The 135,241-nt window shown below is 39.8% G+C and overlaps 2 protein-coding genes across 2 annotated transcripts; both read left to right on the top strand.

Annotated features, from left to right (window-relative positions):
- Positions 1–19,850: 19,850 nt before the first annotated feature.
- myt1b (myelin transcription factor 1b) lies at positions 19,851–103,203 on the top strand. Its single transcript, XM_063016192.1, has 22 exons — positions 19,851–19,899; positions 45,348–45,448; positions 57,163–57,217; positions 59,143–59,173; positions 62,093–62,352; positions 64,771–65,631; positions 67,422–67,556; positions 70,100–70,190; positions 70,278–70,394; positions 78,267–78,481; positions 78,570–78,760; positions 82,772–83,023; positions 84,828–84,982; positions 86,053–86,115; positions 88,426–88,494; positions 91,429–91,491; positions 93,424–93,507; positions 96,379–96,600; positions 96,697–96,788; positions 96,892–96,995; positions 99,669–99,812; positions 102,496–103,203. The coding sequence occupies exons 1-22, from the start codon at positions 19,875–19,877 to the stop codon at positions 102,634–102,636; spliced, it is 3,471 nt and encodes a 1,156-aa protein (XP_062872262.1). The 5' UTR covers positions 19,851–19,874; the 3' UTR covers positions 102,637–103,203.
- Positions 103,204–117,375: 14,172 nt separating this feature from the next.
- Positions 117,376–133,210, top strand: LOC134334004 (protein-L-isoaspartate O-methyltransferase domain-containing protein 2). The gene is made up of 6 exons (XM_063016193.1): positions 117,376–117,469; positions 123,092–123,444; positions 125,811–125,913; positions 126,069–126,240; positions 127,115–127,238; positions 129,659–133,210. The coding sequence occupies exons 2-6, from the start codon at positions 123,138–123,140 to the stop codon at positions 130,147–130,149; spliced, it is 1,197 nt and encodes a 398-aa protein (XP_062872263.1). The 5' UTR covers positions 117,376–117,469; positions 123,092–123,137; the 3' UTR covers positions 130,150–133,210.
- The last annotated feature ends 2,031 nt before the right edge of the window (positions 133,211–135,241 follow it).

Here is a 135,241-nt window from a genome sequence, read left to right as displayed (position 1 = left end):
TTATTATTAGTAGTAGTATTCTTGTTATTCTTCTTATTATTATTATTGTTATTATTATTAGTAGTAGTAGTAGTATTCTTGTTATTCTTCTTATTATTAGTAGTAGTAGTAGAAGTAGTAGTATTCTTGTTATTCTTCTTATTATTATTAGTAGTAGTAGAAGTAGTATTAGTAGTAGTATTCTTGATATTGTTATTATTGTTATTATTAGTAGTAGTATTCCTGTTATTCTTCTTCTTCTTATTATTATTATTATTATTAGTAGTAGTAGTAGTAGTAGTAGTATTCTTGTTATTCTTCTTCTTATTATTATTGTTATTATTATTAGTAGTAGTAGTAGTAGTAGTAGTATTCTTGTTATTCTTCTTATTATTATTAGTAGTAGTAGAAGTAGTATTAGTAGTAGTATTCTTGATATTGTTATTATTGTTATTATTAGTAGTAGTATTCTTGTTATTCTTCTTCTTATTATTATTATTATTAGTAGTAGTAGTAGTAGTAGTAGTAGTAGTAGTCTTGTTATTCTTCTTATTATTATTATTAGTAGTAGAAGCAGTATTAGTAGTAGTATTCTTGTTATTGTTATTATTGTTGTTATTATTATTAGTAGTAGTAGTATTCTTGTTATTCTTATTATTATTATTATTGTTATTATTATTATTTTTTTAGTAGTAGAAGTAGTCATTATTGTTATTATTAATAGTAGTAGTAGTAGTAGTAGTCATATTATTGTTATTATTATTATTAGTAGTAGTAGTAAAAGTAGTCATATTATTGTTGTTATTATTGTTATTAGTAGTAGTAGTAGTAGTAGTATTCTTGTTATTCTTCTTATTATTATTTTTATTAGTAGTAAAAGTAGTCATATTATTGTTGTTATTATTGTTATTAGTAGTAGTAGTAGTAGTAGTATTCTTGTTATTCTTCTTATTATTATTTTTATTAGTAGTAAAAGTAGTCATATTATTGTTATTATTATTATTTTTAGTAATGAAAGTTATATAAATATGTTTTATTAATAAATGCATGTGTTAAAGCCAGGTTCTTAGGAAGTTGTATGCTGCCTCCACACATCATGAGTCATACTCTGTGTGTGTGTGTGTGTGTGTGTGTGTGTGTGTGTGTGTGTGTGTGTGTGTGTGTGTGTGAGATCATACAAAACTAAGCAGTTGTTCAGTTGGACATGGGATTTAGGTGGTTTGGAACCCAAACTTTAATCTGCTGTTTCATACTAAACAAACACGATCACTTCGATTGGTCCAGAAACCGGCCTCCCTGCCTGACGGACGGACATAGGGACGGACTTACGGACGGATGTACGATTCTTGAACTGGTTCTTTTCAGGCTTCTTAGAACCTTGGTGCTTTTTAAAATATGTACAAACACTTGCACACTTCTACTAAATTACATACACATCTTATTGACCCTCTTGGGGTTCAGTCTTTTCCACCGCTCTCTTTCGCTCTTCCCACTTACTCCACTCTCCCTTTTAACACTGTGTGTTTGTTGGTTAAATGGCATCAAGAAAATTGGCCACTTTGGCTGCTGTGAAACTCTTGCAGCTGTCGGTAATCGCCTTCGCTCACTGGTGGGTGCGAGTATGTTAAGAGAGGGGGTCAACGAGTGGTCCAGAAAGCACCATTAAGAGAAAATGATAGCTCTGTGTCTGAAACTCCATTACATATCAAACACTTTAAATAGTGAACCATGCTTCATCATGAGCTGCGATGAATTATTCATTTCTCTCTCTCTCTCTATGTCTCTTGTTCTCTGTCTCTCTCTCGCTCTCTTTTTCTTTCTCTCTCACACTTATTAACCTGGAACAGAGTTCTAGAGGACAGGGGTAGAAATGACAGTTCCTGTGATTACTGTGTGTCTCTGCAAGGGTCTGCATAGAAGAGTAAAAAAGAGGCAAATATGAAAGCTGGGCGAATACACATGGATTATAACCACAGACAGTTTTAAAAGGTGGGGAATGGAAAATGGGTACACTTTTACCCCCCATCTAACTGTTAGAATACATAATACTGACAGAACAATGAGTTCCAGGCAGGAATACACCCCAGACAGATCATTAATTCACATACTTATGCCTCTGTATGTTTTTGGGAGATGGGCAAAACTAGTGACCAGAGACAAAGATTGATCCCAGATCCTTCAGACCTAGGTGTTGTATACTTCCCACTCAATGTCTGAGCCACTTTGAAACACCTGATAGCCCATTTCAACCAAAATAACTCTGGTTCCTGAGCTGGTTCAGTTCAGGCTTCTTAGAACCGTGGTCCAGACTGCGTTTCCACCAGTTTTGGGGAGCCAAGGATGCATCATCAACAAAGAGTGTTGGACAATGGAAGTAAATAGTACTAACATGATGCGGGAGCGGGTAAATTACCTACCTGCAAGCATTTGTGCTGTTGTTATAGATGTTTAATTTATGCTTGCCAGTTCTATGGCCGGAGTTTAGGTTGGAATTAGCTGCGGACTGAGTAGCTGGCGAAGCCGACACCCGGCTCCCTTTTACATTTACGGCATTTTGCAGACGCTTTTATGCAAAGCGACTTACAGTACTGTGACAGTATACTGTCTAAGCAATTGAGGGTTAAGAGCCTTGCTCAAGGGTCCAACGGTGACAACCTGGCACTGGTGGGGCTTGAACCAGTGACCTTTTTATTAGCTTTTAATTTCTTTGGGGTTTTTCTACTCTCAGGCCCTGCTTCGGGCTGTGGGTTATGGTTTTGTTTTGTACTGCTCTTTTTATTTTATTTGTTCATTAATTCATTCAGTTATTGTTTCCCCACTTATTAGTATTTGTGACTTTTTAGCCACAGTATAGTTCTGTCTTGGTTAAGTACCCTGTAGGGCGGCACAGTGGCTAAGTGGGTAGCACTGTCGCCTCACAGCAAGAAGGTCCTGGGTTTGATCCCCAGGTGAGGCGGTCCGGGTCCTTTCTGTGTGGCGTTTGCAGGATTCTAACTGAAAATTGAACTTTAAAAGGCAGATTATTTAGACGCACTACAGTGCTAAGCTGACACATTCAGCTGGCCATTTACACTAATGGGCTGAGGCGACACAATCTGCTAGCATGTCACCTAACATCTCCCTCTGTGTACCAACAACGGTTACACTGTCACTGACAAACCCAAAATTGCAAATAAATTACACTTACACCGATCAGACATAACATTATGACCACCTTCCTAATATTCCTAATATTGCGTTGGTCCCCCTTTTGCTGCCAAAACAGCCCTGCAACTGTGATGCACTGTGTATTCTGACACCTTTCTATCAGAACCAGCATTAACCTCTTCAGCAATTTGAGCTACAGTAGCTCGTCTGTTGGATCGGACCATACGGGCCAGCCTTCGCTCCCCACGTGCATCAATGAGGCTTGGCCGCCCGTGATCCTGTCGCCGGTTTACCACTGTTCCTTCCTTGAACCACTTTATTTTTCTTTATGCATTTTCTCCACTTTTTCTCCCTTTTTATCGTGTCAAATTGCCCGATTGCGTCATGCTTCCTCTCCACCAATGCCGATCTCTGCTCTGATTGAGGAGAACGAAGCTAACCCACGCCCCCTCCGACACGTGGGCAGCATGCCGTATGCATTTTATCACCTACGCTTTCACGAGTGCAGTGCAGCTCAGCGTTGTGTACGGAGAGACACACCCTGAGAGCACTCTTTCTCATCTCTGTGCAGGCGCCATCAATCAGCCAGCAGAGGTCGTAATCGCACCATCGTGAGAGAGAGAGACGCCATAGTCCCGCCCATCTAAACAACAGGCCAATCGTTATTCATGTGGCCGCTCAGCCTTAGATGGATACTGACCACTGCAGACGGGGAACACCCCACAAGAGCTGCAGTTTTGGAGATGCTCTGATCCAGTCGTCAAGCCATCACAATTTGGCCCTTGTCAAACTCGCTCAAATCATTACGCTTTTAATACATCAACTTTGGGGATGAAGTGTGGCTGAACTTTATTAATAGGGTGTTGTCTGCTCTTCTCTCCATGGCTTTCCTATCTCTCCCATCTTCAACCAACTGACACAAGAGTAAATTCGTCTAGCATGAATTTTCCATCCAATGCACTTGTAATTTAGTTTAAAAAGTAAATTTTAAAGTGAAATCTCATACTGGTGTTAAAGTAAAGTGGTTAAGGAGGTATTGCACAGTTACTGTAAATAACTTCTGATACTCTTACAAGATTGTCTCTTTTTTAATAAGTGTTTCAGGTTTTCATTTTTAATAATCTGCAATGTTCTCTAACCACTACAGCAATAACACTGAATATAAAAATATAATGTTTTAAAAACCAATAACATCTGTAGTGTATCATTTGTATGACTAGGTATCGTATACCAGGACAGTGGTAGCTCAGCAGTCATGATATTGGACTAGCAATCTTATCTCTTTTACTACTGCTTTATCCAATTCATAGTCGGGGTGGGCACAATTTACTGGGCAAAATGCAAGAAACACCCTGGACAGGTCACCAGTCCCCACACACCAAGGACAATATCTGTTAGTATGTCTTTTTTGCCGATCCCCGCTCTGATTTTAGGAGAACGAAGCTAACCCACACCCACTGCGACACGTGGGCAGCAGCCGTATGCATCTTTTCAGCTGCACTGCAGATCAGCCGTGTGTACAGAGAGACACACCCTGATCAACGCACTCCTTCCCTGCCCCTATGCAGGCGCCATCAATCAGTCAGCAGAGGTCGTAGTTGCATCAGTTACGAGGAGACCCTAACCGGCTTACTACTACCCCACCCCTATATGAACAACAGGCCAATTGTTTTTCATGTGGCTGCTCAGCCCAGGCCAACTGTTAGTATGTCTTTGGACTGTGGGAGGAAACCTGAGCATCATAAGGAATCCCACACAAATTCCACACCGCTCCACCTGAGATTTGAACCCAGGACCTTCTTGCTGTGAGGCAACAGTGCTACCCACCGAGCCACTGTGCCACTCTTTCTATTATTTCAGGGTTCAGTATTAACATACTACTCATTCTTAATGACTCCATAATGTTAGACTGGCATGAAAGGTACAACCTGTTGCTTTCAAAGCACTCATTCATTCGTTCATTGGCATAATCATGTGACAATGGGTCTAGCGCTCCCTGGAAACAGTGGACAGAGTGGCAATTGATTTCATGGCTATACACACATTTACTAACTGCTTTTTAAGCAAGCGACAACCAACATAACTTTTCCCATTTTATTTCTACCACCTGTTTATCCTGGTCTGGGTTGCAGTGTTTCCAGTTTCTCTGGGGGACCAGTCCATCCCAGGGCTATGGCAGTTCATGAATTATTTAATACATTTACATCTATGGCATGTAGCAGATGCTTTGACTTACAACTGATACCAAGTACAATCCAAGTAGTTGAGGGTTAAGGGCCCAACAGTGGCAACTTGGCAGCAGGGGGCTTGAAACTGGAACCGTCCTGATTATTAGTCCTGCAACTTACCCACTAAACTAGTGACATGCATATTTATTTATCTTTATATACACTGATCAGCCATAACATTAAAACCACCTCCTTGTTTCTCCACGTACTGTCCATTTTATAAGCTCCACTTACCATATAGAAGCACTTTGTAGTTCTACAATTAATGACTGTAGTCCATCTGTTTCTCTGCATGCTTTGTTAGCCCTCTTTCATGCTGTTCTACAATGGTCAGGACTCTCTCAGGAGCACTACAGAGTAGGTATTATTTGGGTGGTGGATCATTCTCAGCACTGCAGTGACACTTACATGGTGGTGGTGTGTTAGTGTGTGTTGTGCTGGTATGAGTGGATAAGACACAGCAATGCTGCTGGACTGAGAATAGTCCACCAACCAAAAATATCCAGCCAACAGCGCCCTATGACCACTGATGAAGGTCTAGAAGACGACCAACTCAAACAGCAGCGATAGATGAGTGATCGTCTCTGACTTTACATCTACAAGGTGGAACAACTAGGTAGGAGTGTCAAATAGAGTGGACAGTGAGTGGACCCGGTATTAAGCAGCACTGCTGTGTCTGATCCACTCACACACACACACCAAAGCCATGTCATTGTAACTGCAGTGCTGAGAATGATCCACCACCTAAATAATACCTGCCCTGTGATGGTCCTGTGAGGGTCCTGACCATTGAAGAACAGGGTGAAAACAGGCTAAAGAGATATGTAGAAAAACAGATGGACTACTGTCAGTAATTGTAGAACTACAAAGTGCTTCTATATGGTAAGTGGAGCTGATAAAATGGACAGTGAGTGTAGAAACAAGGAGGTGGTTTTAATGTTATGGCTGATCGGTGTAGTTGATGAATGAAAATGATTCCTTGCCCGTCAGTCCTGTCGTTTTGTCCATTTATTTTCCGCCGACCCAACAAATCCCCCCCCCTCCTCCTTCCGCAGGACCTCTCCAAACATCTCTATACCGTAATGACATTTGCATACAGATGCCTTCCAAACAACCCCCATAACCCTGCAATCAGCTGAGGCCTGCTGCCATGACAACCCCACACACACTCAACACACACACACACACACACACAAACTTTTTATTATTATTAGTGGGCAATATTTGTGAATCTAAGCATTAGGGCATGTGTTCTGCTTCAGGTGCAAGCCACCCCCCACCCCCCGCCCCTTCACACTCATTTTTGTTCTGTTCTTTCTCTCCTCTTATTAGGTGCTGTGAAAGAAGTGAGGAGTGAAAATAGAGTGGCAATACATGATTTGTGTGCATTGCTTATTCACTCTAGATGTGTGTGTGTGTGTGTGTGTGTGTGTGTCCTCTGGGATGTTATCTGAAGAGAATAATCTTTTGATCCAGGCCTTTCTCTTGTGTGCCCTGTTCCTTGAGGTCTTTTTGAATAAAATCTTCTTCACTGTGGCACACGTGCTAAGCTGGTTTAACAAGCTTTAACAGAGACTAAGAACAATCAAAAAGATTAGGCAAACAACTGCACATATTTTAAGGCAGTGCTGCCCACGTTGAGTTGTACCCCACGAACACAGCTTCATTTCTCGTGTTTGATGTTAGAAAATACATAGAATTCTGCTCATGTGTTAATGCCACTAAGTTTTAATCAAAGTCGACTGTGTGTATGATTGATATTACTAAAATATATAACTGTGTGGCTATACGCTGGTGATGCTAGAATTTATTAACAAGTCAGAAATGGCTGGGTGGATGGATGGATGGATGGAGACTATGTGCTTATGCTTGATATTACTAAAATACATAACTGTAGACTCAATATATATGCGGTTATACACTGGTGGTGCTAGAATGTATTAACAAGTCAGAGATGGTTGGGTGGATGGATGGATGGACGGATGGATGTCGACTGTGTGCTTATACTTGATATTTACTAAAATACATAACTGTATACTAAATATATGTGCGGTTATACACTGGTGATACTAGAATTTCTTGACAAGTCAAAAATGGTTGGGTGGATGGATGAATGGATGGATGGAGACTGCGCTTATGCTTGATATTACTAAAATACATAACTGTAGACTAAATATATATGTGGTTATACACTGGGGGTACTAGAGTTTACTGACAAGTCAGAGATGGTTAGCTGGCTGGCTAGATGGATGGTCGGTCGGATGGATGGATGGATGGATGTCGACTATGTGCTTATACTTGATATTACTAAAATATATAACTGTATACTAAATATATGTGTGGCTATACGCTGGTGATACTAGAATTTATTGACAAGTCAAAGATGGTTGGGTGGATGGATGGATAGATAGATGGATGGATGGATGGATGGATAGATAGATGGATGGATGGATGGATGGATGGATGGATGGATGGATGGATAGATGGATGGATGGATGTCGACTATGTGCTTATGCTTGATATTACTAAAATACATAACTGTAGACTAGATATATGTGCGGCTATACACTGGTGGTACTAAAATGTATTAACAAGTCAGAGATGGTTGGGTGGATAGATGAATGGATGGATGGAGACTATGCGCTTATGCTTGATATTACTAAAATATTTAACTGTGGACTAAATATATGTGCAGTTATACACTGGTGGTGCTAGAATGTATTAACAAGTCAGAGATGGTTGGGTGGATGGATGGATGGATGTCGACTGTGTGCTTATACTTGATATTACTAAAATATATAAATGTAGACTAAATATATGTGCCACTGTACACTGGTGGAGTTTATTGACAAGTCAGAGATGGTTGGGTGGATGGAGACTATGTGCTTATACTTGATATTGCTAAAATGCATAACTGTAGACTAAATATATGTGCGGCTAGATATACGCTGGTGGTACTAGAGTTTATTACAGAGATGGTTGGATGGATGGATGGATGGATGGATATGTCAGGCTGGTTGGCTGTCTAGATAGATATTTAATATATGTGGGAGATCTGTCTTAAAAAATATTCATTATTACAAATAGCATTATCCTGGTCAGGGCCAGGATGGAGGACAGTGCCACCTGTAAAACACTAGGCAGCAAGGCCTGGACAGATCACCAATAAATTGCAGGACAACAAACATTTACACATTCAATTACTCATTCACAATCGGGGCAACTTAAGAGTCCACTTTTTGCATGTTTTTGGGAGTTTAAAGGACCACAGTACCTATATGGACACTATATGAATACTTAAAGTTGCATAAATGGAAATCGGTGCACAAATCTAAATGAAAATAATTTTTAGTGACATTTGTTTTGGTTTGACATCAGACCAGAAAAGAACTGTTAAGGTATGGATGGTTTAACCTTGTACATTAAATTAAACATAGAAACAGTGGTACAATTACATGTAAAACTAATAGAACTATTGTACCTACATTAATATATATAAAAAATATATAACTTGCAACATCCTGAATATGAACCCAATTGCAGGTGATTTCACAGAGACAGAACAATACAGAGACTCAAAAGCCACAAAAGACAGAATAATAATAAGTAAATGAATGATAAAGGACATCTTGTTACTGCCCTAATCTGAGCTGGAAGTATTAAAAACTAATATTGGGTTAGCTTTTTAGTTACATTTATTATTACATTGCTTGCAATTGGTTTTAAAAACTTTAGTTTTAATTCTATTTTTTTTTATCTCATAGTAGGTTGAGGTTTTTATAGTACATTTGATTTAATGTTCTTTGGATTTTAAAAAAGCACTGCAATCTTTGCTTCTTTGTTGGAATCTCTGCTCCTTTGTCCAATTTCTGCTTATCCCCCCTCCAGACAGTCACTTTTTTCCACGTCTACAACTAAACTCAGCAAAGCGAAGGGAGGGGGGTATTGCGGATGAAAAGTAGGAAGAGTGGTGTTGTGTCAGACTGATATCTAGCATAGTGACAGCTGGGCCTGTGTCCCTTTCTCTCTTTTTTTTTACCCCCCTCTTCACTGTCCTCTTTTCTTCTCCTCCACAAAGCCTATTAAACATGCCATTTGCTCAAAGGGGCCCAAGGCTCCACCCAAAAGTGTGGCAGCTCTTTGTCATTGTAATGAGGGGGCGATTGGAGTGCTGCTCGGTGTGTGTTTGCCCAGCGCCCGACCAGACCCATGTCTGCCCAATCTGTGTGTACACACACACACACACACAGAGTGAAAGCTAAGGGGGAAGGGAGGGTGTGCTCTTTGGTCGGGAGAGTATACTTAAGTGTCCAGACTAAAAATGGGAGGAGAATGTTTGCCCTTTGGCATCGCACTGTATCCTTGTCGGAATGGCAGGGGGAGATCAAAACCAGCACTAAAATGTTTAGATAGTAATTGTTTAGACTGACACACTTAGAATTTCAATTAATTACATCACTTTATGTGAACACATACTGTATGCATTAAAATAAAATGCACTTGCAATACACGTCAAAGTCCAAAAAAATTTAGCACCAGACTTGATTTTTCCTTTTAATCACGAACTGTAAGTTTGGTAGGTGTAGCCCATGACTATATGGGATATCTCCAGATACTTTGGCTTTCACCTACCTAACACAAACATGAATAGTAAAAAAAAAAACGGTATTGAAATGCTCCTGGTGTAAATAAGAAAGTGATTAAGTGAACATGTGCTGCCCTGAGATTGATTAGTTTTCTGTCTTTGGTGTATTAGAGTTTTGGATGGTACATGAGTCACCACAACCCTGATGAAGATGAAGTGTTTAGTGAAATAAATACATTATTATTATTATTATTATTATTATTATTATTATTATTAGCAGTAGTAGCTAACTAATAACAGTATTATCATTGGTAGTTTAGCTTTTGTATTAACATTAGTAGTAGTAGCAGTATTATTATTATTATTATTATTATTATTATTATTATTATTATTATTATTATTAGCAGTAGTAGCTAACTAATAACAGTATTATCATTGGTAGTTTAGCTTTTGTATTAACATTAGTAGTAGTAGCAGTATTAGTATTAGTATTATTATTATTATTATTAGTAGTAGTAGTAGTAGTAGTAGTAGTAGTAGCAGTAGTAGTAGTATTAAACTAATAACAGTATTATCATTGGTAGTTTAGCTTTTGTATTAACATTAGTAGTAGTAGCAGTATTAGTATTAGTATTAGTGTTATTATTATTAGTATTAGTATTAGTAGTAGTAGTAGTAGTAGTAGCAGCAGCAGCAGTAGTGTCAGTAGCAGTATCATTATTATTATTAGTAGTAGTAGCTGTATTAGTAGTAGTATTACTAGTACTATTATTAGTAGTAGTAGCAGTAGTATTGGTAGTAGTAGCAGCAGTAGTAGCGGCAGTAGCACTATTATTATTATTATTAGTAGTAGTAGTAGTAGCAGCAGCAGTAGTGTCAGTAGCAGTATCATTATTATTAGTAGTAGTAGCTGTATTAGTAGTAGTATTACTAGTACTATTATTATTAGTAGCAGCAGTAGTATTGGTAGTAGTAGCAGCAGTAGTAGCGGCAATAGCACTATTATTAGTATTAGTAGTAGTAGTAGTAGTAGTAGTAGCAGCAGCAGTAGTGTCAGTAGCAGTATCATTATTATTAGTAGTAGTAGCTGTATTAGTAGTAGTATTACTAGTACTACTATTATTATTAGCAGCAGCAGTAGTATTGGTAGTAGTAGCAGCAGTAGTAGCGGCAGTAGCAGTATTATTATTATTATTATTAGCAGTAGTATTGGTAGTAGTAGCAGCAGTAGTAGCGGCAGTAGCACTATTATTATTAGTAGTAGTAGCAGTAGTATTAGTAGTAGTAGCAGCAGTAGTAGTAGTAGTAGCAGCAGTAGTAGTAGTGGCTGTAGCAATATTATTATTTGTAGTAATAGTAGTAGTGGTAGTATTACTAGTACTATTAGTAGTAGTAGCAGCAGCAGTAGCAGTATTATTATTATTATTAGTACTAGTAGTAGTAGTATTAGTAGTAGTATTACTAGTACTATTAGTAGTAGTATTAGCAGTAGTATTAGTAGCAGCAATAGTAGCGGCAGTAGTATTATTATTAGTAGTAGTAGTAGTAGTAGCAACAGTAGTAGTATTGAACTAATAACTGTATTATCATTGGTAGTTGAGCTTTTGTATCAACATCAGTATTAGTCGTAGTAGCAGTAGTATTATTATAAGTAGTAGTAGCAGTATTAGTAGCAGTAACAGTAGTATTATTAGTAGTAGTAGTAGCAGTATTAGTAGCAAACTAATTACTGTATTATCATTGGTAGAGCTTTCGTATCAACATCAATATTAGTAGTGGCAGTAGTATTATTATTAGTAGTAGTAGCAGTATTAGTAGTAGTAGCAGTAGTATTATTATTATAAGTAGTAGTAGCAGTATTAGTAGCAGTAGCAGTAGTATTATTATTATTAGTAGTAGCAGTATTAGTAGCAAACTAATTACTGTATTATCATTGGTAGAGCTTTTGTATCAACATCAGTACTAATAGTAGTAGCAGTAGTATTATTATTAGTAGTAGTAGCAGTATTAGTAGTAGTAGCAGTAGTATTATTATTAGTAGTAGTCGCAGTATTAGTAGTAGTGGCAGTAGTATTATTATTAGTAGTAGTAGCAGTATTAGTAGTAGTAGCAGTAGTATTATTATTAGTAGTAGTAGCAGTATTAGTAGTAGTAGCAGTAGTATTATTATTAGTAGTAGTCGCAGTATTAGTAGTAGTGGCAGTAGTATTATTATTAGTAGTAGTAGCAGTATTAGTAGTAGTAGCAGTAGTATTATTATTAGTAGTAGTAGCAGTATTAGTAGTAGTAGCAGTAGTATTATTATTAGTAGTAGTCACAGTATTAGTAGTAGTGGCAGTAGTATTATTATTAGTAGTAGTAGCAGTATTAGTAGTAGTAGCAGTAGTATTATTATTAGTAGTAGTCGCAGTATTAGTAGTAGTGGCAGTATTATTATTAGTAGTAGTAGTAGCAGTATTAGTAGTAGTAGCAGTAGTATTATTATTAGTAGTAGTAGAAGTATTAGTAGCAAACTAATTACTGTATTATCATTGGTAGAGCTTTTGTATCAACATCAGTACTAGTAGTAGTAGCAGTATTATTATTATTATTAGTAGTAGCAGTATTAGTAGTAGTAGCAGTAGTATTATTAGTAGTAGTAGTCGCAGTATTAGTCGTAGTAGCAAACGAATTACTGTATTATCATTGGTATAGCTTTTGTATCAACATCAGTACTAGTAGTAGTAGCAGTATTATTATTAGTAGTAGTAGCTGTATTAGTAGTGGCAGTAGTATTATTATTATTAGTAGTAGCAGTATTAGTCGTAGTAGCAAACTAATTACTGTATTATCATTTGTATAGCTTTTGTATCAACATCAGTGTTAGTAGTGGCAGTAGTATTAGTAGTACACACACATATATACCTACACACATATACTACACCTACACACTCTTATACACACCTACACACTGATGCACACCAACACATACCTACACTAATATATACACACCTACACACATATACACACCTACACGATAAGACTAGTAATAACATTTGTGTGATAGACTAGTAAGAACATTTATGTGATAGAGTAGTAGAAGTAGTATTATTAGTAGTAGCAGTAGTAGTATATTTAAATTTGTATACCTATTTGTCCACATCCAGAACCAAAAATACATATCATATATTCATTTTATGCTATTTAATCTGATTCCTTGAAGTTAAGTCATGCAAGGTGATAGAGAAAGAAGTGAGCTGCCCCTCCGAGTGCCCGTCTGTCTCTGTTTGGGTAGAAGACACGATCAAAAGGCAGGGGGCTTAAAGCCTATAGAGTAATGAAAGGCCAGTTCTCATGCTCGAGGCCCGATTGTCTTCATAAGTCAAGAGTGCATGACCGAGCATTTCCATCTGCTCACATTTACATCCATATATTCTTATGTACCAAGCCGGGTGTGTCCTGCTTGTTCTGAAAACGCTGAGCTAATCTGATGTGAAAGTGACTTGTTTATTCCAGCATCATGTTTCACGCTAATGTAATTTATAGTCACAGTAGATTACAGTCAGATGAGCTGTTTTTAAAGCTTTTCTGAATTTGAGGATTACAGACTTTGACTCAAATATACTATATGGCAAAAAGTATTTGGACACCTGGCCATGAGCTTGTTGGACATCCCATTTCAAAAGCAAACATTATTAACCCTATTATTTGTGGTGTCTATATTTGTGTTAATATATTGCTTAATATATCATGTTTATATTCTTTAAGCGTCTTGGGGACAATGTTAGTTGATTGATAGCAATATTATAACAGAGGTTACTATACCGTATTCCAAATATTCAAATATACATACATTGATGGCATCATTAATCCAAGCTGGCTGAGAGAGACAGTCATGTGTTAAATGCCTCAGGCATATTTGTGTAAACTTTTATTCATGGAGGTCAATCGAGGTAGTAAAATAGTAGTATTTACAGTAAAGTATAAGGAACATGTTTATACAGACAAAAAAACAACTGTCCATGTATGTGGACGTCATTCAAACGTGGATTCAACAGCATTAAGTCTGATTGCTGAAACCTGCTAGTATATCTGGATGTGATGAACTGCATTATATTATAATAAAGCAGACGTTATACAAATATAAAATATATGATCATGAATTTCAATACACACATACATATTACAACATTAAATTGCAGCTTCATGCATACATATGAAAATAAATTTGCATTTTGCTTTCCAAACAGAGACAGCACAGGTCAAGGGCTCAGAACAGAGCTATTATGAATATTCCAGAGTAAGAGTGACAGCAGTGATGAGAAAGATGTGTAAGTTAGATTAAAGTAAAAATCAAAAAGCAGTGAATGTTTTGTTTTCTATTACATTGCTACTGGGTTTCCACATACACCGATCAGGCATAACATTACGACCACCTTCCTAATATTGTGTTGGTCCTCGTTTTGCAGCCCCATACGCAACAGACTGTGATGCACCGTGTATTCTGACACCTTGCTATCAGAACCAGCATTAACTTCTTCAGCAATCTGAGCTACACTAGCTAGTCTGTTGGATCGGACCACACGGGCCAGCCTTCACCGCCTGGGACCGCTCATGACCCTGTCACCGGTTTACCACTGTTCCTTTCTTGGACCACTTTTGATAGATACTGACCACAGCAGCCCAGGAACACCACACAAGAGCTACAGTTTTTGAGATGCTCTGACCCAGTCGTTTAGCCATCACAATTTGGCCCTTGTCAAACTCGCTCAAATCGCGCCCATTTTTCCTGCTTCTAACACATCAACTTTGAGGATAAAATGTTCACTTGATGCCTAATATATCCCACCTACTAACAGGTGCTGTGATGAAGAGATAATCAGTGTTATTCACTTCACCTGTCAGGGGTTATAATGTTATGCCTGGTCAGTATACATATAACCACAGCTATAAATACTATTATTTTATCAGGAATTAAGATTAAATACATGCATAGCATGACTTCAAAAATGTAATATTCCATTTTGTCAGTTGTGTAATGATAGGCCTTTGTTGCATAATGTCCACATATGTGGACAATCTAGTCCACATATTTGAGCAATCTAGATAATGCATAATCGTTTGTTTGTTTATTAGGATTTTAACGTCATGTTTTACACTTTGGTTACATTCATGACTGAAACGGTAGTCACTCATTACACAAGGTTCATTACTTCCCAAGGTTATATCAAACACAGTCATGGACCATTTAGTGTCTCCAATTCACCTCACTTGCATGTCTTTGGACTGTGGGAGGAAACCGGAGCACCCGGAGGAAACCCATGCGAACACGGGAAGAACATGCAAACTCCACACAGAAAGGACCCGGACTGCCGCACCTGGGGAACAAACCCAGGACCTTCTTGCTGTGAGGCGACAGTGCTACCCACTTAGCCACCGTGCCGCCCATAGAATAGAGTGACATCTATCTCTATCTTTTCAGCTTTTACAACAGCCACTTTCTGAGTTGCTCATGAGCGGTTGTATGGCTGGGCACTGATGTTTCTCAAGAGAGCCTCAACTGATGTTTCAGTTCATATCAAAGCTGTTCATCGGGGCTGAGGTCAGGGCTCTGTGCAGGCCACTGGAGTTTCTATAAACCAAGCTTTTTCTCTGGCTTTGTGCACAGGGGCACAGGTCTGGGTGTCAAGAACTTGAGGGGAGCTCAGCCCTATGAAGGGCAGACAAGGGATGGTCCTAAAGTTAATAGGTTAAGAAACAACAGAATAACTGTTTCTGGCAGCCTGTGATAAAAAAGTCCAAGGAGGGCAGATATTATAGGCTGAGACTCCATTACATATCCAATAGTCATGGAAACCTGGATCCAGAATAGAGGGGTCTGGAGTGGATGCAGTTATCAAATGAGCTCTGTGCTCAAGGGAAGGCCATAACCTGTGAACCTCAATAGTGGCGGTCCCATACTTCTCTCCGTTTTCCTTGCATTTGTTTTTCTCTGGTTTTATTGCTTTGGCATGTTTGTTTTAGTTGAGTTAATGATTAAGAAAAAAACCAGATTGCTCAAAAGGAGGGGGAGTTAATGATGTAACAGGGTGCAAGGCATAAAACAAAAAAAAAGATAGCACACAGGGTGCAGAGCCAAGAAAAAAAAATAATGTTCCTGAGATGGTGCCAGTGAGATTTCTCTAAAGATGCGAGTCGTGATCTGAAGGTGTAAATGAAGAAAAAATCTTGCCTCTCACTGCTGTTTACAATGAACTCTAATGTGTGACTGCCAACAGACACAAACATGGCTGCTGCTAAAGAGAACTGGGTATGAGCTCTCTTGGCACAGCAAGAGGATCTGATGTTCACTTAGTTTAAATGAGAATTTAGACGCGCCTAAATACAGTAGATTAGTACTACAGTTTCTAATGTATTAGGATTCAAATTTTTGTTGGTATAAATAATGTAACTTTGCATTTGCTGGCACAGTGGTACAGCAGGTAGGTTTGGTGCTTTACAGCTCAGGGGTCCTGTGGAAACCTTTAAATTCCCATCTCTGTAGAGGCTGGTGTGTTGTCTATTCAGGTTTCCTCTGGGCATTCAGGTTCTTTCCACCATCCAAACACATGTCAATATGTGGATTGGTTTCTTTGAATACATTCTACAGGGGTTGGACAAAATAACTGAAACACCTGGTTTTAGACCACAATAATTTATTAGTGTGGTCTAGGGCCTCCTTTTGCGGCCAATACAGCGTCAATTCGTCTTGGAAATGACATATACAAGTCCTGCACAGTGGTCAGAGGGATTTTAAGCCATTCTTCTTGCAGGATAGTGGCCAGGTCACTACGTGATGCTGGTGGAGGAAAACGTTTTCTGACTCGCTTCTCCAAAACACCCCAAAGTGGCTCAATAATATTTAGATCTGGTGACTGTGCAGGCCATGGGAGATGTTCAACTTCACTTTCATGTTCATCAAACCAATCTTTCACCAGTCTTGCTGTGTGTATTGGTGCATTGTCATCCTGATACACGGCACCGCCATTGGACGCACATGGTCCTCCAGAATGGTTCGGTAGTCCTTGGCAGTGACGCTCCCATCTAGCACAAGTATTGGGCCAAGGGAATGCCATGATATGGCAGCCCAAACCATCACTGATCCACCCCCATGCTTCACTCTGGGCATGCAACAGTCTGGGTGGTACGCTTCTTTGGGGCTTCTCCACACTGTAACTCTCCCGGATGTGGGGAAAACAGTAAAGGTGGACTCATCAGAGAACAATACATGTTTCACATTGTCCACAGCCCAAGATTTGCGCTCCTTGCACCGTTGAAACCGACGTTTGGCATTGGCACGAGTGACCAAAGGTTTGGCTATAGCAGCCCGGCCGTGTATATTGACCCTGTGGAGCTCCCGACGGACAGTTCTGGTGGAAACAGGAGAGTTGAGGTGCACATTTAATTCTGCCGTGATTTGGGCAGCCGTGGTTTTATGTTTTTTGGATACAATCCGGGTTAGCACCCGAACATCCCTTTCAGACAGCTTCCTCTTGCGTCCACAGTTAATCCTGTTGGATGTGGTTTGTCCTTCTTGGTGGTATGCTGACATTACCCTGGATACCGTGGCTCTTGATACATCACAAAGACTTGCTGTCTTTGTCACAGATGCGCCAGCAAGACGTGCACCAACAATTTGTCCTCTTGTGAACTCTGGTATGTCACCCATAATGTTGTGTGCATTGCAATATTTTGAGCAAAACTGTGCTCTTACCCTGCTAATTGAACCTTCACACTCTGCTCTTACTGGTGCAATGTGCAATTAATGAAGATTGGCCACCAGACTGGTCCAATTTAGCCATGAAACCTCCCACACTAAAATGACAGGTGTTTCAGTTATTTTGTCCAACCCCTGTAGGTGTTAATGAGTAAATGAGGTATATGGGTTATATGGCATCCTGTCTAGATTGTATTTCCAACCTGCACCAAGTGTCTCTAGGATTAACCCTGAGCCCATCCTGACCCTGACAAGCATGAAGTGGTTATAATGTAAATGAATGAGAGGGTATGAATTTTAATAAGTGTAATTATGTCATATACTGTATAATAAAGTATACAGTAGTTTTAAATTCAGCCACAACCTTGACCAAAAGAATGTATCACTAGCATTTTTATGCACTGGTCACACTATATGGTCAACAGTATGTGACACCCCTCCTAATCATTGGGTTCAGGTGCTGTAGCCATACCCATTGCTAACAGGTTTTTATATAAAATACATTTTTATATAATATACATTTTATGCTTCTAACTTTTATGCTCTACCATGACTGTGCCCCCGTGTACCATGCAAGGTTCATAATAAAACAGTTTGATGAGTTTGGTGTGCAGGGACTCCAATGACCTGCACAAAGCCCTGATATAAACCCCATTAAGCATCTGAATGTTGCTTGCCAACCAAGCCCAACCCATTTTTTGTCCAAAATCACTGCCAAGCCTTAGGAATGTTCTTTTTTATTTGAATTGGCACAATGTTGCACAGACATACTCCAAAATGACTGTGGTGGTTCAGTGGTAACTGTACTGGGCTAGTAATCATAAGGTCGTTTGCTCAAGCCCCACGTCTGCCATTATGCCACTGATGCACCTCTAATCAAGTCCCTTATCCTTTAGTTGATTAAACTGTATTGGGTTCGGCCTAAAAGTGTCTGCTAAATACCATGACTGTAAATGTGCAAACTGTAGACAGCCTTTCTTGCCTTTTTCCCCATGCTGTTTTAAAGATATGTTACCCTGTAAGTATGTACTGTATGTATATGCACCGATCAGCCAAAACATTAAAACCACCTCCTTGTTTCTACACTCACTGTCCATTTTATCAGCACAACTTACCATATAGAAGCACTTTGTAGTTCTACAATTACTGACTGTAGTCCATCTGTTTCTCTGCATGCTTTGTTAGCCCCCTTTCATGCTGTTCTTCAATGGTCAGGACTCCCACAGGACCACCACAGAGCAGGTACTATTTAGGTGGTGGATCATTCTCAGCACTGCAGTGACACTGACATGGTGGTGGTGTGTGGATCAGACACAGCAGCGCTACTGGAGTTGTTAAATACCGTGTCCACTCACTGTCCACTCTATTAGACACTCCTACCTTGTTGGTCCACCTTGTAGATGTAAAGTCAGAGACAATCGCTCATCTATTGCTGCTGTTTGAGTTGGTCTTCTAGACCTTCATCAGTGTCCCAGGACGTTGGTTGGTGGACTATTCTCAGTACAGCAGTGACAGTGTGGTGTTTAAAAACTCCAGCAGCACTGCTGTCTTATCCACTCATACCAGCACAACACACACTAACACACCATCACCATGTCAGTATCACCGCAGTGCTGAGAATGATCCACCACCCAAATAATACCTACTCTGTGGTGGTCCTGGGAGAGTCCTGACCATTGAAGAACAGCATGAAAGAGGGCTAACAAAGCATGCAGAGAAATAGATGGACTACAGTCAGTAATTGTAGAACTTACAAAGTGCTTCTATATGGTAAGTGGAGCTGATAAAATGGACAGTGAGTGTAGAAACAAGGAGGTGGTTTTAATGCTATGGCTAATCGGTGTATACAGTATATAAGTTTGAACTTTGTTCTAAAGGACCCGGGAGCAGCTCTGGCACTGTGCAGCCCCTGTAATTGGTTCGGTTCTGACAGCAAAAGTTGATCTAACGCGAGGAGAGACTGTGCTGGCATCCAACGTGCTCTTTTGTTGACGATTGAGCGAAGCAGCGCTTCTGATTGGTTTGGCACTGAACTCTAAGTCACGCCCATGCCAGACCCCGCCCATCTGTGTAACTACAGAAGAGAAGTTGAAGTAAACTGAACTTTATTCTCTAAAGTTAGGCTCGTGTGCGCGCGCGCCCGTGTGTGTGTGTACGCGCGCTCAGACCGGCTACTCGGAACAAACACCGGAGCGCAACTATGAAGCTCTGCACTACTTTCTTAGGTCAGTTATATTTATTAATTTACTTCGCCTCTTAGTAAAACTTAGTTTTACTCGACTGTTTGACGTTTTTTTAGACTAAAGTACAAAGTTGACCGAATTTTAAATGAGTATAAATAAGGTTCCGAGTTTGACAGCAAAGAACTTCGCCTCACCGGTGATGTCACAAGCTATAAGCTATTATGCTATAAAATGCTATATGCTATATGTTTGAATAAAGTACATTACGGATAATACTGTATTCACTTCAGTTTTACAGTGATTTCAGTCATTGAAATTAAAGTGTTATGTTTACCCACTTAAAATAAACAGCATTTGTTTTTTATTTTAAAAAAGTAGATTTTCATAATTATTTCATAACTATTTTATACCTCAGTCCTGTCGGCTTGTGTCTCTTGTCCAAGACAAGTTTTAAAACTTATCACAATTATTTATTTATTTAATTCATTATTTATTTATTTATTTATTTATTTATTTATTCGTTTGTTTGTTTTTTTATTTTATTCACTTATTTATTTATTTATTTATTTATTATATAAGATAATTATTATTCTCACAAAATTATTCAACTCTAATAAATACAATACTTAGTTATTAATATTATTACTATTTATACCTCAGTCTTGTAGGCTTGTTTCTCCTGCCCAAAGCACCTAAGGCAAGTTTTAAAACTTATCACATTTATTTATTTATATATTTATTTATTTAATAATTTATTATAATATTAGATTATTATAATATTAAATTATAATATAAGATAGTTATTATTATTATTCTCACAAAATTGTTTCACTCTAATAAATACAAAAACTATTAAAAAGTTATTAATATTATTAATATTTATACCTCAGTCAGCTTGTTTCTCCTGCCCAAACTGCCTAACACAAGTTTTAAAAGTTATCACAATTGTTTATTTATTAATTTATGTTTGTTTATTTTATTCACTTTTATTTATTTATTTATTCATTTATATAAGATTATTATTATTATTCTCACAAAATTATTTCACTGTAATAAATACAAAAACAAATGAAAAAACACTCAATATTTAGTTATTAATATTATTACTATTTATACCTCAGTCCTGTAGGCTTGTTTCTCCTGCCCAAAGCACCTAAGACAAGTTTTAAAAGTTATCACAATTGTTTGTTTATTTATTTATTCACTTATTTGTTTGTTTATTTTATTTACTCATTTATTTTTTATTCACTCATTTATTTATTTTTTATATATTTTACATTATTATTGTTATTCTCACAATTTGTTTTCACTCTAATAAATACAAAAACAGATGAAAAACACTTAATTATTACTTTTTAGACCTCAGTCCTGTCGGCTTGTTTCTCCTGCCCAAAGCACTTAAGAAAAGTTTTAAAAGTTATCACAATTGTTTATTTATTTGTTTATTTTATTCACTCATTTATTTATGTATATAAGATAATTATTATTATTATTCTCACAAAATTATTTCACTCTAATAAATACAAAAACATTTAAAAAACACTCAATACTTAGTTATTAATATTATTACTATTTATACCTTAGTCCTAACAGCTTGTTTCTCTTGCCCAAAGCAAAAAAACTTATCACAATTGTTTAATTATTTATTTATTTGTTCATTTTATTCACTCCTTTATTTTGTATTCACTCATTTACTTACTTAATTGATACAGTTAGGGCTTTCCTGCTTTTCTTAAAAAAGTTATAGTTTGAATTGAATTGAGACTATTCCATTAGACAAGGGCTAACTTTCATAAACTTACTCTTTACACCAGTTTTTAACTTCCTAACTGCTGTATCATGCAGACAAAGGCGACTTTTCACACGCACCGGAATAATTAGGTAGTGGACAATGCCAGCCTGAAGCCATTCATCCCGTCTTTTCTCTTGTTCTCCGGCAGTTTGTTGCATCTGCCGAGAGCCTTCACACAGATCCAGAAGGCCTCCCAAAAGTTCAGCTGCTGCCTTATGCAATATGTATATACTAAGACATGCATTCTTCCATTCATCTCATTGTGCATTGTGATAGTTAGCTCTGGCTGCACAAGCAAGGCATTAAGTCAGGAGCAGAAGTGACTCAGTGAGTGGACACACTGGTACACTTGTGGTAGATATGCAGCGGTAAAATATACATTCCCAGTTGTAAAATAACACTTAATGTGAGATAAGATAAAAGTGAAAAATATGACATCAGAGTCAGTATGAGATTTGGTGTGTTCTTGCTATGCCTGCTTGGCTTCTCCTACATAAGAGAAATACCAGTAGGTGGACTAAATGCTTTTCACCTAGTGTGTTTCTAGTAAAGGCTCTGGACTCTCATCTACATAAGACAAATGATTAATTATTACAGATTTATTAATTTGTTTTTTGAAGCACTATCTTTGGTACTGAAGAACGAAAACTTCTTGCTAATCCTCAGTCTTTTCCATCATCAGTTACTTTACCTTATCATAAATACATAATGTGTGCTGAGCTAGTAGTGATGCAGAAAAAAATTCTTTTTACTAGAATTTACATGCCCTTAGTGTTAAATCTTTACAATAAAGAGAAAGCAAATAAGCAAACATCAAAAGCAAAAGCACACAAGTTGTCCAATATGGGCCATACCCAAAAGGGATAGTGGTTCCTTAATACCAAAAGAAAACATTGGCTGCAAGACATGGCACTGAACACCCAGAATTACTACCTCAGATTTAATCCATGTGGATACAGGAAGAATATGCCAGACTTTTAAAGACAGTGACTGGAGGTGACAATCAAACCGAGGTAACCAGGGCCTTTGCTGATGTGTGACACCCATTTTACTAGCTACACCACAGTTTGCATAAAGTATCGCATATGATATTAGAGATCATGTAACATGGCTGATCTGTTAAATACATTTGGAAGTAAGTCAAGTTACAAGTCAGTAAGGCGTGTCCTTCTGTGTGACCATTTTGGCTGGCAGAGGGGGCACAATGGGGCAAATAATTAATGTGTCAGTCTCAATGTGTGTAAGGAGTTTAGAACATTCTTTGTGTCTTTGTGGATTTCTTCCACTTTCAAAAATCAAAAAATAGGTAAACAGTGAACCCTAACCTTAGGCTTGTTTCGTAGGGTATATGGTAATGTGTAAGTGTGTGTTGACCTGAGATAGATTGGCACCCTCCCCAAAGTATCCAGAGTGAACTTATGAATAGCCGCTTGGGTGGTGCAACAATAAATTATGATAGCCCAGTACTGCAGGTATTCATTCGTTCATTTTCTTATCCGATTTGTTGATGGGGGGGGGGTAACACAGTGGTGACACAGTAACACCAAGTCCATCGCAGTGCACTTATAGGGTAATTCAGTGTCTCCAATTAACCTGACTGCATGTTTTTGGACTGTGGGAGGACACCGGAGTTCCCGGAGGAAACCCACGCAGACACGGGGTGAACATGCAAACAGCACAGAAAGGACCCGGACCGCCCCGCCTGGGGAGCGAACCCAGGCGACAGTGCTACCCACTAAGCCACCGTGCCGCCCTACTGTAGGCATCCAAAGTTTTAATCCCCAGTAGTACTATCGCCTGGTCAGGTGTCTACATACAGACATAATTGGCCACAATGGATTGGTGTCCTGTTCGGGGTGTGTCACTGCATCTCTGACCCAGAGATTCCAGGGAGGCCAGACCCACCAGCTACTCTGACCATTATAAAGTGGTGGTAAAACATGAAAATGATGGAATGAATATAACTTGATGGTAATTTCCGCTGTGCTTGCTGGTTATTGCTCTCCAAGGTTCTTGAGCAGGAATGGGAGACTGTGGTAAGCGCTGTCTGTGGTACTGAAGATGAAAATCCTCTCACATGTACTAGTGTCTGGGTAGTATGTGATATTGGTTTATTTAAAAGTTTATTTGTATGCACTGAAAATGTATGCCACTGAAGGGGCACATGAGACACAGCCAGTTGGAAAAGGATGAACAGAACTTTTCTTGGCAGTGTGTATTCCTCATCCATGTGACTCATGATCTCAGCCATGTGCTTCCAACTGGACAGTGCAATTCATTTTCTTTGTATATTTTTATCTTCTTCTTGGCCTTTTGTTTGTTGGCTTGTGTTTCAGTTTTGTGAAGCTTTGCTCAACCAAAATCATACTGATGCGGCGTGGACGTTGCGTGATTGATTTCAGCTCCAATGCATAACAATGAGATAGCATAAAAAAGAGCCTGCCGCAAAGAGATAAGAATTTAATAGAATTTCTGAAAGGCGTAGGTTGGCTTTTTGAAAATCTCCCACTGCGCAGCGTGGAGACAGCAGATAAAGAGTGGCATTTGTGATGAATATTCTCAAATGGCTTGTAATGAATGCTTGTCATTTTCACTAATGGTTACAAAATAACAAAGCCAAAACAACAGTGTGAGCAACATTTGGGAGATATTCCAAACTTCACTGACCGGTTCAGACAGTAGTACTAGTAGCAGTAGGAATAACTGTATAGTCATTTAAAGTGGCTTATTGAGTTTTTCATTTTCTCCTAAACTTTAATTATTTGTTGTTTTATAAATAAATTGACTTATATTTATTGACTTTATTAGAATTTCAGTCAGTTTCAAGAGTGTGTGTGTACTTCAATTTTAGTTTTAGTCAGTATAGCAATAATGGGCTAAAAGGTTAAGTATATAAACCACAAAACCATTGACTGTTGTTTAACTGGCATCACAGCGGTACAGTGGGTAGAATAAGTGCCACACATCAACTTTAGGACCTGAATTTTGCATGTTCCCTCTGTCTGTGTGGGTTTCCCAAAACATGCAGTCTTAATTGGCCCTTGTTACTGAACGTGTGAGTGTTCGTTTCCCAGTGATAGCGCTCTGTCCAGGGTGTACTGGCACTTTGAGGTTACTGTTTATGGGTGGCGCCAGACCTGGACCCTGACAAGGATCTTGCAGTTAGTTACTACCCAATTAGCAAGAGTGCTTTAGCATATTCATGCATTAAAAATACAAAACGGAGGTTTATTTTTTACTGCAGTTATATTTCTTCATTTACTCATTTGGGGACGGTGGCTCAGCAAGAAGGTCCCGGGTTCGATCTCCAGGTGGGACGGTTTGGGTCCTTTCTGTGTGGAGTTTGCATGTTCTCCCCGTGTCTGCGTGGGTCTTCTCCGGGAGCTCCGGTTTCCTCCCACAGTCCAGAGACATGCGAGTGAGGTGAATTGGAGATACAAAATTGTCCATGACTGTGTTCGACATTAAACTTGTGAACTGATGAACCTTGTGTAATGAGTAACTATCGTTTCTGTCATTAATGTAACAAAAGTTACATGACGCTTATATCTAAATAAATAAGTCATTCACTTATTTATTGTTTGTTTTACCAATGGTTTATCCTGGTCAGGGTCGCAGTGGGTCTGATTCATTGGGCGAGAGGCAGGAAACACTCCGGTCAGGTCGCCAGTCCATCACAGGGCAGATGCACACACACGCTCACACACAATTTTTAGTAGCCCTACCTGGCCTGACTGCATGTCCTTGCACCCAAACACAAGGTGAACATGCAAACTCCACACAGAAAGGACCTTGGTCACCGGGCTGGGAAATTTAACCCAGGTCCTGTTTGCTGTAGGCAGTGACAGTGCTACCACTGCGACACGTGCTGTCCTTCAATTATAGTTGGTTTATTTAGGTAAATACTGTAAATAATGTTTGCAGTGTAAATTGATCATTTTTTAAAGATGAAGTATTTTAAATCTTGATAAACAACTGACCTATCCTCGCACTGTTAATGCAAAATCTCTCTCGCCTAAAAAACAACCTTTTAGAGGTTAAAGATACAGATGTTATTATTGTGTTTGCAACGTGAGGCGCACTTCAGTGCTTTGCCTCATATAATAGTGCTGTATGAATCACTGGACAGTACCACTTGAAATAACACACAGGGGACGTTCCGGTAACATTATGACACATGCATGTTTTGCTTGCGTGCAATATTAAAGATTAATTACTGGGTGTGAAATAAGAAGCTTATTCCCATGGTTTATCCAAAACAGCCTATTAGACACATGTACATTCAAACACAGCCGAACAAGCACGTACAGGTTTATAAACTGGATCTGATTTTTTTTAAGGATATGAGCCGGGAGTGATAGTTCGTTCGCGAACGAGTCGACTCTTTTGGGTGAACTTTATAGGAGCCGACTCGCGAGTTGGAGCCGTTTGCGTTCGGATGCGTCTTCGTCGCTAATTACATACATTTAAAATATTTACATTTACAAATTAAATAGGCATAATGAATTAAAAACGTAATAAATATTCGATTAAAAAACGAATTTTCAGAAGAATTATTAAATAAAGTATTGGATCAACCAATCAGTCGAGCCCTACCATGGCAGGCAGGGGCCAGGGGCTATGTTAGAGGGGCCAATAACTTTCTGCCCAAATGTGCATTGTGGGCATTAAGAGGAAACAGTCGATATTCAATAGAATTCAACATTTTATTTATGCAGTTTTCAGTCTACATTTTCTTGAGTTTGATGTAAACAGATCAACAAATAATGCTTAAATGTCATTTATTCAGTCCTTTTCTTTTTCATATTCAATTTGAGTTGAATATACATATACTGCATTCCACAGATTTTATGCTTTCTAGCAAGCCGATCAACAACTCACTCATTAGGATGGGGACAAACTGGTTGTCACAGGGGCACTGGCCCTCGCTGGAGCCCTAATGCTATGGCTAAATAGTTTTGACCTGCAACAAAAGTCCATATTTCAAATGATTAAATGCAAATCGAAATGTGTTCATGTATTGATCCGTCTTAGGATTTGTAATTGTTTAATATCCATGTTATTTTATGTATACTATTGGTATGTGGATCTATAGTGTTGTGCTGTTTTGACTTGTTATTTTTTTTTAAACAAACACAAAACTAAAATTTTTTGTTGTTTATTATAAACTAACAGGGCAATTGTAGGTCGCTGGTTTAAGCCCCACCACTACCTGGTTGCCACTGTTGGGCCCCTGAGCAAGGTCCTTAACCCTCAATTGCTTAGACAATATACCGTCACAGTACTTGGATAAAAAGCGTCTGCTAAATGTAAATGGTGGAGTGGGTGCCGCACAGTAAAAAGGGTCTGTTAGGGTCTGTGTCTGCTTGGGTTTTCGGGCAGGTACTCCGGTCATCTCCCACCTCCAAAAAACATGCAAAAAGTCGAAAGGATGCTGTTTACTTAATGCCCCAAGGTGAAAGTGAGTGAATGAGTCAATGAACTGTAAACTGGTGACCTGTCCATGGTGTAGTCCTGTCTGACGGCCAGTGTTTCTATATATGTAAGGTCAGATCAGTATTTCTGGTTGGGTTTAAAAATACTGGCAGTACTACAGAGTTGAATGCAAGTTGAAAAATTCGGCTCCTATTAGTGAGCCAGAATGCCTGACAGTGATAGCGAGTGTGCGCACGTATATATGTGTACACATGGCCATTGAATGAACGTGATTGGGACCTGAAGCCCTGCCCATCTGATATTGTAGGTTTTACTACAGCTTTCATGATGTCATGGCAAAGGGCGGGGGGGTTGGGGGTGTACAATGGATCATCTGGGAAAGGGAAGTCAATATTACGTGTTCGCTGACAAAGGCAAATGAAGCCATGTTTTTTCTCCTCTTTTTTCCTCCCCTGCTTACAAACAAGTAACCTTTCTGCGCCCTGAGCTGGAGTCGTGCGCACCCGTAGCATCCGAAACGCCACATGTCACTGATCCATCTGGATACTTTCGGACCAGAAACGTTTATTCTTCCTAAATTTCGGTGCTTGGGATGATTTAAAGCAAACTATTTGACAGCGTGAAGTATTTAAGAGCATCTTTAAAAAAGAAGCAGTGCTGGTCGGCTGGACTTTTCGGAATTTACGCATCAGTAAGGTAAATATCTGCGTGTTGTGTTTATATTGGAAATAAGTGTTTCTATTGATCATTCTTGTTATGGTCTTACAGTCAGTATAGTAGTTTAATCATTTGTTATTATTATTATTATTATTTTATTTCGTTCTGGCAGTTTTCGCATCCCATATTGACTCGTTTAGTTTGAGACTCATTCCCCAGGATATCAAACATCCTCAATCATTTTAGCTTAAATCATATTTACACTTTATTTGTTATTAGTTTATATCGATTTGTTTTGAGTGAGCCATTTTTTACACTTGATCTGTCACAGTATGTCACTTTGTTAATTGTATTCCGTACATTTTATTCCAGCCTACTTTATTTGGCACACTTTATATATAAACAACTAATTAACTGGACCAATAGAAGAATAACAGCATAAATAGAAGTAGATTATTTTCTGTATTTTACGCCATGTTTTGTTAGATGTTGACATGCAAAATAAAAAATAAAAAAAATAAAAAAAAGTCCATATTCACTGACTTACGCGCAGTACGGAACACGGTTACTTTTTAACTGAAATTCATCCAACCCAGCAGTTGGGCTGGATGTCAAGTTATATTGTAAAAAAAAAAAAAATCCATTCCCTGTTTCTGTTTTGATTTGTTTTGTATTGTTTCTTACTGAATATTGTACAACAAATCAGTTATAAAGATAAAAAAAACATAGGTTACTGCACGGAATACTGTGAACATACGGTAATAATAGGTCAGGACTTCATGTAAGTTAATGTTTTCGGCTACTTTTACTTTACTTGTCCCTGCTAATCGAATTCCGTCCTAGATGAAGACAGAAGTAAAGAGTTGTAAAGAAAAGTAGAGAATGGATGCGAATCCATATGATCACAATGCGTGCGCAATTGCGCAGCCGCGGTCGTCTCGTTCAATCTATATTAGTTTAGCAAAGATTCGTTTTGTTTTGGTTACAGCTAAGATCACATTATAATCACGCGGTGTTTAAGCATCTGCTTTGCCTTGCCTCCTACTGTCTTCATACTGGAAGTACGTGCACACTACATATGAGATAAAGCAGAGCTGCGATGTGATGGTAGAGCATCATCAGGATGGAGAGTTCCTTCCATATGGTCGCATGCGATTAAGGTCGAACAATGGGCGTAGCACCGGACTCCCGACCGAGAGCACGAATGGCGAAGAGGGAAAAGGGGGTGGATGGCTGTTTGATTTTCTGCAGCAGTAGAAACCAATGGAGATGCTCTCTTGCTCTCTGTAAATGTCAAACGCCCCTGGTAGATGCGCAAAAGTACTGAAACACCAACCGCGAGCGCAGGGAATTACATCTATGCCTTCTCAACCTTTGATTACGCTTAAGCACAAGTCCATGCATGCCCAGTGTCTTTATTATTATGCCATATTTTCACTCTGTTAATGGGTATTGCATGCCATTAAGTGCCACATCACTTTGATCTTTCTATTCTTCAATGCTTACTATCCTTGTAGGGTTTGTATGCTCTCCTTGTGTCCATGTGGCTTTCCTTCAGGAACTCTAGTGTACTCACACTTTCCAAAAACACACAGGGAGGGAGTTTATGTGGGCCAGTGATAGCTCAGTGGTTAAGGTACTGGACTAGTAAACAGAAGGTTGCCGGTTCAAGCCCCGCCACCACCAAGTTGCCGCTGTTGGGTCCTTGAGCAAGGCCCCTAACCCTCAATTGCTCATTGTGTAAGTCGCTTTGGATAAAAGCGTCTGCTAAATGCTGAAAATGTAAAAATGTAAATGTGTATGTATTGCTCTGGGATGGATTAGTGCTATGTCCAGGGTTCCCCAGTTACCATGACCAGATGAATCAGATAACAAATGCTACAATCAGTCTTTTTGTTGCTGTTTGTTTGGCTGTAATTAGTACCACTCTAGATTATAACACCTGATCATGATCAGACTGGTTGTGTAACCCTCAACCATGTCTGTTAGTTTTGCTGTCATTACTACTACAACTGCTAAGGTTAGTCAATACTACTCATTACTACTGCGCTATAAAAATAAATCTGTAAAATAACAATAATGTACATGCAAGTTGTTAACCTGTACTTTTAATTTTGTGAATTATTCTATTATTAGTTGGAAGACTTTTACATAAATATCCCATAATATTTAAATTAATTTCCATCCATTAACACCAATGTTCTGGTCTTAACCAAACCCCTAAATTCTTTTCCTACTTACAAAAACACTTAGAAACACTCTGTATATTACTGGAAAGTCACATCATCTCCAAGGATGATTCAAACCATGCTTACTCTTTCATTTAATAACTGGAAATGCATCATGAATCATATTTGTCCTTGTGATCTAGTGATCAAAATGACTAACAAAACAGGTCATCGTGCAGAAATATTTTTAAAACAGGGTGAAATGTAATTCGGCAGGGGTTTTGAGACATTTATTTTTGATGATAGTGTAGGGACCAGTGGATTGATTATTAAACAAAATGAAGGTTTGTGGTACTTCAAGAAGCATCATTGTTTAATTTGAATGAACAGAAAATGCTCTGTCAAGCATTTATAGGATTTTGTTCAGTAAACTAATGCATGTACGGGTGAACTAATGAACTCCAAGATAGTTGTGTGGTTAACCATACTCAGTGCCTAAATACCCAAAGAATTACTGATCATCATACATGTTTACATGTGGATTGTACTTTGAGGAGGGATGTTTATCTTACTCTGTGGCACCTACATTGTTATACATAGAGTATTCATGAAAACCACAAATTGTTCTATGGCATTACTTAAGGAAGCATTTTGGCATTTTTAAGACTGTAGTACTAGTATGGCTGCTACTGCTGCCAATCTGCTGCTAGGACCCTGACACGTATTGCCTGAGGTCAGGGCTCTGTACAGTCCACTGGGATTTCTTTAAACCAAGCTTTTATTCATGTCTTTACAGATGTTGCTTTGTGCACAGGGGACACTTTGCTTACTTCTCTAAACTATTGCATATAAACTCTACACTGTAAGCATATAACTCCCTTTAAATAATTGATTTATTACACCTGTTAGCAGTTGTAAGGGCTGAAACACATGGATTCAGTATTTAAAAAGGGTGTCGCAATACGTTTGTCTCTATAGTGTATGTGTTAGGGCTTTTTCATTTTAAGTGCAGTTTGCTTCATGAGTTGGCATATTATAGTCATGCTACTATGGTTAATCTTCTACTGTTACAACTACTACAGTTATTTTACGAGTACTTCTACTCTTGCTGTTTATTTTCTGCTGCTGTAACAATAACAATTACTGCCAATGCCATCCAAGAAGGCTGGTTCTTCAACCATATCAGATGCCAAAATGAACTGAAGCGTGATACACCACCGTAAAAGTTATAGTATGGGGTTTGCTCTTTGTGATGAGATGTTTTTACACCAACAACAAAATCTTAAAGAATCATAAACAATGTTCTTTGGCATCTCTCTAAAGAGCTATTAAAGTTTACTACTGCTTCTGCTCTTGCTGATAGGACACTTGCCATAAAAGTACTGCCTACATTTTTTAATGTCACTACATACAGTGAAATCCAAAAGTCTGAGACCACTTATGAACATGGTTCTGTTTTGCATTTTTCCTCAAAATTGATGTAATGTTTTTACTAAAATTAAATAATTACCTTCCATACACTGATCAGCCATAACATTGAAACCACCTTCTTGTTTCTACACTCACTGTCCATTTTATCAGCTCCACTTACCATATAGGAGCACTTTGTAGTTCAATAACTGACTGTAGTCCATCTATTTCTCTACATACTTTTTAGCCTGCTTTTACCCTGTTCTTCAATGGTCAGGACCCCCACAGGACCACCACAGAGCAGGTATTTTTTTCAATGGTGGATCATTCTCAGCACCGCAGTGACAATGATCAGTGGTCACAGGGCGCTGCCCTCGGGGCGCTGTTGGCTGGAAATATTTTCGATTGGTGGACTATTCTCAGTCCAGCAGTGACAGTGAGGTGTTTAAAAACTCCAGCAGTGCTGCTATGTCTGATTCACTAATACCAGCACAACACACACTAACACACCACCACCATGTCAGTGTCACTGCAGTGCTGAGAATGATCCACCACCTAAATAATACCGGCTCTGTAGTGGTCCTGGGAGAGTCCTGACCATTGAAGAACAGCATGAAAAGGGGCTGACAAAGCATGCGGAGAAATAGATGGACTACAGTCAGTAATTGTAGAACTACAAAGTGCTTCTTTATGGTAAGTGGAGCTGATAAAATTGACAGTGAGTGTAGAAACAAGGAGGTGGTTTTAATGTTATGGCTGATCGGTGTATTTGAGTGAAAATATTTAACATTTTGCAGTATTTAGTACTGAGCACTACTGAAAAGTTTTATAATATTTTTATTTTATATTTTACAGTTTTATTATCTATTATTTAACTAATTCAATAAAATTGTAGCCATTGTAGCAAATTTGGCCATACCAAATACTTAGTACTAGGAAATTCCTAGAAATTCTTTTGTTTGACTTCAGTATTTTAACTATTGGTCTATTCTTACCCCCAGTTTACAATGCCAAACTGCTAGTACATTACCATGAATTATTTTACTGTTGGCAATACACTTATCACTAATGCTACTTTTGGGAATGGTCCACTACTATGTTTGCATTGTGGTATATAGAAGGTCCTCTTCTACATATGTTCTACAAAAACAAACTTTAATAGATCTCTTGATTACTTTTTCCATACAAACAGCAGTTTGTTGTGCCTGTTAGTTAGTCAAATAGTTCTGTTACTACTGAAGGCTTGTCCAGTATATATTTTACACTTTGTGCTTATGTCATATATGGTACAACAGTGTGTCTAAGACACTAATTTTCACTCGTATGCAAAATATTTATACAGAAGGTACAAAAATAGACCATAAAGAATATGAACCAAGCAACTGGCAAATGTCTGACATAGTATTTAATTTTTAGTGTACTGCTACTAGTGTTATTTCCCTATTACTACCACTTCTAATACGGTTGCTGTCATTTCTGCTAGTACAGTACTCAACACATGTGGATAGTGGTAGCCTAGTGAGTACGGTTTTGGACTATCAATTGAAAATGTGGGGAGTTTGAATCCCAGCTCTGTCATGCAATCACTGTTGGGCCCTTGAGCAAGGCCCTTAATCCCGCGCTTTGACCCCAGTGTCCAAAAAAAGAATTGTGTTGTACTGTAGCTCTGTGTATATTCTACATACAGGCAATATAACCCAGAACAAAATGTAATATAATGTTTACGGTTCTTGCTCATTTTATATTGCAACTTTCACAGAAGCTGTTTTTAAAGCTAGCCATCACTGCTACAGCTGATAGGAAATGTGTTTCACCCACCATTCACACTGCCTGTATAACCCACTACTTTTAATGTAGGCAAATTGGTGTAAATGGTCACAACTGCCACTACTACTAAGGTCAGTCTACCACCTACCAACTACTGCTGTCATTCCTGCTTTCACTTTAATATTGCTCTCAGAAGCTCCAAAGATAAGACTATTCCAATGTAACTTAATATGTCACTGCAATTTCATTTCACACCGCAGCTACATTACAGTCAGAATACTATGTTTTTGTATTGCCATTATCTGGAAAATGTGATTGTGTTCTAAGCAGAAACGGCACAGTAATTTAACATGCTGCACTTTTGAGGTATTGAAAATGGGATACGCTCTGTAGGTCATTGGTGCTTCAGTGAGATTTATAGACTAGAGCCATAGGCCTTGGAAGTAATGGTTGCCCACCTGTATTCTGTATTTTCAATTTAAAGCCAAGTGTATAGAAAACAGAAGCTTTACAACTTCAGCTTATACAACCATATAACCAGTGATGGCATAGTTACCTTGAAAAAGTAATCTGATTACTGATTACTGATTACTCCTTTAAAAAGTAACTTAGTTACTTTATGGATTACTTGATTTTAAAAGTAACTAAGTTAGATTACAAGTTACTTTATTAGTTATATAATGCGGAATATTTCAAAGATATTCCTTTGCAATACTTTATCATTTGGCTGCCAACTTGTGTGTACTGATGAGACTCAACTGAATCCCAGAACATGCTAGTGTGAATGCATGGAAAACAAATTTTAATTTTCTTTCAAGAATATGATACAGACTGACCAACACTATTATGCTAAATCAGCATTGAAAATTGACTTTACTTTTAATAGCCTTCTACAATGCTGGAGCTTCTTAAAACGGAAGATTTTCTTTTAAATAGAAGTGTTATTTACCTGCTATTAAATTGTTTTCCAACAAAATCCGCCCAATTTGGCGGATAATCGCCCAGTCTGGCAACACTGGAATGCGCAGAGCCAGCTGGCGCTTTTACTCGTAGCGCGCCACGAACACTACTAAATAGTACTACTTCTGTAATTGTGTTGGTGGTTGACATTTATGTTGAGTGTATTACTGCACTGTTTTGGTGAAGAACTACTCATCTGAGGTGCGCTGCTCCTGCGTGCAGAAATGCTTCCGCGAAAAAATTGCCGGCAAAGCGGTGGTGGGGGGGCCAGAGGGGTGGCCGGAGATTACTTTATGGTGGTCATGGCAACCACTGGCCACCCCCTGGCTCCGCCCCTGCCAAGAAGAAAGCAAAAATATATTTTCACTAAGGAAAATGACAAAAATAGTAACGCACAGTAACTTGGATAAGTAACTTTAATCTGATTACTGGATTGGAAATAGTAACGCGTTAGATTACTCGTTACTGAAAAATGTGGTCAGATTAGAGTAACGCGTTACTAAGTAACGCGTTACAGACCATCCGTGCATATAACAATGAATATGTTTTGCTTACAATGTTCGAAAAATGATAAAACATCACATCATGATTGGGTATTGTTTATAGCCCAAATTAGGTATGTGTGCTACCGGAGAGAAGACCGCCGGGCAGCAGGTGCTCGAGTGGGGACAGCTAATGCGCATGTGCAGTAGAGCAGCTGGGCCAAAGTGTGCTCTTCGTATTCAGTGCACAGCACAGAGTCACGGCTCTTGTTTATTAAGAACAGACCAACCCTGACCCCTGCCTTGTCTTTAATATACAAGAGTGCTATTTGCAATAGCGAGGAAGCTTTGAAATGCATGATTTGAGTGCACCTGCATAAATTCACAACCCGCAACGTGTTGTTTTTAATGCTATTTTGCTGCCAGGCTGTTCATTCTGACATTACATAGCATACTCATCAAACAAAATACCTTTTAATCCATAGATTTGTATATATATTTACGTGATTAATATGAATCTAAGAGCTTTTGTGGCAGAGTGGCATGGGATTCAGATAACAATAATAGGGCTTTTTCATTATGATTAAAAGTAAGGGTACCAGAAACCTGTATCATTTTGCCAGTTTGTATAAAATTGCAATCATGAGACGATGTTCTGCCATTAAGGAACCTCACAGCAGGGAATTTAGGGCCTAGATAGCATGTGATGCTTTCCTTTAGATGAAAATGCTGAGGTTTTTCTTTCATTTATAACCTTGTTACCTGCTCAGTGCTTTTCATTCTTCCAAACATAAGCATGCTGAAGCAGGAAAAAAAGCCCAAAGTATTACATGATACTGTCAAAGAGCTTGGCAAAATGAATGAATTGCACTTTTCACTGCCATGTTTAATATAATCCATAATGTGACATTTAGTTTTATGATCTAAAGTGACAATACACCCAAGTGTTATTCTTAAAGATCTGCTTTCTTTTTTTTTTTACCATGTACTGTATGTAAACACTCCTCCTAATTATTTACGCCATGTGTTTCAGCCACACTTATTGCCAGCAGGTAAATAAATGAATGCTATACAGTGAATTTTGTAAAATATTTTATCACTATTACTAAAGGCAATCGTTTGTCTCTTTAGGACATTTAAAATAACCTAAAGACACCAAAGGTAATCTACAGATGTATTAGGTAACCACCACTCTAACAAACATTTGGGGCTATTGTGCCAGTTCGTCCATACTGCAATCATGAGATGATATTCTGCCATTGCGGTACAGCATTGAGATTAAGTACCTTAGACTGCAGGTTGTCTTTCCATTCGTCTCTAACCTTGAGAGCTTAATCCAGTGTCATTTTCATACTCTCAAGGCTACCCAGTAGGGATGTAACGGTACACTCTACCTACGATGCGATGTGATTCATGATACTCGGTTCACAATACGATTTTTTTCCCGATTTTTTAAACAAAATAAAATTGAAGACAAATTATGACAAAGTTTCCTTTTATTATTTCTCTTAAAAAATAAAATAAAATCTTTTATTTATCTAAATAATGAATGCCCTTTTATTTCTGAGGAAGGCACAAACTATGCAAAACAATGCTGCACATTTCCCTTTTTGTGTAAAAAAAAAAGAAAAGAAAAAAAGAAAGAAAAAAAAGAAATTAAATTTGGAAATAAATCCCACATTAAATAAATAAATTAATAATACAAATAAAGAAAGTATCCTCACATAAATACATTTGGCTGGAAAATCTCGTACAACTCGTAGTGACGTCAACCAGGCGAGTTGAATAGGGCGCCAGTGCCCTCTGCTGTTTAAAGCGAATATCGATTCATTTGACATGAATTCCCGATTCGAATCGTGGCACATGTGCACCGATTTTTAACTGCCTTGTGGTGCATCATTACATCCACATAGCAAAGTGCATGTAGTGTATGTTTGAAATGTATATTATAACCATTTACTGATTTTTTAACAGCTTCTTTTATTCTTTCTTATTAATATTCTCTTTTTTCTCATTTCTAATGTTTCATTTTCTGAGCTCTGTTATAGACAATAATTGCATTTTGTCCCAATGAACAGTATATTATTAAAAGTACAGGTATTAAGCTCCATAGTCACTCCCTTCTGACTTTTAAACCCAACTCCAGATTATAAAGTCTTTATTCCCAATATTGCCATATTTCGCTTGATTTTAAAGCACTATGTTTTACTAGTGTAAAGGCTGAGTTGCACAATGGATAAAGAAGCCAAGGTTCTTCTTGGTAGCCTAAATGTGTAAACCAACTGTAACTGGTTCCTGCAGGTAGTTTTAACATGTTCTTCAAAACACAAAAGGTTCAATGTTTTAACCTTTTGAATGTGCTGGCTCTGTATGGGTGACCCCCAAGCGACCACCAAACTTTCCTTCCTTTAGACAGTCCAGTGCCAAACAAGTACAGAAAACACTGTGTAAAAGGCAGGAATACACACCAAAGAGGGTGCCAATTTATTACAGGGCACCACGCACTTGCATATACCAGGAGGAAGGATTTAAAATCAGGTCCACAGAAATGTGTGGCATTCACCTTATCTGGCTTTAGGGAGTAGTTTTAGTTTGTGTTATTATAACTAGAGATGCATGAGTACCGATACTGGTATCGGGTATTTGCCCGATACCGCGCTCATTAACTTGTACTCGTACTCGCAAACGAGGCTCCGATACTAAACATCCGATACCGTGTGCCTAGTGCACGTTGCTGCGTTATGCCTGGTTCACGCTACACGACTTTTGCCCTGATTTTCGCTCGGCGACTGGTCGGCGCTAGATTTGCCGGCGCTAGATTTTCCTGGCTCTGGAGCAACTCGGCGTTCGCTCGGCGATCAAAACTCGGCTCTCGACCGCCAAGTGTGAACTATCCAACAACTCGATCCGACCGGCTCACCGAGCGTTCGAGTTTTCTAGCACGTCAGATATCTGATCTCAGATGTGCGACTGGGAATGAGTGACATGTCGAACAGCCAATGAGAACGCAGGATATGGTGTGAGGGGAAACGCAGGAGAGGAGTGTAAACAGGTGGGACAGGGGGATAATATAGTTTATATCAGAATACACCGGCACACACACACGTTTTACAGTATTTCTGACCTGATCGTTCTCTACAGAACATAACAACAAAACACCAACATTGCAAAAATATTTATTAACCTCCAACTCACTACAGAACAATCCATGCTATTCGTGTTGCCAAATCCACTCAGATTCATTTATTTTTCCTCCTTGATTTCATCACGTGAGCGCACAAACACTTTGATCACTCGCTACTTGTTGACGTGCATTTCTGGACGTGGTATCATTAAACTTCTCGTCACTTCTCACGTGTGTTTTTGTTTAAAAAAAAAACCGGTATTCTAAATAGGTATTGGTATCGGTATCGGCAAGTACAAAAATACATGTACTTGTACTCGGTTGGGAAAAAATTGTATTGATGCATCCCTAATTATAACCATAAACAATTTGATGACAGTGAGTTAAAAGTTATATCAAATGCATTTTTAATCATGTTTTAACATAAAATTGATGGATTAAAGTAGTTTTTTTGTTTTAAAAGTTGTTTAATTTTTGGGTTTTTGTTTGTTTTACAGTTCACATAATTTTGGATTTGAAAACTTTTTTATTATTAATCCTGATTTTAGTTGCATTTTTATTTTTAGAATAGATTTTGTAAAAGATATTGTAGTGCTGGTATAACAGCATCGTTTGAGGAAAAACTAGAAGTTAAAAATGTAAGTATAAAACAAACAAAAACACTGAAAATGCTTCCACCGCCAATGCCCTACATCTCTCTAGTTCTGGTGACTTCCTGTCCTGCTTTTCTGCAGCATTTAAATAAGCCAGATTGGATCTGCTAATTTTTAATTACTCCGCTGGTAGACGAGAATTAGGCGAAAGCAAAACAGACCTCCTACTTACAGGTTTAACCATACAGTGTATCACAAAAGTGAGTACACCCCTCACATTTCTGCAGATATTTAAGTATATCTTTTCATGGAACAACACTGACAAAATGACACTTTGACACAATGAAAAGTAGTCTGTGTGCAGCTTATATAACAGTGTAAATTTATTCTTCCCTCAAAATAACTCAATATACAGCCATTAATGTCTAAACCACCGGCAACAAAAGTGAGTACACCCCTAAGTGAAAGTTCCTGAAGTGTCAATATTTTGTGTGGCCACCATTATTTCCCAGAACTGCCTTAACTCTCCTGGGCATGGAGTTTACCAGAGCTTCACAGGTTGCCACTGGAATGCTTTTCCACTCCTCCATGACGACATCACGGAGCTGGCGGATATTCGAGACTTTGCGCTCTTCCACCTTCCGCTTGAGGATGCCCCAAAGATGTTCTATTGGGTTTAGGTCTGGAGACATGCTTGGCCAGTCCATCACCTTTACCCTCAGCCTCTTCAATAAAGCAGTGGTCGTCTTAGAGGTGTGTTTGGGGTCATTATCATGCTGGAACACTGCCCTGCGACCCAGTTTCCGGAGGGAGGGGATCATGCTCTGCTTCAGTATTTCACAGTACATATTGGAGTTCATGTGTCCCTCAATGAAATGTAACTCCCCAACACCTGCTGCACTCATGCAGCCCCAGACCATGGCATTCCCACCACCATGCTTGACTGTAGGCATGACACACTTATCTTTGTACTCCTCACCTGATTGCCACCACACATGCTTGAGACCATCTGAACCAAACAAATTAATCTTGGTCTCATCAGACCATAGGACATGGTTCCAGTAATCCATGTCCTTTGTTGACATGTCTTCAGCAAACTGTTTGCGGGCTTTCTTGTGTAGAGACTTCAGAAGAGGCTTCCTTCTGGGGTGACAGCCATGCAGACCGATTTGATGTAGTGTGCGGCGTATGGTCTGAGCACTGACAGGCTGACCCCCCACCTTTTCAATCTCTGCAGCAATGCTGACAGCACTCCTGCACCTATCTTTCAAAGACAGCAGTTGGATGTGACGCTGAGCACGTGCACTCAGCTTCTTTGGACGACCAACGCGAGGTCTGTTCTGAGTGGACCCTGCTCTTTTAAAACGCTGGATGATCTTGGCCACTGTGCTGCAGCTCAGTTTCAGGGTGTTGGCAATCTTCTTGTAGCCTTGGCCATCTTCATGTAGCGCAACAATTCGTCTTTTAAGATCCTCAGAGAGTTCTTTGCCATGAGGTGCCATGTTGGAACTTTCAGTGACCAGTATGAGAGAGTGTGAGAGCTGTACTACTAAATTGAACACACCTGCTCCCTATGCACACCTGAGACCTAGTAACACTAATGAGTCACATGACATTTTGGAGGGAAAATGACACAGTGCTCAATTTGGACATTTAGGGGTGTAGTCTCTTAGGGGTGTACTCACTTTTGTTGCCGGTGGTTTAGACATTAATGGCTGTATATTGAGTTATTTTGAGGGAAGAATAAATTTACACTGTTATATAAGCTGCACACAGACTACTTTTCATTGTGTCAAAGTGTCATTTTGTCAGTGTTGTCCCATGAAAAGATATAATTAAATATCTGCAGAAATGTGAGGGGTGTACTCACTTTTGTGATACACTGTATATACACAAACACACACACACACACACACACACACACACACACATCCTATTCCTGTAAAGTAAAAACAAGAATCTGATTTGTTCATTGTGTTGAACTTCTGTTTAACTGACAAAAATACAAAGAGAAGATTTTTGGATTTTGTACTGCAACTGCACTGTGTGCAACACATTTATAAAAAGACAGACGCGTGTTTACCACCGTGTTGCATCACCTTTTCTATTACATACACATTTTAAAGATTTATGAATCGAGGATACTATTTGAAATGCTCATCAGTCTGTAGAAGACATTGTGCAGGCAGGCCAGTCAAGCTCTGTATTTAGCAAGGTAGCTCATACAGACTGTGGCCAGGCATTGTCTTGCTGAAATAATCATAAGCTTCCTTGATGGCAGCATTTGTGTCAATAAAACATCTGTGTAGCATAGAACTCCACAAACACCTGTTTTTTTACTGAAAACAAGCTGAAACACGGACTCATTTAATCAAAGCACGTTTCCATCTGAGATAAGCTGAGACGGCGCATTTCCCGCATAAAATTGTTGTATGGCTTTCTCTTTGCTTATTAGAGTTTCAGCTTGCATTTCCTGATGCAGTGGTGAACTGTGTTATGCGACAACGATTTTCCAAAGTACTCCCAAATCCATGCGGCTACAGTATATACACTGATCAGCCATAACATAACATTAAAACCACCTCCTTGTTTCTACACTCACTGTCCATTTTATTAGCTCCCCTTACCATATAGAAGCACTTTGTCGTTCTACAATTACTGACTGTAGTCCATCTGTTTCTCTACATACTTGTTTAGCCTGCTTTCACTCTGTTCTTCAATGGTCAGGACCACCACAGAGCAGGTATTATTTGGGTGGTGGATCATTCTCAGCACTGCAGTGACAATGGTGTGAGTGGATCAGACACAGCAGCGCTACTGGAGTTTTTAAATACCGTGTCCACTCACTGTCCACTCTATTAGACACTCCTACCTAGTTGATCCACCTTGTAGATGTAAAGTCAGAGACGATCTTTCATCTATTGCTGCTGTTTGAGTCGGTCATCTTCTAGACCTTCATCAGTGGTCACATGACGCTGCCCACGGGGAGCTGTTGGCTGTATATATTTGGTTGGTGGACCATTCTCAGTCCAGCAGTGACAGTGAGGTGTTTATCAGCACTGCTGTGTCTGATCCAGGCATACCAGCACAACACACACTAACACACCACCACCATGTCAGAGTCTCTGCAGTGCTGAGAATGATCCACCACCTAAATAATACCTGCTCTGTAGTTGTCCCGTGGGGGTCGTGACCAATGAAGAACAGCATGAAAGGGGGCTAACAAAGCATGCAGAGAAACAGATGGGACTACAAAGTGCTTCTATTTGGTAAGTGGAGCTGATAAAATGGACAGTGAGTGGACAGGGAGTCGGACTGAGATTTCTTAGGATTTACTCAATCATTTCACAATATTATGTCCAGTAGAGGGTGAAAGACTTGAATTATTAGCAAACTTAAATTATTATATGTTCTTTTTTCACAATGTTTGCCAGTGGAGTAAATGTTTATTTGCATTGAATTGCATTGTTCAAATCTTGATGTAAGAAATGTATCAACTCTTTGGTGTAATTTAAAAATAAATGAACTCATCTGTTTAGTCTGTAACTTGACAGTGTTAAATGAAGGCAATACGAACCACGGTTTGAGCACATCCAACCAAAAACACAGATTCACGTACTGTGATGAATGAGATGAGCACTTCCACACAGATGAAGAATGACAGCATTAGTGCCGGGTTCTGGGGTATTTTCTTCATCTGATTTTATTACTTGAACTTGCATGTCAATCGAGAGGCAAGGCAAAGGCTATTACCCTAATGAAAAGAGAACAGGAATGAGGGGAAAGCATGCAGATTTATGGGTGATTTGTTATTTACTTTAGTTCCTGACCCTCCCCCCTCGGTACTCTGATATCACCCACCCCCCTTCTGTTAAACCCTTCCTACTAAAAGCTCAGTAAAACGTCCTTCTTTGATTGATTCTTATAGCCCACTGACAGACTGAAGCTAATTTAGCATGCATGTGCAATCTCACACAAATGGGTGCGTAAAATTTGATGTATGCTCCTGTTTCAGTGCGCATCAACAGAAACGCATGAGAGTCCATCTTATCTTGAAAACACTCTACACTTCGCCTTTACTTCACACTTCAGCTCATCCTTTGTAGAGGTCATCAAGAAACCCTATGAATCCAAAAGCGTGAACACACTCCTGCTAATTGAGTTCAGGTGTTTTAATCACCTAATGCTAACAAATGTGCACAATTCATTATAGAACATAAATTGTATTATATATATACAGTGTATCACAAAAGTGAGTACACCCCTCACATTTCTGCAGATATTTAAGTATATCTTTTCATGGGACAACACTGACAAAATGACACTTTGACACAATGAAAAGTAGTCTGTGTGCAGCTTATATAACAGTGTAAATGTATTCTTCCCTCAAAATAACTCAATATACAGCCATTAATGTCTAAACCACCGGCAACAAAAGTGAGTACACCCCTTAGTGAAAGTTCCTGAAGTGTCAATATTTTGTGTGGCCACCATTATTTCCCAGAACTGCCTTAACTCTCCTGGGCATGGAGTTTAGCAGAGCTTCACAGGTTGCTACTGGAATGCTTTTCCACTCCTCCATGACGACATCACGGAGCTGGCGGATATTCGAGACTTTGCGCTCCTCCACCTTCTGCTTGAGGATGCCCCAAAGATGTTCTATTGGGTTTAGGTCTGGAGACATGCTTGGCCAGTCCATCACCTTTACCCTCAGCCTCTTCAATAAAGCAGTGGTCGTCTTGGAGGTGTGTTTGGGGTCATTATCATGCTGGAACACTGCCCTGCGACCCAGTTTCCGGAGGGAGGGGATCATGCTCTGCTTCAGTATTTCACAGTACATATTGGAGTTAATGTGTCCCTCAATGAAATGTAACTCCCCAACACCTGCTGCACTCATGCAGCCCCAGACCATGGCATTCCCACCACCATGCTTGACTGTAGGCATGACACACTTATCTTTGTACTCCTCACCTGATTGCCGCCACACATGCTTGAGACCATCTGAACCAAACAAATTAATCTTGGTCTCATCAGACCATAGGACATGGTTCCAGTAATCCATGTCCTTTGTTGACATGTCTTCAGCAAACTGTTTGCGGGCTTTCTTGTGTAGAGACTTCAGAAGAGGCTTCCTTCTGACAAGCAGTGCTCAATTTGGACATTTAGGGGTGTAGTCTCTTAGGGGTGTACTCACTTTTGTTGCCGGTGGTTTAGACATTAATGGCTGTATATTGAGTTATTTTGAGGGAAGAATAAATTTACACTGTTATATAAGCTGCACACAGACTACTTTTCATTGTGTCAAAGTGTCATTTTGTCAGTGTTGTCCCATGAAAAGATATACTTAAATATCTGCAGAAATGTGAGAGGTGTACTTACTTTTGTGATACACTGTATATATACACCGATCAGCCATAACATTAAAACCACTCACTGTCCATTTTATCAGCTCCTCTTACCATATAGAAGCACTTTGTAGTTCTACAGTTACTGACTGTAGTCCATCTGTTTCTCTACATACTTTTTAACCTGCTTTTCCTCTGTTCTTCAATGGTCAGGACTCCTACAGGACCACCACAGAGCAGGTATTATTTGGGCGGTGAATCATTCTCAGCACTGCAGTGACAATGACATGGTCGTGGTGTGTTAGTGTGTGTTGAGCTGGTAATGCAATGCTGATGGAGTTTTTAAATACCGTGTCCACTCACTGTCCACTCTAATAGACACTCCTACCCAGGTGGTCCACCTTATAGATGTGAAGTCAAGAGACGAACACTCATCTATTGCTGCTGTTTGAGTTGGTCATCTTCGAGACCTTCATCAGTGGTCACAGGATGCTGCCCACAGGGCGCTGTTGGATGGATATTTTTGGTTGGTGGACTATTCTCAGTCCAGCAGTGACAGTGAGGTGTTTAAAAACTCCAGCAACGCTGCGGTGTCTTATCCACTCATACCAGCACAACACACACTAACACACCACCATCATGTCAGTGTCACTGCAGTGCTGAGAATGATCCACCACCCAAATAATACTCACTCTGTAGTGGTCCTGTGGGGGTCCTGACCATTGAAGAACAGCATGAAATGCAGGCTAACAAAGCATGCAGAGAAACAGATGGACTACAGTCAGTAAATGTAGAACTACAAAGTGCTTCTATATGGTAGAATATATAAAGGTGATAAAGGTGTCTAAATGTTGTAAATGTATAATCTAAAATAAATAGCCTATCCAGATGGCAACTCCATGAGACGTTTACAGCATTTGGCAGACACTTATTATTGACTTACAGTTGGGACAGGGCACTTATTATCCAAGCAACTGAGGGTTATATGCCTCGATTAGGGGCCCAACAGTGGCAGCTTAATGGTTGTTGGGAATGGTACCATATGACTCTATGGTTTTGGAATTGGATGTCCAGCAAGCTCTCACTCAGATGTCCACATCATGTTGGCACCTTTATTTCTAAAATTGGTTCCCATTATCCAAGTCATCATGTTAGATGTATGTGAGGTATTTATTTTTCATACACTTTATCAGGTGTACCCCCTAGGGGAGCTTCAAATATCACCACTGGTATTGGTAACATTGTTAAAAACAACTGATTTAGACCAGTTCTCTAGTGCATCTCATGTACAGTATGAGTCCAGTTTGAAGACATGCCATATTTTATACCAAAGATGGCCAAATGTAGGATCTCTTGTGGGACAGTGGTAGCCTAGTGGGCTACCACTGCTCCAAAAGGTGCCGTACAATGGCCATTCCTGCGCTCTGACCCCAGCTTCCAAACAAGCTGGGATATGCAAAGAAAGAATTTCATTGTACTGTACACGTGTATTATGTATATATGCCAAATAAAGGCATTCTATTCTATTCTAATACAATACGTATTATTTTAAAAAATGGACACCGGTCTGTGTCATACAGTTTTTGGTTTGCTGAGGTAGGAGTTTGTTGGTGAATGGACAACTTGGCCCTTTCACTGCTGAATCATGTCTTTAGGAAAGGCATCTCTGACAGTACTTTGTGCTTACTAGACTGTTCCGTCTGCCAGCGCTGATGCTGATATTCACTTTCTCTTTCTTCTTTCTTTTCTTTCTCAGAGAATGAGTATCAGGGCAAGCTTGTGAGCCAGCGGTGGACGCGAGGAGAAAAGATCAGCCGCTGCCGGTCCTCTCTCAGATCACAGAGTCGACCAATCAAAGTGAGTGTCACATACCGGTTCCAGCATCACTGAACCATGTGGATGAGTGGTCCATCGATCTGTGTTTGAGCAAGGTTTGATCTTGCCTTTTTGGTATGGGTGCAAGTAAGGTGCATGGGGTAAAATGTCAAGGTTCTGCAGAACATGTTAGCCTTTTTCGAATGAGTCTGCCATGGTTACATTTGTGAGTCATAAAGGACGGGCTTTTGGGCATTCTTTGGACCAGGCTAGTGTTATTACATGTTATTTGATCTGACTTGCTTTGATCAAATTGTTTTAACAATTTCTACTTTATTTATAGTATTAACACATCAGTTTCTTTTACTTCATTGTAGTTATATAAAAAAGTACACCTCTCAGCCGTAAATCTTGTGCACTCATCATATTCCACACACACAGAAATAATGACCATTATTGCATACTATTAGATACACTCACAGAGCAATTTATTAGGTACACCCATCTGCTGTGTGCATTTCTTGATTATTTTTGTATGCCACACCTAACATACAGATAAACATTTGTCTGTATACAATTATTTACTGTAGCCCATTTGTTGATCTGTAGGCTTTGTCATCCCGGTACCCAATTTATCATTTAAAAAGAACCCCCCCCCATAGAACCCCAACTGACCAGTTCTTAGTTCTACAATGAGACTAACATGGTAATGACATGGTAGTGTGTGTGGTTCTGGTGTAAGCAGTGAGTATCAGCAGCGAGTGTGCAGCAATCTTGTTGGGGATTTTAAATACTATTTAAACTCACTGGTCTCTTTATTAGGAACACATACCCTGTGAGCAGATCAGTGCTGTTTTCTTTTCCCCTAAACAATCTGTGTTAATTTGGGATGTAATGATACACTCTACCCACGATGCGATGCGATTCACAATGCTGGGTTCACGATACGATTTTTCCCCGATTTTTTTAAACAAAATTAAATTGAAGACAAATTATGAAAAAGTTTCCTATTATTATTTTTCATAGAAAAAATTAAATAAATACTGTATTTGTGCTTATCTTTTATACATCTAAATAATGAATGCCCTTTTATTTCTGGGGTAGGTACAAACTATGCAAAACAATGCTGCACATTTCCCTTTTTGTGTAAAAAAAAAACCTGAAATGAAATCCCACATTAAATAAATAAATACAAATAAAGAAAGCATTCTCACAAATAATTTTGGCTGGAAAACTCCGAACCTGGCAACCCTGTAGTGACGTCAACCAGGCGAGGTGAAAAGCGCCAGTGCCCTCTGCTGTTTAAAGTGAATATCGATTCATTATACAAGTAAACCGAATCGTTGCATCGTTACAAATATGAATAAATTTTTAACTGTCTTGTGGTGCATCATTACATCCCTAGTGTTAATCTTTTCCTCTAGTCTTTTATCATTCAACACTTTCTGTTGTCTTTATATTTTGGGTTGAAGCATGATTGTCCTTCCCAGCACTGACTATCAGGTTTAAAAAATCCCAACAACACTGCTGCACCTGATACACTCATAGAATACAAGCAAAGCTCAGCTCTAGCCTATAAAGTATGTATAACGTATTATTAGTGTAAGTATGTATCATGATATGGGGGCATGTTTTTATGTAGACACCTCAATGCTGTAAATCACGACAACTCTCCAATCAGGGGCGCAGGGGAGGTGCTGGAGCCTATCCCAGCTTTTCAATGGGTGCAAGGCACACAGTAACACTCGGGACGGGGCGCCAGTCCATTGCAGGGCAGACACACACACACACACACACACCCATTCACCTATAGGGCAATTCAGTGTCTCCAGTTAACCTGACTGCATGTCTTTTGACTGTGGGAGGAAACCAAAGCTCCCGGAGAAAACCCACGCAGACACGGGGAGAACATGCAAACTCTGCACAGGAAGGACCCGGACCGTCCCGCCTGGGGATCAAACCCAAGACCTTCTTTCTGTGAGGCAACAGTACTACCCACTTAGACAGTTTGATGGTGGTAGAGATTGAACCACTAACCTTCTGATCACTGCCCTTGGTACTGATCATGTATTGGCAAAATATCTTACTGTTTTTTGTTTTTTTCCCAATTCCAAGCACTTCTGTACAGTCAATACAGTGTAAGTGGCTCGGTTTACAACACAGCACTAATATCAATCTGTACTGCTGTATGAACAATATTCAAATCCCTTCTGGTAAAGAAAATGCTAGCGTAGAAGAGTACATTAATAGTACTGTCATATCGCCTAGCCTGACACAGCACTTAGTTAAGCTTTACTGATGGATGTGAATGTACGTGGGGTAATATTACCAAGTAAACGTGGCTTCCACAGTACATGATCTCGGATTTAACCTCATATTTACTTAACAACATGTATTTCCATGCAGGTTTGATAGTGAGTTTGTCCTTGAGCTGTTTCCTTTTAAAAAAAACTAAAATAAATAATAAACTGCCCCTTCCTCTCCGTTTTTTACTTTTTATCTCTATCTTCACCAGTTATGCTTAGGTGTGGGTTTTGTCCCCTGAGTGGTACCTCTTTTTATTTTTTTTAAGCAGGCACTTTTACATAACCTTCTATCTTTTTTCGTTCCAGTAATACGAGCGGTCATAAGGGAGGAAGGTGAGGGAGAGAGAGTGGGCGAGAGAGTTTACACTCTCCCCCTATGGACCCAGTAAATGTGTTTCTTTTTTTTCATAGCATTGATTTATTGATCAAATGTGATATGTTTGAAGTCTTGGAGTTGCGTGCGTTCCTTTTAAGAGCATCCAATTAGATAATGCCACACGCTGACTGGTCGTCAAAGAACTGCTCCGCCTCGGTCCGTGTTAAAATCACACAAGCAAGGGTTACATACACGCACATGCACATAATAAATACAGCACTGATGCACACGCGGGTCGTCTCGGGATTTCAAGGATTTATGTTTTCTGTTTCAAGTCTCTAAAAATAGGCCTGGTATATATAAATGAAATTTTGATGGTGACTTCACTGTGCCAATTTAAATGGGACTAGTTTAAACATACATGAAATAGTGGTCTCTTGCCAAGGTATGGAGGAAAATAGAAACTGTTACTGGAAATTAGTCTTCAGGGATCAAATGGAATTAAAGCCAACCAAAAATTTGAATTAAAAGCTACTGAAAGATGGGTGACACTCAAACGAAACCCACGCACAGAACCCAGATCGCTCCACCTAGGGATCAAAGCCAGGACCTTTTTGTTCAACTGTGATACCCTAGATAGATACAGTGGGGCCAAAAAGTATTTAGTCAGCCACTGATTGTGCAGGTTCTCCTACTTAGAAAGATGAGAGAGGTCTGTAATTTTCATCATAGGTACACTTCAATGAGAGACAAAATGAGAAAAAAAAATCCAGGAAATCACATTGTAGGATTTTTAAAGAATTTATTTGTAAATTATGGTGGAAAATAAGTATTTGGTCACCCACAAACAAGCAAGATTTCTGGCTCTCACAGACCTGTAACTTCTTCTTTAAGAAGCTCGTCTGTCCTCCACTCGTTACCTGTATTAATGGCACCTGTTTGACCTCGTTATCTGTATAAAAGACACCTGTCCAAACTCAGACTCCAAACTCAACCATGGCCAAGACCAAAGAGCTGTCGAAGGACACCAGGAAGAAAATTGTAGACCTGCACCAGACTGGGAAGAGTGAATCTACAATAGGCAAGCAGGTTGGTGTGAATAAATCAACTGTGGGAGCAATTGTAAGAAAATGGAAGACATACAAGTCCATTGATAATCTCCCTCGATCTGGTGCCCCACGCAAGATCTCATCCCGTGGGGTCAAAATGATCATGAGAACGGTGAGCAAAAATCCCAGAACTACACGGAGGGACCTGATGAATGACCTGCAGAGAGCTGGGACCAAAGTAACAAAGGCTACCATCAGGAACACACTACGTTGAGAGGGACTCAAATCCTGCAGTGCCAGGCGTGTCCCCCTGCTTAAGCCAGTACATGTCCAGGCCCGTCTGAAGTTTGCCAGAGAGCATATGGATGATCCAGAAGAGGATTGGGAGAATATCATGTGGTCAGATGAAACCAAAATGGAACTTTTTGGTAAAAACTCAACTCGTCGTGTTTGGAGGAAGAAGAATGCTGAGTTGCATCCCAAGAACACCATACCTACTGTGAAGCATGGGGGTGGAAACATCATGCTTTGGGGCTGTTTTTCTGCAAAGGGGACAGGACGACTGATCCGTGTTAAGGGAAGAATGAACGGGGCCATGTATCGTGAGATTTTAAGCCAAAACCTCCTTCCATCAGTGAGAGCATTGGAGATGAAACGTGGCTGGGTCTTCCAGCATGACAATGATCCCAAACACACCGCTCGGGCAACGAAGGAGTGGCTCCGTAAAAAGCATTTCAAGGTCCTGGAGTGGCCTAGCCAGTCTCCAGACCTCAACCCCATAGAAAATTTGTGGAGGGAGTTGAAAGTCCGTGTTGCCCAGCGACAGCCCCAAAACATCACTGCTCTAGAGGAGATCTGCATGGTGGAATGGGCCAAAATACCAGCTACAGTGTGTGCAAACCTGGTGAAGACTTACAGGAAACGTTTGACCTCTGTCATTGCCAACAAAGGTTATGTTACAAAGTATTGAGTTGAACTTTTGTTATTGACCAAATACTTATTTTCCACCATAATTTACAAATAAATTCTTTAAAAATCCTACAATGTGACTTCCTGGATTTTTTTTTTCATTTTGTCTCTCATAGTTGAAGTGTACCTATGATGAAAATTACAGACCTCTCTCATCTTTCTAAGTAGGAGAACCTGCACAATCAGTGGCTGACTAAATACTTTTTGGCCCCACTGTAGATTGATGGATGGATGGACAGATGGACGAACGATAAATAGATAGAAAGATAGACAGACAGATAGATAAATACTTTATTAATCCCAAATAAAATTATGCTGATCAAATCAACAAACAATAAATAAATACAGTTTTCTTTGGAGGGCAGCCTTAAAGCCCATGGAGGTTTAAAGCTTGTTTGAGTGCGGATACTAGTATTACAGCAGTCTTTGATCTATTACAGTCTTTTTGTCTGTTTAGTAGGTAGATCAGCTTTCCTAATTGTCCCTAGGTACCCCAGTAATGGACTTGCATCCTATCGAGTGTTTTTGCCACTGATTCTGACCAATTGCAACCCTGATGAATAAGGTAGTTAATGGAACTATTGCCCTGTAATATTATTCATGTACGCTACATGGCCAGACAAAGTTCGTGGACACCTGACGTCCCAACATTACAACCAATAATCCACAGCAATGATAAAGTAGAACTCAGTAGTAAATGTTGAATTGACAGTTTTTATTTATTGATGCATTTATTCACATGGCAGACGCTTTTATCTAAATTAACTTAAAGATGTGGTAGAAATGGCCGCTCAGGTGGCGCAGCGGTAAAAACACACGCTGGAACCAGAGCTGGGATCTTGAATACATCGTATCGAATCTCAGCTCTGCCTGAGCGGCCACATGAACAACAGCTGGCCTGTTGTTCAGAAATGGGCGGGACTAAGCCGGATGGGGTCTCTCTCTCATAACTGGTGCAATTACGACTCTGCTGGCTGATTGATGGCGCCTGCACAGAGATGAGAAAAGAGTGATCTCAGGGTGTGTCTCTCTGTACCCAACGCTGAGCTGCACTGCACTCTTTAAAGTGTAGGGGATAAGATGCATACGGCATGCTGCCTACGTGTCGGAGGGGGCATGGGTTAGCTTCGTTCTCCTCAATCAGAGCAGGGATCGGCATTGGTGGAGAGGAAGCATGATGCAATCGGGCAATTGGACGCCCTAAAAAGGGAGAAAAAGAGGAGAAAATATATATATATAAAAAAAAAAGATGTGGTAAAATGGGCGCCCAGGTGGCGCAGCGGGATATTCCGCTAGCACACCAGCATTGGGATTCCGAACTCACCTGGCTGGGCGCCCCCTAGCAGGCACAAATGTCAAGTGCTTATAACACAGCGGAACCCAACCTTTCTTGCACCACGGACTGGTTTCATATAAGATATAATTTCACATTCACAGACTGGCGAGGGAGGGAGGATTTCATTATACTGCTTACAAATGATGTAAAATGACCATTTTTCACTGCAACGAGACAGCGCTTCCACCTAGGGGTGATATGTAACAATAACACCCGAAATATAAGCACTGCTTTTGTAGCGATCTCTAATTATTCATTCTTTCTGTGCAGCCTGGTAATAAATGACCCACCGGTAACGTTCCGTGGCCCGGTGGTTGGAGACCACTGTTATAACAGACATACTTGGCTGCCAATCTGCTGGGTGGGAAAAGACTGGACTAAAAGGGGGGTGGGGTCTTCAACATTGTGTAAGGACCCTGGTTGGCCAGAGCGCCTGTACTCAGAAATGGGCGGGACTAAGCCAGATGGGGTCTCTCTCTCATAACTGGTGCAATTACGGCCTCTGCTGGCTGATTGATGGTGCCTGAACAGAGATGAGAAAAGAGTGCTCTCAGGGTGTCTCTCCGTACACAACGCTGAGTTGCACTGCACTCGTCAAAGTGTAGGTGATAAGATGCATACGTGTCGGAGGGGGCGTGGGTTAGCCCAGGCCGCTACTTGGCTGCTAGTCTGCTGGGTGGGAAAAGACTGGACTAAATAGGGGGGTGGGGTCTTCAACATTGTGTAAGGACCCTGGTTGGCCAGAGCGCCTGTACAGAAGTGGAGGATCGGTGCAGACATCAGGGCGTGGCTCATGTGCGAAACCGACCTCACACGCAAATCCACCAAAGTATGGGTCAGTAAGAAGGGATTGGTGGACTGCGCACATGTCTGAGGGAGTGTGCGTCAGGCAAATATACACCCTCTATGGGCACTATGGCTGTGCTAAATTGGGAAAAAAGGGGGGAAATGGCTTAAAAAAAACTGCATTATAATGAAATTTATTTCATCGAAGTTAGGGGCATTGCTTAAGGGCTTAATAGTGGCACTTGTTGGTTAAATGCTCAGGACTTATGTAGAGTCTTTGTTGCCTAGCTGTAGTCTGACCAGGGCTGCTTTAATGTAGTAGAAATTATTTACCTATTTAATGGAAAAAGTAGCACACCATGATGCCCAGTCACTAAGCTATTCAGTACAACCTGTTCTACTGCTAGTGTTTGTCTAAGGTAAACATGCTGCCATATGCTTCATCTGATACCCCATCTAGAACTCCTTAGAAGGTGTGACTACAGACTTTTGACCATATTGTGTACATCCATAAAAAACCCAACCCCCACTACTTATCCTTCGAGCCCCAAATGCGTCCATTAAATCCACTCCCCGCTCCGTCCGTGATGGACGGGCCCCGACCGTTCTACCGGGTGACATCATTGGACTGGCGTAATTGCGTGTCACTGTCTGCAGGTAATTTCAGGGACGTCAGTCGCCCCGTCACTCTCCCGCTGTAGGTTTTGTGTGTCGCTTGTAAAAATGTGAAGGGGAATAAAAGGCTCATTTATTCTCACCAGGGGAGGGGAGGTGACCTTCTTTGTGGAGTCATTGCCCCCAGCCAGCAATTTACATAGAGCTGTCAGCGCAGAGAGCATGAGTGAAGTCAACCCAATACTGAGAAAGACTAAATTAATAACGCAGCGCACAGCCTTAAGGGATGCACGGACTTCCATCTATTCTAATAAAACATCATTTTTTTCTTCTAGAAAACTCACATCTCTATCTGCCTCTGTGTACACTGGCCAAAATACACTGTAAGGACAAAATTATTGGGACACCCCCCTTCTATATTTCCAGTCACAATGATTGGTAGCAGGTTTAATAAATCAATTATAAAAAGGACATTATACACCGATCAGCCATAACATTAAAACCACCTCGTTGTTTCGACAGTCAGTCCATTTTATCAGCTCCACTTACCATATAGAAGCACTTTGTAGTTCTACAATTACTGACTGTAGTCCATCTGTTTCTCCGATACGGATACTGCAAATTAAGTATCGGCCGATACCGACACCAATCCGATACTCAAACAACTAAGCAGTAATAATACATGTCTCAATGCACCATGGTTACACTAGCTATCTAAATAACAATGCTCAGACTGTGTACAAATATTCTAAAGGAATAAATACAGAACCTACAACAGCACACTTATGAAAAACTGCTGTTTTTATTTTCACTTTTACACACAGAACATTTAGCAGCATTTTTGGCTTGTTTAACAGCACCGTACAAACATTTTAAATACAATTTAAAGTGCAACTTTACCTGTATTTAACAAATAAGATTCTAGATCTGTCAACTAGGGCGGCACGGTGGCTAAGTGGGTAGCACTGTCGCCTCACAGCAAGGAGGTCCAGGGTTCGATCCCCAGGTGGGGCGGTCCGGGTCCTTTCTGTGTGGAGTTTGCATGTTCTCCCCGTGTCTGCGTGGGTTTCCTCTCACAGTCCAAAGACCTGCAAGTGAGGTGAATCGATATAACCTTGAGAAGTGATGAACCTTGTGTAACGAGTAACTACCGTTCCTGTCATGAATGTAACCAAAGTGTAAAACATGAGGTTAAAATCCTAATAAACAAACAAACAAGATAGCCTAGTGGTTAAGGCACAGGACTAGTAATCCAAAGGTTGCTGGTTCAAGCCCCACCACTGCTAGGTTGCTGCTGTTGGGCCCTTGAGCAAGGCCCTTAATCCTCAGTTGCTCAGACTGTATACTGTAATGTAAGTCGCTTTGGATAAAGGCGTCTGCTAAATGCTGAAAATGTAATGTAAATGTAATAAAAATCTAACAATTAAATAATAAAGAATAAACAAATGTATCTATCTTGTCCCAGCTTGGAGATCTCTCACATCCTCGACGAAATTTAATCCATTAGTGTTATGATATAAAACAAACTACACCGTTTCCCGTTTAGCCACAGATGTCCTCTTCAAAATCCAGCAGGTTTTAATCATCTTAAAACGTGACAGCTGGACTGGGGGTGTAAATACTTTTTAAGACATCGTTTTATGAATTTTTGTCCTAAACGTGTAATGCATGAAGGTACAAAAATAAAGGTCAAAGCTGTACAAAAAGCCCTTGTAACAGAGGTAGAAGAAGCAGATGAAACGGACCACACTCGTGTACAGATTTAATGAGGTGGAATTTGAAAAAAGGAATTTGAACTGTAATGCGTTTACCTATTAGGAAGCGACGTTCATGTAGCTATGGTTACGCAAACATGAAAGCAATGCTGGTTCTATTAGTGCCGGCTCAATTCATGTGTTGACTATTAGCCAAAAGGGAAAGGAAGAATGATCGGGGGGGACTGGGAAAGAAATAGAGAGAGAGAGTACAGAGCAGCTCAGTATCATCATTAAAAGGAGTATAATGAATCGACTCATCCGCCCCTGGTCTTTGTGTTTCGGGTTCACAGGCACGTTTCAGGAACAGAGAGGGTACACAGACTTTCCTGATGAATGACGCTCGAACACAACATCAGCGTTTATGTCAGCTGCCCCTGTCTGAAGTGCTCGAGTAAACTTTTTCTTTAGGACTGTGTGTGTGAATCTTCCGTCTGAACAAAGCTGGCTTGTTGGAAGAGTTCGTAGAGTGTTTGAGAGAGGAAGAGCGGGCATTGGTGGCACCTGTACACCCGGATCCACCCCCCCCCCCCTTCCCCCGCCCCTCAAAAAAAAAAAAAAAACACACACACACCAAGCCACACGTGCACACATGAACACAGCCAACTTTTTATCCAGCCCACACTCCTGTCCTGAATCAACCACAATCTATACAAGTCAAAAGGAAGAGAGTTAGAGGGAGGGAAGTCCTGTTTAATTCTAATGTGCTTCTGCCAGGTTTAGGCCTCATCCAACAAAGTGGCTAAGTGTAGAAACAGTGGGGTCCAGTGCAGGTCAATAGGAGGTAGGGTGAAGGGCGTTTGCATGGATTCCGTTTGATTTCCAGCGCAGCCGGGTAATCAAGGCTAATGGTGCCATTGTGCCTAAAAACATCCAACCGCTTGAGCATAAGCTCGTTCCTCCCTGTATGTGTGTTTTAGTGTGAAACACGGTTCGACACCTGCTCTTTTGTGCCAGAGAGCACAGTCTAGTGATTTCTGATTGAGCAGCCACTATGAGACAGGAATTACAGTGATTTGAGCGACTGTGTTTGTTTTATTGTTACACAGCGCTACGCTTATTCCTGCTAATAATTGCCACTCCTGCTTGGCATGGGGGCTGCGGTCATAAATGGCTTTCTGATGCCGCGCACTCCCCCAACATAACGTTCAATCATATTGATTGTTCAGGTGCAGTAAATTACGGGGTGATAGAGAGACGGATCAGAGTAGAATTTAGTAGAGTGAGTGTTTTCTTCCTTTTGTTTTAATTTGTTGCATATTCACATTCCCTCTCTCTGTCTCTCTCTAGGGTGAGGTGAGGGGTATGATGTGCTGAAAAAATCCAACTAGGGCTGCCGCGATTGGTCGATTAGTTAAAACTATGCTTATAAATGATCCTTTTTAATTTCTACGTTTCCATTCATAAGCGTTCATATGATTTCCCTCAGCACTACTTGCTGTGTGCATGACCTAAGTCGTATTTGGTTCGGTCACTGGTTGGCGGCATTAAACGGCGTCTTAAAAAATGCCGTCTGCAGCAGTCAGAGGCCGAGTGTAGAGAGCTTTCAAAGAAAAGTTTTCCAAGACCCAAATCATCAAAAGTTTGGGAATACTTAAAACTGGCACAAAACTAAAAGGTGGTTTGTACACTGTGCAAAGCTTTGATGGTACCACAGCAGCACTAGCGCCATGTTGCACGTCTATATTGTTTCATTAAGCTTCTTAATCATGGAGATCCTAGAATACTGGATTCCTTAGCGAGTTCAGGTAGGGCGCATTTTTACTTCTATATTGTTTTATTAAGCTTTTTAATTGTGGAGATCTTGGAATACCGTATTTCTTAGTGAGTTCAGTTAGGGCGCATTTTTACTTCTATATTGTTTCATTGAACTACTTAATCATGGAGATCTTGGAACACCGTATTTCTTAGTGAGTTCAGTTAGACCACCGCGCACTTTGCTGTGCTGGGCTCACGATTTTTGCAATTGCCGCAGTGATCAAAGCGCAAAAAGCTTCTCATGTGAATGTGCCCTAACACTTATCACTTTGTTTACATTGCTCAGAATTTGAAGTAAGTTTTGAGTGAATGTGTAGGTTAGAATCTGGGCTCATTCTGTCGTTACTGTACGTTGGACTTAATGAGACGTGCCCACATCTAACTATTTTATTTCTGCTATAAGTTTAAGCACTTTGCTTTGTGTACAGAACGTCATAAACACATGTTGCACTTTGTTTAATATGGAGCACTTGAGAATTTGATAATATGGACATAAACCCTGTTTACATTTAGTTCTGTGCCATATTATTATGACATACAGTTTGTTGTTAAATAAAAGAAGCATAAATGAGATTTTAAATTACATTTTTGGGAGGAAAATTAATCGTTTAGATTAATCGACTAATCGATAAAATAGTCTATAGATTAATAGATAGAAAAATAGTCATTAGTGGCAGCCCTAAATCCAACAACATTGCAGCTTAAATTTGACCTGAGTTAACCAAGGGCAAATTTGGGGCTTTTTTTTTTTGCATATTTAGTCTGTGCCGGACCACAAGTTGTTTCTATGTGGTCCATTCAAATCTTCTCTTGATGTCTCCTCCCCTGCTGACCAAAACTGACTCTGTTTCTCAATCTCCGTCACAGATGAGTTTGGACATCGATGACAAGCGCGCACGGACACGGTCCAAAGGAGGACGAAGTAAGTCGCTCGTTCTCTTTTGCTTTTTCTGTTCGTATAGAGTCATCGTTTCTGCCAGTCAGCAAAGCGCCGTTTTCGCTGGTCAGCGAAGCATCAGTTTTCATTTCTATCTGCTGACTGTCTAGATTGAGCTTGCTGTTCTTTATATAGGTCAATGACAAATCTGAGTTTCAAAATCAGTTACTTTTTCCAGAAAACTAATTCATATTGTTTGTAATACTGTATCAATTTTTAATTTACTAAAATAATTTGTCAAATAATGCTTAATTTTTTCTACTACTACTAATAACAGATAGATCCAGTCAAGCCAGTTCACTAATATATATTTTTTAATTATATGGCCAATTTTACACCTTTTAAACAGTCTGACTATATATTAATTGAATGAACTGAACCATGGTAATCACTGTTTCCTAATATTGGCTGGACAGGGACACCACCTGATATTATAATATAGTAGAATACACTGATCAACCATAACATTAAAACCACCTCCTTGTTTCTACACTCACTGTCCATTTTATCAGCTCCACTTACCATATAGAAGCACTTTGTAGTTCTACAATTACTGACTGTTGTCCATCTGTTTATCTGCATGCTTTGTTAGCCCCCTTTCATGCTGTTCTTCAATGATCAGGACCCCCACAGGACCACCACAGAGCAGGTATTATTTAGGTGGTGAATCATTCTCAGCACTGCAGTGACACTGACATGGTGGTGGTGTGTTAGTGTGTGTTGTGCTGGTATGAGTGGATCAGACACAGCAGTGTCTACTCACTGTCCACTCTATTAGACACTCCTACCTTGTAGATGTAAAGTCAGAGACGATCGCTCGTCTATTGCTGCTGATTGAGTTGGTCATCTTCTAGACATTCATCAGTGGTCACAGGACGCTGCCCACAGGGCGCTGTTGGCTAGATATTTTCGGTGGGTGGAGTATTCTCAGTCCAGCAGTGACAGTGAGGTGTTTAAAAACTCCAGCAGCGCTGCTGTGTGTTATCCACTCATACCAGCACAACACACACTAACACACCACCGCCATGTCAGTGTTACTGCAGTGCTGAGAATGATCCACCACCTAAATAATACCTACTCTGTGGTGGTCCTGGGAGAGTCCTGACCATTGAAGAACAGCATGAAAGGGAACTAACAAAGCATGCAGATAAACAGATGGACTACAGTCAGTAATTGTAGAACTAGATTTGCTTGTATATGAGGTGGTTTTCATGTTATGGTTGATTGGTGTAAAAGTGATCAAAGTACAATGTAGCATGGTTATATACACAAAAACTGGTCACTGTTCTTCATGTACTCCAGTTTCCACCTACCTCCCAAAAACATACTACAATTGCCCATGGGTGAGTGTGTGATGCCCTGAGGTGGACAACCACTCTGTCCAGTGTTTCCAGGAGGCACCTGACTCACTGCAAACATAATCATAATGAAGCAAAATAGACAAATGCACAAAATCTGCTTAGCTTACGCTAAAAATCTCTACACAGTGTTTTAACCTGCAGACCTATATGTTCTGTTCCTCCCCATTTTACTGTATGTGCTGTTTTGAAAAAAATATTGATTGAAAATGCTAAGCTTCCTGCTGATTTAGCATTAGTCTTTACACTTTGCTTTTAATTCAACGGCAACAATTAATCACAGCGCTTGCTAAAGGCTGCATATAGCTGCACATTCTATTCCTCATCAACCCCCAGTGTTTCGGCTGAATCAGTCGTTTCTCGCACGCGTGCTCGTACGCCCGTATATCAGGGCGGACGCGTGTTTTGCCTGATAATGCAGTCATATATGTTTCTGCATGTGCTCTCCAAGGATTTCAGTGTGTTTGTGATTTATTGGCTGTAGTACTCAGCAGTTATTTGCTTTCATGCTTCTGCTCATTTCTACACTTTTTATTGGCTCTTTCTCCATAGCGCCCACTGAGATTGTAGTCCAGGAGCTCAGGTAAGACTCATTTTCTTCGGGTAGACAGATGTGCCAATGTTTACCTTTGTGTCTGTTCACCTTAAAGTTGCATGTTCAAGTAATACACCTTTATAATCTAATCAGAACCATTTTTTCTGATTGTGATGTGATGTGCAGTGCATTGCTACCCAGTTTTATCCTCATTTCATTTCAAAAGAAATCACTATTTTTATTGCATAAACACAGAGTCCTAAGTATAATTAGCTCATTAGCATGCTTTCTTATGCATATGCATGGATGCTGATTATCATCTAACATGACTTAGATAAATGACCCCGCTGTAGTGCCTGGTGTTCTCTAATGTACTCACTTGTGCAGTTCAAGGCCTGTGCGCTTTTGGCTAATGGTGCATTGTCAGGAACCAGTAGGTGCAGAGAATATGCTAATCTTAATTACACAAGCAAATGCAAAAGCATTCATGTCCGTGGATCAAAAGCCAGCCTTGGGGGGTCCAGGGGTAATAGTCCTAGAGTATAGAAGTGCAAAGAAGCCTGAAATTTGTTTTGACAGACCACGTTGAGTAAGAATCCGTCAAGCTACTTCGATTAATATAGGGTGTGTTCGAAAACGCTGTCTATGTAGAGAGGCCCTAGGTTTTCGAACACACTCCTTGACCCAAAAGGCTTGGGAGTGCTTCAGAAAAATTTTGTCGCTTAACACGGTCTACCTCTACCTCGAGAAATGCAGACGGAATTGACAGACTTTATAAATGACCCCGCTGTAGTGCCTGGTGTTCTCTAATGTACTCGCTTGTGCAGTTCAAGGCCTGTGCGCTTTTGGCTAATGGGGCATTGTCAGGAACCAGTAGGTTGCAGAGAATATGCTAATCTTAATTACACAAGCAAATGCAAAAGCATTCAAGTCCGTGGATCAAAAGCCAGCCTTGGGGGGTCCAGGGGTAATAGTCCTAGAGTATAGAAGTGCAAAGAAGCCTGAAATTTGTTTTGACAGACCACGTTGCGTGAGAAAATGTCAAGCTACTTCGATAAATATAGACTCAAAGGCTTGGAAGTGCTTCAGAAAAATGTTGTCGCTTAACACAGTTATCCGCTACCTCGAGAAATGCAGACGGAATTGACGGACTTTGCTTTCTCAATAAATTGGCCTTATGAACACAATTTTTCAGTGACAGAAAAAGTAACAATAAAAAATGTCTACAAATCATAAACCACGTAGTGTATCTACTAAAATTTGACTTACGTCTGACTCCAGCTGTCCTACTCCGGGATGCAATGGTACTGGTCATATCAGAGGCAAATATGCACGACACAGAAGGTACGCTAATTAGTCTTCTGTAGTTTTGTAGCTGTAGACCTGTAGTCCTCTATTTAACTCTATTTAGCTTTTTCTATGGACCACAGACAGTCCAAATCTGCTTATAATCCTCATTATTAGTAGTATTATTTAGCCATTAGCTCTTTCTATCTTTCCTTGGTTTTTCTGGGTGGTTCCCATTTCTCTTCCACTCTTACTTTTTCTCCCCCCCCCACCAAAGCCTTTAGGTGGGGTATTGAAGCATGTCTCTGGCTTATTGGAAACACATTACAGTTGTGTTTATTTACACGTCTATCTGTGCAGTCCATTCCAGATGCTTCATGTTTATAGATCTCATGTCCTGCTTCAATAGCTAGGCTTTCTAGATGGGGAATTTTATTGGATTTTACCCTCTGTACCTGCCACTGTGTTCATTTTCCTTCCCTTACATTTACTGTCCCAGTCTTTGATAGTGGTATAATTAAGTGTTTGTTAATTGACTTACTTTGGAGTACAGTTTCAAGTAACGAAAAACCTACACTATTAGCACAACACTGGTACTGTTCAAGCTTTGATTACATGGCAATCACACTGATCAGCCATAACATTAAAACCACCTCCTTGTTTCTACACGCACTGTCCATTTATCAGCTCTACTCACCATATAGAAGCACTTTGTAGTTCTATAATTACTGACTGTAGTCCATCTGTTTTTCTGTTCTTCAGTGGTCAGTTTCCCCACAGGACCACTCCTGCCTAGTTGATCCACCTTGTAGATGTAAAGTCAGAGACGATCGCTCATCTATTGCTGCTGTTTGAGTTGGTCATCATCCAGACCTTCATCAGTGGTCACAGGACGCTGCCCATGGGGCGCTGTTGGCTGGATATTTTAGGTTGGTGGATTATTCTCAGTCCAGCAGGGACAGTGAGATATGATCCACTCATACCAGCACAACACACACTATCACACCACCACCATGTCAGTGTCACCACAGTGCTGAGAATGACCCACCACCCAAATAATACCTGCTCTGTAGTGGTCCTGTGGGGGGTCCTGACTATCAAAGTAAAAGAGTAAAAGGAGGTTTAAAATGTATGTAGATAAACAGATGGACTACAGTCAGTAATTGTAGAACTACAAAGTGCTTCTATATGGTAAGTGGAGCTGATAAATGCCTGAGTACAACCACTACAAAGTTTTAGTGGTAACTCTAAGGGGCTGGGTAACTTTCCAGATGTGAACGTGTAATTTTGAAGGGCACTGTACACCACTGTTGCTGCTTATCTTAGAAGTGGGTGTCCTGCACAACACCACCAATACAACCAGTACAAAGTTTTAGTGGTAACTCTAAGGGGCTGGTCAATGCTGGAAGATTTAAATCCCCAACAAAACCCCAACTTAACTGTGAAGCAAGATGGAGAGAGCATTGTTCTCTGTTATCTTAGAGTCAAAAACACAGAAAATGTCACAGTAGCAGTCCGTCTCCCCGTCTCCCTTTTGCATTGCATGATTGGTGCTTCTTGCATGACTTTTGTGTAACATACCACTTTGTCAGAGCTGTGTTTACATAAATAGACTTCATTCGTACATCCGACACACTTCTTCCAACTTTTTCTGTTTGTTTTTCACATTTCTTCCAATAGTACCGTGAGTTGCCCCTTAGCCAGGAAGAGAAGGCTACAGGAGGAGTCAGAACAGAACCACGTTGCCTCAAAGAGGAAATCTCACCCCCTGAAGTTTGCGATGGACGAGAGCTTCAATGCCGAGAGCGAAGGGAGCAGCGAGGAGACAGAAGTCAGCGAGGAACGAGAGAGTCATGAGAGGAATCTCAATAAAGATCAAGAAAAAGAGGAGGAGGAGGTTAGAAGTGAAAGAGCTGATGAGAGAGAAAACGGTGATGAAGGTAAGCGTTTAAACCTAATGTGTATCATTTATTTATATTTATTTATTTGGATTTTTAAGTCATGTTTTACACACTCTGGTTACATTCATGACAGGACAGGTCATTACACAAGATTCATCAGTTCAATTCAGAACACAGTCGTGGACAATTTTGTATCTTCAATTTACCTCACTTGCATGTCTTTGGACTGTGGGAGGAAACCAACACAGACACAGAAAGACCACTGCACTTGGGAATCAAACACAGGACCTTCTTACTATGAGGCGACAGTAATACTAATAATAATAATAATAAATTTTATTTATGGCGCCTTTTAAAACACTCAAGGACACCTTACAAAAGTAAGAAAGTAACAGGCATCAATAAACCATTAAAATCTAAAAGAAATCAATAGGATCAATACAATAACATAAAAAAATGGTACTAACTCACCCATAAAATCAATACAATCTCTAAACAGTCAAATGTAATCACTGCTAGACAAATTTTGGGGTAGAAGTACCAGTCAAGTTCGAAAGATTAGTAGTAAGCTAGCTTAAAGAGGTGAGTTTTAAGTTGGGATCTAAAAGTAGAGAAACAATCGATAGTACGGATATGGATTGGGAAGGTGTTCCAGAGAGAAGGGGCAGACAGAGTGACTAAAAGCCCTCGCGCCCATAGTCGACAGGCGGACAGACGGAATAGAAAGCTGGAAGGCTGAGGAAGACCTAAGAGTGTGGGTGGGATTGTAGACTTGGCTACCCAGTAAGCCACCATGTCCATGTCGTTGCTGTAACTACTGGAATATTGAATTATTGGAGTCATTTTATCCCTGTATTTTCAATAAAACAAAACCACTGTACACCAAACCCAAGTTACATTGTGTTTTTATTTTTAGTGGGTGGCACAGGACTTGGATTCCAAAAATATGCCAATACACCAAAAGGTGAAATGATAATTGGAAGGGTGCATAATGCCCGGCGATGGAAAGGCCTCCTTTACAATAATTGATTACAAAATTGAATGTTTGGGCAGTAAAAATATATTAAATCTTTTATTTCTTATGCCATTTAAATAGAACTGCAAAAGAACTGCATAAAATCACAGATTCTTGCTTTATCGCCCTACAAAATGTCACAATTTCCAGAATTTTGGGTTACTTAATCAGATAATCAGTGTAATGCCTATAGGTTGGAAAAGTATGTTCCTTTTATATAGTCTCCTTTTTTGTGGAATTACCGCAATAACTGTGGCTATTTTGCAAACCATCCATCACATTATTACTTGCCATTTCATTGTTTTACTATTCGCAATATGCCTTTTCCAAATATAGTAATGGGTGGTACGGTGGGTAGCACCGTCACCGCACAGCAAGAAGGCCCTGGGATCGATTCACAGGTGGAGCGGTCCGGGTCCTTTCTGTGTGGAGTTCTCCCTGTGTCTGCGTGGGTTTTCTCCGGGAGCTCCGGTTTCCTCCCACAGTCCAAAGACATGCAAGTGTGGTAAATTGGAAATACAGTGGTACCCTTCATAGAGAAATGTGTACCCTTACTGTGAACTTAACGTGTTCAGCTTTTTAAAACTTATTTATTTAATTTCAAATTAACAATAAACAGCCGCTTTGTTCAGCGCTCGGCTTGAGCGGTGCAGTAAGACGTCATCAAGGTGCGCGTATGAGACAAATCTGCATTTGTGTGGAATAAGCGTCAAATTCACTCTAAAAGCGTCCACATGTATCTGTGTTTAGCTGGATTTTCCTGTTTCCTGCTTCACTTTTAAACTTGTATTTTAGCTCGGGGTTCTGAAAAATTTTGAGAATCAGCTTTTTAGTCTAAAACTCTTATCATTTAAAAAGTTTTATGTGACTTAATGTATTAAAAGAACGACAGGAACACTATAAACCTCATAAGTTCTCTCCACTAATGAAATTCCCGCACATTTTAGTACAATAAGTCACGTTAAGCTCTGTGCACCGACACACTCACACAGGAAATAACAGCACAGCCGGCGCAAATACTATTGTGTCGCTTCTCATGTGAATGCGCCTTTACTTTTAACTTTCAATTATATTTCAGTGTTTTTATTTTTATATTTGTGTTATTTTCAGTGTATAAGTGTTGAAAACAACCCCATTATAGTACATTTGCCTAAAATACAGTATATGCAGTTCCGTGGGACCATGGAACACATTAACAGGTTTCCCATACATCCTTATGGGAAAAAATAGCTTGAAACTCAACTTCTTTTAAACTCAACGCCAGAACCTCCCAGAACCAAGTGACATTAAGTTTCAAGGTACCACTGTACAAAATTGCCCATGACTGTGTAACCAAAGTGTGTAAAACATGACGTTAAAATCCTAATAAATAAATAAAATTAAATGTCCAAATATTATCACATCCACAACAGCCATTTCTCATTTTTGTCTCCCTCCCACAGAGGAGTGCATGATCATCGAGGCATCCTGCACAGAGAAGCCTAAAGCTATGGGAACAGACTATCTCTCCAACTATGAGCACATAGTAGCCAACTCCATACTGCACCTCTGCAACCATAATAACCACAACACAAGTCCACAACAACAACAGCCAGCAGCCATAAACACACAGAATGACAGTCCAGCCAGAAGCGAAGAGGAAGATGAGTTAGAGAGGGATGGAAAAACAGACAGGAACCAAACGATTGCTCAGACTTCCAGGATAACCGAAGTGAATGATGAAACGGCGGGTAAACTTGAAAACAATCAAGAGAACTTGGAAAATGAAAAGCAGGAAGACTCAGATCATCAGTACTTTACAGAGGAGATTAACGAACAGCCAGATGAGGATGATAAGACACCACATGACAAAACACATGAGGAAGAATCTGACCAGGAAGAAGTGGAAGATCAGAAGTCAGCACCATGTGACCTCTCTGAGTCTTCAGTCATCCCCTCGACTCATGATTCCCCCAGCACAGAGGACAACATCGCCTTCAGACCCCAATCCCCGCAGCACTATATCTCAGACAAGGCCGTAGCAGATCCTGCGGCCATTGAGGTGCGGTCGGAGGAGTCGGCCAGAGAGGACGAAGATGAGGACGACGACACAGAGGATCGGTCATCGGACGCAGATGAGTCAGAGATGTATGACATGATGCAAGGGAACCTAAGGCTTCTAGAGCAGGCTATCGCTCTCAAAGCTCAGCAGGTGAAAGGTCACCGGGAGTTCGCCACCATCCCCGAACATCATCACTACTTCCGTCTAGACGATCGGCCTAGCAAACACCTGGAGCAGCTGCGCAAGAGCTACTATGGTAAAGGTATGCATGTAAAGTAATAGCTTATCGATAATTTCCTTTAAAATAAATCAATTCATACATATAATGATTCTACTACACCCTGGGTCTGTCCGAAAACTTAGTGAGCTCTCTACATAGACGTCATTTTACGTCATAATACAAGCCGCTAGGCACAACATCCCCAGCAAAGCGACTAACACCATAATACTTATACACTGATCAGCCATAACATTAAAACCACCTTGTTTCTACACTCACTGTCCATTTTATCAGCTCCACTTACCATATAGAAGCACTTTGTAGTTCTACAATTACTGACTGTAGTCCATCTGTTTCTCTACATACTTTCTTAGCCTGCTTTCACCCTGTTCTTCAATGGTCAGGAACCCCACAGGACCACTACAGAGCAGGTATTATTTAGGTGGTGGATCATTCTCAGCACTGCAGTGACACTGACATGGTGGTGGTGTGTTAGTGTGTGTTGTGCTGGTATGAGTGGATCAGACACAGCAATGCTGCTGGAGTTTTTAAATACCGTGTCCACTCACTGTCCACTCTATTAGACACGCCTACCTAGTTGGTCCACCTTGTAGATGTAAAGTCAGAGATGATCGCTCATCTATTGCTGCTGTTTGAGTCGGTCATCTTCTAGACCTTCATCAGCGGTCACACGGGGCGCTGTTGGCTGGATATTTTTGGTTGGTGGACTATTCTCAGTCCAGTAGCATTGCTGTGTCTAATCCAGTCATACCAGCACAACACACACTAACACACCACCACCATGTCAGTGTCACCGCAGTGCTGAGAATGATCCACCACCCAAATAATACCTGCTCTGTAGTGGTCCTGTGAGAGTCCTGGCCATTGAAGAACAGCATGAATGGGGGCTAACAAAGCATGCAGAGAAACAGATGGACTACAAACAGTAATTGTAGAACTACAAAGTGCTTCTATATGGTAAGTGGAGCTGATAAAATGGACAGTGGGGGTGGTTTTAGACTTACATGCACATATAATTAAGTGTAGATAAATATTCCTACATCGTAGACAGACTCAGATCATCCGAATCAACGTCACACGTTAAACGTCGGAGCTATAAAAAGTAAACAGGTCACATGAATTAGTTTGCATTGATACACTGGAGCTGTAGTCTGTGAATACTGGAGGAAGCACTTAACGCAACAGAGAGGAAGAGCAAAGAGGAGGAGTTGTAATTAGATTGGTTTGGCATTTGTTTATTCGTTTATTGGTTTGTTTGTGGTCGTGCGCTGGCACTCTGCCCGGTCTTCGCATGGCTCCTGTCACCGAGCACGCTCGGCCTGGTTCCTGCACCCCTCCATTTAACCGTCCTTGCTCATGCTCTGTCCAGTTTTAATTAGAAGGCGCATGTCTTGTTAGCATTTCAACATTCAATTAAGGGACCACTGGGGTGCGAGTAAAATCTTTTTTTCTCTCTTTATCTCGTCCTCCTTCTTTCCCCTCCTTTCCCACCTCCGTCACATTTATTTTGCTCTGACTTTATTGTCTCCGTATCTACAACATACACACCCCTCCTTCTGCCCTGCGTAGATAAACCTTTCCAACAGTAAAGTGTATTTAATGATGCTCGTTTTTCAGTCGCGGAGGCCGACCCGCAAACGAATGCTCATCCAACGCGTGTAATGGCCATCATTATTACTATAAAGTAGACCTGTGGACTATTCCAGATAAGGTTTACACACAAGCCTGGATCACTAAATATCTGCAGGAATACAATGCTGCGTATATGATATGGATACTTGTTTTCCTTAGCTTGTCCTTCCATTTTGCAGAAAGTTCCAGACCAGAAAAGAGAGAGATCAAGTGTCCCACCCCAGGCTGTGATGGCACAGGTCATGTGACTGGACTGTACCCTCATCACCGCAGTTTGTCTGGCTGCCCCCACAAAGACAGGATTCCTCCAGAAAGTGAGTCAACTACAACAAAAAATATGTACTATAACTTTTATGAGTTCTATACACAGTAGCAGTTAAAGAAACGATAATTTAAGGCATTACTTTAAACATTTTGTAACACAGTTTAGGTAACACAACTGAACAACACAAACATTGACTAATTATAAATATACTAATTTATGATCATTCTTTTTAATGTTTTATTAGAACTTTAATAATTTGCACCACAACCTAGATATCTAGATAGATAGATGGATGGATATGGATGGATGGATGAATGGATAGATGGATATCTAGATGGATGGATGGATGGATGGATGGATAGATGATGGATGGATGGATGAATGGATAGATGATGAATGGATGGATGAATGGATGGATGGATAGATGATGAATGGATGGATGAATGGATGGATAGAGGATGGATGGATAGATGATGGATGGATGAATGGATGGATGGATGAATGGATGGATGGATGGATGGATGGATAGATGATGGATGGATGGATGGATGGATGGATAGATGATGGATGGATGGATGAATGGATGGATAGAGGATGGATGGATAGATGATGGATGGATGAATGGATGGATGAATGGATGGATGGATGGATGGATGGATGGATAGATGATGGATGGATGGATGGATAGATGATGAATGGATGGATGAATGGATGGATAGAGGATGGATGGATAGATGATGGATGGATGAATGGATGGATAGATGATGGATGGATGAATGGATGGATGGATGAATGGATGGATGGATGGATGGATAGATGATGGATAGATAGATAGATAGATAGATGATGGATGGATAGACAGATAGATAGATAGATAGATAGATAGATGGATAGATGGATAGATGGATAGATGGATAGATGGATGGATAGATGGATAGATAGATAGATAGATAGATGATGGATGGATAGACAGATAGATAGATAGATAGATAGATGGATAGATGGATAGATGGATAGATGGATAGATGGATAGATGGATGGATAGATGGATAGATAGATAGATAGATAGATAGATAGATAGATAGATAGATAGATGGATGGATAGATGGATAGATGGATAGATGGATAGATGGATAGATAGATAGATAGATAGATAGATAGATAGATAGATAGATGGATGGATAGATGGATAGATAGATGGATGGATAGATGGATAGATGGATAGATGGATAGATAGATAGATAGATAGATAGATAGATAGATAGATAGATAGATAGATAGATAGATAGATAGATGATGGATGGATGGATGGATGGATTAAATTAAAGGACATTATTGAGTTTCCAATTGTTTACTCATGTTGTAACCCAAGTTACTAAGGTCTGTAATATTATGGAAAGGTTCAATAACTGACATGGCAGTATTTAAATATACTGCTACTTGAATAAAACTATTTCATTATTTTGTTTATTTGCTGCATCATTTAAAATCTGGCTTATAGATAAAACACTTTGCTCGACTTAGGCTTACAAATGAAGATGATCAATCTCATTAAACTTTGTGAACCTTATCCCAATGATCATTTGTTTTAATTCTCTAAAAAGTCCCATTGAGGTCAAGGTAATATTGTATGTGTTGGACACTTGTAACTTGTAAGCTATTGCTTACGCTTTAATACAAAATGTACAGGAACTGCTTTAGCTTTGGTAATTGTGATCTATGGCCTAGCAGGCTTACAGTAAATGTCATGGAACTGTGATTAATGTGCACATTTATCATGGAAACACTGTGGTCACTGGACTAAATGCTGGCAAATACTGTCCGAAGTGGCTACATTAGAATCTATCTTTGTGATTTTAAAATATTCCCAGAAGGACTGTAAAACATCTACTTCAAGTTTGAACGTAGTGTACATCAAGGTGTGATGGAAATAAACCTAAATAAATTTGAAGGGAACTAGCTAGCGCTATGCAGTAGATGGTAAACGGATCATGCAGTCCATTCCAAAAAGCCATTATGTTTCTCATTATTAATCTCATTTATATAAGTAATAGCAATGCGTTCAACACAGAGAAAGAAGAATAATGTGAAGTAAAGAAGAAAAGTTTTTAGTTGACCTCTGAAGGAGGAGAGGAACAGTTATGAAACGATTGTGATGGATGGATGGATGGATGGATTTTTTTTTAGAGTTTCAAAGTTTGGGGGCTGAGGAACTACCTAAGTTTAGGAAAACCATTGGTTAGAAAACCATTTAAACAATTAAAATCCACCTTAAATACACGGCCTGGCCAGAAAAAGGTTGCAGATGGTTATATTTCACAAGTGGTGGACACACTGATGTTAATGCCAGTCCTTTGTTCTTGTCACATTGTGCATGAGGAACTGCTCTTATTTTGAATATTAAACAAAGCCATGAGCTCTACTGTTAAACTTCCCCATCTCTAATCACACCATACTGTGTGCACTAGTAAAACATATGAATTGTTTATTGTTAGTATAGTCCCAATAAACTAAGAAACTCAAAGAAATATTTTTTTTTAGCATTATTTTGTTGTTGAGACCATTAAAGGGTTAAATGATGTTTATCTGCAGTCCTAGCCATGCATGAAAACGTCCTGAAGTGTCCTACACCTGGCTGCACAGGACAGGGTCACGTCAACAGTAACCGCAACACACACCGCAGGTACTGCACCCCATCAGTCATTCACATGGACATTTATTTTGATCAATGTTTTTTTTTTTTTTTCACCGACTCTCTGTGTGCTCTCAGTTTATCAGGATGTCCAATCGCTGCTGCTGAGAAGCTTTCCAAGAGCCAAGACAAGCAGCAGCTCTTACAGCCAATTACCGAGCCTAAAGGCAGCCCAAACCAGGAGAGACTACACAGGTGAGATTACAGCTCTAACTTTTGTTTTCTCTTTCATATTAATTTCTATGGAAAGGCGTGTAGTGCCAAACAGTATGCTCCCTGATAATGTTATGCATTTGGCCTCTTGACTCTTTCTTTTTCCTGTCGTAAAACTGAACGATGGGTTTCACAGCTGTACACTTTTTATTATAACCTACTCTATTAAGTCCTACTCTCACTTTCGAAACACAGCCATCTGTAGCATAAAGCAAGCTATGCATATCTGTCAGCATGACTCCTCATGCTTTTTCCTGTCTAGGCACATGTATTTATAACTACTGCTCCTACCACTAGACACCCATGAGTACAACAAGCTTTTATTGCTGAAGTGCTGGCACCATAGGATCTAGTTATAATTGCTGCTTTGTGGTGGTCATGTGGTGGTCCTGACCATTAAAGAACAGGGTGAAAGCAGAGTAAAAAAGTATGTAGAGAAACAGATGGACTACAGTCAGTGATTGTAGAACTACAAAGTGCTTCTATATGGTAAGTGGAGCTGATAAAATGGACAATGTGTGTAGAAACAAGGAGGTGGTTTTAATGTAATGGCTGATCAGTGTAAATTATTACTACTATTATCCAACAATATTTTTCTTTAAAAATATTAGCCTTGCATAGGGTGCCTTTTCCCCTACTGGTCTGATTAGTCTCGCAGCGTAAGTATTCAGATCAAGTATTAGATATTTTTAACCTTAAACAAGCTTTTTCAAGATTTTGTAATGTAATGTTTCACTGTGCACAAATAAAGGTAATAAATTAAGTATTCAGGATTAGCTTGCTCCTTCATTAGAAGGTTCTTTTCTTAAAAGACGGATGTCCTTGAAGGGCACAGAGAAACATTTTTGAGTGTACTTTTAATGCTAATCCACAGCCAGGTTTTTGGATGCATAATTGCAGCAATTTAAATAGGCTTTGTGATTTCAAATAATTACAGCACAGAAAACAATTGCCTGGGAAATCAAGCAAAACCTCATGCAGAGTTTAAATTTAGTAAATCGGACAAAGCAATTCACCAGTTGGTCAGTGACCAGTTGTGCAACTGCTTTGATGAGGCGACGTCTTTAAAGTGATCATGACAAACTGTAGCAGATAATATTAGCACTAACTGTTGCATACCATTTATTTAATAAAAACACTATTTGCATTAAATAATAGTCTACATTACATGGTTTAGAAGTTTAGTGGTTGTGTTTTTAATCATTTAACTTAGCATGCTTATACTGTAGACTAAGCTGGGCAGGCAGAGCAGATGGCTAAAAAACATTCAATATACACCGATCAGCCATAACATTAAAACCACCTCCTTGTTTCTACACGCACTGTCCATTTTATCAGCTCCACTTACCATATGGAAGCACTTTGTAGTTCTACAATTATTGACTGTAGTCCATCTGTTTCTCTGCATACTTCTTTAACCTGCTTTCACCCTGTTCTTCAATGGTCAGGACCCCCACAAGACCACCACAGAGCAGACATTATTTAGGAGGTGGATCATTCTCAGCACTGCAGTAACCCTGACATGGTGGTGGTGTGTTAGTCTGTGTTGTGTTGGTATAAGTGGAGTTTTTAAATACCGTGTCTACTCACTGTCCACTCTATTAGACACTCCTACCTAGTAGACACTCCACCTTGTAGATGTAAAGTCAGAGACGATCGCTCATCTATTGCTGCAGTTTGAGTCGGTCATCTTCTAGACCTTCATCAGTGGTCACAGGACGCTGCCCACGGGGCGCTGTTGGCTGGATATTTTTGGTTGGTGGACTTTTTTCAGTCCAGCAGTGACAGTGAGGTGTTTAAAAACTCCAGCGGCGCTGCTGTGTCTGATCCACTCATACCAGCACAACACACACTAACACACCACCATCATGTCAGTGTCACTGCAGTGCTGAGAATGATCCACCACCTAAATAATACCTGCTCTGTGGTGGTCCTGGGAGAGTCCTGACCATTGAAGAACAGCATGAAAGGGGGCTAACAAAGCATGCAGAGAAACAGATGGACTACAGTCAGTAACTGTAGAACTAAAATGGAAAGTGGGTGTAGAAACAAGGAGGTGGTTTTAATGTTATGGCTGATCAGTATAAAATGCTATGTAAATGCACAACATGCCTTGATTCCCTAAATTAAATTGCATTTATTTAACTAAATCACTGCTAACTGAATCACAAGGACAGACCATTTCCACCTAAAATCTGCCTGATTAAACTAATAATCATTTATGTGAAGGGGCTAGTTCATCTTTCTAGTATTAATTTATCATTATTAAGAGTCATCATGTAAATACCGACTTCTGGCAACCATATAGACAGGGTTTATATCCCTCCAGAACATCCTGTTTTCTGTGTAGGTCTTTAGTCCTTTTAATGGCTTATTTATTGTTCCTTTAATTGTATCCATTTATCATGCTGCTGACCATCATTGTACCTTTTACCTTAAACTCTTCCAGGCATAATTTGCTTTTTTGCCTGGAATGAATTGGTTTTGCTCAGAATGGTTCCAAAATAAGAGAGCTTCAATTTGATTATCTGAGATCCGAATGAGAGGTTAGGTACGATTTGTTTGTCTTATTTGCTATCTAAGGTACTCTCAAAAGTCTTTGCCAGGACCAAAATTCGAAGGCGTTGATATTTTTCCTGTCCAACTTTTTATATCCGTAAAGAACCGCAGAGAAAACCATAGTCTGAACAATTCTGATCTTTGTTTGAAGAGACACACAAAATACGAGTCAGAGTCAAGTCACGAGTCTTTAGGCTAGAGTCCGAGTCAAGTCACGAGTCTTTAGGCTAGAGTCCGAGTCAAGTCACGAGTCTTTAGGCTAGAGTCCGAGTCAAGTCACGAGTCTTTAGGCTAGAGTCCGAGTCAAGTCACGAGTCTTTAGGCTAGAGTCCGAGTCAAGTCACGAGTCTTTAGGCTAGAGTCCGAGTCAAGTCTTTAGGCTAGAGTCCGAGTCAAGTCACGAGTCTTTAGGCTAGAGTCCGAGTCAAGTCACGAGTCTTTAGGCTAGAGTCCGAGTCAAGTCACGAGTCTTTGGGTTAGAGTCCGAGTCAAGTCACAAGTCTTTAGACTAGAGTCCGAGTCAAGTCATGAGTCAATATAATCTAAACAAAACATATATTGGAAATGTAGCATATAAATAAACAAATAATATGTATGTTCAGATAAAAAACAACAACAGATTAGTGACTGTATTTTGCCGTTTTACTTCGTGCCTTTACTTTTCTAGTTATTGTGCAAATGAATGTAATTTCTGTAACAAGAAGGTACCAGTTAAAAGCTTAAACTGATACGTTTTGTTTTCATTGCAAAACAAAAGCGCTCGATAAATCACGGCACAGTGGCCAAAATCCAAAAATCATAACCACTGCTTACCTTAGCTTATGTTCTTCCAAATGCTATTAAATTTATAACCGTGTGTTCTCCCATTAGGAATATAATCCGTTATTTTGTAAATGTGCTTATAATTAAACACCTCCAAACTTTTCCCGGTTGTGAAGTAAAACACGAACTCGTTAGAAAGCCAATCAAGCGTTTCATTGACACATCATCTGTGTGACGCAAACTGAATAAATGCAAATAAAAGCATTTCTTACTCAAAATTTAAATCAGAAGGTCTGATTGGTTCAGAAAGCGCTCTTTCAACCATTAGCGCCAATTCTGTAGGAGCGTTCCATTCACCCCAGTTGTTCCTGTGAAGTGCACTACGTAGAGTATTTCACCAATTTAAGTGAGATTTCAATCCAAAGGTAACAAAAATGTTCAAATGAAGTGAACTTCAAACTGTGTAGGGAGTAGGGAGCGACGCTTCATCACTACGTCAGAAGCTGACTAACATTTACATACAGTATTACATATACACATACGTATATATATATATATATATCATCACGTGTAAGTAATGTTAACACATGCTGACGCTAGGGACTTGTTGTTTACGAGTCATTTTTTTGCAAGTCATGGGTCGAGTCATTTAAAACGAGTCGAGTCTGAAGTCGCTGTGTGTGCTCATCTCTGCTTTGTGTTGTATTTCCTGCATGCTGGATCTTTTGCTGTTAATTGATCCAAGTAGGCAAAGGTTGTCTACCACTTCAACTGTCTACCACTTTTATTTGATTGCAGACAGGATGAACCTGAGATATTTCATGTTTTGTCTGCTTAACTTCATTTCATTTGTTAATATACCTCCATTCCTGCATTTCAGGCCTGCAACACATTCCAAAAAAAGTTGGGACGGGGGCAATTTAGGGCTAGTAATGAGGTGAGAAAACTAAATAATGATGTGATTCCAAACAGCTGATGTGAACAGGTGATTGTAATCATGGTTTGGTACAAAAGCAGCATCCAGGAAAGGCTGAGTCTTTGATGAGCAAAGATGATCAGAGGATCTCCAGTTTATCAACAAATGTGTGAGAATGATTGACATGTTAAAAAACAATGTACCTCAAAGAAAGATTGGAAGGGATTTGCATATTTCACTTGTGCGCAAGTTTAAGCTGAACGCCCGTGATCTTCGATCCCTCAGATGGCACTGCATCAAGAACCGCCACTCAACAATAGCTGATATAACCACATGGGTGAGGGATTACTTTGGCAAACCTTTGTCAAGCACTACAATACAGAGTTACATGCACAAATGCCACTTGAAGCCTTATGTTAACCACGTCCAGAAGCGATGTCGACTTCTCTGGGCTCGGAGGCATCTAGGATGGACCCATCACACAGTGGAAACGTGTATTGTGGTCCGATGAATCAGCATTCCAGGTCTTTTTTGGAAAAAATGGACACCTTGTGCTCTGGACCAAAGACGAAAAGGACCGTCCAGACCGTTATCAGGAACAAGTCCAAAAGCCAGGGTCTGTCATGGTATGGGGCTGTGTCAGTGCCCTTGGCAAAGGTCATTTACACTTCTGTGATGCAGTACTAATGCAGAAAAGTACATTGATAATTAATACGTTTATTAATAAATGAAATGAAGTTGAGCAGACAAACATGAATTATGTGTCAGAGGTGTATATGAATCCAAACTGATCGCCAAGATTGGTTAAAAACAAGCTGTTGATCAAAAGTACCAAACATATTTACCACAGCGTGATTTGTAGATTCTTTGTCAAAATTATGCACCCTTCTAATAGAGTACAGCCTAGCATATCATGCCAGGTTCACACCACCCCCGAACACTAATTATGCTGCAGATACGCTAATTAATGGACTTAGAGCATGAAAAAATAATTACTTTCCTCCAGGAAGCATGTCTGTTGTTAGACAAAGCAGTGTGGATTCCTGCCTTGATACACACAGTCTTCTCACACGGGTATGATTACAATTCAAATGAGCATTAGCGTGGTGCGAGAGCCCATTAGAAGAAGACATCGAGGTCACCAAAGAGACGCGCATATGCCACTATGCCCTAATGGGAATGCAGCGGCTTACACTAAAAGCTCTCTTAGATAATAACTCTCATACTTTGCATGCCATATTGGTAAACAGAGAGGGCACAAGGCTGAGAAAACTGCACAGTTGCAGAGCGATGTGTGAAATGATCCTTACCCGTCGCCATTATGCACAATCACCTCCTGGCAGGTCGGTATTAGAGCTCTAGGTTTCAGTGCTATTGAGAGCTGTGGGGATGCATTGCACAAACATTTGATTTATCTTACTGGTTAGCGGGACACTTTAATGAGCTTAGTTTCCTTGGTAGTGTACGATATTAATGCCTCTTAAATTGTGTACAACACAAATAAAAGTCAATGCTCAAGACTGTTCAAGAAAACAAGACAGGTTGCCAAATGTAGATGAGCCACCGTTCTTGGGGTGTCTCTTGTTTTTGTAAAAATACAACAAAATGAAGCGTTGAACTGTAGCTTTGGAAGGTGGATCTTGCAAAAATTTGATGATCTGTACAATAAGTGTGACTATTTATTATTATTATTATTACCCAACCAAAAAGATGTGTAGATGTATTTACACCGATCAGCCATAACATTAAAACCACCTCCTTGTTTCTACACTCACTGTCCATTTTATTGGCTTCACTTACCATATAGGAGCACTTTGTAGTTCTACAATTACTGACTGTAGTCCATCTGTTTCTCTGCATGCTTTGTTAGCCCCCTTTCATGCTGTTCTTCAATGGTCAGGACTCTCCCAGGACCACCACAGAGCAGGTATTATTTGGGTGGTGGATCATTCCCAGCAGTGCAGTGACACTGACATGGTGGTGGTGTGTTAGTGTGTGTTGTGCTGGTATGAGTGGATCAGACACAGCAGCGCTGATGGATTAAGAATAGTCCACCAACCAAAAATATATCCAGCCAACAGCGCCCAGTGGGCAGCGTCCTGTGACCACTGATGAAGGTCTAGAAGATGACCAACTCAAACAGCAGCAATAGATGAGCGATCGTCTCTGACTTTACATCTACAAGGTGGACCAACTAGGTAGGAGTGTCTGACAGAGTGGACAGTGAGTGGACACGATATTTAAAAACTCCAGCAGTGCTGCTGTGTCTGATCCACTCATACCAGAACAACACACACTAACACACCACCACCGTGTCGGTGTCACTGCAGTGCTGAGAATGATCCACCACCTAAATAATACCTGCTCTGTGGAGGTCCTGACCATTGAAGAACAGGGTGAAAGCAGAGTAAAAAAGTATGCAGAGGAAAAAAATGGACTACAGTCAGTAATTGTAGTGCTACAAAGTGCTCAAGGAGGTAGTTTTAATGTTATGGGTGATCAGTGTATGCTTGATATTACAAATGTTGTTACATTTCATTAAAAAAATAATAGTTATGATAACAGAGACTTGCTTCTTAAAGCACAACACACATTTTAGGACAAGAGGAATGCGCACAAATACAAGCCCATATTTATTATCATACTTATTAACAGAACATTCTGTTAATAAAACCTATTTTTAACCCTAAAAAATACATTTTACCAGCTTCAGTACAGTCGTGCCCTTTTTCCATCTAACTCCAGAACTATCTGTACTGTACCTGATGTTCTAGTGTCTGTTTCTAATTGCACATGAGTACCTGTGATAGTAGGAGGAGTTTGCTGAAGATGAGGCTGTGACTGCGTTCTCAATAACGGGAGCTGTAAACAATAGTGGGGGCGGCACGGCAGCTTAGTGGGTAGCACTGTCGCCTCACAGCAAGAAGGTCCTGGGGTGGTCCCTATGTCTGTGTGGGTTTCGTCCGGGAGCTCCGGTTTCCTCCCACAGTCCAAAGACATGCAAGTGAGGTGAATTGGAGATACAAAATTGTCCATGACTGTGTGATATTAAACTTGTGAACTGACGAACCTTGTTTAATGAGAAACTACCGTTCCTGCCATGAATGTTACCCAAAAAACATGACACTTTATTTGATTATTGTTATTATTGTTGTTATTGTATTAGGTGGTTTGAGAAACCCTGACCTAGACCAGGCTATCAGGGAGGTGACCCTAATACAGTTTTCTCTCCTACAGTGTGGCCAGTTGAATTTGAAGCGCACCTGACCAGGCAATGAATGGACTCGTCACCTAATGCCCTTGTTTTAATAAAAGGAGTCCCCATAAGGGCACACAGCAGTGTGATGACCACTGGTAATGCATTAGTTGTGGTCTCCCTTTCATTTTTGCTGTTCCCTTAAGGTCCCATCGGTACGATCACCTTTGCTGTATGAATGTGCCCAAACAAATCTACTACTTTATATGGATATTACATATTTATACCCAATAATGCAATAATGCTATTTACTTAAAAACTATTTGGTTACATGGCTTTTACATTGCTAGACATGTTGTAGTTTCTTGTAACTGTTTCTATTGCATCCTTAATCTACTTTTTATTTTCTCTCTCTGTGCAGACCCATATGTTTTGCAAAACAGCTGGATGTACCTCAAAGTGGCATCTATAAGACCAATATGATGCCCAGCACACCTCGGGCTAGTCTGGCTAAAGAGCTGGAGAAGTATCCCAAGGTCTCATTCGATTATGCAAGTTTCGACGTGCAGGTGTTCGGCAAGCACATGCTCGCCCCAAAGTTACCCGCCACTGAATGCTCACCCAAAGCCTTCCAGCGTAAGTAAAAGCAAATGAGAAGACGAGCTAGCAAACATTTAGAAACGGTTAGAAATGCTAATCATTTGTATCCCCCGTTTGTCCACAGCCAAACCTTTATTCCCAAGAATTTCTCCTCCAAGCCCCAACATGCAAAATACATATGGAAAGAGCTCATGTGGACCACAGGATTACTCCCACGATGCCGAAGCAGCACATATGGCCGCTACCGCCATCCTTAACCTGTCCACTCGATGCTGGGAGAGGCCTGAGAACCTGAGCACCAAGCATCAGGACAAGGTACGATTCGTATTTATATTACACACACAATGCTTAATTAATCTAACAATGTACACTTCATATGAAACAATAAATACAAGACAGGATAAAAGAAAATATATACACACACACACATATATATCTGATCAGCCATAACATTAAAACCACCTCCTTGTTTCACTGTCCATTTTATCAGCTCCACTTACCATATAGAAGCACTTTGTAGTTCTACAATTACTGACTGTAGTCCATCTGTTTCTCTACATACTTTCTTAGCCTGCTTTCACCCTGTTCTTCAATGGTCAGGACCCCCACAGGACTACAGAGCAGGTATTATTTAGGTGGTGGATCATTCTCAGCACTGCAGTGACACTGACATGGTGGTGGTGTGTTAGTGTGTGTTGTGCTGGTATGAGTGGATCAGACACAGCAGCGCTGCTGGAGTTTATAAATATCGTGTCCACTCACTGTCCACTCTATTAGACACTCCTACCTAGTTGGTCCACCTTGTAGATGTAAAGTCAGAGACGATCGCTCATCTATTGCTGCTGTTTGAGTTGGTCATCTTCAAGACCTTCATTAGTGGTCACAGGACGCTGCCTACAGACCTAGATGTTTTAGGTTGGTGGACTATTCTCAGTCCAGCAGTGACAGTGAGGTGTTTAAAAACTCCAGCATCGCTGCTGTGTCTGATCCACTCATACCAGCACAACACACACTAACACACCACCACCATGTCAGTGTCACTGCAGTGCTGAGAATGATCCACCACCCAAGTAATACCTGCTCTGTAGTGGTCCTGTGGGGGGTCCTGACTATTGAAAAACAGCATGAAAGGGGGCTAACAAAGCATGCAGAAACACAGATGGACTACAGTCAGTAATTGTGGAACTACTCAAGTGCTCATATATGGTAAGTGGAGCTGATAAAATGGACGGTGAGTGTAGAAACAAGGAGATGATCGGTGTAAATACAAGGGTTCTTCCAAATGTTTCTCTATTTATTAAGAATTTCAAAAACAAATGACATCACTTTTCTACAAAGTTGCCTTCTGCTGCATTTCTCCCATGTTTCTGGTTGAGCATGTAGCCACTAATGCACCGCTGCTTTCACATCACCACCACATGAAAATCTTCCTCCCCTTAAAGCTTCTCCGAGTGGTCCAAAAAGGTGGAAATCAGATGGCGCTAAATCCGGACTATAAGCTCTCTCTCAGACTCTCAGACACGATTAAATACTACTCCTCCCGCCCTCACAGTTTCCAACTAAATATAAAAGTGTAGAAACTTTTTGAAGATCCCTCGTACTAGATGCAATGTAAATAAATTTTTGGACTGGACCTGATTTGAAAATGTGTGACTAGGACGGAGAAAGAAGAAAGAAAGAATTCTTGTGGAGTGACGAGTACAAATTCGAATCCACAACATCACATCAGTGCATTTTAGCCATAAATAACGACAGCGAGTATAAAGAGATGAATTCCTGGCATATCTACTGAATATAAATACACTTCCAGCGCTCGCTTTGCAAGCATAGTAAAAATGCAATATATTTCGGAAATGTATTCTGCCACACACGCCAACCTAACACCGGCATCAGGAACCGAACATAAGCATGTCCTTAAGCGAACGCCTCTCCCTATGGAGTAGCGGTGAAAAGGTGTGTAGGTGTGTTACGCCGTGTGTCTGTGTGGAAAAAGTGAGCGTTCGGTATGAGTTTCATAAATTTCTCATGAGCGGAGTGATTCCCGAGGCTGAATGCTGTTGAGGACTGGTTGCATCACCTCTCCTCTTCTCGCTTTATCTATTCCCTATTTCTCTCGCGTTCATGGTTCTATCCTCCTCCTGAAGTTATTGCATTAAGTTTTTCTGCGATTGCCAAATAACCAGACCTTCTTTTCATTTCCTAAAGTCAAAAGGGGATGAACACCGCTCAATGATTTATGTATAGTGTAACAGGCTAAACCCACTCGCTCGACTCTTCCTCTTTCCTTTATCGTGTTTTCCATTCACGCCCTCTCTGTTCCTCTGAATATATATTGCATAAGCCTCCTTTCTGTTATTGGGATTTTCTTTACTCCTTTCTCCTTGCTGAATAAAACAGAACGACTATTTTATCAATTCTTTTTTCGATAGCTGCCATGTTTTTAGCAAAGGGGGATAAAAGAGGAAGATTAATGGGCTTTGAGGCCCAGTGGCTCGTATCTAATCAGAGCGCCGCTGCTACGGGATCGCCTGTCTCTAACGCTCTTTAACACAGATCCTTCAACTCTCACTACGGTTTACACACATATCCTTGCTTTAGCTAACAGATTGCTTTGTGTAAGAGCCATTACAAACATTATTCCATTCATTCTTTCATTTATTCATTCATTCATTCATCAGTACACACTGGACATTGCATTAAAAAGCTGCAGTGCACGCATTTTGGAAACTTGTGTCCTCGCTAGTGGAATATATTACAAAAAATTTGCAAGGAAAAACGTGTCACTTAATTTTAGCTGTGCAATCATTTCCTGCATGGATTAATCTGATAGTTCTGCTCATGTATGAGCCTAGAAAATATCAAGATAAAACACGCTAGCACACCGGGGCTGACATTTCAAACGTTTGAAACTCAGCTCCGCCATCTGGGCGGCTACATGAAAAACGATTGATACAGGGTGAGGAGCCAGATAGGGACCTCATAACTGATGCAATTACGACCTCTGCTGGCTGGTTGATGGCATCTGCACAGAGTCGAGGAATAATGCTGATCAGGGTGTGGCTCTTTGTACACAAAGCTGATCCACATATGAACTCGCCTCGTGCAGGTGAAAAGATGCAGTCGGCTACTGCACACGTGTCGGAGGGGGCGTGGTGATCGGCACCAGTAGAGAGGAAGCATAATGCAATTGGTTAATTGGAGAGAGTCGGGAGAAAAAGGGGAGAAAATGCATAAACAAAAAAACATATATATATATATATATATAATATAATATAATATAATATATATAATAACATATATATATATATAATACTTGTCATTGCAATATTTTATTGATTACTATATACTATATTATTATTATTATTATTATATACAGTACATTGTTTTTTGCATGGGCGGCGTGGTGGCCCAGTGAATAGCACCGTCAAAGCAAGAAGGTACTGGGTTCGATTCCCAGGTGGAGCGGTCCAGCGGTCCTTTCTGTGTGGAGTTTGCATGTTCTCCCTGAGCTCTGGTGTTTGCCCACAATCCAAAGACATGAAGTCAGGTTAATTGGAAATACTACAATTGTCCTAGGTGTGAATGTGTGTGTTTGGTGACTTATTTGTGCCCATATAAATAGGGCTTGTTTAATTTCACCTATTAAAAAGTACACAAAACAATGGCCCCTAAACTGTCATCCAGAATTGGTTCAGATCTTGTCAATGCAAAAAACAAGTCTGCCATAAAATAGAAATTGCTGGAACATGAGTGACAATGTTTACTGTCAAGTAAGCTTTCCATCAATATTGTTTGTTGAGGATGCTAAGAAAATGTGAAACATTACAGAAGTTTTTTTACAGCACACAATTTGATCCTCAGTTGGGGAGGTCTGGGTTCTTTCTGTATGGAGTTTACATGTTCTCCCCGTGGGTTTCCTCCGTGTGCTCCGATTTCCTCCCACAGTCCAAAGACATGCAAGTGAGGTGAACTGGAGTTACTAAATTGTCCATGACTGTGTTTGATATAACCTTGTGAACTGATGAACCTTGTGTAATGAGTAACTACCGTTCCTGTCATGAATGTAGCCAAAGTGTAAAACATGATGTTAAATCCTAATAAACAAACAGCACACAATTTAATGCACAATAAACCTATAAAAGCTCTAATGAACAAAAAAATTGTGTTCCAAGCATTTAATTGCAGAAATCATTAATTGCAGAAATCACTGTTAAAATGTATTTTTTAATTCTTAATAGATATTTTTTATCTATAGAAGGTTCTTTATAGCTGATGCTGATTATAACCTTTATATTTTTAACCCCCCATCCCCCGTCCGTCTTCTAGAGCATGGAGATCGAGGTGGATGAAAACGGAACTCTGGATCTGAGTATGAAAAAGCACATAAAGAGAAAGGTACACCCACCAAACACAAGCCCGGGCATGCGCTCCCCTGCCCTCTCGTCATCATCCTCCTCCTCCGGGCACCATAGCAACAATGCCATTTCACCCCACTTACAAGCCTACAAGCAGGAGGGCTGGGAGGGTCCACTGGACTACACCAAACCCAATCGGCAGAGGGAGGAGGACCTGGAGGAGGTGAGACTTTTTTTTAATATTCAATTATTATTTATGACAAGAATCAGCCAATTTAATTGTATTTTGGAAACAAAAACAAGTCTGGAATTTGATGCCTGCAACACATTAAAAAACAGTGGGGACACATGCAAATAGGATTGAAAAGTTTATCAAATATTCAAGCTACACCAGTTTGTCACTTCCCACAATAAGCAGGTAAATTGGTAACAGAATTTTCAGGCAAAAATGGGTCATGGGTCACCACTTTGTGCCAAACGTAATAAAAAGAACATTACTCAATGCAAGATTGCAAATTATTTAGGTCCTTTACCATCTACCATACATAATATTTTATAATTTGTTTGCCGTTCGAGCCCTCAGAAGGCACTGCATGAGAAATCATCATCTTATTGCTCTGGAGAACTTCAGAAAACCATTGTCAATTAACATAGTCCACCGCTGCATCAGAAAATGCAACCTGAAGCTCTATAATGCAAAGACAAAGCCATACATAAAATTTTATGCAGAAATGCCACATTCGACGCCCAGGTGGCACAGCGGGATATTCCGCTAGCACACCAGCGCCGAGATTCTGAACAGTTACCTTGAAAAAGTAATCTGATTTCTGATACTAATTACTCCTTTAAAAAGTTACTTAGTTACTTTATTGATTACTTGATTTTAAAAGTAACTAAGTTAGATTACAAGTTACTTTATTAGTAACATGCAGCAGCTGCCGACAACACCCCCCGCCGCCTCAACATAAAAATGACAACCAGTTTTGCCAATAGTATAAGTAAGATAAATAAAATAAATTTTTTTAAAGACAAATAAATAACAAAAAGACGACAAATATCCCAAATTTTGGTGAGTGGGATTTGTAATGAGTCTGTAACTATGGTGATATTACGTCATCACGTCCCCACGTGTAATACGTAGCGGTGTTGTGTGCATACTGCATACTTCTGTACTGAAAGTATGTACTTTTTTTACCGGCCGAGTAGTGCATACTTCCTCCAGTCTAGTACGTACTCTGTAAGTATGCGATTTCGGACGCAGCTCGTGACTTAATTGTCGCATAGGCCAGACGTCACTCCCCGAGACACAAGAACAAAGCAAAAATATATCTTTTTACTAAGGAAAATGACAAAAAATAGTAACGCACAGTAACTTGGATAAGTAACTTTAATCTGATTACTGGATTGGAAATAGTAACGCGTTAGATTACTTGTTACTGAAAAAATGTGGTCAGATTAGAGTAACTGACATCAGTGGTAAGGACCCTGATTAGCAGATAGAGAGGCGCCTGTGCAGAGTGCATAGGTGAAAAAGGGTTCCGCTAAGGGCTGCTCACGGGTCGTCGGAGGCGTGAGCAGCAATATACCCACCTCGACTGTGATCAGGGATCCCCCAAGAGTGGAAGACAAGTTGACTACGCTAAATTGGGAGAAAATACATAATAAAAATAGTAACAAAAAGAAATGCCACACTCTGTGGGCCCAAACTCATCTCAGATTAATGAAGAGAGAGTGGGCATGTGTTCTGTGGTCAGATAAGAAATCCAGGCATCAGCTTATTATATTAAAAAAAATCTCTGTACCAATAAAACTGACCATTCAGATTGTTCTCAACAAAGGACGCGACTCTCAGAGCACATTCCGAAGCACATTTCCGAACATGCCCACAGGTAGATTGGTTGTCATTCATTAAGCTCAGGACCCACTGCAACCCTATCAGAGATACAGCAGATGATTTAATATATCAATATATGAATGATTTATGTTTGATGTCCTGTTTACTGTTGTGTAATTGTGTGTATCTACAGATAGATCACACAGCCCAGTCTTGCGTCTCCTCTGACCCTGAGGATTGTGACATGATGCAGGACTGCCCTGACAACAGAAAGTACCCCGGAGAGGTCACGACCCGAAGCTTTAAAATCAAGTTTCAGCCCAAGGACTGCAAGAAAGAGATCCTTATGTAAGTGGTTATCATCAGAAGCTTATAATAGCTTTGTATGCACTGTTTAGGCGTAGTCAATTCGTCTTCCTCTGCTGTGGATCCCCGATTGCGTTCGAGGAGGGTATATTGCTGTTCACGCGCCCTCCAACACGTGCAAGGCTCATCCACTTTCTGCACAGGCACCTCGGTCTGCTAACCAGGGTCCTTGCACAGACCGCACACACTTAGTCCGGTCATTTCCCCACCCAGCAAACACGGTGGCCAATTTTGCCTGCTGCAGGCACTGCCGATTGTGCCCGCTAGATAACGCCCAGCCGACCGGTAGCAGAGCCGAGATTCGAGATTCTGCCGCGCCACCTGGGTGCCTTGTAAAACATGTTTTGCTCATTCGATTATAACTAGGGTCCTACTTAATTCACGGGAAAATGTACTTGAGTTCACAGAATGTTAAAGATAAGATATACTTTATTTGTCATATATGCATATACAGGTGTACAGTACAATGAAATTCTTTCTTTGCATATCCTAGCATGTTTGAAAGCTGGGGTCAGAGCACAGGGTCAGCCATCGTACGGCGTCCCTGGAGCAGACAGGGTTAAGGGCCTTGCTCAAGGACCCAACAGTGGCTGCAAGGCAGAGCCTGGATTTGAACCGCCAATCTTCCGGTTGATAGCCCAAAGCACTACCCACTAGGCTAGAAAAGTGCCACATTAGTTGAATGTAAACCTAGAACATCCAGTGACCGTGTGAGGCTCCATCTCAAATACGAAAATTCTTATCCGTGTTTTGACACACTGCGTCTGCGTCCACAGAATTGGTTGGGAGTTTTCCAAACTCAGTGATCCGAGTAGTGTTTTTAGCTGCTTTTGACTTTTTGACTAAGTGAATGCTAACTGAATTGCCGTAGGATTGCTAGAAATGCCTCATAGTGCAAATTAACCAGTAAACATAAGGCTATTATTAGGATTATGAGGATAGGATTATGAGGATACTATTATGAGGATACTATTATTCAGTTGCAAGTTGGAACATATTGAGTTTTTTTGTTTGTTTGTTGACTCGGTCTTGTGTTCAACTGATCTGTATAGGTGTCCCGCTCCCGGCTGTGATGGTAGTGGTCACATTACTGGAAACTATGCATCCCATCGCAGGTAGAGTGTGCTTTCCCTATCTTCTAAACTATTTTCAGAACTTTTTCACTGTGCCCAGTAATGGCTAGCATTGAATGGCATCTGAAACTAAATCTGTAGAGACTCTAAACAGTTACAGCAATATTGATTGTTTTGCTACAATTACAGGCTGAACACATCATAGTCATTTGCACCTACTTCAGTGTCTCCATATCAATTTAGTACAGCGCTAGCTTATTAGATCACAATTGATTTTCCTATACTTTTGTAATAAGAAATTTTAAAGATTGAAAGTAAAAAAAGAGATTGGTTTGAGCAGTAACATAATTCCAATATGTAATTAGAATAAAAAAAATAAGTAAAAAAAAGTCAAAGAGACGTTTCCCCCCTGTGTTTCATCAGCTTTCCTATTAAGAGATTATTTAATAGTGTGAGAACTGGCAACACTAATTGTTACAGTTTTGCAAATAGAATTGGTCCATTCTTGCTTGATGTGAGACATCTGCTGCTCAACAGTTCATCTGATTTTCCTTATCATGCTGCATATATATTTTTAGTAGTAGACATTACTGGACTGCAGACAGGCTAGTCAAGCACAGGCACTCTGTGTCTACGAAGCCACACAGCCTGGTACTGTCTTGCTAAAATAATTATGGACTTCTTTTGGAAAGACGTCAACTTGGGTACCTTCACACAAATGTAAATCACCCATGTCATGGTCACTGATGCACCCCCATACCAGGACAGATGTTGGCTTATGCATCTTTTACTGATAACAGTATGGATGGTCCAACAGGGGAAACCCAAACTGTCACCTTTTAGTAAGAGAAATTTGTCCTATTGGTCAGTACCACCAAAAGCTGCTGGAACAGGCCAGCCAATACTCGTATCGTATCCAGCAAGTACACTGATCAGCCATAACATTAAAACCACCACCTTGTTTCTACACCCATTGTCCATTTTATCAGCTCCACTTACCATATAGAAGCACTTTGTAGTTCTACAATTACTGATCTATAATCTTTAATGGTCAGGACCCATGCAGGACCACCACAGAGTAGGTATTATTTGAGTGGTGGGTCAATCTTAGCACTGCGGTGACACTAACATGATGGTGGTTTGTTAGTGTGTGTTGTGTTGGTCCACCAACCAAAAGTATCCAGCCAACAGCGCCCCGTGGGAAGCGTCCTGCGACCACTGATGAAGGTCTAGAAGATGACCAACTCAAACAGCAGCAATAGATGAGCGATCGTCTCTGACTTTACATCTACAAGGTGAACCAACTAGGTAGGAGTGTCTAATAGAGTGGACAGTGAGTGGACACAGTCTGATCCACTCATACCAGCACAACACACACTAACACACCACCACCATGTCAGTGTCACTGCGGTGCTGAGAATGACCCACCACCCAAATAATACCTGCTCTGTAGTGGTCCTGGGAGAGTCCTGACCATTGAAGAACAGGGTGAAAGCAGGCTAAAACAGTATGTAGAGAAACAGATGGACTACAGTCAGTAATTGTAGAACTACAAAGTGCTTCTATATGGTCAGTGGAGCTGATAAAATGGACAGTGAGTGTAGAAACAAGGAGGTCATGGCTGATCAGTACATTCATTATGGGTGATGGAAGTATAGATTGATGAGTAAACGGCAGATATATCCATTTAAAATCTTGTCATTTAAAGGGCAGTTGTAGCCTAGCGATTAAAGTACTGGATTAGTAATCATGAGGTTGCTGGGTTAAACCCCACCACTGCCAGGTTGCCACTGTTGGGTCCTTGAGCAAGGCCTTTAACCCTCAATTGCTTAAAAGCTGTATATTGAAAGTTGCTTTGAATAAAACTGTCCGATAAATGCAGAAAATGTAAATGTATAAAAGTAAAACAAAAAAGACTAGGGGTCTGAATACTTACTTAATTAATTGTACCTACATGTGCTTTATATATACAGTATATGCAAACTTTGATCAGAAAATGTATTCTGAATATGCAATCGCAATGAAATATGTTATAAAATACACTAATAAGAATCTATTCAGTAATCAGACATGAGCCCTGATTGCACTAATGCACACTTTATGATTAGTATCCACCAATATCCACTAATATTCATATTAGTACTAGTACTGATATGATAGAGTCCAACAATAAAACAAATAATTAGCTTACCTTTATACAAATTATATAACATTTATATAATATACAGGTTTTGCTTTTTCATTTCTTTTTCCTGCCTTATTTCTGCTTCTGGTACTGACATGGGATGTTCTGGGTTCTTTCTCTCTGTCTGTGCTTTTTTCTCTTCCCCCTATCTCTTTTTTCTATCTCAGTCTGTCTGGTTGTCCTCTTGCTGATAAGAGTCTTCGCTCCCTCATGGCAGCCCAAGCAACCGAGCTCAAGTATGTGTTCTACCTCTGCGTCGCCTGTATTTCGATGCTACAGTGCTAAACGCTGTTTACCTGTTTTCAAACTGCTGGAATGTTTACTTTCCTCCAAACTTACTGCAGCTTTGCTTAGGAGTGTCTTAAGAGACCATACAGCTACACTACACTGAATACTGAACATATTTTAAATGAGACTAAATACACTATATGGTTAAAAGTATGTGCACACCCCTTGTAATTATTGAGTGCAGGTGTTTAACGCCTATTGCTTGGGAAAATGTGCTTAATTTCACTGATCTTGTTTTTCAAAGATTACAGATTTCATGGATTTTTAATGAAAAGTGACACATTTCACGGCAGTCATTAAATAACACTCATAAATTGAATGACAGAATAAATGGAAGCTATAATATACAGCACAGCCTACCTTAATAGTTGAATGTAAACCTAGAACATCCAGTGACGGTCTCCAAAACAAAAATACTTGTCTGTGTTTTGACACACCCACCTTTGCGTCCACAGTTTTTTATGGCCGTGAATTAGGTGGGGCCTTACTAGGGCTGTCGCGCTAACCGCAATTTTGAAATATCGCGGTATAGACCAGCCAACCGCAGGGCATGCCAAGCAACCGCAACACCGCGGTGTTCACGTTTTTTCTTTCTTTCTTCTATTTTTTTTTGTTTATATTGTTGCAGGGTCCATCTTGTTTTACGCTTACATTCGGGCGTAATAAATGTTAAATGAATTCATAATGAAAATGAGCTAGGAGCGTCATTTTCCCGCAACCTGTTCTCATGCGTTGCTGCTGAGTGTCAGGCTTTGTGTTTTAAAATGTAAACAATCGCAACAGGAATTATAGGCAAGTTTATTAATGATCAAATTGAGTTCACACTCAATAAATACTTTAAGTATACTTTAAGTAATAAGTAATTTAGACTATATTCAAACAGCCTTGGTGAACTAAAACACTTAATGACGGTTAATATGGCATTGCAGCCTGCAAATATTCTCTTTCTGGTCTTGCTGGAATGATTTAAATGTATTTTTTCGTTGAATAAAAATGTATTGAAACGAATAATAACTTGAAATGTAGTATATATTGTTATGTTAATTATACCTACTAAATAGATAGTTTGTCGCATTGTAAAGTCGCATGCAGGTACAGTACACGTGTATTAGTGTAACGAGCCCCATCAGAGAGAGTTTTAGTACCGAGGGGAACATCGCTACCCCACTCAGATCCTCTCTAAACCACATCAGATGAACGTGTTGGTTCTTCTAGCGCGCATAATAACGCAGGTTTAAACTCTTACAGACTTTATTATATTTCTTTTTTACCATATTTTGATTAGATTTTGATTAGATATTTAGGCTAAATATTTACAATATTTAGCCTAAACACTTTTTTTTTTTGTTTCACACTGTATATCTAGCCTAGGAGCTAAATTTAAACCTTTTTTTAATAGAGAAAAGACGCGCATCCCTGCTCTGTTCTGTATTTAACATTAAACACGCATTTCATTGGTCTTAAAGCTGTCTCATCTTTGTCATTATAAAGCAATAATATACCGAATCATAGCCTAACAATAAAGCTTGTTTATATAGCTCTAAAATGCAGATTAATTAAGTAATTTTCAAAAACAAAAAAAAATGGCGATATTACCGCGTACCGCGATATTGAGACAGGTTGAATATCGCAAGGGGAAATTCTTTCACCGCGACAGCCCTAGGCCTTACCTATTGCTGTGCAGGCACTAACGTTTCATTACATTTAGGCACTTGGGTGTCTACTAGGCTAACCCACAAAAACAAAGGGTTGGAGATGTCACGTTTAAATCTAAACGGTGCTTCTGGCCTGGCTGGGGGTTTAACCCTTTGATGCACAAGCTAAGCAAACCCCTTCTAATGCACAACATGGGTCAAAAATGACCCATATTTATCCATTCAAGAATATTTTCATATGCACATTTGTCAGTTATTCATGTATTTGCTGTCTTAGCTAATAAAAGCTATCTATACTAGAATATGTAAACAGCTTGCAAGCAAATAGTTTTGGACATATTCAAGATTCAAGAGCCTAATCTTTGGTTGTCTTTCAAAAGATCAGTAAATATGTTTTTGACTACAAACACTTACAGTGTGTCAGTAGTTTCTGTCAAATTCCATAGTAAATACATAAGAGTCATTTTTGACCCATGTTGTGCATTAGAAGGGTAGTGATACAAAAATGATTTTTATTAAAAAAGCAAAAAATATAAAACTGAAATAAGGATTTGTGATGATCAAAAACAAGTTAATTGAAAAATTCATGGAAGCTTGAATGACGAAATTAATTTATTGCAAAGATATAGAAAATAAAAACTCAGTTGGGTCACTTTTGACCCAGGTTGTGCATCAAAGGGTTAACAGAAACAGTAGGTCGTATTTGTTGGAAGAAAGGGTTCCTTAGACTGCTGTCTGGTTGAGGAAAACACAAGGTATAGCATGACTCTCCATATGTGGTATGGCTCTCAACCAGTGGTGAGAATACGCTGCTAGCTGGTGTAAAAAATATTGTAGTTTCATTAGAAGAAAAGGGATAAATGGTTAATAAAATCAATTAATTGATATATTAAATGCCTCCAACAATGCTACAATCACTTGGGAAAAGCCCTTTGCACAAAGCAAATTTTAAGGCATTGTCTGCTGCTCTGGTGGAACCCTGACCTCTACCCCACTGAAAACTTTTGGGATGCACACGTTTTCACAGACACATTAAAAATAATGTGGATTTTTTTCCCCCAAAAATATGGAGTCTGTTGTAATCATTGAGGGTCTACAATTTAATATTCAACGAGCTGTTTAAGCGTCCAGATACTTTTGCCCATGCAGTGTAACTTTGTTATACATATTTTGTAATAGTAAGTTTAATAAAAGTACCCTGTCTGAGTTTTCATCTTGTTCTTACAGATGTCCCACTCCAGGATGTGATGGTTCAGGTCACATCACTGGTAACTACGCCTCTCATCGCAGGTATGGCACATCCTATAATCTTCCATGCTTCTTCTGTGATTTATGCTGACATAGACCTTTTAAAGTGTTGAAACAATGACTTTATTTGAACCTCGTAACGCTCACAGCCAATTAGATTGTGCGCACCAGCATATACACTGAGAAACTTATTATTATAGACAGCTGCTGTACATACCGTAATGTACTTGTGCAGACCTTTAGTACACACCTCTTCTTCCAGCGAATGGGTATTGGTATCAGGTATTGGGAAGCTGAAAATGATGAGTCATTTATTTAAAAACATCCACCGAACACAACTGGCCATGTCCAAAAATGGAAAGCCTCCACATCTGGTTGAGGTTCCAGCATGAGTGGTGGGGGATTCACACGGAACATAGCGTGGCTCTATGTAAGAAATCTACTATATACTTATACTGGCTGGTGTATAAGACGTGGCAGGCAACTACACACGTCGGAGGAGGCAGGTGCTAGTTTGCAGCTGTCCTCAGCCAGCAAAAGGGGACTGGGATGAAAAAAATTTTTCCAAATATAATACAAAGCAATTCTTTAAATGCATTTTCTCACTTTTTTTTAGCACGTCCAGTTTTTACCCAATAAGAATGCTTATAAAATAAAAGAATATATAAAATAATATATATATAAAATAATAACATATAAACTAATATATCAATTAATATATAAATAAAAATAATAATATATAATATGTGAAATAGTACTAACATATAAAATAATATGCTTCCTCTCTACTGGTGCTGACCCCCACCCCGACTGAGGACAGCAAACTGACACACGCCCCCTCCGACACGTAAGCAGTAGCTGACTGCATCATTTCACCTGCACGAGGCGAGTTCATATGCCGATCAGCCTTGCGCACAGAGAGCCACACCCTGATCAGCATTATTCCTCTACTCTGTGCAGACGCCATCAATCAGCCAGCAGAGGTCGTAATTGCATCAGTTATGAGGTCCCTATCCGGCTCCCTACCTGGATGAACAACAGCCAATCGTTGTTCATGTGGCCACCCAGTCTAGCCGGATGGCATAGCTGAGGTTCGATATGATGTATTCGAAATCCCAGCTCTGGTGTGCTAGCGTATTTTACCGCTGCGCCACCTGAGAGGCTCAAAGCACTTTATTTATTTTTGGGAGGGGGGTGAATTTGCCGGCTGTTTATTAAAATATATGGCTTTTTCGTTTTAGGGTATTTTTTGCTTGTTATATTGAACAATTAAAAGAGGATGGCTTGGCGGGTAGCACTGGGTCCTTTCTGTGTGGAGTTTGCATGTTCTCCCCGTGTCTGTGTGGGTTTCCTCCGGAAGATCCGGTTTCCTCCCACAGTCCAAAGTCTTGCAAGTGAGGTGAATTGGAGATATAATTTAATAATTTGACATAACCAGTAATTACCTGTCATAAATGTTACCAAATTGTGTAAAGCATGACCTTCAAATCCTAATAAATAAATACAAATAATTATTGGAATGAAAAGTGGATTTGAAAAAAAAAAAAAAAAATTAGCCGAGACTTGCAATTCTTCATCGGCGCCGACAGATGGCGCCAAACCCTAACATAAAATTATAAATACTAAGTTGACCCGTGTGTTGGGACACCCCTGACCTCAGTTCCACTGAACTATTAGTGCCCAGCCATACAAATGCGCTTTTGACTGAATGGACACTAATTCCCACAAATACACACTTGGTACATTTGGAAAGGCTGTTATAGCTGGAAAGATCACAGAGGTCACTATTTAAATACAAGTTGTTGTAAAATGGGATGTCCAACAAGCTTATGGTCAGGTGTCCAAATAATTTTGGCCATATAGTGTACATCCAGTCATCAATATGTAGCTCAAACTGTCAATATTTTCTGATATGTCTGATAAGTTGTCAATAGCTGGTATTGCATCCTGGGTTTTTTTGTTAACTGGCTTTAGTTTGTCTGGGTGCCCACGTGCCAAGAAAAGTGGAATCAAAACAACACCCACTAAGGATGACAAGGAGGACTCGGAGCATGTCAAGTATGTACCATTTAAACTATTTTAGAGACAATAGTACAGCAATTACAGCTTAATGAAGTTCAGCCAAGCCTTTTCAAAGTAAACCAGTTCCTCCCGAGCAAATACTGGCCTTATGGTAGGGTTGGGCGATATGGATCAAAAATCATATATCGTCGATCTTGCTGAATGACGATATACGATATATATCTCGATATTTTTTCATCCCATAAGGTAATAACAAAAAGACACTTTTGAGGCAAAGCTACATGTTCCAAATTTTTTACAGGCACTTTTATTAATATTCATGCTGGGGAAGCTTCACACAAGAACTATTCTAAGAAAAAGTTTATTGTTTTCGAACATATCACCTGTCGTGTACTGTGAATTACAAATATATTGTCTGGCCCTTTAATAATGTTAAGTGCACTATAGGGCACAGGGAGCGAGTGTGTAGGGAAGATATCTGAAATGTTTCCGGCTGTGCTCATATGACATTAAAAGTAGTGTTCTCGTTAAACCCCCACTCACATGTTTGGACTTTATAAATGGTCTTACATCAGTCGCCAGAAAATTAACATTTGCATAATTTTTCTTTTTTTTAACCGTATAGAACTCAGTTCTGTAATACAGGCAGAACTAATCGTTCATGTTACTGTGTAACTATTACAACTAGAGATGGACCGATCGGGGTTTTTGGCACCGATTCCGATCTCCGATCTCCTTTCAGGGATTCCGATCGGGGGGGGGTAGCAGTAAATAAACTTAAAAAGAGCCTCACAGTAAAGATAAACCGGAGCAGCGCGCGCGCGTGTGTGTGTGTGCCTTTAAAAGAGACGCAGTTACATAGTTACAGACACGCAGAGTTCACAGTATCGCTATAAGTGATTCATTGATTCATGAGTTGATTCGTTTTTATGTGAAGCGTAAGTTTCTCTTCTCAGTTATCTCTCCGTGTTTACTGTTATTAATTAAATGTTGTGGTTTTAAATAAACACCAGCTACTACAGAACATTTTGTGTGACTCTCTTACATTAAATGAATAAACTTTTGCCTCGGATTGGCTCTGTAACGTTTTCTGTTCTCATCTACATCACAAGTAAGAACCGCTTCCGATTTACTAAAGTGAACCAGGAGTTTATATAACGTGCTGATAGAATCGACTCAGATGTGACCGTGTTGAATTATCTTTTTAAAGTAAATATTACAATCAGCAAAATTACATCGTAAGAGCTTTCACGATGGTTTCTGTACGATTGTTGATGAATGGTGATGTGATGGTTGGTGCTTTGTAGCTCAAAGTCTGGATCAATCCACTGAGCTGTTAACTTAACATGGTCTTTATATATCACACGATCGGATCGGCTACTTTTAGGAAATATCGCCGATCGCCGATAGCATATTTTGATTAAAAATCGGCCGATACCGATTCGTAGCCGATCGTTCGTCCCATCTCTAATTACAACATTTAATGCATTTTAATCAGCGTCCTGCTTAATGCACTTATTATTATTTAACAGCTTTATTTGTTGTTTAATTGCTGTTTGCTCCTTGTTTACTGCAGAGTTAGTTCATGCAATTTTATTAATTTTTGGTTGTTTACTGACCGACAACAAGAAATATATAATAGAAGATGAATAAATAAATGACGTGTCGGACGTCGGGGCGATCATCCAGTATAAACTTACACGACCATGTACAACATCCAGTACAGAAATCACTCCCCATAATGTTTGTTTTTTACAGATAGAGCAAATACATGCACATCACATATACAAACACACAAGTCAGAACAACAGGAGATGCACCGTTACATTATTACTTTCTCAACACTTTACACTGTTTATATATGAAGTAAACACGTGCGTGTCAGCGTGTGCATGTCAGCGCGTGCATGTATGTGCTTGTATGTATTTCTGTTTTCCAATATGGGTTTTTGAAACGAATAACGACTCGCTTTCTTGTTTTTCAACTTTGGGATTTGAAGTGAAAAACAAATGATCAAAGGTACACGGAGCTAAAACCTTTTGTCTGGACTTGTTTTTGGCATTCTCTACAGAATACATTATTTTGCTGCTCATCTGACACTTCACCACTGAATCCAAATCTCTCCAAATAATTGAGCCATTATTATTCTATTTACTAACCCGCTCCTCAACCGTCTCCATGCTATGGGGAGTTTTACTTACAGAAATGTGTTCTGAGGGCAGAAAGGATTGGCGGTGGGGAGGGAGGGGCGAGTTGTGTTCAGTGAGGCAGGTGAACATGTGCAGAGACAAACTGGGAGAAGAGAAAGGCAAACTGTCGGATCTAATTGGGACGCAACATCTATATCAATTTAAGCGATATTGTCTTATCTTATATCGCGTATGAAAATATATCGATATTTTATAAAATCTATATATCGTCCAGCCCTAACTTATGGGATACTGGCATGACTGGGATACCAGCTTTACCCTTGTACTACAGTAGGCATGTAGCATGATGAAAGAAGGTGCTTGAGTTAGAAGCCTTAAATCGCAGCCTGTTGGGAATCTAACCAGACATGATTGGCTGTGTCTGAGGGGGGGATGGCCAAACAGCCTAGCTATAGAGAAGTGTAATTGTAACCCATCTGTCGTAAAAACTGTGCCAAATCAAGTATGCAGACCAGAATGATCCACTGTGACAAACCCTGATATAGGGCAAGCAAAAATAATACGAAAAGAAGATAATAGTGCAGAATTTATTAACATTTCATTAAGAAATGACAAAGTGCTATTTCTAACCAATCAAATATTATTGCTTACATATTGGATCTTCCTAAACTGCCAGTTTAGTCTTCGTGTTCCTTGTCTTCCTACATATTCCATATATTTCTCTCCCTCACTTTGTCTTCCAATTTCTCCTTTCTAGGTGCCCAGTGCCAGGCTGTAATAGTCTGGGTCACATCAGTGGGAAGTACGCCACCCATCGCAGCGCATACGGGTGTCCACTGGCCGCACAGCGCCAGAAAGAAGGCATGCTGAATTGCTCACCTTTCTCATGGAAGGCTTTCAAGACAGAGGGGCCCGCTTGCCCCACGCCAGGCTGTGACGGATCGGGCCATGCTAATGGCAGCTTTCTCACACACCGCAGGTATAACATTAAAACACAATACGTTATTCATACCCCTTACCTGGAGCAGTTTCGTGCAGTTTTAACTTGTATATGATTTATATTTTTGGTCTCCAGTCTCTCAGGCTGTCCCCGAGCCACCTTGGCTAAGAAGAAAGCCAAATTTCCTGGGGAGGAGTATCTTAGCACCAAGTTCAAGGCCAGTGATGGTGAGAGCGCTGCACTGCCCCCTAATTTATCCTAATTTATATACTGTAGATTTAAATGGTAGTTTTTTTTCTAAATATGCTAATCAAATTATTCTTTTTGTAGTGCTTGATAACGATGAGGACATTAAGCAACTCAATAAAGAAATCAGTGAGCTCAGTGACTCCAACAATGAGATGGAAGCTGATATGGTCAATCTACACACACAGGTTTGCCATATATTTATATTTACGACATTTAGCGCATGCTTTTATCCAAAGCCTTGCTCAGGGGCAAGGACGGATTAAGGATAGTCTGGGCCCCTGGGCAAAGAGTTTGGTAGGGGCTCTCATAACCAGGGCCCTCTAAAAATATGCCCCCCTCTTTCCTAGGACCCCTAATAGCCAGAGGTCAAAGTCAGAGCAGTGCCACAACGCCTCATCCATTTTCATAAGGGGCCCAAAAGCATGGCTAGGACTCAAAAGCATGGCTAGGGGCCCCAAAAGCATGGCTAGGGCCCCCAAGAGGCCCTGGGGGTCAAAGTCCCTAATAGTCAGAGGATCCTTAAAATGGAGGGCCCTCGGAAATAAAAATATATTGTATCATAAATGTTGATAGGCATCGCAAAATGTTTTGGGCCAGGGCCCCCCCGAGGCCCCCTGACCTCAAGGGCCCCTGGGCGCTGGCCCCACTGGCCCGGTCAGTAATCCAGCCATGCTCAGGGGCCCAACAGTGGCTATTTTGGCAGTGGTGGGGCTTGAACCAGCAACCGTCTGATTGCTAGTCCAGTGAGACCTTAACCACTGAGCTACCACAGAGCTGCCGCTACCACTACAGCAAAAATGATAAATCATTAATATAAAAACTATGGGAATGGCTTGGAGGTAACAGATAGGATAAAGGAACAAATACCATTTAAATAACCAGTTGAAATTAAGGAGACTAAAGTATGTACCACAAGGTTTTATTCCAGGCTCCTCTTTATACTGACAGTAAGCAGTTATTCTAATCAGCAAGCTCTTAAGATTAAAAACATTATTGTGGTTCTTAGGTAATTTTTATACTACTTATATATCTATGGATTGAATTACAGGTGGATTTGGGGGGTATGACACTTCTAGTTAATATTTGGGAAAAACAAAGAGGTTAAAAACAACAGTTTAGGAGGGTTTGTCAGTTAGCTAAACTGTAACTTTAGCTAAACATTTTTTGAATTCAGAAACTTAGAAAGCAATGCATGGTATTAATCAAACAAGATAGGTGCTTACATTAACATCAGTGTCTTCTCTGGCTTGTACAACTGCAATCTTTATGGAGACACAACTAATAATAAGAAATGGAGCTGGTCAGGGGCCAAGAAGATGGCATAGGACCACAGTTACACAGTTTTCGCACCTTAAAGGCCAAAACAGAGAGGATAAGTAGAAGCTGCCTCCCACAAGCTCAACACGGGCCCTCAACATATCTATATATGTTAATAATACAGATAGATAGCAGAGATGGGGACTCGAGTCGAGTCTCAAGTAAGTCGCACACACGGTGACTTCAGACTCGATTCGGACTCGTTTCAAATGACTCGGACTTGAAATGACTTGTAGACAACGAAAGTCAGCAGCATGTGTTAACATTAGTTACGTGTGACCATAGTAGTGCACTTCACTGGAACAGCTGGTGTGAATGAAACTCTCCTACAGAATAAGAGCGCTTTCTGAACCAATCAGACCTTCTGATTGTAATTTTTAGTAAGAAATGCTGTTAGTTGTATGTATTTAGTTTGCAGCGTCACACAGATGATTGTCAATGAAACGGCTGAGTTCGTGTTTTACTTCACAACCGGGAAAAGTTTGAAGGTTTTTAATTATACGCACATTTACAAAATAACGGATTATATTCCTAATGAGACAACACACGGTTATAAATTCAATAGCATCTGGAAGAATATAAGCTAGGTTAAGCAGTGGTTATGGATTTTTTTTTGCTGTGTTTCGGATTTTGCTCGCTGTGTCGTGATTTATCGAGTGCTTTTGTTTTGCAGTGAAAACAAAATGTATCAGTTTAAGCTTTTAAGTGGTACCTTCTTGTTACAGAAATTACATTAATTTGCACAATAACTGGGAAAGTAAAGGCACGAAGTAAAACAGCAAAATACAGTCACTAATCTGTTGTTGTTTTTATCTGAACTTACATATGTTTATTTCTACGCTACATTTCCAATATATGTTTTGTGTTTATTATGTTGACTCAAGACTTGACTCGGACTCTAGCCTAAAGACCCGTGACTTGACTCGGACTCGTATTTTGTGACTTGTGAACATCTCTGATAGATAGAGAGAGAGAGAGGTAGATACACAGACAGATAGATAGATAGATAGATAGATAGATAGAGAGAGAGAGAGAGAGAGAGAGAGAGAGAGAGAGAGAGAGAGAGGAGAGAGAGAGAGGTAGATACACAGACAGACAGATAGATAGATAGATAGATAGATAGATAGATAGATAGATAGATAGATAGATAGATAGAGAGAGAGAGAGAGAGAGAGAGGGAGAGAGAGAGAGAGAGAGAGAGAGAGACAAAGAGAGAGAGAGAGGTAGATACACAGACAGACAGATAGATAGATAGATAGAGAGATAGATAGATAGATAGACAGACAGACAGACACAGACAGACAGACAGACAGACAGACAGACAGATAGATAGGTGTGTGTGTGAGTGTGTAACAGTCAGTTGGACTGTGTATGACTGTATGTGACAAAAAAAAAACACGAGAAATGGTATGGTCCACTTTAGGGTTGTCTAGAATCGTTTTCTTCCATACTAAATTGTATATATATTTATGTTGACCCTCCCAACTGTCACTGTATATAATACTATACTAATTTTGTTCCCTTTTTGGTGTGTGATTAAGATCTCATCCATGGAGAGAAACCTGAAAAACATCGAGCAGGAGAATAAGATCATCGAGGAGCAGAATGAAGCACTGTTCGTGGAACTGTCAGGACTCAGTCAAGCCCTGATACACAACCTAGCCAATATCCGTCTGCCACATATGGTGAGTTGTTACACACTCACACAGACGTACACATGGCATGCGTCTTTTAGTTCAACTTCTCTTGCTATTCTTTCTTGTTCCTTTCAGTTTTAAGTATTTAAGCTTTCCGTTCTTTTATTTTAATCACATGACATGAACTTATGTACCTGACAGAATAGGATACAAATGACTAAAGATTTTAGTCACTATCACCGGTGTTTATAATCTTCACTGCTAACACTAGATCAGTTGCTTACATTAGAGATGTGCCGATCGGGGTTTTTGGCACCGATTCCGATCTGCGATCTCCTTTCAGGGACATCGGCCGATAGCCGATTGCGATCGGGGGGAGGGGGGTTTGGGGGGGGTTTAGCAGTAAATAAAATAAATAAACTTAAAAAGAGCCTCACAGTGAAGATAAACCGGAGCAGCGCGCGCGTGTGTGTGTGTGTTTGTTTGTGTGTGTGTGCCCTTAGAAGATACACTTTGTTCAGTATCGCTATAAGTGATTCATTGATTCATGAGTCGATTCATTTTTCGCCAAGCGTAAGTTTCTCTTCTCAGTTATCTCTCTGTGTTTACTGTTATTAATTAAATGTCGTGGTTTTAAATAAACACCAGCTACTACAGAACATTCTGTGTGACTCTCTTACATTAAAAAGCTTCATTAAAAAGCTTAATTAAACTGCTATTACCACAGATCTGTAACCGACCGTCAGACTCGTTCCGTCTAAGGAGCTAAAAGTTTAGCAGATGATCCTGAACTAACGAATTTGGTAATGAATAAACTTTTGCCTCTGATTGGCTCTGTAACGTTTTTTGTTCTCATCTACATCACAAGTAAGAACCGCTTACGATTTACCAAAGTGAACCAGGAGTTTATATAACGTGCTGATAGAATCGACTCAGATGTGACCGGGTTGAATTATCTTTTTAAAGTAAATATTTCAATCAGCAAAATTACATCGTATGTATGATGCACAAAGTTAATGATGTTATTTTAGGTCATGAAGAGCTTTCACTGTGGTTTCTGTACGATGGTTGATGAATGGTGATGTGATGGTTGGCGTCTGGATCAATCCACTGAGCTGTTAACTTAACATGATCTTTATATATCACACGATCGGATCGGCTACTTTTAGGAGATATCGGCCGATCGCCGATAGCATATTTTGATTAAAAATCGGCCGATACCGATTCATAGCCGATCGATCGTCCCATCTCTAGCTTACATCATAATCAAAAGTGTTTTTAATAGATTATGCATACATGTGTATAATCTTAACTACAAGTGCTAGCCTGAGCTAACATGAGGTAACCTGACAGGATTTCTTTATGATGTGTAGAACATAGATATTCCCCTGACAGGATTATTAGAGACACATTTTAGCCATATCTACCTATATTTATAATCTTCACTGTGTATGCATGATAGCTCACCAATATGGGTATCCTGATTGGATTTTATGACATATCCAGCAATATATATTTGTCTTATATACATATACAGTACAACTTACTTTTTTTTCCGCATACCCCAGCAGCTCATTTGGAAGTTAGGGTCAGAGTGCAGGGTCAGCCATTGTACGGCACCCCTGGACCAGAGAGGGTTAAGGGCCTTGCTTAAGGACCCAACAGTGGCTAAATGGCAGAGCTGGGATTTTGAACTCTCAACCTTTTGGTTGATAGGTTGAAAGTTCAAATCCCAGATTTGCCATTCAGCCACTGTTAATAATTATATATAATTGTATATAATTTCCCCTGCTTGTGCTAGGCAGCTCACTACCAACCTGACAAGAATTTCAAGAGGATTTGAAGACGTATCCAGCAATGTGTATAACCTTTAATGCTAGGCAGCTTGCTTATATGTGTAGTCACCTGAGGTAGTTTTTAGACATGTGTATCAATGTCAAATGCAAAATATCTGTCATAATTTCACATTGTAATGCTGTGTACGTTCACTGCATTATCAGGCCATATTAACAGTATTCATATCAAATTAACTTACACCGATCAGCCATAACATTAAAACCACTTCCTTGTTTCTACACACATTGTCCATTTTATTATACCTTATAAAAGCACTTTGTAGTTCTACAATTACTGACTGTAGTCCATCTGTTTCTCTGCATGCTTTGTTAACCCCCTTTCATGCTGTTCTTCAATGGTCAGGACCACTACAGAGTAGGTATTACTTGGGTGGTGGATCAATCTCAGCACTGCAGTGACACTGACATGGTGGTGGTGTGTTAGTGTGTGCTGTGCTGGTATGAGTGGATCAGACACAGCAATGCTGCTGGAGTTTTTAAACACCTCACTGTCACTGCTGGACTGAGAATAGTCCACCAACCAAAAATATATCCAGCCAACAGCGCCCCGTGGGCAGCGTCCTGATCACTTATGAAGGTCTAGAAGATGACCGACTCAAACAGCAGCAATAGATGAGCGATCGTCTCTGACTTTACATCTACAAGGTGTCTAATAGAGTGGACAGTGAGTGGACACGGTATTTAAAAACTCCAGCGGCGCTGCTGTATCTTATCCACTCATACCAGCACAACACACACTAACACACCACCACCATGTCAGTGTCACTGCAGTGCTCTGAATGATTCACCACCTACATAATACCTGCTCTGTAGTGGTCCAATTACAAAGTGTATGTATTATATTCCTAACAGCTGTAATTTCCTCTCCCCCTCAGGAACCGATCACCGAGCAGAATTTCGAGAACTACGTGAGTACTCTGACTGCTATGTATACCAATAAAGACTGCTACCAGAATCCTGAGAACAAGGCCCTGCTGGAGACCATCAACCAAGCTGTAAAAGGCATCAAGGTCTGACTCTGCCTAAAGCATCTCCCCCTAGTGGCACGGAAGAAAAATGCATCGGTGTGTAGAAGAATATGTAAAGATGCACACAAAAAGGGCATTCAGGTATTTTAAACATGAGCGTTCATGCTTTCATTTTCAACCAGGTAGACAAGAAAACAAATAGAACCATTTATAAAACCAGATCATTTCATGAGGGGAAAATTGAGGTCCTTTAAAGGGCAAGAGGAAAATGTAGATGTCCATGCTTATCTAGCCCATTGGATTAAACAATCCTAGTGTTGGAGATTATTGGACCTTCATGGCAAAAAATGCAGCACTTCTTAAGGTGAATAATCACGATTTCAGTCTGTCAAGACTCACTGTCCAAGTTTTCTCTAGGATTCGATTGGTGAGGGAGTGAAGCTAATGGTAATAAACAAATCTGTGAGTTTACAATAAGCTTAAGATGTGTATTACCCATGTAATTAAAAAAAACATGCCTTTTCTATATATTTATGAATACATTTTATTAGTTCTCGATAAACATTTATTTATTAATATTTAAACACTTAGATTTTAGAAGCATTTTTCTTTCTTATTCATTGACATTATTTATGCTAGAGTAATATAATGTATTTCTACTCAGTTTCATTTCTAATTTAGTCTTAGTTCTATTGCACTTCGAAAATAACAGTTAAGGTCATCGCTGATCTATAAATTATTGATTCTAATCTATTTGTGTAACATTGTTTTTTTTGTTTGTTTTTTTTAACTTTTTTATTTATTTGAATTTACATTGAAAATGATAAATACAGTGGCGCACAATGGACACTGAAACAAGAAAATTTTAGGAAAAAAATACTTTTTTGTCTGTTTTTTTTAATAGTTACGTTCAATTTTGAACTCATTGAGATTTATAATGTGTATTTATTATTTATTTTATATTTATGGACTAATGAACTGTGAGAAAATGGTACTGTATATTTATTTTGTTATGCCTCTGTGTGTTGGGAGTCTCGTACTGAAATAAAGACGGATAAATCATACACGGACGACGAGAAAAGATATATTTATCAGGTTTGTCAGGATTGCCACATATACCAGCGATTTTCTATGGGAATGTAAAGATGAAAAAAATATTCTGTGGAACTCAGAGCATATTGTGAGGTTCATCACTGAAAGGAAGTAATGATTTTAATGACCGCATTTATGATTCAGTCTTTCCAGATACTGTTGGTCTGTACATACACTGATCAGCCATAACATTAAAACCACCTCCTTGTTTCTACACTCACTGTCCATTTTTTCACCTCCACGTACCATATAGAAGCACTTTGTAGTTCTACAATTACTGACTGGAGTCCATCTGTTTCTCTGCATGCTTTGTTATCCCCCTTTCATGCTGTTCTTCCATGGTCAGGACTCTCCCAGGACCACTACAGAGTAAGTATTATGTGGATGGTGGATCTTTCTTAGCACTGTTAGTCTGTGTTGTGCTGGTATTCTCTGGACTGAGAATAGTCCACCAACCAAAAATATCCAGCCAACAGCGCCCCGTGGGCAGCGTCCTGCGACCACTGATGAAGGTCTAGAAGATGACCGACTCAAACAGCAGCAATAGATGAGCGATCGTCTCTGATCTGACGTCACATCTACAAGGTGGACCAACTAGGTAGGAGTGTCTAATAGAGTGGACAGTGAGCGGACACGGTATTTAAAAACTCCAGCAGCGCTGCTGTGTCTGATCCACTCATACCAGCACAACACACACTAACACACCATCACCATGTCAGTGTCACTGCAGTGCTGAGAATGATCCACCACCTAAATAATGTCTGCTCTGTGGTGGTCCTGTGGGGGTCCTGACCATTGAAGAACAGGGTGAAAGCAGGCTAAAAAAGCATGCAGAGAACTACAAAGTGAGAGCTGATAAAATGGACAGTGAGTATAAAAACAAGGAGGTGGTTTTAATGTTATGGCTGATCAGAGTTTTTTGAGGGTAAAACAATAAATATCTCAAGTCGAAAGATACGAAACCACAAAGTCCTTACTCAGCTAGTGTCAGATGAGCATACAGCCTTGTAGCCTTATCCTTGATTTCATTTTTTATTTTTCGAAATGCACAAAGTGCCACTAAACTATGCTTTTTTTCCCCTGATTCCTCCCATTTGGCAGCCACCTGACATGTGGTGATTGTTACAGTTGCCTTTATTCCTTTGCCAAAATGGGCATAATTACACTATATAAACATTCTGTATAAAATTAAAAGAAAGCAAACTGTATAGATAATATAAACATATATTTTTTCAGTGTAATTGTTAACATTTCCTGTTAATGTAGCTTATCATCAAGTGATACCTATCTTTTAAATAGCTAGTATTACTACTGATGTCTAATAGACAACAAAAGAAAAGTTACGACCCGTTTTACTATAGTAGCAGAATACAATATGTTTTATAATACATAAAGGTACCTTTCTAAATCTAACAATGCTGAAGTTATTTGTACGGTCCACATTTGTTAGGGTTCTGTGTATGTCACGCTCATGTCAATGGCACAGTGCTGTAACGGTTGTCAGTTCTGGACCCATTTCTGCATTAAATCGAGTCTATGATTGTATTGTGCTGATCCTTGTGGTCCCGCTCTTAGTATCGTGTGTTGTGTCAGTTCTGGTGGAACCGCCACTGTTAGCTAATCGCCTCTGATGCCAGCTGTCATAAAGCAAGCAATGTGATTCATATTAGCAAGGTTTAAATAAACATTGTGCCTTCTTACATCAGCGGAAAGTAACTAATGCCTAGTTCACACTACACGATTTTTGCCCTGATCACACAAGCTTTACAATATTTGTGAACTTATCGTCCACGCCAAACCATAATACCGACACTGCATTACAAAAAATATTTATTTACCTTCAACTTGATGCTGAACAAAATCCCGGCTGGTCGTGTTGCCATTTCCACTCGGATTCATTTATTTTTCTCTTTGATTTTACGCTGCACATCAGCGCACAAACAACTTTGATCGCTCGCTACTTGTTGACGTGCATTTTTGGACGTAGTATCATTAAACCTCTCGTCACTTCTCACGTTTGTTTTCATGACAAAACGTAGTTTGGGAGACAAGAGAAGCTCGCCTGCGATTCTAGTCGGTGATAGATGGTGTAGTGTGAAACCCCCTATCGCCGATCAGTCGTGTAGTGTGAAAGCCACACCGACCTGAAAGACTCCCGATTACAAGAGATCCAGTCGTGTAGTGTGAACTGTACAGCGACCTGACGACTTGGAAAGTCGTGTCGTGTGAACTTGGCATAAGTCTCCAGCTGGATGCTGTACAAATGATGATGTATGTAGCAACATTATGAAAAGAGGTCTTTTTTTAGAATGCTAGTCAGGGAGATAATTGGCATCTGCTATATGTTCTGAAACAAATTGGACAGAAAAGGTATGGTTGTAGTAAATGTTTGTCAGTGATTAGTGTATTTCATCTATGATTCTCTTTGATTCAGTATTCAGTCATCGAATTCAACAGGCTTTAATTAGAGCAGGACATTTTTAACATTAAGTTCACTAATGAAGGGATATAATTAGCTTTCACAATATGTAAATTAGGTTTTGCTTGTGCATATTACACTGGGTAGGCATGCTGAATCTGAACACAAATAAAAAATGAAAAACAGGTTTACTTTTTAAACCATAATATTTATTGTTGGACAGTTTTTAAATGTAATGGGGTAGAGGTAAATTACACTGGGCACAGTGCACTGTGTGATCGACCGGTCGATCGGGTCGACATATTGGACACCCCTGTTCTATATGATTTCCACACAAGTACTGCAGACCGAGCAAATTGTGCATTAGAATAGTACTTGCCATCTCTTTCATTTATTTATGATTGACTGGGAAATCTCGTTGGGTATGAAAATAAGCTCATTTGTATTGACTACATTTGCAAAGAGTGAAACAAAATGATTTGCCCTAATTTCAGAGTACAGTGGGTCACAGCATCATGGCATAGTAGTTAATTCAAACAATGAGGATCAGTCCATGAATTGAACATAAAGAAATTAGAAGTTGCTCCTAATTTTCCATTGCTCTCAAGAGTCAGTTGCTCTTTTGGAACCTTTGCTTGCCTTATTATTTTTGTCTTTGTTATCTTTTCTCTCAGGAAAGATGTGAAAATAAATGTAAAAATTAAAACGTTGGAAAAGAACATGATGTAAAGCAGCACTCATTTGATTGTTTAGCTGTAGTACTTAGTAACGTTTAGCTACAAGTGCTTTTAGGCACCCGATGCACTACACATTTTAATTTTTCACCACTTTAACTTCCAGTTAAGGTATGACATGCCATTAGGGTCCTGGGGACCTGGGTTTGATATTTGCCGGTCACTGAAAATACACAGTAAGTTTATTTGCTACAACAAATTGCCCCTGGATGTGATAAAAAGGTGGATGTGTAGGTGTGGCCTGCCCTGTGAAATGGTGCTCTGTTCAGGTTGTAGCCCTGCCTTGCACCCAGTGTTTCGTTTAAAGATAATGAATAAATAAATGAATCTTGTCAACTGATTGAGTGTTAAAACAGAGAGACACTAATAATACAACATAGGCTTTTCCAGAGTAGAACTGATTTTAGCACACGATAGAACTGGTTTACTAAAATGTTTTAGAGTAGCGAGTTTGTCATGTGTGGTTATGAATTGTATACTCTGAAGCTGGACAACATCTACAATGTATGTGTTGATATGGTTTCCCCTAAATCTCAACAATGATTGTTCACTTTTCTTAGTGAACTGGTCCAACAGAAACATTTCCCAATCAATTTCTCAGTGGAAATAATAACAAATACATTAAAAATGAAAAACAGTCGATGACAAGCCGCTCAGGGTGGTGCAGCAGTAAAATACGCTAGCACACCAGAGCTGGGATTTCAAATACATCGTATCGAATCTCAGCTCTGCCATCCGACTGGGCTGGGCTGCTGCATGAACAAGCGATTGGCTGTTGTTCATAGGGTAGGATAAGTGAGCGAATTACGAACTCTGCTGGCTGGTTGATGGCGTCTGCACAGAGTCGAGGAATAATACTGATCAGGGTGTGGCTCTTCGTGCACAAGGCTGATCGGCATATGAACTCGCTTCGTGCAGGTGAAAAGATGCAGTCGGGTACGGCGCACGTGTCTCGCTCTCCTCAATCGGGGCGGGGGTCAGCACCAGTGGAGAGGGAGCATAACACAATTGGGTAAAAATTGACATCAATGACAAGATGAAACATGCAAAATAATATTAAAATATGGAAAAACATACAAGACTGAGTATTGTTTTGTATTAATAATTTATTATGTGTTGTAAAAGATTTACTTTAATTTTATTGCCAGTTAGTGTAACATTTATGTTTTACAGTCATGAATACAGTTGGGTTACAGGTGCACTAGTCAATATTATTTTTTCCTTATTATTAAAATTAAGGTGGAGACTAAGGACGCAGGATATAAAATCCACTCAGCCTGTCTGCCTTGTTTCCATTTCTTCTGATAGTCATATTCTAAACCTACCCCCAAGAGCCCTTCATTCCAGAATGTGATCTGTTGCTGTAGATCCTAGTGACCGACATTTCACCCCATGCAGGATTACCTTAAACAGAGCCAGTCATAAGATATCCTTTACTTGTCATATATACATATACAGGTGTACAGTACAATGAAATTCTTTCTTCGCATATCCCAGCTTGTTTGGAAGCTGGGGTCAGAGCACAGGGTCAGCCATCGTACGGTGCACCTGTAGCAGAGAGGGTTAAGGGCCTTGCTCAAGGACCCAACAGTGGCTGCATAGCAGAGCCTGGATTTGAACCGGTTGATAGCCCAAAGCTCTACCCACTAGGCTACCACTGTCCCCCAGTCATGTCAGGTTTAATACTCTGTCAAATCATATTGGTATTAACATTGATCAGTATATTGCTGGCTGGGATCTTAGCAGAGCCAGTATGTATACATGTACATTAAAATTGACATTCTACTGAAGGTACGAGGACAGTTATTGCCGTCGAATTAACATTTAATAAGATCACACTCTGTGTTCTTTTTAATGATCTGATCCGACCTTATTTCCCATTAAGCTGATATAACCAAAATAGCCCTCACTTTACAGTATAGGCCATAGTGTAGTCTATAGCTCTGTGTGTTCTCTTGTGTGCCTTTTCTTCATGTAGCTGTAGCAAAAGGTGTGTTTACATTTGGAAAGGAAAATATGTTTAACTACCACTCAGGGTGCCAAATACGTTTGTGTGTGTGTGTGTGTGTGTGTATTTTTTTTCGGGTGGGGGGTGGTTGGGGGTTGAAACTATTACCATTGATATTTTTTATCTACTGTACATGAAAAATACATGATATGTTTTCTTCCCAAAAATGCTTTAGAAACTGTGATGCAAATGTATGCTGCACGATTGGTTATTTAATTGGTGAATCAAGTATAAAAGTGCACAGGGCATTATTCTGACAGCGGTGGGAATCTGTACATTTGTAATAAAGGAACTGTGTTGTTGTATTGAAAAATATTTCTCAAAACCTATTTAAAAAAAAACAACGTTTGTGATGTATGCACAGCCAAAGCTTGTCCTGCTGGATCCTTTATACAGAGAGCTTTTACAAAGCTATTTTTACTGCTGATTTTGTAGATAATATTCTTCTCTAAAAAACCGTACTTCCAAAAATGGTTAGCACTTCCTGGTCATGGATTTTTTGTCACTTTTCTAGCAGGCATTTCTTTGCTAACTTGTTTTATAGAGCGGGACAGGCTGTGGTTGTGGTGGTTTTACAGAAAACTAAGTGTGTAGCTGGGTTTGGCTGTTGACCGTGTTTGTGTATATTCTATCTGTACTCATCCATATCAGTATTACATGAAGAGCAATGTCTTTTTTTGTATAAACATCGTTCATTTGTTCATTTTAATGTTATATATGGAATACTTGAATAAAGTGGACAGAACAGTCATTGTGCTTGATGAGTATATCTATTAATATTTGTTGGGACGGTGTGGAAGATGCAAATACAATAAAAACAGTGTTCCTTACATTTACTTTGACTTTTATTTGATTGCAGACAGTTTAAACTCAACATATTTCATGTTTTGTCTGCTCAACTTCATTTCATTTGTTAATAAACCTCCATTCCTGCATTTCAGGCCTGCAACACATTCCAAAAATATGGGACGGGGGCAATTTAGGGCTAGTAATGAGGTGAAAAAACTAAATAGTGATGTGATTCCAAACAGGTGATTGTAATCATGGTTTGGTACGAAAGCAGCATCCAGGAAAGGCTGAGTCTTTGATGAGCAAAGATGATCAGAGGATCTCCAGTTCTGTCAACAAATGTGTGAGAAAATGATGGAAATGTTTAAAAACAATGGATTTGCATATATCTCCCTCTACAGGGCATAATATTATTAAACAATTCAAGGAATCAGGAGGCTTAAGCTGAACGCCCATGGTCTTCGATCCCTCAGACGGCACTGCATCAAGAACCGCCACTCAACAATAGCTGATATAACCACATGGGTGAGGGATTACTTTGGCAAACGTTTGTCAAGCACTACAATACAGAGTTACATGCACAAATGCTACTTTAAACTTTACTGCGCAAAAAAGAAGCCTTATGTTAACCATGTCCAGAAGCGGTGTCGACTTCTCTGGGCTCTGAGGCATCTAGGATGGACCATCACACAGTGGAAACGTGTATTGTGGTCAGATGAATCAGCATTACAGGTCTTTTTTGGAAAAACGAAAAGGACCATCCAGACTGTTATCAAAAACTCTAGAATAAGAATTATAGAAACTCATTTTCCATGCTGTCCCAAATTTTTCTGATTTGGGGCTGTATATATATATTTGTGTGTGTGTGTATATGTGTGTGTCTATACCCAGAGGTCATTTTGATTAAATGCAATGGGCAAAATAAACCGTTATAAAATGAATTTGCAACAAATAAAACACCTTTACTGCAACTGTACTACATGTAAGAAATTATACAGAAAACATTTTTATTGTAGATAGAACCTTAGATATAATTGCCATTCTTACCCATCATGCAACACTGTAATGTTAAGTAAACACATGCTTTTAATGTTTTTCAAAGGTTAATTAAATATCAAAAACTAAAATCTCTTATGCAAAAAAAATGGTCAGGTATAGGGTTGGGCGATATTGCCGATTTTCATACCGTCATACCGTCTTCAGGAAATACCGCGGTATACGGTATTACCGCGGCGGGGGGGGTGAATTGGGTGGAGGGGGTTGTGTCGCGGACAAACTTTACAGTGTACCCACTTGTGTAATTACAATATTTCAATGTTTTATTATAAAAAGATTTAACAATCTGAACGTCAAACATTGCTTATCTTATCTGATCTATAATAAATACGCATAAGTATAAATGCATGTGTATCAATCACACTTTAACACAAACATCAACACATAACATTTTGTCATTGTAATCTCTCTCTGCCCACACAAAACAGAATAATAGCAGCTACACACTTCAATATATTTCAAAAGTTAACTGCTTACTTTATAGTTACAGATATTTCTTAAAAGTGTATGAAAGTGTACGATTAGTTATGCCTGTAATCCAGAATTAAGTTCTATACCGTAACAAAAAATATGAATGTAAATGTTCATGTTGCGATGACGGTGATGTAAAGTAATGTTAAAATAATTCAAAGTCCAAACATTTGAGTGGTTAACGAGAACGCTACTTTACATGTCACACAAGCTCCGTGCAAAACACGAGCACGAAAACGGTACAAATCCGATCTCTTCCCTACACACTCGCTCCCTACGCCCTATAGTGCGCTTAACATTCTTAAAGGGCCAGACTATATATTTTATAATTCACATTACACGACAGGTGAGACGTTCTTTTTTCTTAATATAGCGCTTTTATTTAGGAAAAAATAGTTCTTACATAGGCAGGAAAATCTATGGCAGACAAGAGTCAGAACAGCGGATTGGGCGTAACGTTATTATTACTGTTTGCTCCTTTTTCTCAACACTTGTGCTCGATTTACACTGAAGATATATTTAGTAAATAAGTACATGTCCGCGCATGCACGCGCTTGTGTTCATTTCCGGTTGAACTGATAAAAAATGTTGATTTTGAAAAATTAAAAGACGAGCCGTTTTTCAGTTTCTGCTTGTTAGCTCACAGCTAACGCTAGCCAGTGTGGCTCTTCACTCGTCTCTCTGTGTTATCACCAGTAAGCACCCCACAGCCAATCAGCGAGCTCCAACCGCCTACCCCTCCCACCCCTCCCTCACTGTGGATGCGCGCATGTCCTAAAGTCTCAGTTTTCAAGGTAAACCTGAAGCAGAAATTCGGCGCTTCACATTTAAAATATACCGTCACCATTTTTGAATACCGCGGTATACGGTAATATCGTCATACCGCCCAACCCTAGTCAGGTGCATTATGTTTGCTCTAATTATCTCTCAATCTACACTACACTGCCATGTTTATCCATCAATCTACACTCCATTACTCATAATTTCCTAGTCAGGGTCATGGCGGGCCGTGGTTCGGCCAGGAAACGCTGGGTGCAAGGCAGGAACACCCTGGACAGGGCGCCAATCCAACACAGAGCTTCGGTTATGTGTGTGTAGACAAATCTCCGCACTGGTGGGCTCACGTAATAGACCATTGTGCCACCCGAGCACATCACTACAATGACAGAAAATATGCTTTTAGAATTTTTTAATAATTTTTTATTTAAAGGTATTTAGACCGTTTGTTTTGGCACTTCAAACTGTGGTCAGGTGCATCCTGTTCACTTCATTAATTACACTTGATGAGATGGGTCTCCAACTTAATTGGAGTCCACCTGTTGCAATTAGAACAGTTTGGGACACCCGGGTGGTGCAGCAGGATAATCTGCTAGTACTCCCCGAGTTCGAAACAGACACATAACATAACAGACTGATAAGCAGACACATTTGGCTGTTAAGGTCTGCTGGGTGGAAAAAGACCAGTGCTGTATCAAAACATCCTTGCTGACATGGACAGAACATTAAAAACTCACAGTGACCAAGGCAGGTATTAAAGCCAGGTCCCTGGAACCCCCGTTGCTGTGTGGCACCCACTTCACCAGCTGCACCATCCTGCCTTCCTATTACTGCTATTAGTTCAAACAAACACTGTGCCAAAGCAGGTATGCAGTGCAGAATTGCCCAGAATATGGTGACCCTTAAAATACAGGAGTAGCTTAAAGGAAAGCAGACCTTTGTATTCAGCAAAGCAGACCTGAAGCTCAAAGATGCCGTTTTTATATTGTCAGATGCTGCTCTCTGCTGGTGTTAAATAACCAACAAAATTACCATTATTAAGTACTCTGTTTACCACAAGCTCCATAAGAAACTACAAAAAAAACTTGTCTAATTGGCCCCTAAAATAAGGTGAAAGCCCTTGATGCCCTCATCATCATCTTCATCAGCATCTCTTTCAATACTCTCTGCCTGCCTGGAGGAGATAAGTTTGTGGATGAAACACAACTTTCTTCAGCTGAACGGTGCAAAAACTGAAGTGATGTTGGTTGGCACCTCACTCCAAACCCAGTCATCCCCTATAACCAGTATTACACTGGCTGGTCATACTATTTCTCCCTCTTCAACGGTTATCAAGCTTGGCATAAAATTCGACCCTCAACTCACTTTTGAAGCCAATATTAAACATCTATGCAAGACCTCCTTTCATCATCTCAGAAACATTGCCAAACTTCGTCCTACCATCACCGTCTCAGATGCTGAAAAGCTGGTTCATGCTTTTGTTTCCTCCAGGCTGGATTACTGCAATGCACTTCTCATCGGGATTTCTACCAAGAGTATCCAGAGATTACAGTATATCCAGAATAGTGCTGCACGGATCCTGCTGAGAGTACGGAAACACGAGCACATCACACCTATCCTTCATTCACTCCACTGGCTCCCTGTCTCTGCAAGGATAGAATATAAAATTTCTCTCCTTACATATCAGTGCATCTATGGAAATGCACCGCCCTACATGAAAGAACTTCTTACCCCTAAAATTTCATCGCCATCCCTCCGTTCTGCAAACTCAAATCTTCTCCACATTCCCAGAACTAAACTAAGTACCATGGGTGATCGGGCTTTCTGTTCTGCTGCTCCTCGTCTATGGAATGCCCTTCCCGACCATCTGAGGGCACCACAGACGATTGAGAGTTTTAAAAATGGTCTAAAAACGTTTATTTTTAACAAATGTTACGACTCTTAAATAACCGCTGATTTTATGATGTATGTCTCATGATGCTATGATGTTTATTTGTTTTACATTTCATGATTTTTTTATATTACTCTTTATCTGTAGCACTTTGAGATTTGTTTTCAAATGTAAAGTGCGTTATAAATAAAATGGATTATTATTATATATTTTAGTTGAAGAGTTTTAGTTGTATAGTTTGCTTTATATTATATTTTAGAATAATATAAGAGGAGAAAATGCAAACTCCCCACCTGGGGATCGAACCTCGAACCTACATCAAATAATAATACTAGCTAAAATAACAATGATGACTCGGATTACAATGGTATGCCTACTACAATCACACTAATAATAGTAATAAAATTAGAGATGTACCGATCGGGGTTTTTGGCACCGATTCCGATCTCCGATCTCCTTTCAGGGATATCGTCCGATAGCCGATTCCGATGGGGGGGGCAGTAAATAAAGTACTGTACATCAAACAACAACATCAGACATATTTCATTAGTCTAACTGACCACACACACACGCAGGTTTAATGTTATCCAGTTCAGTCTGAAAAAACCTTAAAAAGAGGCTCGCAGTGAAGATAAACCGGAGCAGCGTGTGTGTGTGTGTGTGTGTGTGTGTGTGTGTGTGTGTGTGTGTGTGTGTGTGTTTGTGCCTTTAAGAGAAATGATCTGTTCACTGTATCGCTTAAAGTGATTCACGAGTCGATTCGCTTTCTGTGAAGCGTAAGTTTCTCTTCTCAGTTATCTCTCCGTGTTTACTGTTATTAATTAAATGTCGTGGTTTTAAATAAACACCAGCTACTACAGAACATTTTGTGTGACTCTCTTACATTAAAAAGCTTCATTAAAAAGCTTCATTAAACTGCTATTACCACAGATCTGTAACCGAGTCAGACTCGTTCCGTCTAAGGAGCTAAAAGTTTTCTGATGATCCTAAAAGTTTAGCAGATGATCCTGAACTAACGAATTTGGTAATGAATAAACTTTTGCCTCTGATTGGCTCTGTAACGTTTTCTGTTCTCATTTACATCACAAGTAAGAACCGCTTACGATTTACCAAAGTGAACCAGGAGTTTATATAACGTGCTGATAGAATCGACTCAGATGTGACCGGGTTGAATTATCTTTTTAAAGTAAATATTTCAATCAGCAAATTTACATCGAATGTATGATGCACAAAGTTAATGATGTTATTTTAGGTCATGAAGAGCTTTCACGATGGTTTCTGTACGATTGTTGACGAATTTTGATGCGATGGTTGGTGCTTTGTAGCTCAAAGTCTGGATCAATCCACTGAGCTGTTAAGCTTAACATGATCTTTATATATCACACGATCGGATCGGCTACTTTTAGGAAATATCGGCCGATTGCCGATAGCATATTTTGATTAAAAATCGGCCGATACCGATTCATAGCCGATCGATCGTTCCATCTCTAAATAAAATAATAATAATGACTATCGGATAACCATAGTGTGTCTACTGTAATCACACTAATAATAGTAGTAGTAGTAGTAGTAATAATAATAATAATAACAGTTGAAATAATGTTGTCTCGAATAACAATAGTATGCCTACTACAATCACACTAAGAATAATAATAATGATTATAATAATAATAATAACTATCGAATAACAATAGTGTGTGTACTGTAATCACACTAATAATAGTAGTAGTAGTAGTAGTAATAAAATAATAATAATGACTATCGGATAACAATAGTGTGTCTACTACAATCACACTAATACTACTACTACTACCAATAATAATAATAATAATAATAATAATAATAATAATAGTAAAATAACAATGATGACTCGGATAACAACAGTGTGCCTACTACAATCACACTAATACTACTACTACTACCAATAATAATAATAATAATAATAATAATAGTAAAATAACAATGGTGACTCGGATAACTAGTGTGCCTACTACAATCACACTAATACTACTACTACTACTACCAATAATAATAATAATAATAGTAAAATAACAATGATGACTCGGATAACAACAGTGTGCCTACTACAATCACACTAATACTACTACTACTACCAATAATAATAATAATAATAATAATAATAATAATAATAGTAAAATAACAATAATGATTTGGATAACTATAGTGTGCCTACTACAATTACACTAATACTACTACTACTACCAATAATAATAATAATAATAATAGTAAAATAACAATAATGATTTGGATAACTATAGTGTGCCTACTACAATTACACTAATATTACTACTACTACCAATAATAATAATAATAATAATAATAATAGTAAAATAACAATAATGACTTGGATAACTATAGTGTGCCTACTACAATTACACTAATATTACTACTACTACCAATAATAATAATAATAATAATAGTAAAATAACAATAATGACTTGGATAACAATAGTATGCCTACTACAATCACACTAAGAATAATAATAATGATTATAATAATAATAATAACTATCGAATAACAATAGTGTGTGTACTGTAATCACACTAATAATAGTAGTAGTAGTAGTAGTAATAAAATAATAATAATGACTATCGGATAACAATAGTGTGTCTACTACAATCACACTAATACTACTACTACTACCAATAATAATAATAATAATAATAATAATAATAATAATAGTAAAATAACAATGATGACTCGGATAACAACAGTGTGCCTACTACAATCACACTAATACTACTACTACTACCAATAATAATAATAATAATAATAATAATAGTAAAATAACAATGGTGACTCGGATAACTAGTGTGCCTACTACAATCACACTAATACTACTACTACTACTACCAATAATAATAATAATAATAGTAAAATAACAATGATGACTCGGATAACAACAGTGTGCCTACTACAATTACACTAATACTACTACTACTACCAATAATAATAATAATAATAATAGTAAAATAACAATAATGATTTGGATAACTATAGTGTGCCTACTACAATTACACTAATATTACTACTACTACCAATAATAATAATAATAATAATAATAATAGTAAAATAACAATAATGACTTGGATAACTATAGTGTGCCTACTACAATTACACTAATATTACTACTACTACCAATAATAATAATAATAATAATAGTAAAATAACAATAATGACTTGGATAACAATAGTGTGCCTACTACAATCACACTAATAATAATAATACTAATAATGCTAGTAATAATAATAATAATAAAGCCTTTTGGATAACAATATTAGAGACAACAGAAGAATTTCGGATCACACTGATAAACTGAAGAAACGGTGAGGAGTTACATGCAACTTTTCACCCAGAGTCTCTTCTGGAAGCGCTGGTATTTTGGAGACTGAACTGGCCAATCAGATGCAACGCTTCTGTCCATGTGACGTCAGTACGTCAGCTGTTTTGTGTTTACATCGCGTCGTTCTTTTAACATTCAGAGCTCAAGTTCAGCTGCTGTTTACCTGCGCGCTTTACCTCACTGCTTCATGGCGAATGTAGAAAATGTGCGGTTAGGGTACAGATGAACGGATTTAATCGCGACTAGAGAAAAACGCTTGTCGATTCCGCCATCGCACGGTAAGAGCGAGAGGACGCTGGACTGGCATCGACAGGGTTGGCAGTGCCAGTGTGTTTGTCTTGTGTTGTTTGTGTCTTTTCTTGTGTGAGTGCAGGCAGCAGCTTCCATTATTGCAGAGCCTGTTACTAAGCAATGCTTTCCTTTGAACTACCATTCACGAGTGCAGCTGAGCTAGCATTCCAGCTGTGCTTGTGTTAATAGTGCTGTTTCTGCATTGTTGAATGCTGATCCGCTGCTGCTGTAGCAGTTTTGAATCTACCGAGTTCATCGTTGCTGCTGTGTGTGTGTGTGTGTGTGTGTGTGTGTTATCAGGAAGCGTTTTCTCGCTTCCCTTTCGCTTTAATTATTTGGGTCATGGTAGTGTCAGAATTAACGGCCACGGTGATTAATACAGTGGATTACTGATCATAGCTGCATTTAAACTGTTATTAGTTAAAGGTGCGCTTGGTAATTTTTTTCAAATGGTTACCAGTAGAAAAACTAATGACAGTTACGTTTTAATAATAGAGTTCCAAACTATTAATAAAAACAAACTATTTATAATTATTTAAAACTATATAAAAGAAAAATACACTAATAATGTCAGTGGGATTATATCAAGGTCGTAATCACAATATATAATAGGGGGCACGACCCTCTCAATACTCGGATATGTACAGAACAGGGTTGCCAGATTGCAACAGTGAAACCTTTTCAAAATCCGCCAAAATGCACGAAAAACCACCCAAAACAACACAGCATAAGCTAAAGCAGCTTATATTCCAGCTGCTTTAGAAAGCAATAGTTTTTTATTTATATTTTAAGCCGCCAAAAAGATTACAAACCAGCCCAAATTTTGTCCACCCATCAAAGCGTGTTTTTCCCTGCCAATTTCCAACTAAATCCTCCCAATCTGGCAACACTGGTTCAGAACGACCCCCCCCATACTACATTTACATTTTCAGCATTTAGCAGACGCTTTTATCCAAAGCGACTTACACAATGAGCTGAACACAATGAGCAATTGAGGGTTAAGGGCCTTGCTCAGGGACCACTGTTGGGCCTTGCTCAGGGACCCAACAGTGGCAACTTGCTGGTGGCGGGGCTTGAACCGGCAACCTTCTGTTTACTAGTCCAGTACCTTAACCACTGAGCTATCACTGGCCCCATACTAATGTAAAAATAATAAATAATCAAATTCCATAAACTAGCTTTGTATGATGTTATGATCCATCATTGTTGAGATAACCCCCTCACTACCCTATAGATCTGGTACACATGGTATATATTAGATCTTGCACACAGGACTCAACTTCCAAAAAATGTTTGAATCCATATCTTTTTTGCCACATCTTTAAGATGTGGATATAAACTTGTGTAAAGAAAATGCCATAAATAAAAGCAATCTTTTTACTAACTAAAAAATACTATTGGATAACAATAGTGTGCCTACTGCAATCACACTAATAATAGTATTAATACAAATTATGACAATTTGATAATAATGGAGTGTCTACTTGAATCACACAATTATAAAAGTATTAAAAGTAATAATGACTATCGGAGAACTATCGGTGTGCCTAATACAATCACATTAATAATAATAATAATAATGACCATTTACTTTTTGCACTTCAATAGACCTACTCTGGGTCTTTATCTGGTCAGTGTGGTAATTGGGCCGGGTGTCTTTACCAACATGACTGGCTGTGTTTGGGGGGGGGGGGGGAGCTCTGCGATTGATTGGCGCCCTGTCCAGGATGTTTTTAACTTCCACCTAGTATTTAATGGTGAAACTAGGCCTGCCAACCCTGATCAGGATAAAGCTGTTGATGAAAATGAGTGAAAAAGTGAAAAATGGAAACAAGCCTTAAAAAGTGCTATCCAACACGAATAATACCAAAGATAATTGGATTCAACTGGGTTAAATTAGGCACACTCTGACTTGATTCCTGTGATTTTTAGTAATAGTAAGTAGCAAATGACTAACCAAGAAGCACAACATGCAGTGATAAAAATATTTGTACAATAAAATATATATCAGACTGGACAGGCTTATAAAGCCATTTTCAGGGCTCTAGGACTCCAGCGAACAACAGTGAGAGTCGTATTTCTGTAAATATATCACAAGTCACGTGACCAATATTAAATGCCCGTGATATTCAATCCCCCAGATGACATCGCATTTAAAATCAACATGCTTCTGTATTGAATATAACCACATAGGTTGGGAGTACTTCGGAAAACCGTCGTCAGAAAACACAGTTCATCACTGCATCTGCATGTCTCTACTATATATCAATATATCAACAACATCCAGGAATGCCAGCAACTTCTCTAGACCCAGGCTAATCTAAGATGGTCCAAAGCAAAAATGAATGATGCATTTTTGGAAATAATTCTCATTGGGCCAAATAGGAAAATGACCCGAATGTTACCGATGCGAACTTACGATATGGGGGTGTGTTTGTGCCAATAGCATGGTTAACCTGGACTTTTAATGCTAAGGTCTACATGAAGAAGAAACATATGCTTTCATTTTGTCATGTTTTAGGAGATCCCTGCTTGTTTTAGCTGCTGAAGACAGCAAACTAAACTGTCTTTTACCCTGCCCTCCCCAAGCTGCTACTAACTGCACATATTACTTTACATTCTGTACATAATAATAATAAATTAATACAATTTGTGCAATAATAATTATTATTTTTTTCTCTACTCTGATACCGGTTATACTGTTCTGTTTTGCACTATTCAAACCCTATGTATATACCCATATCACCATTTAAATACAATATAAATTAAAATAATTTTAGCTCATATATTTTTTATATCTTATTTTTATATTATTATTGCTGCTGGTCTCACTGAGAGCTACCAAACAAAGTTTCTACAATGACAATAAAGTCTATCTTAAAATGCCAAGCCAAAGAAACATGTGGGACATTAAGAAGCACAAAACAAAACAAGAAACCACTTAGACTGTTGTGTTATATCAAGCAATAACTGAAGTACATTTCTCTTTCATAGCACTTAGTGTCCCTGATTAAAAAACAAATCCATTACAGGAAAACTGTCCCAACATTTTTGGAACAGTGAGGTTGAGAAGTTAAAACACTGATCAGTCATAACATTAAAACCACCTCCTTGTTTCTACACTCACTGTCCATTTTATCAGCTCTACTTACTGTATAGGAGCACTATGTAGTTCTACAATTACTGAATGTAGTCCATCTGTTTCTCTACATACTTTTTTAACCTGCTTTCACCCTGTTCTTCAATGGTCAGGACCACTACAGAGCAGGTATTATTTAGGTGGTGGATCATTCTCAGCACTGCAGTAACACTGACATGGTGGTGGTGTGTTAGTGTGTGTTGTGCTGGTATGAGTGGATCAGACACAGCAGCGCTGCTGGATTTTTTAAATACCGTGTCCACTCACTGTCCACTCTATTAGACACGCCTATCTAGTTGGTCCACCTTGTCTCATCTATTGCTGCTGTTTGAGTTGGTCACCTTCATCGATGGTCACAGGGCACCGTTGGCTGGATATTTTAGGTTGGTGGACTATTCTCAATCCAGCAGTGATAGTGAGGTGTTTAAAAACTCCATCAGCATTGCTGTGTCTGATCCACTCATACCAGCACAACACACACTAACACACCACCACCATGTCAGTGTCACTGCAGTGCTGAGAATGATCCACCACCCAAATAATACCTGCTCTGTAGTGGTACTGTGGGGTCCTGACCATTGGAGAACAGCATGAAAGGGGGCTAACAAAGCATGCAGAGAAACAGATGAACTACAGTCAGTAATTGTAGAACTACAAAGTGCTTCTATATGGTAAGTGGAGCTGATAAAATAGACAATGTGTGTAGAAACAAGAGGGTGGTTTTAATGTTATGGCTGATCAGTGTATATTAAATGTGTAATACATTAACATTTATCATTTTATGTTTTTATGTTAACTGTATTTGTAAATCTGTGCTGTCTATTTTACCTATTTACATTTTACCTGTCCCAACTTTTTGGGTTTATATCACTGTCATATCACAGGGCAGTTGTAGCTAGCAGTTAAGGTACTTGACTAGTAATCAAATGGTCCAGGTTCAAGTCTCACCACTGCCAGGTTGCCACTGTTGGGTCCTTAAGCAAGGCGCTTAACCCTTAATTGCTTGGACAATATACTGTCACAGAAATGTAAGTCGCTTTGGATAAGAGCGTCTGCTAAATGCCGAAAATGTACATGTCAGGTAAAGAACTGGCCAATAACGAAAAGTCCTTTAGTATTTTGTCCCCAGTTTTATATCAGCCATTTAAGATACAGTTTGGATCATACCCACACTGTGCAATCTGCCAGAGAGGCAAACAGATAAACAAATGACACCCTCTGGTCTAAATGAAGGTTTGGCAAGTGCTCAGACTAGGCCAGAGAGGATTGTTATTTTGCACTTGGTATTGTTTGACATCCAGAAATAGTCTGACAGTTCAGCGCCTCAGGACTCTTAAAAGATGAATAAATGAAAATTATGAATTGTGTCAGATCAGCTGCTTTTTAACATGCAGTGGTATTTTGTCACTGACAGAGGACAGTCATTCTTTTTTATTATTGTTTTTTAAAAATCCCAGATTTTATGGATTTCAAAGAAAAGTGCCACATTTCACAGCAGTCAATAAATTACACTCATAAATTGAATGATAGAATACACTGATCAGCCATAACATTAAAACCACCTCCTTGTTTCTACACTCACTGTCCATTTTATCAGCTCCACTTACCTTACAATTACTGACTGTAGTCCATCTGTTTCTCTGCATGCTTTGTTAGCCCCCTTTCATGCTGTTCTTCAATGGTCAGGACCCCCACAGAGCAGGTATTATTTAGGTGGTGGATCATTATCAGCACTGCAGTGACACTGACACGGTGGTGGTGTGTTAGTGTGTGTTGTGCTGGTATGAGTGGATCAGACACAGCAGTGCTGCTGGAGTTTGTAAATACCGTGTCCACTCACTGTACACTCTATTAGACACTCCTACCTAGTTGGTCCACCTTGTAGATGTAAAGTCAGAGACGATCGCTCATCTATTGCTGCTGTTTCAGTTGGTCATCTTCTACACCTTCATCAGTGGTCACAGGACGCTGCCCACAGGACGCTGTTGGCTTGATATATTTTTTGTTGGTGAACTATACTCAGTCCAGCAGTGACAGTGAGGTGTTTAAAAACTCCGGCAGCATTGCTGTGTCTTATCCACTAATACCAGCACAACACACACTAACACACCACCACCATGTCAGTGTCACTGCAGTGCAGAATGATCCACCACCTAAATAATACCTGCTCTGTAGTGGTCCTGGGAGAGTCCTGACCATTGAAGAACAGCATGAAAGGGGGCTAACAAAGCATGCAGAGAAACAGATGGACTACAGTCAGTAATTGTAGAACTACAAAGTGCTTCTATATGGTAAGTGGAGCTGATAAAAATGACAGTGAGTGTAGAAACAAGGAGGTGGTTTTAATGTTAAGTCTCTACTGCTGTAGGCAGTAAGACAGCTCACTAGGTTTTCGAACACACCCAATATGTACAAGGTTAATATCTGGTTTATATGTATGTTTATTAATATTTCCATTATTTCCCGACAGATAGTCAAAGTCCTCTGTAGTTCCCAATCCTACACCATCATTTACCATGGGCGGTGCAGTCAGTGCCGGAGAGGACAACGACGAACTGATCGACAACCTGAAGGAGGCGCACTACATCCGTTCAGAGCTGGTGGAAAGGGCCTTCCGAGCCATCGACCGTGCAGACTACTACCTGGAGGAGTACAAGGACAGTGCTTACAAAGACCTGGCCTGGAGGCACGGCAACCTCCACCTGTCCGCTCCCTGCATCTATTCAGAGGTAATGGAAGCACTGGAGCTTCAGCCAGGCCTTTCATTCCTCAATCTGGGCAGCGGAACAGGCTACCTCAGCACCATGGTGGGCCTCATACTGGGTAAGTTGTGTTATATCAATAATAAGCAATCTAACAATTTTTTATGTACGGAAATTTACACCGATCAGCCATAACATTAAAACCACCTCCTTGTTTCTACACTCACTGTCCATTTTATCAGCTCCACTTACCACATAGAAGCACTTTGTAGTTCTACAATTACTGACTGTAGTCCATCTGTTTCTCTGCATGCTTTGTTAGCCCCCTTTCATGCTGTTCTTCAATGGTCAGGACCACCACAGAGCCGGTATCATTTGGGTGGTGGATCATTCTCAGCACTGCAGTGACACTGACATGGCGGTGGTGTGTTAGTGTGTGTTGTGCTGGTATGAGTGGATAAGACACAGCAGCGCTGATGGAGTTTTTAAACACCTCACTGTCCCTGCTGGACTGAGAATAGTCCACCAACCAACAATATATCCAGCCAACAGCGCCCCGTGGGCAGCGTCTTGTGACCTTTGATGAAGGTCTTGAAGATGACCGACTCAAACAGCAGCAATAGATGAGCGATCGTCTCTGACTTTACATCTACAAGGTGGTCCAACTAGGTAGGAGTGTCTAATAGAGTGGACAGTGAGTGGACACGGTATTTAAAAACTCCACTCATACCAGCACAACACACACTAACACACCACCACCATGTCAGTGTCACTGCAGTGCTGAGAATGATCCACCACCCAAATAATTGCTGCTTTGTGGTGGTCCTGACCATTAAAGAACAGGGTGAAAGCAGAAAAAAAAAGTATGTAGAGAAACAGATGGACTACAGTCAGTAATTGTAGAACTACAAAGTGCTCCTATATGGTAAGTGGAGCTGATAAAATGGACAGTGAGTGTAGAAACAAGGAGGTGGTTTTAATGTTATGGCTGATCAGTGTATGTCACACGTTCGACCAATCACATTACTTGCTGTCAGGATTTGGATGCAGATCACATTCACATGCAGAGCTTATTTAAATGAAACCTCAGACCAGAAATAGCTTGAACTTTTTTTTTATCCTCACAGAGCTATTTCCATGACTTTTTTTAATATGCTTATCTTACATTTCCCAAATCAAGTACAGCCCTAAAACCTAAAGGCAATTCTGGTATTAATAAACTCGTTATTGACTTGCAAAGCTTCTCATAACATGTAGACACTTAGGGCTAGATGTGCAAATCTGTCATCACCACATTTCAGCTGGCATTAGTGTCTCACTAAAGCTGTAAGAGACCGTGCAAACTGTGCCTGCACCCGGCAAGAGCAGAGTTGAAAAGCTGCTATGGATTACCATGAAGCCAAAAAAAACTGGTCTTTAGACTTCAGGTTTGCTGAGCTAATACGTGGAGTGATTTTAAATAAAGACACTATGTGTCCCAACAAGCAAACATTGTGAAGAAATCAATATGACTAAAGCCATTTAATTAAAGTGCCTGGTTTTAGTCAAATAAAGACACTACTGTGTACAAAATAAAGCCAAGAGAGTAGTTTTTTTTTAACTTAATTTTTTTTTTAATCAATTGTGTATTTTGACAAGCAACAAGCAGCTGTTTCTTCTCTACTTTGGTTCTATGTATTGTTATCAGTAGGGCCCTTCTAAATTCACAGGAAAATTTGCAACCTGAACGGTTAAATGTAAACCTAGAACATTCAGCACTGGTCTCAAAGACGAAAATTCTCACAGGTATTACTTGGGTGGTGGACCATTCTCAGCACTGCACTGACCCCGACATGGTGGTGGTGTGTTAGTGTGTGTTGTTCTGGTATGAGTGGATCAGACACAGGAGCGCTGATGGAGTTTTTAAACACCTCACTGTCACTGCTGGACTGAGAATAATCCTCCAACCAAAAAATATATCCAGCCAACAGCGCCCCGTGGGCAGTGTCTTGTGACCACTGATGAAGGTCTAGAAGATGACCAACTCAAACAGCAGCAATAGATGAGCGATCGTCTCTGACTTACATCTACAAGGTGGACCAACTAGGTAGGAGTGGACAGTGAGTGGACACGGTGTTTAAAAACTCCAGCAGTGCTGCTGTGTCTGATCCACTCATACCAGCACAACACACACTAACACACCACCACCATGTCAGTGTCACTGCAGTGCTGAGAATGATCCACCACCTAAATAATATCTGCTCTGTGGTGCTCCTGTAGGGGTCCTGACCATTGAAGAACAGGGTGAAAGCAAATTATTTAGAGAAATCGATGGACTACAGTCAGTAATTGTAGAACTACAAAGTGCTTCTATATGGTAAGTGGAGCTGATAAAATGGACAGTGAGTGTAGAAACCAGGAGTTGGTTTATATTATAAGGACAAGAGGAAAAATGCAAAAGTAGAACATACTTTTCCAAAAACCTGTAATGTTATGTGTGTTCTGCAGGTCCATTCGGGGTGAATCATGGTGTTGAGCTGCATGCAGATGTGGTGGAGTACGCCTACCAAAAACTCGACTACTTCATCAAAACCAGTGACAGCTTTGACAAGTGAGCTATCCTTAACCTTTCATTATCTCCAACAAGCTCATGATCAGATGTCCAAATACTTGACTATATGGTGTATAAATACGTATTCGAATGTTTATTGATGTTATCATCTGAAATCACGATTGTGTTTATTTCCCTTGCGTACGTGTATGCAGGTTCGAATTTTGCGAGCCAACGTTTGTGGTGGGGAACTGTTTGGAGATTCCTCCAGAGAGTCGGCAGTATGACAGGGTATACTGCGGGGCCGGGGTGCAGAAGGAGTACGAGAACTACATGAGAAACCTGCTGAAAGTTGGAGGAATCTTAGTGCTCCCCCTGGAGGACAAGGTATGTATATACGCATTTTCCTTGTATGCACTACATACAAAGTTTAGGTGAAATACCCGCTTTAAAGTAGCGTTTTGTATTGGTTACAGATAGTGACAGAACTGTAAGATTTGGGGTGTGTCATAATGACAAGAGCCACACTGTTGGTTACAGCTGTGAGTCTGTGGTGCTTTGTTGATCCCTAATGGGAGGAACCATTGGGGTGCACTAAGAAAGCTTTAGCTGTGGTAAATCTAATTATTAATATATTAACTAGTGTGGCGTAATAGTAAGAGCCATGCTGCTACTAGGCTCACATTCAGAAGGTGCATGGCGCATTATGTACACCTGTCTGTTGTGGAGGAGGGGAGACATATTAGTGCACCCTTACTGCTGGTCCCAAACCTGGAATAAATAAGACGGTTGCATCAGGAAGGGCCAAGAGCCAAATTAAATACTCAAGTCAAATGATCCAAGATAGCGACTCCTAAAGGAATCAGCCAAAAGTAATAATTTAGTAATTCAAATTATCAATATATGTATGTTGCATTAAGCCACAATGCAGTAACACACCAAGAACAGGATGCTAATCCAGTGTGGTTTCAAACCCTGGATCCCAGCGGTAGTGGGTTGGTGTTATTTAAAGCTGTGCCACCCCAGCGGATCTTATTATATGATTTTTAGCCCAAAATGATCATATATATATTTTTTGTTTGTTTTTTCTTCTATAAGCCTTATTTTTTTAATTTAAAACACACTCTGCCATTGTTTTGCACAGAAGTGTGGCTGCATGATTATAAGTACAGTGTTACTATGTTTACAGGAGTGTTTTGTGTTGTGTTTAAATCACTTTCTAAGCTTTTTTGCACTGTTTTTTTTTTTTTTTTTTTTACAGCTTACCAAAATCACCCGAACCAGTCAGAATTCCTGGGAGACAAAGAAAATAATTGCAGTGACCTTTGCACCTCTGGTGCAGCCTAAGCAAAGCATTAACGAAAGAGGCAAAAGCGTACCACTGCGTAAGTGCACTCATAAACCAATATATACACCGTTACCTAAAAAGTGATACAGCTGATAGAAATACACGAAAGCCCATATAATTAAAGCCCAAATGTTTAAGTTCCAGGTCAGTGCTGCTTATATATATTTCACTTATGTTTAGAGCATAAATTACAGGTTATTATAGGCTTATATCCTACAACCCCAAATCAGATGAAAGTTTAGACAGTACGGAAAATGCAAATACAAAAAAATTCAATGTTTCTTATGTTTACTTTGACTTTCATTTAATTGCAGATAGTATAAACCCAAGATATTTTGTGTTTTGTCTAGTCAAGTTCATTTCATTTGGCTTACATTAATGTGTATGGATCCCAGCCTGATGGATGGCCAGTGGAATAATGCAACAATAATAATAATAATAATAATAATAATAATAAGTTCAATTTATATAGTGCCTTCCAAGAACCCAAGGATGCTTTACAATCATAGCGTAACACAACAAAGAATCACAAACATCTAGGGAGAACAGGTAAGATTTCAATTGAGATTTGAATGAGGACAGAGAAAGACAGTCACGAAGAGATGCGGGGCAGCAAAACTGAAAGATCTGCCACCTAGGGCTGCAACTATCGATTATTTTTGTAATCGAGTATTCTATCGATTATTCCAGCGATTAATCGAGTAATCGGATAAGAAATACTTGTGCTTTAACAAAGAGCAAAAACAAATACATATTAGATTAAATAAGACATGTTTCTTAAACCAAACTGTACATTTGTATTCCTTGCATACAGGACAGTTTAACATTTTTTAAATGCAAAAATAAATAAATCAAAAATAAATCAATTTTCTTTTAAAATGTAAACAGGCAACCTGAAACATCAAGTCATAAATAATAATAAACAAAAATACATGAACATAAGCCTGTAATTTGTGCAACTTTCAAAACTCAAAGTTTCAGCTACAGCTCACGCAGAACATAAAGCTTTAATATTATGTTGGGAGGTTTTGTAGTGTTTGTAGGGGGATAAAAATCTGTCACGATTGTGTCTCTAGATGAGGTAGATCTGGTGTGTGTGTGTGTGTGTTTGTGTATGTATGTGTATGTATGTGTGTGTTTACCTAAATCTTCATAAAAGCCTGTGGTGGTTGAAACGAAGTAAAGTCAGTAAACATGAGTAAAGTAAACACGACGCTCTGATGGTGTGGATGTTATACTGAGTTTTAGTTTTATCAGCTTAAAATGATCTCAAACTTTCTGTGGTTTTCTCTGTCCAGTCTCCTCCTGTTCGCTCTTTTCTCTCTATATTTTGCAGTCCGCGCTATCAAATCTCGGCTGCGTCCTAAACTGATACGTTCAGTCCGCAGGAGCGGCGAACGTGTCCAAATACGTAGTGTTCATTAAACCGTCCGCAAAAAGAACCCGGATTAAGTCCTGTTAAGTTCTGTTTATGTTTAAGATATTTGGGACGCAGCCCTCAGATTCTTCACGTCACCTGCACACAGCGTTAAACACGCTGCGCAAAAGTGAAAGTCGTCCGTGTACAACACCGTGAGCTGTATATGGTTGTGCGGATTAAACGATTCCTCGATGCAAAAAATTTGAATCAATGATTTTTAGTAATCGATTTACTCGAGTTACTCGAGGAATCGTTTCAGCCCTACTGCCACCAACAGTTTTTAGTTTTACCCGAGGAGCAGCCAAGAAGCCAGAAACGGAGGATCTGAGAGACCGAGATATGGGATAATGAGATCCGTGATATATAGAGGGGCAAGGCCGTGAAGAGCTTTGTAAGTCGTGAGGACTATTTCATATTTAATGTGAGAGGCAACTGGTAGCCAGTGTAGTTGCCGAAGAATGGGAGTGATTAACTGGGTTGGATCCAAACTTAATAGTGAGAGAAAAAAATTGTAGTGATGGATAGAGTGGGTGTCTGCAAAGATCAAACCAAAAGCACATGTGTATTGCAGAAGGATCAGCAGCACTCTTTAAGAACATTGCTGCATATAGGTAAATAATTTTGCACCAATACAGAAATGACATCCCGTGTAAAGTATGGTGGAGGGAGTATCCTGGTTAAGAGTTGCTCTGCTTTGTCAGGGCACAAAATTGCTGCTATTTTGCAATTACTGAGGGAGTACAGAGTAGTTTTGAAGTGAAGTGAATCAAGACTTCAAACTGACCAAGATGCTGTGGCATGACTTGACTAAAGGGACAGTGATTAAGGTGATGGACTAGTGATCAGAAGGTTGTCAGTTCAAGCTCCACCACTGCCAGGTTGCCACTGTTGGGCTCTTAACACTCAGTAACAATTGTAAGTCACTTTGGATAGGAGCACCTACTAAGTGCCATAAATGTAAAGGGTTCACATACTTTTTTTTCATTTGTACATTTTAACTCGTCATTAAACAAATTATTTATTGTATTTTTTTGTAGCTATCTTCGAGGTGCGAGCGCTGCAGGATCTGGCCCGCCTATCCATCCGGCACATTTTGCGCCAGCCCTCAGAGCTGACAGAAGTTCGTTCCAAGCGGCACGTGTCATTCCCCGGAGCTCGGGCCATGCACCGGTACGGGCCTCGCTTCGAGCGGCGCCGGTTCTGTCGCCGCTTCTACCGCCAGTGCGTCAACTCCACCATCGCCCACGATTCAATAACGCCCAGCGCCGCAGACGATTGCGCGTACCAGGGTGGAGTGGAAGAGGAGGAGGAAGAAGAGGTGGAGGAGGAAATGATCTGCAACCGGACATCGGCGGACCTGCCGGAAGAGGACGAGGACGAGGACGAGGAGGAAGACGGCACTGCCGGCGATCATGAGGAAAAGATCAAGAAAGCGGAACCGCCCGTCAACATCCTGAGGCAGAGGATCCTGGGACTGCCCCTGCCTGAGCCGCTTAAAATGTATCTCCTTTATTTTCGCGACAAGTAAATTTCTAAAACTCAAGACTCCTAACCTGATGAGCTAGGCTTGAACTAAAATCCGTTCTGTTATTGAGAAGCAAACCAGCCTGATTCTGATTGCATGAAACCATGGATGAAAAAAATGATATGGGTTTTTAATAACGGACTTGTTGGAGCTCATTTTTCACTACCTTTGGAATTGGAAATGGACATTTTTCTCTGACTTTAGAAAACCCCTTCATCACCCAAGCTTTAATGATCAAACACAAGTAATGACTTTAAGACGCAGGTGGACATTATCTGCAATATAGACTGAAGCTTCAGAATTATTGGGACTCTTGGTAGATGGGTTAACAGGTTATGAAAGTGTTTATTTGTGGTTCTTCCCTTTCTCTCCCGACTTTTAGCGCATCCAACTGCCCGATTGCGTCATGCATCCTCTCCACTGATTGAGGAGAACGTAGCTAACGCCCCCTCCGACACGTGGGCAGCAACCATATGCATTTTGTCACCTACACCAGGCTGCGGACCTGCTCTGTGTACGGATAGACACACCCTGATCCGCACTCTCTCCCCGTCTCTGTGCAGGCGCCATCAATTAGCCAGCAGAGGTCGTAGTTGCATCAGTCCCTATCCGGCTTGATACCCCACCCCTATATGAACAACAGGCCAATCGTTGTTCATGTGTTTGCTCAGCCCAGCCGACAGACTCGAGATCCCAGCTCTGGTGTGCTAGCGCGTCTTTTTACCGCTGTGCCACCTCTCGTACATTTATTTACTAGTAAATAAATACACTGGTATCAATGAGTAAACTGTGTTTGGGGCTGATAAGCCTGATAAGCTAATTTATTCTCCTAATGGAAAGCACTACTGTATAAAGAATGAACTATTCAATATGGTAATTAAATAGAGAGCAAATGTACAAAAAAGCTCATGCAAAATAGGCCAGCGGTTAAGGTACTGGACTAGTGACCAGAAAGTTGCTGGTTTAAACCCACCCATGCTTGACCTCTAAACAAAGTCCTGAATAGTATTGAGTGAATTTAAAATTCAACTTTGAAACAATACCCTGATTTTGAACAAATGTACTATGGGATCAAAAAGGGGAAAAAATAAACGAAGACCACCTTGCATGGTTACTATTTTTTTAACTATACAATTAATGACATCTAAGTTAAACACAACTATAGGCGGCTCAGGTGGCGCAGCAGTTAAACACACGTTTAAACACACATATAGGGGTGTGGGAGTAGTAAGCCGGATAGGGTCTCCTCGTAACTGATGCAACTACGACCTCTGCACAGGGGTGGGGAAGGAGTGCATTGATCAGGGTGTGTCTCTCCGTACACAGGGCTGATCCGCATCAGCACTAGCCTAGTGTAAGAGTACCAGTGTAAGAGTAAGCTAATTAACAACAAAGATTGTGTTTTTATAACGTTTTTACCTGTCTTAACCAAGAGTACCCCTGAATCTGGATCTGATTGTAAACAGCGGTAAAACACACGCTAGCACACGGGAGCCGGGATCTCGAATACATCGTATCGAATCTCAGCTCTGTCATCCTGCTGGGCTGAGCAGCCACATGAACAATGATTGGCCTGTTGTTCATATAGGGGTGGGGTAGTAGTAAGCCGGATAGGGTCTCCTCGTAACTGATGCAACTACGATCTGTGCACAGGGGCGGGGAAGGAGTCACTCGCCTAGTGCAGGTGAAAAAATGCATACGGCTGCTGCCCGCATGTCGGAGGGGACGTGGGTTAGCTTCGTTCTTCTCAATCAGAACAGGGATCGGCATTAGTGGAGAGGAAGCATGATGCAATCGGGCAATTGGACGCGCTAAAAAGTCGGGAGAAAATGCATAAACAAAATACAACAACAAAACCCACCCAAACTATAAACTGGGAGCAAAAGTCAACCTATGATCATGTTACATTTATTTGTACCTGGTTTTAAAATGAATAAATCCGGCTGGGCTGAGCAGCAACATGAACAACGATTGGCCTGTTGTTCATATAGGGGTGGGGTAGTAGTAAGCCGGATTGGGTCTCCTCGTAACTGATGCAACTACGACCTCTGTACAGGGGCGGGGAAAGAGTACACAGGGCTGATCCGCATCAGCACTCGCCTAGTGCAGGTGAAAAAAAGCATACGGCGTGTCGGAGGGGGCGTGGGTTAGCTTCGTTCTCCTCAATCAGAGCGGGGATCAGCATTATGCAATCGGGCAATTGCATAGACACATGCTAGCACACCAGAGCTGGGAACTCGAATACATCGTATCGAGTCTCAGCTCTGCCTGCTGGCTGGGCTGAGCAGCCACATAAACAACGATTGGCCTGTTGTTCATATATGGGCGGGGTATTGAGCCAGATAGGGGACTCTCTCACGACTCCTGTGAGAGTCGTGCATAAACAGAATACAAAAAAAAACACCCAAACTATAAACTGGGAGCAAAAGTCAACATATGATTGTGTTATATTTATTTGTACCTGGTTTTAAAATAGTGAAGATAAATAAAAAAATGTCTTGTCAGTGTAAGAGTAAGCTAATTAACAACAAAGATCGTGTTTTCATAACCTTTTTTACCCGTCTACCAAGAGTGCCAGTGAATCTGGACCTTATTTGTAAGAGTGTGATGCAGTGACAAGAATGGGAACATTGTTTGGATGGATTAAGGTACACCTGTACTCCGTATTATCTACAGAGGGCCGACGTGGCTGATCAGCAGTTTAAAGACAAAGATGCATCATTTGTAGCTCTTGCCTGCTTAGTGTTAAAACCCTGAAGCCATGTTGGCCCTTTAGTGAATCAGACTGAGTACCAGGACAGTAGAACTTTGTATATTTTTCTATGGCTTTCTGAAAGACTATGTTTGAACAGCTTTTTTTGTCTATTGTATTTCATTATATAAGGTACTGAATGCTGTTTGCATGTGTAGTGCTACTCTAGTGCATCTGCATTTTGTCGTGCCGACGTGTTCAACGCTTTACGTTCTGTAAGGCTATCGGGAAAGAGGAAATTAGACGTGGACTACTTGTAAAGATGTGCAACATCACAATTAAATAAATAGTGTATTGTATCTTTAGATATAAGAGCATATGACAATTTTTAAACACCTCACTGTCACTGCTGGACTGAGAATAGTCCACCAACCAAAAATATCCAGCCAACAGCACCTCGTGGGCAGCGTCCTGTGACCCCTGAAGGTCTAGAAGATGACCAACTCAAGTAGCAGCAATAGATGAGCGATCGTAGGGCTGGACGATATGGCTAAAATTTATATCACGATATAACTCCTAATTTCGGTCGATACGATATAATTCCGATATCGATATGAATAACACAAATGTCAGAAAAACTGCCAAAAACACCAAAATTGGATGGCTGTACCATCTGGCAAGAAATACAAGCTGAATACACGACTGAATCAGTCCTTCATCTCTTATCAGCTATTTCGTCTGCTTCTTTTTCAACTGTGGGCAATTTCCATAGTGGTGGCCAGACTGAGACCATTGCTCACACAGACACTGTCTGATACCTTATTTTTTTATGTGGCTAGTGGCTGTTGATCTAGTAGTATTTTGGTCACTCACTCGTTTACCTATACAGGCAGTGAGTACCATGTAGAATTACATCAAGCCTAGCATAATAAGCTTTTTATTTTTTCTCATTTTCCCTGTGAAAAACTAAAATATAGCCTATAACCTTAACAGAATTTCAAAGATATTCCTTTGCAATACTTGATCATTTGATTGCAAACTTGTGTGTACTGATGAGACTCATTTGAACCCCAGAACATGCCAGTGTGAATGCATGGAAAACAAATTTTAATTTTCTTTCAAGAATATGATACATTCTGACCAACACTATTAAGCCAAATCAGCATTGAATATTGACTTTACTTTTAATATCCTTCTACAATGCTGGGGCTTCTTAAAACTGAATATTCTCTTTTCAATAGAAGTGTTACTTAAATGCTATTAAACGCCCAATTAGGAGGAAAACCGCCCAATCTGGCAACAGTGGAACGCGAATATCCCGTTGGTGCCTTTATTCGTAGCGCGCCACAACTAATAAGTAGTAATATTAATAACTGGTATTAGTACTCAGTACTAGTACTTTTTCTGTAATTGTGTTGGTGGTTGACATTTATGTTGAGTGTGTTACTGCACTGTTTTGATGGAGAACTACTCGCTTGAGGTGCGCTGTTGAATTGCGTCCCTGTGGGAACACCTGCGAGCAGAAATGCTTCCGCAAAGAAGTAACACGGGCAAAGCGCACTGACGTATGCATATCGATCGAATTTGTTTAAAAATCATATCACCGTTATTGAAACATTTTCTATCGCGATATATATCGATATCGAATTATTGTCCAGCACTAAGCGATCGTCTCTGATTTTACATCTACAAGGTGTCTACAAGAGTCTAATAGAGTGGACAGTGAGCGGACACGGTGTTTAAAATCTCCAGCAGCACTGCTGTGTCTGATCCACTCATACCAGCACAACACACACTGACACACCACCACCATGTCAGTGTCACTGCAGTGCAGAGAATGATCCACAACCTAAATAATACCTGCTCTGTGGTGGTCCTGTGGGGGTCCTGACCATTGAAGATTGTAATTGTAGAACTACAAAGTGCTTCTATATGGTAAGTGGAGCTGATAAAATGGACAGTGAGTGTAGAAACAAGGAGGTGGTTTTAATGTTATGGCTGATCAGTGTATAGTCCCTGATGGTATCAAAAGATTCAGAGAATCAGGGACAAGACCAAATACCAATATTGAATGCCAGTGATCTGTGATGTCTCAGAGAGCACTGCATTAAAACTGACATTAGTTCATAATAAACGTACAGCGGTACCTTGAAACTCGACGTCAGTTGGTTCTGGGAGTGGCGTTGAGTTTAAAAGGCGTTGATTTTCAAGGTGTTTTTTATGGGAAACCTGTTAATGCATTCAAAAATAAATAAACAAATAAATAAATTAATTAATAGGGCAGTTGTAGCCTAGTGGTTAAAGTAGTGGACTAGCAATCGAAAGGTCGCTGGTTCAAGCCTGACCACTCCCAGGTTGCCACTATTGGGCCATTGAGCAAGGCCGGTCCAGTCATATGAAAAA

The sequence above is a fragment of the Trichomycterus rosablanca genome, chromosome 19 (genome assembly GCF_030014385.1).
Source record: "Trichomycterus rosablanca isolate fTriRos1 chromosome 19, fTriRos1.hap1, whole genome shotgun sequence".
In the NCBI taxonomy this organism is placed as follows: Eukaryota; Metazoa; Chordata; class Actinopteri; order Siluriformes; family Trichomycteridae; genus Trichomycterus; species Trichomycterus rosablanca.
This window is presented reverse-complemented; position numbering and strand designations above follow the sequence as displayed.

Bases quoted from the DNA above. Each gene is read 5' to 3' on its own strand.
- LOC134334004 (XM_063016193.1), top strand. From the start codon at position 123,138: ATGGGCGGTGCAGTCAGTGCCGGAGAGGACAACGACGAACTGATCGAC. The intron at 123,445-125,810 runs GTAAGTTGTGTT...TGTGTTCTGCAG, and splicing joins CATGGTGGGCCTCATACTGG to GTCCATTCGGGGTGAATCAT. The intron at 126,241-127,114 runs GTATGTATATAC...TTTTTTTTACAG, and splicing joins TGCTCCCCCTGGAGGACAAG to CTTACCAAAATCACCCGAAC.
- myt1b (XM_063016192.1), top strand. From the start codon at position 19,875: ATGAAGCTCTGCACTACTTTCTTAG. The intron at 57,218-59,142 runs GTAAGTCGCTCG...CTTTCTCCATAG, and splicing joins ACGGTCCAAAGGAGGACGAA to CGCCCACTGAGATTGTAGTC. The intron at 78,482-78,569 runs GTAAGTAAAAGC...GTTTGTCCACAG, and splicing joins CTCACCCAAAGCCTTCCAGC to CCAAACCTTTATTCCCAAGA.